This window comes from Engystomops pustulosus, chromosome 1 (assembly GCF_040894005.1).
Source record: "Engystomops pustulosus chromosome 1, aEngPut4.maternal, whole genome shotgun sequence".
Lineage (NCBI taxonomy): Eukaryota > Metazoa > Chordata > Amphibia > Anura > Leptodactylidae > Engystomops > Engystomops pustulosus.
In genome coordinates this window covers 10,075,166-10,219,344 of record NC_092411.1, presented here as the reverse complement: position 1 = coordinate 10,219,344, position 144,179 = coordinate 10,075,166, and the positions used below count along the sequence as shown (strand labels likewise).

At 44.5% G+C, this 144,179-nt stretch overlaps 4 protein-coding genes and 2 long non-coding RNA genes across 10 annotated transcripts in view; 2 read left to right on the top strand and 4 right to left on the bottom strand.

The window, feature by feature from the left end:
- EPG5 (ectopic P-granules 5 autophagy tethering factor) overlaps window positions 1-37,443 on the bottom strand; it is a 72,006-nt gene extending 34,563 nt beyond the window's left edge. For both annotated transcript variants that reach the window (XM_072132988.1, XM_072132994.1), the window contains exons 1-22: window positions 37,294-37,443; window positions 27,031-27,897; window positions 21,411-21,654; window positions 21,142-21,278; window positions 19,399-19,506; window positions 19,218-19,291; window positions 18,958-19,063; window positions 18,106-18,220; window positions 17,241-17,391; window positions 15,761-15,916; window positions 15,402-15,559; window positions 15,029-15,183; window positions 13,911-14,051; window positions 12,436-12,606; window positions 12,137-12,256; window positions 9,723-9,961; window positions 6,149-6,289; window positions 4,439-4,583; window positions 4,165-4,362; window positions 2,246-2,356; window positions 1,525-1,647; window positions 1,277-1,443 (exon numbers count right to left, since the gene is read on the bottom strand). In XM_072132988.1, the coding sequence (XP_071989089.1) occupies window positions 1,277-1,443; window positions 1,525-1,647; window positions 2,246-2,356; window positions 4,165-4,362; window positions 4,439-4,583; window positions 6,149-6,289; window positions 9,723-9,961; window positions 12,137-12,256; window positions 12,436-12,606; window positions 13,911-14,051; window positions 15,029-15,183; window positions 15,402-15,559; window positions 15,761-15,916; window positions 17,241-17,391; window positions 18,106-18,220; window positions 18,958-19,063; window positions 19,218-19,291; window positions 19,399-19,506; window positions 21,142-21,278; window positions 21,411-21,654; window positions 27,031-27,897; window positions 37,294-37,347 (3,881 nt within the window). In that variant the 5' untranslated portion in view covers window positions 37,348-37,443. The remainder of the gene's footprint in view (window positions 1-1,276; window positions 1,444-1,524; window positions 1,648-2,245; window positions 2,357-4,164; window positions 4,363-4,438; window positions 4,584-6,148; window positions 6,290-9,722; window positions 9,962-12,136; window positions 12,257-12,435; window positions 12,607-13,910; window positions 14,052-15,028; window positions 15,184-15,401; window positions 15,560-15,760; window positions 15,917-17,240; window positions 17,392-18,105; window positions 18,221-18,957; window positions 19,064-19,217; window positions 19,292-19,398; window positions 19,507-21,141; window positions 21,279-21,410; window positions 21,655-27,030; window positions 27,898-37,293) is intronic.
- A 10,300-nt stretch (window positions 37,444-47,743) lies between these two features.
- On the bottom strand, window positions 47,744-99,367 carry PSTPIP2 (proline-serine-threonine phosphatase interacting protein 2). Its single transcript, XM_072132974.1, has 15 exons — window positions 99,200-99,367; window positions 79,727-79,827; window positions 77,913-77,990; window positions 76,850-76,884; window positions 60,488-60,594; window positions 58,761-58,823; window positions 56,141-56,242; window positions 55,146-55,191; window positions 54,346-54,425; window positions 52,664-52,762; window positions 52,460-52,556; window positions 50,084-50,141; window positions 49,783-49,817; window positions 49,308-49,362; window positions 47,744-48,400 (listed from the first exon to the last, which is right to left on the bottom strand). Exons 1-14 carry the CDS (start codon window positions 99,230-99,232, stop codon window positions 49,316-49,318), a joined length of 981 nt encoding a protein of 326 aa, XP_071989075.1. The 5' UTR covers window positions 99,233-99,367; the 3' UTR covers window positions 47,744-48,400; window positions 49,308-49,315.
- Window positions 70,429-71,732, top strand: LOC140135150 (uncharacterized). Its single transcript, XR_011856479.1, has 2 exons — window positions 70,429-70,665; window positions 70,920-71,732. It is a non-coding gene; the product is annotated as an uncharacterized lncRNA (long non-coding RNA).
- LOC140116464 (uncharacterized) lies at window positions 78,657-83,496 on the top strand. Its single transcript, XR_011852770.1, has 3 exons — window positions 78,657-78,728; window positions 80,571-80,646; window positions 83,431-83,496. It is a non-coding gene; the product is annotated as an uncharacterized lncRNA (long non-coding RNA).
- A 7,303-nt stretch (window positions 99,368-106,670) lies between the features above and the next one.
- On the bottom strand, window positions 106,671-119,568 carry LOC140116424 (uncharacterized). Of its 4 annotated transcripts, none has more exons than XM_072132970.1 (12): window positions 119,495-119,568; window positions 117,912-117,949; window positions 117,024-117,428; window positions 115,923-115,961; window positions 115,724-115,768; window positions 115,520-115,579; window positions 115,312-115,368; window positions 115,052-115,081; window positions 114,860-114,946; window positions 113,249-113,428; window positions 107,969-108,072; window positions 106,671-107,855 (listed from the first exon to the last, which is right to left on the bottom strand). In XM_072132970.1, the coding sequence occupies exons 3-9, from the start codon at window positions 117,425-117,427 to the stop codon at window positions 114,898-114,900; spliced, it is 684 nt and encodes a 227-aa protein (XP_071989071.1). In that variant the 5' UTR covers window position 117,428; window positions 117,912-117,949; window positions 119,495-119,568; the 3' UTR covers window positions 106,671-107,855; window positions 107,969-108,072; window positions 113,249-113,428; window positions 114,860-114,897. The 4 variants fall into 4 exon arrangements, with proteins under 4 accessions (XP_071989071.1, XP_071989058.1, XP_071989063.1 ...); XM_072132957.1 differs by having other exon boundaries at window positions 115,052-115,084; window positions 119,495-119,563; XM_072132962.1 differs by lacking the exon at window positions 107,969-108,072 and having other exon boundaries at window positions 115,052-115,084; window positions 119,495-119,563.
- A 9,385-nt stretch (window positions 119,569-128,953) lies between these two features.
- Window positions 128,954-134,139, bottom strand: ATP5F1A (ATP synthase F1 subunit alpha). Its single transcript, XM_072132946.1, has 12 exons — window positions 133,968-134,139; window positions 132,688-132,766; window positions 132,268-132,437; window positions 131,689-131,862; window positions 131,256-131,422; window positions 130,834-130,982; window positions 130,315-130,466; window positions 129,979-130,203; window positions 129,795-129,902; window positions 129,522-129,666; window positions 129,293-129,443; window positions 128,954-129,171 (listed from the first exon to the last, which is right to left on the bottom strand). The coding sequence occupies exons 1-12, from the start codon at window positions 134,025-134,027 to the stop codon at window positions 129,093-129,095; spliced, it is 1,659 nt and encodes a 552-aa protein (XP_071989047.1). The 5' UTR covers window positions 134,028-134,139; the 3' UTR covers window positions 128,954-129,092.
- Between the last annotated feature and the right edge of the window lie 10,040 nt (window positions 134,140-144,179).

Here is a 144,179-nt window from a genome sequence, read left to right as displayed (position 1 = left end):
ACTCTACTCACCTCATTTTCACATTAGACAAGTTAAGTTTAGAGGTTGCAAGAGGAGTATCATTTCATAAGCCCCTATTTGTTCTATAGCACCTAGAAACATGCTGCAGGGGTCATTTTAAAGATAAATATCTCATCTTTCACATCACGTCAGGTTTATGACTATGTTACAGAAGAAGAGATATAGGCAGCTAAATACATACTTGGAAATGCTGTTGTTATCTTAAAGATGAGATTCCCATGACACCGGGAACATGTTTCTAGGAGCTATAGAACCAAATATAAAGGCTTCTAAAGTGACACTCACCCTGCAACCACTAAACTTGACTCATCTCATGAGAAATGGGATGGAAAAAAGTCATGGAGGAGATGTTTTATAGGTAAATGGGTGAGATTTCACATAAAAGAGGGCATTCTAGAAAGGAGATTTAATACCTGACCTAAGGGGGCTGGGAGTTTAGTGGGGTAAAACCTGGTGACATGTTCTCTTTAACCATGCAGACAGACATGATATGTCACAACGGTGGCACCAGATTTTCCCATACCTACAACAATGCATTATTCAGGATTATACACACAGTTAAAGGGATGTTAGAGAATCTGTCATCTCTCTAGACAGTGAAACTACACGGTTGTGTTCTTAGTTTATATGTAAAATTAATTACCATATACTCGAGTATAAGCCGACCCAAGTATAAGCCGAGGCCCCTAATTTTACCACAAAAACCTGGGAAACCTATTGACTCGAGTATTGACCGAGGGTGGGAAATGCATTGGTCACAGACCCCCCCCCAGTATATAGCCCGCCAGCACCTGCCCCCCAGTATATAGCCTGCCAGCCCATATCCCCCAGTATATAGCCAGCCCCCTGCCCCAGTATATAGCCAGCCCCTGCCCCAATATATAGCCAGCCCCCTGCCCCAATATATAGCCAGCCCCCTGCCCCAATATATAGCCAGCCCCCTGCCCCAATATATAGCCAGCCCCCTGCCCCAATATATAGCCAAGCCCTGCCCCAGTATATAGCCAAGCCCTGCCCCAGTATATAGCCAGCCCCCTGCCCCAGTCTATAGCCAGCCCCCTATACTGAAAAACTAGGCTTATACTCGAGTATATATGGTATATGTAATTTTAGGAGCTGATCTCCTGTTGTTGGTACCATGGGCACAGCAGGAAGTGATAGCATTTTGATCCAACAAAGCATCTGATGGCCCTGGTGTGCTGTTATCTAACCCTAAGTGCTTAGTGTTATATGTGTGTCTGCATAGGGTTCATACCCGTATTGTGGTCCAGGACGGTTCAGATACAAGAGGAAAAACCTCTGCCAAAATAGAGGTAGCAGCGGGTGATCTGCTGGTGTGGCCATGGCCTGGTGAGCCCAGCGGTAAATCATCAGCCGCTGCACAGAAGGCACAATGGGTAACTTCAGCTGCTGCTGCGCTTTCTGGAAAATAAAGATGGTAAATGCAGGGAAGTCTTCTGAGATCTAGAACAAAGCGGAAGAAGTGATGACACGACGAGATACCTTCAGAGCCTGGTCTGGACTCATAGAGCGATGGCTGAGCAGCTCGTACTCCAACACACGACGGAGCTGGGAATCCTCCTCAAATAAAGACTCCGTATTCAGCACAGTCCAGGAAAACCAGATCTGAACGGAAGGTCAGCCAAAAAGAGAGAGATTTGTCAAAATTGTTATTTTATTAAAGGAAATCTACCATTAAAATCCATCCTGATAAACCAGGGACATTACTCATAGATCCAGGCACCGGGACTGTGGTATCTTCTTATATTTCTTATCCATGGCCTCCTTCCTTCTAAAATCAACTTTTAAAATTATTCTAATGAGCTTGAAGGGCAATAGTGGGTGTTAACAGAGCCCCTCCATGCTCTAGTTTCACAGGTTGTTACACTGACTCTCCCCGCTCTACCTGCTGTAATCTCACACAGTGGGAGGGGGGAAAGTGCTCCCGCACAGTGTAACAGACTGTGAAGCTCCAGAACGTGGGGTGGGGAACTCTGGTAAAGCTTCCTTTTGGCTCATTAACATAATTTTAGAATTTAAGATGATTATAGAAGGAAGGAGACCATGGATAACAAATATAAGAAGATACCACAGTCCCGGTGCCTGGATCTATGGGTAATGTCCCTGGTTTATCAGGATGGATTGTGATGGGAGATTTCCTCTAAAAAGGAAACCGCTCCTCTTATACATCTCTAAACTGGATATAGACTGGATTTACACTTACCTGTGAGGGGTTGTAGTTGGAATCTATGAAAGAAGGAGTCACGTTGCCTGCGACAATCCATCCGACAAATGATGAGAGTATTCCCCGGTCACAGTGATACCCCAGTGCATCCTGAGAAAACAAGCATCAGGCCAATAAGTCTAAAGGCATCTAGTATCTACAGGCCAAGGAATCACAAGATCTGATGAATAGGTCAATACAATGAGACATAGAACAAGTCTTATGGGTCTCTCTCCGATGTAATGAAGGAGATTAGGAAGGGTCCTATTGATGGGGGTGCAGGGTAGTAGTTGTACTTGGGTTCTGGAAGCTGAGGGGACACAGAGGTCATTCTGCCATATAAGTCATCAGTATAATACATCATATATGTGGGCACCAGTAATAGATTTTGCAAAGGGGTAGCCGAGGCTTCCCATTTCTTTTGGACACCCACCAATAGGATTGGTTGTACTATGTTTGCAAGTTATCCCCAATTCACATAATAGAGGATAACAAGCTGATCAGTGACAGCCCAAATGCGGAGACCCCACCAATCCAAGACACACATAAACCCCCAGTCACCTAAGAACGGGGGATCTGGTTCTCTGAGCTGCCAAGGGTCTGTTTAGTGTGAATCCCAGGAGTCGGACCCTCACCAATCAGCTTATTATCCCCTAACCTGTGGATTGGAGATAACATACAAACTTGGTACAACCAGTTTAAAGCCGAGATGCTAAATTGACACTGCACAGCAATCATTAATATAATTTTGGGGTCCCAGAATCAGTGAGTACAAAAGAAAATGTCTCCCGCACACAGGTAGCAAGGAGAAGACGTGATGGTTGCAAACTAGATTAAGTTTGTATTATAGCAGGTGTCTTAAACAGCACCACGCGTTTCGGACACCTACTACTGATGCTTGGGGCAGTAGGATGTGATCCCGAATCGCGTTAGGATCACATCCTACTGCCCCAAGCATCAGTCTCTATCCACTTGAAATAAAAGGGTTCTTCGCGACCCCAAAATGTGTTGTGTTACTCCCTGTGCGCCAGATGCTTCCATTTGTACTTCTCCCCATCGTGATCCAGTCCAGATTCTCCAGGACTCAGGATTCTCCATCTCATGTGACCAGGGTGATGTCATCTAAGGTACTTTACCCACTACCATATGCAAGATCTGTCCTATGTATGTATCTGATCATATGAAGCAGCCTCCATGGACTTCTACTCCTCCCCATCCTTTATGGAATCATTCTGCGATTTCATGTGATCAGATACATACATGGGGTAGATTTTGCAAATGTTACTGGGTAAAAGACCTTAGATGGCATCATCCTGATCACATGACATGAAGTGCTGAATGGTGAATGGCGGCGTGGGGGAGGAGCCACTGGAATCTAGCAGAACACGCTGCTACAACTCATACTAGATTTGAAGGGCAGCAATGTGGCTGAGTGTGTAGCACTTCTGCCTTGCAATGCTGGGTACCTGGGTTCGAATCCCACCCAGGTCAATATCTGCAAAGAGTTTGTATGTTCTCTCCGTGTTTGCGTGGGTTTCCTCCGGTTTCCTCCCACACTCCAAAACATACTGGTAGGTTGATTAGATTGTGAGCCCCTTGGGGACAGAGACCAATTTAGCAAAGTCTGTGCAGCGCTGCATAATCTGTGTGCGCTATATAAATAAAGATATTTTTGTATGACAGGTAAGATAACAAAGTGGATTTTATGGGGATGTGAGGGAAACAATTTTTAGCCGAAAAGTCATTTAGTTAATAGGGCTCTATGGGAACCGGTCACTAACTGTATTTGTGAAAAATGTGGTGACATACATAAAGCTGTAGATGGTGAAAGGTCCACTGAGTCAATAACTGCTTCACTGTATTATAGATCTCCTCCTATAATATCCTGTAACATGTCAGTGTACAGTGCCCGGACTTGCCTTGTGCTGCTGGTAGAGCAGTTTCTGCAGACAGTCTTCCTGGTGGTACCTGAATGCGGCTTTACACAGCTGGTCCATAAGGTGAAGGCTGCCTTTGTCCCGGTGCCAAAGCTGTTGGCTTATAAGAACCTGAGTCCAGAACTCCAGTACCGCGACTGGGCCTACTTCATTGGGTTTAGTACTACCAGCGAGATGTGACTGCGAAAAAACAAAAAGTAATGAGATTGATATCATCTTCTCGTTTTAGGATACTCTAGGATTTCCATTTCCATACCTGGATCATGTTTGTGAGAAGTTTCACATTTTCCCCATAGTTGATAGAGGTCAGGTGTTGGGTAACTTTGTGGGTCATCTGCATGGTCATTCCCTGAGGGATCCCACTGTCCAGCTGGAGGAAGAGCTGAATGTAGGACAAAAACCTGCAATAGTAGTAGAGACTGTGATGACAGATGAATATACTCTATATTTCCATAGAATATAGAACAGAGGTCGTGAATCCCCCAAAACTCAAACCCAACTTCTTCATAGACTTGTATGACACAATAAAGAAGGGGACACCCACATAGACCCCCACCCCCACAGAAACTGCATAATGATGACTACCCCCTGGCTTGTCTCAATAAGAGTGTACGGCCCAAATGAGCACTTAGTTCTTTGATGGGACACCCTGGCTATGCACAGGATTTTTAGCTTTCTCCTGCCCCACACTTATTAAAAATAATCTACTGCCCCAAGTGACCCCTAGCCCTGATCTCTGGCATGGACTATGGACATGTGACCACACACAAACATTCTGGGAGAAGGTTAGAGATCATATAGCTACACACGGGATGGTAAACTTGCCCCTTGACCCTCTTGTATTGCTCTAAACACAGTGGGGCACATTTACTTTACTGGGGTCGACGCTGATTCGGGTCTGCCGGGATTCACTAAGGTCGTGCGACCGATATCCAGCAGGTGTCGCTGCTGCGACGAGGTCCGCCGGAGTTCACCTTCTTCGTCCCGGTGCATGTAAGTGCTGATCTTGCGACACAATTCTTTTTTTTAAATCCGCGGTTTGTCCGAATCCGTCGGGCTGTCTGACGTCCACTCCCCCTCGATTTCTGCCGCGGCGCCGATGCGCCACAATCCGATCGCGTGCGCCAAAACCCAGGGCAATTCACCGCAAAACGGAAAAATTCAGGGAAACCCAACGGAATCGCGGCCGCAGGACCCTTAGTAAATGTGCCCTAGTATAATGAAACACTGGACACATCCCTCGACACCAACTATGTCAGAAATAACAACACAGATGCACCTAACACCTCCTTAACACCTAACGTCGGGTGCCCCACTTAACACCTAGATCCCACCCAAACCTTCACAAGACACGGTAAACATACTGGAAATTATAGCGGTTGAAAGCACATAGCAAGAATCAGATTGAACTCATGATGTATTTTCATGTTATGTACAAGCATTGGCAAGGAGTCAAATCAAAGCATTGACCATATCTGTAAACCATACATATCAATTTATTGTTATGTATATTGAATTCTATGTTGGAAAATTAAATAAAATGTTGTTTCAAAAAAAATCTCCCATCAAAATCAACCCTGATAAACCAGGGGCACTTACCCATAGATCCAGGCACCGTGACTGTGGGAATCTTCTTGTATTTTTTATGTATGGCCTCCTTCCTTCTAAAACCAACTTTTATAATCATGCTAAAGTGCAAGAAAGACAACAGTCAGAGGGAAGAGTAGTGCTGAGGGAGCAGGGGGAGACAGTGGCTCATTTGCATAATTCGAAAAGTTGATTTGAGAAGGAAGGAGGCAATGGATAACAAATATAAGAAGATACCACAGTCCCGATGCCTGGATCTATGAGTAATGTCCCTGGTTTATGGATTCTGATGGGAGATTTCCTTTTAGCGCTCTTTATGTTCAGAAGGCGTTATCATGGTATATTACTCCGATAATGATAGGAGACAGCGTGCACTTACAGTTCATTTTTCAGTAGATAGCTGGGACAAGGATAAAACATGGGTAAAACCTTATCCAAAATGTGAACCACAGCGCGGAGATGCTTTGCTTGTATCAGGTCGCCCAACATGGTGACGCCCTCCACACAGAACTTGTCCACACTGGGGAGACACGAGACATTGAGGTCAGAGAAGAACAGAAATAGGAGTAGACATTATATCAACCTCATATGTCGGAAGAAGCTGATCATGCAGTCATGACATTATCAATGATCCATTAGCTAGGATCCAGCACCTATCCAGGGGGATAAGCATCTATCCAGGGGGATACATAAGCACCTATCCAGGGGGATACATAAGCACCTATCCAGGGGGATAAGCATCTATCCAGGGGGATAAATAGGCACCTATCCAGGGGGATACATAAGCACATATCCAGGGGGATAAATAAGCACATATCCAGGGGGATAAATAGGCACCTATCCAGGGGGATAAATAGGCACCTATCCAGGGGGATAAATAAGCACCTATCCAGGGGGATAAATAAGCACATATCCAGGGGGATAAATAAGCACATATCCAGGGGGATAAATAAGCATCTATCCAGGGGGATAAATAAGCATCTATCCAGGGGGATGAATAAGCACCTATCCAGGGGGATGAATAAGCACCTATCCAGGGGGATAAATAAGCACCTATCCAGGGGGATAAATAAGCACCTATCCAGGGGGATAAATAAGCACCTATCCAGGGGGATAAATAAGCACCTATCCAGGGGGATAAATAAGCACATATCCAGGGGGATAAATAAGCGCCTATCCAGGGGGATAAATAAGCACCTATCCAGGGGGATAAATAAGCACCTATCCAGGGGGATAAATAAGCACCTATCCAGGGGGATAAATAAGCGCCTATCCAGGGGGATAAATAAGCACCTATCCAGGGGGATAAATAAGCACATATCCAGGGGGATAAATAAGCACCTATCCAGGGGGATAAATAAGCGTCTATCCAGGGGGATAAATAAGCACATATCCAGGGGGATAAATAAGCACATATCCAGGGGGATAAATAATCACATATCCAGGGGGATAAATAAGCACATATCCAGGGGGATAAATAAGCACATATCCAGGGGGATAAATAAGCACATATCCAGGGGGATAAATAAGCATCTATCCAGGGGGATAAATAAGCACCTATCCAGGGGGATAAATAAGCACCTATCCAGGGGGATAAATAAGCGCCTATCCAGAGGGATAAATAAGCACATATCCAGGGGGATAAATAAGCACATATCCAGGGGGATAAATAAGCACATATCCAGGGGTATAAATAAGCACATATCCAGGGGATAAATAAGCGCCTATCCAGGGGGATAAAAAAGCACATATCCAGGGGGATAAATAAGCACATATCCAGGGGGATAAATAAGCACCTATCCAGGGGGATAAATAAGCACCTATCCAGGGGGATAAATAAGCACCTTCCCAGGGGGATGAATAAGCACCTATCCAGGGGGATAAATAAGCACCTATCCAGGGGGATAAATAAGAACCTATCCAGGGGGATAAATAAGCGCCTATCCAGGGGGATAAATAAGCGCCTATCCAGGGGGATAAATAAGCGCCTATCCAGGGGGATAAATAAGCACCTATCCAGGGGGATAAATAAGCACATATCCAGGGGGATAAATAAGTGCCTATCCAGGGGGATAAATAAGCACCTATCCAGGGGGATAAATAAGCACTTATCCAGGGGGATAAATAAGCACATATCCAGGGGGATAAATAAGCACCTATCCAGGGGGATAAATAAGCACCTATCCAGGGGGATAAATAAGCACATATCCATGGGGATAAATAAGCACATATCCATGGGGATAAATAAGCACATATCCAGGGGGATAAATAAGCACCTATCCAGGGGGATAAATAAGCACATATCCAGGGGGATAAATAAGCATCTATCCAGGGGGATGAATAAGCACCTATCCAGGGGGATGAATAAGCACCTATCCAGGGGGATGAATAAGCACCTATCCAGGGGGATAAATAAGCACCTATCCAGGGGGATAAATAAGCACCTATCCAGGGGGATAAATAAGCACCTATCCAGGGGGATAAATAAGCACATATCCAGGGGGATAAATAAGCACATATCCAGGGGGATAAATAAGCACCTATCCAGGGGGATAAATAAGCACCTATCCAGGGGGATAAATAAGCGTCTATCCAGGGGGATAAATAAGCACATATCCAGGGGGATAAATAAGCACCTATCCAGGGGGATAAATAAGCACCTATCCATGGGGATAAATAAGCACATATCCAGGGGGATAAATAAGCACATATCCAGGGGGATAAATAAGCACATATCCAGGGGGATAAATAAGCATCTATCCAGGGGGATAAATAAGCACCTATCCAGGGGGATAAATAAGCACCTATCCAGGGGGATAAATAAGCACATATCCAGGGGGATAAATAAGCACCTATCCAGGGGGATAAATAAGCACCTATCCAGGGGGATAAATAAGCACCTTCCCAGGGGGATGAATAAGCACCTATCCAGGGGGATAAATAAGCGCCTATCCAGGGGGATAAATAAGCACCTATCCAGGGGGATAAATAAGCACCTATCCAGGGGGATAAATAAGCGTCTATCCAGGGGGATAAATAAGCACATATCCAGGGGGATAAATAAGCACCTATCCAGGGGGATAAATAAGCACCTATCCAGGGGGATAAATAAGCACCTATCCAGGGGGATAAATAAGCGCCTATCCAGGGGGATAAATAAGCACATATCCAGGGGGATAAATAAGCACATATCCAGGGGGATAAATAAGCACATATCCAGGGGGATAAATAAGCACATATCCAGGGGGATAAATAAGCACCTATCCAGGGGGATAAATAAGCACCTATCCAGGGGGATGAATAAGCACCTATCCAGGGGGATAAATAAGCACATATCCAGGGGGATAAATAAGCACATATCCAGGGGGATAAATAAGTGCCTATCCAGGGGGATAAATAAGCACCTATCCAGGGGGATAAATAAGCACCTATCCAGGGGGATAAATAAGCACATATCCAGGGGGATAAATAAGCACATATCCAGGGGGATAAATAAGCACATATCCAGGGGGATAAATAAGCACCTATCCAGGGGGATAAATAAGCACCTATCCAGGGGTATAAATAAGCACCTATCCAGGGGGATAAATAAGTAACTATCCAGGGGGATAAATAAGCACCTATCCAGGGGGATAAATAAGCACCTATCCAGGGGGATGATAAGCACCTATCCAGCCTTTGGATAATACATTTGAATGTGTCTTGTTAAAGGAACACTCTGGTAGTAGCTGATTCACTGAATTACACATTGTGCATGGCCTGAAAGGAGGAGCAGGACTCCAGGTTCTAGAACGTTTAAAGAATATAATGAAGTCTTGTTCCTCCCTCCAGGCCCAGTACTATGCATGATACAATGCATTAGCTATGACTGCAGTGTCCCTTTTACATCTAGAGTGGTGATCACCCTGACCCACGGTCCTGGACTGTGCAGTTTGTGACTAGCAGTGAGTTACCTGTGTCCCACAGAGGCTGTGGCCAGAGCGATGTAGCACCCTATGGGCACGCTGGCTTTCACAGCCTTCCACACAGGGTGCAGGACATTGGCCTCCGTCAGATCGGGTGCAGCATCGCACAGATCCTCTGGACGATCATTTCTGTGCAACTTCAGTCTCAAAACCAAATCCCAGGACCACTGGTTGAAGGAGGCTTCTGGGGTCTGTCCGGTGCGGACTATGCTGGCCAAGTAAGAGACCTGAAGATCCGAACAAAATGTTATCAAAATCAGCACAAGCAACAAAATCATCGGTGATTGTATGTAGGAATTGTCCTTTGAAGACTGTCCCTGACCCTATGCCCTATGGACTAGAGAGGATGAGCCCCACAGCTTAGGTTCTCTATCTAAGTGTGTAGATCCTTGTAATAGACATATTGACATTCATATTCCAGGGGTGCAAGGAGCAGGACATGGAGCAGATAGGTGACCATGTCCGGCTGCAGAGGGTGCGTTCACACATTCAGTTTTTCAGATGCAGCCAAAAGCAGGTTTGGATGATAATGGCTGAGATCCTATCATTGAGAGAAGCTGCTCTTCCTCTATTTTCACTCCCCTCCTGGTTTACACATCAAAAACTGCACCTGAAAAACTGAACGTGTGAACACACCCTGAGATCTTGCATCATTGGAAAGCAGGATAAGAATTCTTCATTCAAGAGGTGGGTACCCATGGCTGATCCTTAGAACGTGTTCACACCTAACACTTTGATTGGGTTTGAAAACGCAATTCAAACGCTTCGCCTGTGCTCACATGCTGAGTTAATATTGCATTAAAGGGGTTGTCCACTTACAGCAAATAATTGATATGGTTTGTGTAAGGAACAGTTATACAATTTTCCAATATACTTTGTGTATCAATTCCTCACAGTTCTCTAGATCTCTGCTTGCTGTCCTTCTATTGAAAGCTTCTATGTTTACTTCCGCTGTATAGAAATCTGTCCATGGTGATGTGATGTCACGCAGGTGCACGACTCGTGAGTATCATAGAGAGTAATCAGAGCTGTGTGTGATTACTGGAAGTAAACATAAAAGCTTCTTATGGAATGACAGCAAGCAGAGATCTAGAAAACCATGAGGAATTTATACAGAAAGTACATCATTGGATAATTGTATAACTTTTTCTTACACAAACCATATCAATTATTTGCTGGACAACCCCTTTAAGTAAACACAAAGAAAACAGAATGTTAACTTAATGGTCCACATTTATCAAAAATTAGTGCTGCGCTATGTGCAGTTTGCCTCTCTAATGTGCAGGGTGCGCCAGTTTATTGGACACTGGCTCACGATCTGGCACCCCCTGCATTGAAACAACTTGACCAGCATATAATGAGCCGTGCACCTGTGTGACATCACATGACCAGGGACATAACGAGCCGTGCACCTGTGTGACATCACATGACCAGGGACATAACAAGCCATGCACCTGTGTGACATCACATGACCAGGGATATAATGAGCCATGTACCTGTGTGACATCACATGACCAGGGATATAACGAGCCGTGCACCTGTGTGACATCACATGACCAGGGATATAATGAGCCATGTACCTGTGTGACATCACATGACCAGGGATATAACGAGCCATGCACCTGTGTGACATCACATGACCAGGGACATAACGAGCCGTGCACCTGTGTGACATCACATGACCAGGGACATAACGAGCCGTGCACCTGTGTGACATCACATGACCAGGGATATAACGAGCCGTGCACCTGTGTGACATCACATGACCAGGGAATATAACGAGCCGTGCACCTGTGTGACATCACATGACCAGGGATATAACGAGCCGTGCACCTGTGTGACATCACATGACTAGGGAATATAACGAGCCGTGCACCTGTGTGACATCACATGACCAGGGATATAACGAGCCGTGCACCTGTGTGACATCACATGACTAGGGAATATAACGAGCCGTGCACCTGTGTGACATCACATGACCAGGGATATAACGAGCCGTGCACCTGTGTGACATCACATGACCAGGGATATAACGAGCCGTGCACCTGTGTGACATCACATGACCAGGGACATAACGAGCCGTGCACCTGTGTGACATCACATGACCAGGGATATAATGAGCCGTGCACCTGTGTGACATGACATGACCAGGGATATAATGAGCCATGCACCTATGTGACATCACATGACCCGGGATATATAACAAGCCGTGCACCTGTGTGACATCACATGACCAGGGATATAATGAGCCATGCACCTATGTGACATCACATGACCCGGGATATAATGAGCCGTGCACCAGTGTGACATCAAATGACCATGGATATATAACGAGCCGTGCACCTGTGTGACTGATGAGAATCATGTGATATCACCTTTGTAATAAGTGAAGGAGAAGTTACCTGCTTAATGCTCTCAGAGATGATCCCAGTGTAAGGTTTGTCAGAGATGTATTTCTGATAGGCCTCCAGCACCATGAGAGCGACCTCCACGTGTACTGCAGGGTCCAGATGCAGAGTTTTCTGTAAAACACAACAGAATATGCTAATTATTATTCATTCCCAAATTATCAGAGGAACCTATAGTCCTCCATTGTGCCAAACAACGGGGGTTTATGCAGTAAGACCCCCACTGATCAGCTTGTATCCATTATCACTAATCCAAATTTTCTCCGATGTTCCTTCCAGCCATTGGTGCATACCGGGTCCTCCGCTGCCACCCCCCAGTTGAGCCCCTCCAGGATAATGCAGGCCAGCTTGTTCTCCACCTCCGATAGGTTGTAATTCAGCAGCCACTCCCTGATGATACTTATTTCGGAGGCGCTTGGTCTCCATTGATGTAGCGGCAATTCTTTGAAGAGGTACAGAGAAACCTGGTGATGGAAAAACAACAGGAGAGACTTGAGAATATGGAAGTATGAAGGCGACTATGTAGCTGTACTCAAAGGTTTCCCAAATATTACAGGATTTGCATAATGGAAACAGTGGGAGTTATTTATCATTGCTTTTCCTGGGCATTTTTGGTGTAAAAAAAAAAAGTCTCAAAAATGTGGCACTGAGGGTTTTTTGGGAGTTTTCACTGCTTACAAGTCTCACAGGAGTATTCGCGCCTGTCCATGAATCTGGTGTGAACATGGAGCTACTGCGAGTGCTGTGCAAAGCCAGAGTCATGACTTGTCCCATAAAAAGTCTCATGGTCCCTCCAGTCCCTGCTGGCGGGATGTACTGAGAACATTTATTATAGGGCCAAAGCCCCTTTAATGAATCGGATGGGCAGAGGAGCTCCAAAAATAGACATAGAACTGTCCCAAGGAGCCGCCTAATGATAAATAACCCCCATTATGCCAGTTTGGCTGCCAGAAAGGGCCAGGTGCTCAGCCAAAATTTTTTGGGAATAGACTGAAAAATCATTACAAAACCTAAAGCTGGCAACAAAGTATATGACAAGCTTCTGATTAGGGCGGGTGCTACCACTGGGACCCTCAATGACCAGCAGTCCCATTTCCACCAACTAGGAGCATTGGTTAACCCCCTTTGTGACTGCGGGTCATTGGTGCCTGAATGTCCAGGTCAGTTTTTGCGGTTCTGTTCTGCTCTTCTTTATGTAACGGCATGTGCAGATAGGACATATATAGTAAATAAAGGCCATCATGAAGGGGTTAAAGGTAACTAGCTGATCGGTGTGGGTCCAACTGTTGGCAACCCAAACGATCACGACAATAGGACCCCTAGCAATCTGGGTTGTGCGCCAGGACTCAATGTAAGAGAGTGGCCGGAGATGGCCGTGCTCGGTTATTTCCATTATTCCCATACAAGTGAATGCAGCGTCAGGACCGACGCTGGCCCTAAAATTCACCCACAACTGAAAACGAGATCCCCATTCTCTGGAGAGCTTGGACTCTTGTTTTCGTGGTTGTTGGGGGTCCCAGCAGTCAATCTCTCACCGATCAGCTAGCGATCCCCTATCTTTATGATTTTAATACTTGGACAATCCCTTTAAGCATGCACATCACTGCTCTATTCATAGTTAATGGGGTGCTGAGCATACTTTGAGCAGTCCCAAATTATACTTACTCATGCTCCAAATAAATAACAGGGACAGTGCTCCTGACCTGAGGGGGTCCTAGCAGTCGGCCCCCTCATGTCTACAGATATGACTACTAAGAACTGATCTCACCATCCCCACTTTGTCAATGGTCTCTTGTACGCGCTGCAGGAGGACGGATATAATGCTGTAATGTGCGCTGGTAATGGTGGCGAGGAGCTCCCGGCCCACCTTAGAGAACGCTTCCCTTGTAGACATACTGACATAGGAAACCTAAAATATACAGAATGAGGTCAGTAATAAACTTCAAAGTACATTCAAGAAGCCGTCAAAATTACATACAAACTTTTTTTGCATAAATTAGTCTGTTTAGTAGGTCCAGACTCCAGATTCTATGGATAGAGAACCTCTATAGCCCCCTCCCCCCACCAGGTTTGGCTCTCGTTCTCCTTTGCCTCGAGTCAGATTGGCCCAATAGCGCTGACATCAGGTTCGTTGTGCACGCGACCCCTGAAACAATCCTTGCCCTCAAGGGTCACATGCAGTTCATTCAGATATGATCTCCAAGGCCAGGGATAGGGTCAGTGGACACATGCACAATGAATGCAACATCAGCACTTTCGTCCATTGGGACTGGAATAAGAGCCGCCTCCTCCGTAAGTCAAAAGCCCCTTGTAACCTAATTCTTTTAAACAACCAAACAATTTTCAAGTCTAACTAATCCATCAAGCATTACAATTAGCTGACAGCATGTTTTAGGAAATATATACAGGGATTTCAATCACATCCTTACTCTTTGTATCCATCTAACGTTTCCAAGATATTCCCATTTCAATCCATATGCTAATGAGGCAGTCAGTGCGCCCTGACCGTGTACTCGGCATTGCCCTTTTCTTCCATTGATGCCCCAAGACAAATCTCCTGCTTGTCTGACAGAGAGGGTAGTGGTCCAGGCAGGAACAGCCGCACTCCGAGCGATGAGGACACGCTCAGGGTGCACCAAGTGCCTCATTAGCATACAGATTATAATGGTAATTTCTCAGAAACTAAATAATGGATAGGAATGATAAAGGTATGTATGATATCACACTGCATTTCTCTACAACATGCTACAGGTAGATTAGTATGTTTATACACATTTCTTCTAATTACCTACACACCATCACCTAGTTCAAGCACATTCCCCACCGTAGCATCAGAAATGGAGCCATCTTCCAAAACTGCTTCTATAATAGTTGTGGCTGACTTACTTCATAAATCTCTAAAGCGATGGTCTTCACCAGATCCTCGTCCACGTCATTCCGCTTGGTTTGAGCCATCTGAGCAAACGTGGTAAGGAGACAGATCCCTTCAGAACTGTTCATTGTAGAAAAATATTCTTCAAACTTTTCTCGATTCACAGGATCTATGTGAAAAGCAATGAGTGGATGAAACATGGAGATGAGGGAGCACCTGTGCCACAGCTACTCCTGGATCTTACTACTTGGTTATGCTAGGATTCTTGCAAAAGATCTCCCCTCCTATAGCTCTAGGGGTAGCATAAATATCGCCCCCTAGTGTTGGTAATAGACACCAGAAATTTTATGATTTGACTAACTGATGCAAGTGCTGTAGGTACTATACCATTCAGTGCAGATCTGCAGGTGGCCACGTCGATGCTGGAATAAAGGTTCTCCACATTCTCGCTCGCGGCATAGTGCATGAGATACAGGAGCTTCCACAGCATGACGTTCGACAGGGTCCCGAATGGCATCTCCGACATAAAGAGCCAAATCCCCAATCTGCAGAGTAAGAAAGAGAACATAAACACACATGTGACATGCCATGAGTATCTGTCAGCTACTCCTAACTACTCCACCATAAACATGCACACTCGGCTTTCCTGCTGCATAACCCTGAGCATAGTATAAAGGCGAGCTGTGAACTGAGCGTTACTGATGTGTTTCTATTAGTCGGCTGATCCTTCTGGGTATGGACCTTACCTCTTGGCTTTGAGGACATGGAGGACGGCGGTCAGGAAGAGCTCATCATAAATGGCCTGCAGCTTCTCCAGGGAGTAGAGCTCCGAGCTCTGTTCTCTGCCTCGGTTACTGCTCAGGTACAGCGCCCAGTGATCGCTGATGTAACACAAGGTCATCCTGCAAAATACAACCCCCCAATGAATGCCTGGATATGAAGGATATACGGCAAGTAGACTAATAAGAAGATAGGAATCGGATGAAATCTTGTATTATTGCAAGTCTATTGAATCGATCCACAAGAGGGACCGGAGGAGGGGATCGGCATCAAGGTGGAACCGTACAGTAATCTAATAATCTAATATTATTCCACTGTGTTCTGACCGATGGATCTAATATCCAGTCTCACTGGTTTTGTTTCAGATCATAATCACTTTATGTTCCAAGACATTGGGGGTCATTTACTAGGGGCCCGAATCGTGTTTGTCCGTTGGGTTACCTAAATATTACCATTTTGCACCGATATTCCCTAAATTGCCCCGAATTTTTGGCGCAGGCGATCGGATTGTGGCGCATCGGCACCGGCATGCACTTGACGGAAATCCCGACGGATTCGGAAAAACCGCCGTTTTTTTTTTTAAATGTGCCGCTTGACACACACTTACCTGCACCCAGGCTAGCTTGGTGAACTTCATTGAACTCCGACGGACTTCAACGCAACAGCGACACCCTCTTGGACATCGGGCACACTACCTTAGAGAATTGCCGGAAGATCTGAATCAGCGTCGGAGAACCCGCTGCTGGATCACGAATGGACCCGGTAAGTAAATGTGCCAATGTAACTTCTCCAAGTGCACTAGGGACGTGTCCTCACACTGCTGCGCTCTTGGCTCACTGCAATTGAATTGCTCCGCAGCCCCTCTTCTTTTTATGACTGCTGTAGTATATAACCAGAACCCTCCCACAGAGAGAAAGGGTCATGAAGCAGCTCAGTGCACAGCAGTGTGAGGACACACACCATATTCACCTGAACGAGCTACACTCCTGGAACATAAATCCATGTTTAAATCCATAATTCCATGTCCTGCAGCTACACAAATGTTGGGTTCCAAAGATCTAAAGGCATTATACAAATTCTGTCTGCAGTGCTGCATGGTGAGAAATGCTGACGGGTTCCCTTTAGGCATGTGGTAGCAGTAAATATCAGCTGTAAATAATAAGCTGTGCTCATGCCATCACCCCAGAGACCTGCCATAGTTTCGGCATGATATCTGGGTTCCAATTGGCTGGATCCTCTCCCATAAGGAAGTCACAGCAGCAGACATATGATATGTGTTCCCATGTCTGTAATATGGCCCTTTAACTACCATCCATTACATCTGGGAACACTAGTTACAAACTGGCACATGCATGGTTAACTTCAAGGGGCTGTTCATTCATTTCACCATTTGCAAAAATTCCCATTAATTTTTTACATTTGCAGTGACACAGAGCCTGAGATTACCTTATGATGCATCCGATCCGTTTCACAAACTGGCGATACCGCGCCCTGTTGAAGGTCTCTAATCCGAGGGCCAGAAGCTCAAGTAAGGAATTGGCAAAGGCAAAAATCTTCATCATTTCTTGCGGAGTGGTTTTATCCGGATAGTATTCACCTGGTGGGATCAAAACCAGATTCATATTTGTCTTCTTATTGGTCCTACTATACCAGACCTGGGCATTGTACAACGCGGGGGATGCATCAGGCCCACTATTCGTCTCTGACCGGCTTATGTGAGCTCCCTTGCCTGACATCATGGGGTTGCGTCCCTACGATGAGGCATTGTGGGGACGCAACCTTGATCGGACCCACAGGGAAATTGATGCCCGTGACCATCATCTTATAAATGGGGGCAGAATGAAAGGGAGAATGAATGGGTGCAAAGTACCTGAATTAAGTGTACTGGTCTGGCCCCAATTTCTAATGTGACCCCATATATATATAATATATATATATATATATATATATATATATATATATATATGCTACTTCGGAGGCTCTGCTCCTTCCCTGACAAGCAGGGCAAATAGCTATTTCTATTCCCTGCCCTGCAATAAACAGAGAATCAGTATGAAGAGACCTTGTAGTGCGGAAGGAGACTGAGCATGTGTGTCCACCAGCCTTCAGCTCATTAGGAGGACGTACACATTGCTCTAGACTTTGATCACCAGGTGGCGCCATACCAAGTAAGTAAATATATATCATATCAACTTAAAAATTATTTTGAGGAATAATGTCCATGTTAGGGTAGTCAGGTCAATATCTGGAATATTTGCAAACTTTTATTGATTCCCATATAGTACATGGATGAAGGTTCGGGTCAGCTCACCTCTAGAGTTAAACCCAAGAACATTCTTGAAAAGTTCTGGAAAAGGGAACTGCCCCAAAAGTAATATGAGGTCATCCTCCGACAAGAGCGTCCAACTCGTCTCTGGGTCTTCATCCTAAATAGACAGTGTGAAATGAAATAAAAGGGAATTCAGGTTGAAATAATTAAAGGGGGACGGATTTGGCAAACTCTATGCAGCGCTGCGTAATCTGTGTGCACTTTATAAATAAAGAAATTATTATTATTATTATGATTATTTTTTGCTTTCTAAGATCAGTGGGGGGATGAAACCCATGAGAGCCGTAATGTATAAATTTTTGGATGCAACAGGAAGCAACATTTAAGAACAAAGATAAAAGAACAGCTCCATTCTCTGTGTAGTGGCCGAGCTGCGTTACTGCAGATCATCTCCAATGACCTTTAAACGGAGAATGAAGTGCAATTAACCGGCTCGCTGGGGCTTATTTAGGGTCCCGTGGCCGCATTTCCATCGGGTTTTCCGACGTTTTCGGGTATCGCGCCGCTGGGACAGGTATTTTGTAGGCGATTGTGTCGCACGCGATCGGATTGTGTTTCACTCGACACAAATCGGGGGACGGGTCGTCGGACGATCCGACGGATTCGGACAAACCGCGGGATTTCACTTAAAAATTGTGTCGCAAGCCATGCACTTACATACACCGGGAAGAAAAAGGTGAACTCCGGGGACCTGAGCGGGGAAGATACACATTCAGCAAATCAGGCGCACGATCTTAGTGAATCACCGTAGAATGCATTGTCGTCGGACAAGAAGTAAATGTGCTCCATTCACTGCACAGAAAACAGAGCAGAATATTCTACCAAACCACTGACCTCCTCGCCGCCTTCATCCACCAAAGTCCAGTTTCCAGACTCGTTTCCTGAAGAAGGACATTTCCTTTCGTTGGGTTTCATATGGCAGAGGAAGTCCGGGCGATTTCTGCAGAAAAATCGTACACGCAAAAAAAAAATAACTATTCTTTATTTTCATGGCAACTTTGCACTTCCCCTATTCCTGCAACGTATAGAGTACAATGTATACGGGCGCAGAGACTGTCCAGACAGGGAATCGTATAGAAAGTGTCAGCTCTCACCTTACAGGACACATGAGGACGGCCAGCTGCTGCATGAAGTGGAACACGCCGGCCGGATTGTGCAAGACCCGCACCTAAATCATCCAAAAAGTGACTGTTAGGAGACTAGAGATGCATGGACCCCCATTAAGGGATGTATATTATATATATTGTGCGCTATAACAGAGTTGCTACTACTCACCTGTATAAAGGGGATGGCCCATTTATTGATCCCTGCTGGACAGCGCAGGACGTGATTCAAGAGGAACAGGTGGTCCCCGAGGCATCCCACCTTCAGCAGCACCGAAACCTAAGAGACAGGAACATTCATGAGTCAAAGCTGTACAGAGATTTTTTGGTGTCCTAAAGTTAACTTACTGAAGTGAACCCTTTCACCACTAAACTACTAGTCCCCTCGGGTAGGGGATGAAATGTCCTTTAATTGTCTATAATTTTTCTTTTTTGTATGAAATCGCCGCCAAAATAAGAGAAATATGACTCTTCTCACCTCATCACATGAGATGAGTCAAGTTTAGTGATTGCAGGGGCAGTGTCACTTCAGAAGACCCTATGCTTCTTAGTTTCTATAGCACCTTGAAAAATGTTGCTGGTGTCATTTTAAAGATAACAATCTCATATTTTAGATCACATGGCATTGTGAGCTACAGAATCAGAGATAAAGATACATTTCCCAATCAATATGATCTTGGAAGTCCCATAGAAGTCAATGGAGCACAGAACAGAGCCCACATCTATTTAACTTCTGGTAGGTTACAGGACTGTCGAAAACCTGAAGTGCTGAGCAGATCAGGTGATCTGGTGATACTCAGTTTTGCAGATTGCAGGGGGTCAAACATCCGAGACACCCAGATCATATATAGGTATCTCCTATTCACAGGATAAATATTAATAATGACACCACCCCATTAACTACAGGGCTACAGCAACCTGCAATCCTAGGGAGTTATCTCCTCTGCGGATCAGCGCAGGGCTTCCACCCATCTCCAATAATTGACCTTCCATAAGGATAGGCTATTTATTGTCCATCCTGCATAACCCCATTAAGTTAATTTAAAGGGAAACTGTCTCCAGGTTGTACCCCACTAAACTACTACGGTCATCCTCTCGGGTCGGGGACATAATGTCCTTCCCTCTTTTGTGTGAAATCTGAGCCATTTACCTATAAATAAATCTCCCCAAAAGTCAATCAAATATGACTCTTCTCACCTCATTTTCACATGAGATGAGTCAAGTTTAGCGGTTGCAGGGGCAGTGTCACTGCAGAACCCCCTACCCCCAAATGGGCAAATGTAATTGCTTTAATAAAAAAAATGTTCTGATCAAAAGAAACCCTTTTCTATAGCACCTAGAAACCCGTTGCTGGTGACATATTAAAGATATCTCATCTTTCAGATCATCAGTCTTACGGTTCTGTGAGCCACAGAACTGGACATACCGGAGGGTAGAAATATGTGGGAACTGGGTCTCTATCTGCATCTTGCTTTTTTAAGATCAGATTTGATATTTAAGATGAGGATCTCATCTTAAATGTGACCCATAAAGATTATTAATACGTTTCAGAGTACGGAAATGGGGCTTCTGGAGTGACCCTACCCCTGCAGCCAATAAACTTGACTCATCTCATGGGAAGATTAGGTGAATCTGAGTTGTATCTGTCTAACTTTGGGAGAGATTTTTTTTTTACAGGTAAATAGGGGCGATATCGCATAGAAGAGGGGATTTTAGAAAGGTCATTTCCTACCCCACCTGAGGAGGCTGGTAGTTTAATGGGGTAAAACCTGCTGACAGGTTCCCTTTATGATTATGAAGGACTATGCACAGAAACGCACAGACAATCTAGAAGAGCTATCACCCCGGCATATTGTAGCCACAATCCAGCAGCCCATGGAGCAGGGACAGAGCTGCTGGATGTAACAGGCCTCACCAGCTTCTGCAGCCACAGCAGTATATCATTCTGGAACTGAGTGTCATCTATAATCCTCCGGGTGAAGCTGAACAGGACGCTGATGCACTCCTTCAGAGGGACGAGGTCGGCGTGAGACCCTTCCACTTTCTGCGGGGCTGTGGGAAATAATAAGAAGTCATTAACAATCCTCGTCTCTTCCATCACAATGGATTGCTACAATGTATCAGGTGTAAGGAGCTGATGTTCTCATCATTAATATATGGATCTGGATCCGTTCCAGCACTCACCGCGGTCCGGATGGTACACGGCTACCGATTTAAGGAAAGGGGAGTTGTTCACCAGGCCGTAGATATAAGACTCGACCTGCAGACGGGACAGGACCGACGTGTACGAGTGCAGGGCGAACGTCTGATGTAGGTGGTCCGACTTCAGCTCGAAGAGTCTCTTCAGGTCCCCTAAGGCCGAGGTGTTGACTTCTGCCGTCTGGTAGTGATGATATCCGACTACTTTGGCCTGGTCTTCACACAGTCCCTGGAGACAGCAGATACATTATGTGAACGATAGAGAATAATAATCATACACAGACTCTCACCTGAAGAGCTCACAATCTAATCCCTGCAAGGTTGCATCACTTAGACCCCTTTCTACATGGCCGATGGATTCATAGAGGGGTCCACTACTCTGTCCCAGCCTCTCCAAGGATCGCAGAAATTACGTACAGGGTGTGTACCAGCAAGTATAACACCATACAAAGCTGTAGCCTCTGTCCCTGTAGAGATGTGTAATTATAACTCTATGTATGTTGTAAGTAGCAGCAGGGCTGTAAAATATGGATTTATATTCCAGGATTGTAGCATCTCCAGGAGCACTTAGAGCATATCCTTACACTGCTGTGCTCTGTGCAGCAAGTGTTATGTATGGTATCTGGTGAGCTGTGTAAAAATACCTCTGCGTAAGTTGTTAGTAGCAGCAGGACTGTGAAATATGGATTTATATTCTTGGATTTATATTTCAGGAGAACTGCTGTGCTCTGTGCAGCCAGTGTTATGTATTGTACCCGGTGAGCTGTGTGAACATACCTCTGTGTATGTTGTTAGTAGCAGCAGGACTGTGATGGTTGAATTTATTTGATTCCAGATTTTTTTAAGCACATTAGAAAAATGTCCTCACACTGCTGTGCTCTTAGCTTTCTGCACTGAGTTGCTCCACAGCTCGTCACACATCTCTCCAGGGCCAGTGCTTTACACTGATTGCAGAGAGCACAGCAGCAGTGTGAGGATACACCCACAGTCCACTGGAAGCTACAATCCTGGAATCACAGTCCTGCTGCTACTAACATAATACACAGGGTCAGTACATAACACTGGTTGGGTGTTGGGTCACCGGGTGACACGTGCTGACAGTTTCCCTTTATATGCATGGTATATATTACTTCTTTGCATGTGGTTGTGTGTGGAGGTGATGTGAGGGTGGTGCTGTACACTGGTACTACGCGTTACATCCTGGTCGGATAATACAAGGGGTGGCGCTGTGATCTCACAGTCAGTAGCTTGGATCTGTGCCCGGCCACTATGGGCAGCTAATCTGCAGGGCAGGACTCTGTGCCAGGGACGTGGCAGCGGTCGTATCATTGTGACTGGCAAAAACACGTCCAAGTCTACAAAGTATAATGGAGGGGAATGTGCTGAGCCTGCAGGGAGCACATCGGAGGACCCAGACACATCCAGTACTTACCCACATGGAAAGAGGGAAATAGAGATGTCTTATATCACTCTATGGTTTCTTTTTTAATTATACCAAGTTAAAGGGGTTGGCCATTTAGTCAAAATTTAACAAGGTAAGTATAAGCCCCTAAAAGGGTCACCCATATAATTAAAGTGCAGTATAAGGCCCTTTACACACGAACATATGCTACGCTTGGACCTGATCCCGGATGTAGTATACCGCCGGCTGGAGAGGTGGAAGGGCGAGCGCTCATCTTCCCCTCCGCTTTCCTGTGACGGCACTGTACGGTGACATGCACAATGCAATTCTACGTCGGCCATACACTAGCTGCTGTTTGTATGGCTAGCATATGGCCGCCGTATCCATTCATGTGCATGGGGCCTTGGACTGTATAACTTTGCACCTATTGTTAGACACTTTGCATAAATCTGCTCCTTCTCTTCTCTAAAATAGCATGTCCCGGCGTCTGTGTCCCTGCGCCCGTGTTCCGGTGTCTGTGTCTCGGCGTCTGTGTCCACCCCGGCGCCTGTGCCCCTCCCTGCGCCTGTACCTCCTCCCTGCGCCTGTACCTCCTCCCTGCGCCTGTACCTCCTCCCTGCGCCTGTACCTCCTCCCTGCGCCTGTACCTCCTCCCTGCGCCTGTACCTCCTCCCTGCGCCTGTGCCCCTCCATGCGCCTGTACCTCCTCCCTGCGCCTGTACCTCCTCCCTGCGCCTGTACCTCCTCCCTGCGCCTGTACCTCCTCCCTGCGCCTGTGCCCCTCCATGCGCCTGTGCCCCTCCCTGCGCCTGTGCCCCTCCCTGCGCCTGTACCTCCTCCCTGCGCCTGTACCTCCTCCCTGCGCCTGTACCTCCTCCCTGCGCCTGTACCTCCTCCCTGCGCCTGTACCTCCTCCCTGCGCCTGTACCTCCTCCCTGCGCCTGTACCTCCTCCCTGCGCCAGTACCTCCTCCCTTCCTAGTCCTATATAGATAGTTCCGGCAAATTTAAGAAACTTTGTTACATATCTCCTGTAATGAGCTCTCTGCTGCGACTGAACTGCTCGGATCTGTCTCCGATGTCTATGGAGGGAGCTGCGGAGTAGGAGAGACGAAGACGCGGGGACTTGATGCATCAGGGGACGGTTTTGTGTAAGGACATGAGATTTAGCAGCACTGAGCAGGATGTGAGTAAAGTTCTGGTGAGTCTTGTATCTTATCGCTATACCTCACTGTCTGTCTGCACGCTCCCAGCTGCTCAATGAAGACAGATCTGAGCGGTGAACTGAGCAGCACGGATCTCACAGACAACGAGAGATGCAAGCATTTTCATCTATAACTCTGAACCATTCATCTACAAAGCACACTCTTTCTCTCCCTCCTTTATGTGAAATCTCACCCATTTACCTATGAAAAATCTTGCCAACAGTCAGGCAAATATGACTCTACTCATTTTCACATGAGATCAGTCAAGTTTAGTGGTTGCAGAGGTAGAAGCCCCAATATACGAAACTATAGTACCTAGAAACATGCTTTCTGTGTCATATTAACCCCTTATCACCGACGCTTGTTTTCTGGCTCAATGGCCAGACTTTTAGAATCTGACATGTGTCATGATAATTGGTTATAACTTGGGAACGCTTTAACATATCCGGTTGATTTTGAGATTGCTTTCTCGTGACACAATGTACTTTGTGTTAGTTGTAAAATTTAAGTGATAAGTTTTGCATTTCGTTCTGAAAAATACTGAAAATATGGCAAAAGTTCAGAAAAATTCTTCTTTTTCAAAGTTGGAAATGTTCTGCTTTCCAGGTAGATAGTTAAACTACCCAAAAAGCTTGATAATGAACATTTCTGGAATGTCTGATTTATGTTGGGATGATATTTTATGTGTCCTCTCATTATTCTGGAGGCGAAACCTGGCATGAAGAGGAGCCGCAGCCTCGGGGCACATGCCGGACCCAGGGGCTGCGGTAGGACTTATCTGATCCCCCGGTAAGCTCAACGGGGGGAGTGTTCGATCCACAGGGGTCATATTTGCACGCTGCGGTCATGCTTGACCTGGGTGTGTAAGCGGTTAGCACCAAGGGGATGGTTGGTGATAAGGTGAGGTCACTGGATTGTACCTCTGTATTAATGTACCTGAAACTGGTTGTTGCTTGTTAATTTTAACTGCTTGTGTTCTGACTCTGACCAATGTGTTATATTGTTTCATACTCAAATTCAATAAAACAAGTTTAAAACAGAAAGATAAGAATCTCATCTTTCACATCACGTCAGGCTTATGGCATTGTGATCTATAGAAGCCAAGAAACAGGCAGCTACATACATAGTTGGAAATAGAATCTACAGATAAAGATCCAGGTCCTGCCTAACTGCCTGTATGTCCAGTACTGTAGCTAGCAGAACCATAAATTTGGGATCTGAAAGATGCCGGTGATCTATGCCATGTTATATAAAATTTGACATCCTTATCTTTAACGTGACACCAGCAGCATGTTTCTAGGTGCTATAGAACAATAGATAGGGGCTTCTGAAGTGGCACTCCCCCTGTAATCACTAAACTTAACTCATCTCATGTGAAAATGTCATATTTGCCTGACTTTGAGGAAGACATTTTTTTAGGTACAAGAGGTAATTCTAGGACATTTCATAGCCTACCTGAAGGGGGCTGGGAGTTTAGTGGGGGGGTAAACCCAATGACAGGTTCCTTATAAAGGTAACCTGTCACCAGACACCCTTTCTGTGCCTCATCCGTGTCCCCACAGACTGTTTTTATGAAACCTTTGGCATAAGTGATCAAAACAATAACCTAGTTTACCTGGCTCCCTGCCAGCTTGTGTCCTGTGTCCCCGGGAGTGTTCAGCATGGAGCCTTCCTCTTCCTCATCCACTCTCCCTCCCTCATTCCCTCCTCTGGAAAACGCTCATCTGTAAGTTTGATTAAAAAAAACATCCTCCTGAGGAGGAGGGGTTTTGTTTAAACTCATAGATGAGCATTTTCTAGAGAAGGGAATGAGGGAGGGGGAGAAGGGAAGGAAAGAGAGGGAGGAGGGGAGGAGGGAGGGAGGAAAGTAGGGAGAGGAGGGAAAGATGGAGAGAGAGGAGAAAAAGAGAGAGGGAGAAGAGAAAAAGAGGGAGGGAGAGGAGAAAAAGAGGGAGGGAGAGGAGAAAAAGAGGGAGGGAGAGGAGAAAAAGAGGGAGGGAGAGGAGAAAAAGAGGGAGGGAGAGGAGAAAAAGAGGGAGGGTGGGGAGGGGAACTCTGTTCCATGCTGAACACTCCCCAGGGACACAGGTTACAAGCTTGCAGGGAGCCAGGATAAACTTTAATATAAGTTATTGTTTTAACCACTAATGCCAGAAGCTTGATAAAAACTGTTTAGGAAGTGCTATTTATTGTCTGTGGGGACGTGAAGGAGGATCAAAAAGGGTGCCTGGTGACAGGTTCCCTTTAAAGGTTTGTGCCTCTAAACCACCAGGGTGACTTCATGCAGTAGTGGTTTAGAGTCCCAAACAGTTGGACTTTACAATTGTCAATTTCTGCCTTCTCAAGATTCTCAAGGAGAATGGCAACAAGGGTCCGGTGACTTGAGTCTGTTTGGACCCCTACCATATGTGTACGGTGCATTGTGAAGCTGAGAAGGTGTACTGACCTTGGCTTCACTATGCACAGTCCCGGGGATGGAAGAGGACCTGATCCATGCAGCCTTTAACCCTCCGCACACTCAGTAACGCGGCAGCTGAAGTTCCTGGGCCTGCCCACTACAAATGGAGCTGTTGCAGCCACAATCAGTTGACCAGCGTGTCGAAAGTGGGGACATGATTAATTTATATAGATATATGAATGGTCCATACAAAAAATATGGTGGCAAGTTGTTTCAGATTAAATCAAATCAAAAGACGAGGGGGCATCTTTACTATGAGAACTTGCAATCTGTGGAATAGCCTGGCTTAGGCGCTGGTCACAGCAGGGACAGCAGAGAGCTTCAAGAAGGGTCTAGATGCCTTTTTACACCTAAATAACATTGATGGTTATGTTCTATAGAATTGTTTCCCATAAATCCCTTCCTCATCCAATCCCTTACTTGGTTGAACTTAATGGACATGATGGTCTTTTTTCAAACATATAAACTATGATATTATGAAAGTGTCAGACTCCCTAGTAGGGTTAGGGTTCTTTCAGAATTGTAATGGTACATTACTTACCTGAACAGTCATGTGCTCCTCCTTAAAGTCCCACACTTTGCTCTTGATATTCTTCCAGTCGGAGATCATGATCTGGAGCTTGGCTTCGGCCAGGAGGAGCTGCTTCCTGCACCGGCCATAATTCATGAGAAGTTCGTGGAACTCATGGCGGTCCTGGTGGGCGATCCTCTCAAACTCCTCGGTAAAGGAGTCCACGTTCTCTATCCAGGAGCACGGCTCGAATATCTTAAGTTGCTCCCGTGCAAAGGGGATGGACTTGTGTTGCTGCGGGAGCTCAGGATAGAGTCTCTCATTAGGAACCAGGGGTTTGATGGTGGCCACATCCCTTGTGTGGTCCAAGACCTCCAGCGGCAGCTCGGGGTAGATGGACTTCACCTTGGACAGATCTAATATTTCTTTGGCTTCTGTAAAATGTTGGGTGTTGGCCACTTCAAGTTCTTTCATAGATAGGACCACGGGCTGGACTTCAGGAGCCTCTACGGGGGGCTGCTCCTCTATCGAGGGGCTTTTAGTTTTGGGTTGTAGGTCACAGCTTCGGGAATCAGAGGTGGCTTCAGTGTTGGTCGTTGTTCCTCCAGGCTCCAGCTCCTGACTGTCGGGATTTACGGTCTCCTTCTTGTCCTTGGAGATGTCTTCACTGACAGAGGGGACGTCGGCCATAGACAAGCTACTCAGCCGCTTACCATCCGTTATGCTGGATTCATCGTTTAGTTGGATTTCAATAAAATTATCGGGAAGTTCATTGTCCGCCTTCGGCTTATGAGCGGCGGAGTCGGCCACCAATACTTTAGGGCCATCGGTTTCTTCTTCCAACACCAGGGGCTTCTCTGTTTTTACATCTATAAGACTCTGCTGCTTCTTCTTTGTCTGGAAAAAAACAAACAGAAAAATCTTTTTATCCGAAAGTTTTCCCAGGATAAAAGCAAAGCACTACTACTCCCAGCATACCCTGGCTAGCAGGACACTGCTGGGACATGTAGTAATAAAGAAGTTTGAGGGCAACACAACCACCACGGCTGTCACTTCCCTGCCCGGCACAAGAGGGATCATAGATATAGGGATCGTGATCCGACATCCAGATATTAATTGGGATCACCTCATCCTGGGAGCGTGGTGCGCGCTGAATAGGAGAATTAGGAGTGAAGCATTGTGGGATTGCGGCCTTCTTGTCTTCCAATAAGATGTTCCCATAGAAACTATGAAAGTACCATAATTACAGCAGGCGTCTCCTCACAAGTGCAGAATCATCAGGAGGGGAGTCTGCACCCTGGTACATTACTACAGGAGAACAATACATAACTGCTCCATAGCATGACAACATCCATTCACCTATGTACTACTACTCCTATCCTGTACATATGGGCACAGTACTACTACTCTTATCCCTAATATATGGGCACAGTACTACTACTCCTATCCTGTGCATATAGGCACAGTACTACTACTCTTATCCCTAATATATGGACACAGCACAGTACTAGTACTCCTATCCAGTATATATGGAAACAGTACTACTACTCCTATCCTGTATATATGGGCACAGCACAGTACTACTACTCCTATCCTGTATATATAGGCACAGCACAGTACTACTCCTCCTATCCTGTATATATAGGCACAGCACAGTACTACTACTCCTATCCTGTATATATAGGCACAGCACAGTACTACTACTCCTATCCTGTATATATAGGCACAGCACAGTACTACTCCTCCTATCCTGTATATATAGGCACAGCACAGTACTACTACTCCTATCCTGTATATATAAGCACAGCACAGTACTACTACTCCTATCCTGTATATATGGGAACAGCACAGTACTACTACTCCTATCCTGTATATATGGGCACAGCACAGTACTACTACTCCTATCCTGTATATATGGGCACAGCACAGTACTACTACTCCTATCCCGTATATATATATTGGCACAGCACAGTACTACTACTCCTATCCTCTATATATAGGCACAGCACAGTACTACTACTCCTATCCTGTACATATGGGCACAGTACTACTACTCTTATCCCTAATATATGGGCACAGCACAGTACTACTACTCCTATCCTGTATATATGGAAACAGTACTACTACTCCTATCCTGTATATATTGGCACAGCACAGTACTACTACTCCTATCCTGTATATATAGGCACAGCACAGTACTACTCCTCCTATCCTGTATATATAGGCACAGCACAGTACTACTACTCCTATCCTGTATATATAGGCACAGCACAGTACTACTACTCCTATCCTGTATATATGGGAACAGCACAGTACTACTACTCCTATCCTGTATATATGGGCACAGCACAGTACTACTACTCCTATCCTGTATATATGGGCACAGCACAGTACTACTACTCCTATCCCGTATATATATATTGGCACAGCACAGTACTACTACTCCTATCCTCTATATATAGGCACAGCACAGTACTACTACTCCTATCCTGTATATATATGGGCACAGCACAGTACTACTACTCCTATCTTGTATATATGGGCACAGCACAGTACTACTACTCCTATCTTGTATATATAGGCACAGCACAGTACTACTACTCCTATCCTGTATATATATGGGCACAGCACAGTACTACTACTCCTATCTTGTATATATGGGCACAGCACAGTACTACTACTCCTATCTTGTATATATGGGCACAGCACAGTACTACTACTCCTATCTTGTATATATGGGCACAGCACAGTACTACTACTCCTATCTTGTATATATGGGCACAGCACAGTACTACTACTCCTATCCTGTGTATATGGGCACAGCACAGTACTACTACTCTTATCCTGTATATATGAGCACAGTACTACTACTCCTATTCTGTATATATGGGCACAGCACAGTACTACTACTCCTATCCTGTATATATGGGCACAGCACAGTACTACTACTCCTATCCCGTATATATATTGGCACAGCACAGTACTACTACTCCTATCCTCTATATATAGGCACAGCACAGTACTACTACTCCTATCCTGTATATATGGGCACAGCACAGTACTACTACTCCTATCCCGTATATATATTGGCACAGCACAGTACTACTACTCCTATCCTCTATATATAGGCACAGCACAGTACTACTACTCCTATCCTGTATATATGGGCACAGCACAGTACTACTACTCCTATCCTGTATATATGGGCATAGCACAGTACTACTACTCCTATCCCGTATATATATATTGGCACAGCACAGTACTACTACTCCTATCCTGTATATATTGGCACAGCACAGTACTACTACTCCTATCCCGTATATATATTGGCACAGCACAGTACTACTACTCCTATCCTCTATATATAGGCACAGCACAGTACTACTACTCCTATCCTGTATATATGGGCACAGCACAGTACTACTACTCCTATCCTGTATATATGGACACAGTACAGTACTACTACTCCTATCCTGTATGTATGGACACAGTACAGTACTACTACTCCTATCCTGTATATATGGGCACAGCACAGTACTACTACTCCTATCCTGTGTATATGGGCACAGTACTACTACTCCTATCCTGTGTATATGGGCACAGTACTACTACTCCTATCCTGTGTATATGGGCACAGTACTACTACTCCTATCCTGTGTATATGGGCACAGTACTACTACTCCTATCCTGTGTATATGGGCACTAGGTCGGCAGTTTAGGGAGAGACATGCCATTATCATGGAGCTATTGATGGTTGGGCTCTGCCTGGCAGTGCACATACAGTATATAATACCACACGAGGTTTATCTATCCAGGAGGAACATGTGACACCGCGCTGGCTCCTGCTCAGAGCCCAGTGATGACTGACATGTGACCGGGAGCCTCCAGCAGCAGAATTACCATAAGATGTTTACTGATAGAGAAGGCAAATTAAAGGAACGTAACATCAGAGCTTTACATGTGCAACCTCACTGGTTAACATGCTCTACTGTACAGAATAGGAACAGCAGAATAATGACAAAGAAAACACATGAACATACTACTGATAGCCCAGAGCTGCACTCACTATTCTGCTGCTGGTGCAGTCACTATGTACATACATGACATTACTGATCCTGTACTGATCCTGAGTTACATCCTGTATTATACTCCAGAGCTGCACTCACTATTCTGCTGCTGGTGCAGTCACTGTGTACATACATGGCATTACTTATCCTGTACTGATCCTGAGTTACATCCTGTATTATACCCCAGAGCTGCACTCACTATTCTGCTGCTGGTGCAGTCACCGTGTACATACATGACATTACTTATCCTGTACTGATCCTGAGTTACATCCTGTATTATACCCCAGAGCTGCACTCACTATTCTGCTGCTGGTGCAGTCACTGTGTACATACATGACATTACTTATCCTGTACTGATCCTGAGTTACATCCTGTATTATACCCAGAGCCGCACTCACTATTCTGCTGCTGGTGCAGTTACTGTGTACATACATGACATTACTTATCCTGTACTGATTCTGAGTTACATCCTGTATTATACCCCAGAGCTGCACTCACTATTCTGCTGCTGGTGCAGTCACTGTGTACATACATGACATTACTTATCCTGTACTCATCCTGAGTTACATTCTGTATTATACCCCAGAGCTGCACTCACTATTCTGCTGCTGGTGCAGTCACTGTGTACATACATGACATTACTTATCCTGTACTGATCCTGAGTTACATCCTGTACTGATCCTGAGTTACATCCTGTATTATATCCCAGAGCTGCACTCACTATTCTGCTGCTGGTGCAGTCCCTGTGTACATACATGACATTACTTATCCTGTACTGATCCTGAGTTACATCCTGTATTATACTCCAGAGCTGCACTCACTATTCTGCTGCTGGGGCAGTCACTGTGTACATACATGACATTACTTATCCTGTACTGATCCTGAGTTACATCCTGTATTATAATCCAGAGATGCACTCACTATTCTGCTGCTGGTGCAGTCACTGTGTACATACATGACATTACTTATCCTGTACTGATCCTGAGTTACATTCTGTATTATACCCCAGAGCTGCACTCACTATTCTGCTGGTGGTGCAGTCACTGTGTACATACATGACATTACTTATCCTGTACTGATCCTGAGTTACATCCTGTATTATACCCCAGAGCTGCACTCACTATTCTGCTGCTGGTGCAGTCACTGTGTACATACATGACATTACTTATCCTGTACTGATCCTGAGTTACATCCTGTATTATACCCCAGAGCTGCACTCACTATTCTGCTGCTGGTGCAGTCACTGTGTACATACATGACATTACTTATCCTGTACTGATCCTGAGTTACATCCTGTATTATACCCCAGAGCTACACTCACTATTCTGCAGCTGGTGCAGTCACTGTGTACATACATGACATTACTTATCCTGTACTGATCCTGAGTTACATCCTGTATTATACTCCAGAGCTGCACTCACTATTCTGCTGCTGGTGCAGTCACTGTGTACATACATGACATTACTTATCCTGTACTGATCCTGAGTTACATCCTGTATTATACTCCAGAGCTGCACTCACTATTCTGCTGCTGGTGCAGTCACTGTGTACATGACATTACTTATCCTGTACTGATCCTGAGTTACATCCTGTATTATACCCCAGAGCTGCACTCACTATTCTGCTGGTACAGTCACATACAATGCATTACTTATCAGGATATAGGTTCTGCCAGTCAGACTAAGTCATTAGTACATGTAGTCCATGTGATCAAATGTCTATTGAGACTGTACTAATTGATGGTAGACATGGAGACCCGGGTGCATTGTGCTATAGGCTGCTCTGTTTCTATGGAAGCGATCTTAGTTCATATGGATGTGGAATAAATCAGACGTGTGATGCAGCGCGGTCTCTGTGCACGCTCCATACATCACACATGTAACATAAAGCCAGACAGGGGCGACAGCTTCACACGTCATCATCCATGTTCCTGTTCCTTTAAGAGCTAATAAACTCAAAATAACACAGTACTATATCTCCTGCGCCTTTCAGGAGTTTCAGAAAGCTGAGTGATAAGACTAAGGTGGGTATAATCAGAGATCGCATTAACGCCTCTACACGTGACGCATGACCAGGGATATAACAAGCCGCGCACCTGTGTGACATCACATGATCAGGGATATAATGGGCCGTGCACCTGTGTGACATCACATGACCAGGGATATAACGAGCCGTTCACCTGTGTGACATCACATGACCAGGGATATAACGAGCCGCGCACCTGTGTGACATCACATGATCAGGGATATAATGGGCCGTGCACCTGTGTGACATCACATGACCAGGGATATAACGAGCCGCGCACCTGTGTGACATCACATGACCAGGGCTATAACGAGCCGTGCACCTGTGTGACATCACATGACCAGGGCTATAACGAGCCGCGCACCTGTGTGACATCACATGACCAGGGATATAACGGGCCGCGCACCTGTGTGACATCACATGACCAGGGATATAACGAGCCGTGCACCTGTGTGACATCACATGACCAGGGATATAACCAGCCGTGCACCTTTGTGACATCACATGACGAGGTATATAACGAGCCATGCACCTGTGTGACATCACATGACCAGGGATATAACGTGCCGTGCACCTGTGTAATATCACATGACCAGGGATATAACGAGCCGTGCACCTGTGTGACATCACATGACCAGGGAGATAACGAGCCGTGGACCTGTGTGACATCACATGACCAGGGATATAACGGGCCGTGCACCTGTGTGACATCACATGACCAGGGATATAACGAGCCATGCACCTGTGTGACATCACATGACCAGGGATATAACGGGCCGTGCACCTGTGTGATATCACATGACCAGGGATATAACGAGCCGTGCACCTGTGTGCCATCACATGACCAGGGATATAACGGGCCGTGCACCTGTGTGATATCACATGACCAGGGATATAACGAGCCGTGCACCTGTGTGACATCACAAGTTTTTATTACACAAACAATATTGAATATTTGCTGAATGTAACACATGGATATGACATTAGATAATTCCAAATCCACTTGTATATAAATCTATTTGCTCTGGTAATTCATGCAGCTTCTCGTCTTCTGCTCTTATATTCCTGAGTAAATAGATGTAGAAGATATTTTTAGGAGTTTGGGAAAACCTAGTGACATGGGAAAGCACTGTGCTGCTGCCTATACTGACTACCACCCAGCTTTCCCAGAGTTCTGAGCGGCGACCTGCATGGTACAAGGCAATAACATGTCAACAGAGGTGTGAATAGCTGCTGACTGTCTGTGTCGTCACTACATAATGACAGTAATAGAGCGCGGAGCCGGCTCCGTCATCCATCACTACGGAGTGGCCTGGGGCAGGATGAGGAGTCGGTGAGATCACGGAGCAGGTGCCAGGGACACGACATATCCGACTAGTCACCGCATCGTCACGGCCGAGGACACCAAAACAAATGTTCTGATCACGTGACCGGACTTGGGACACAACCTCCCTTAACCAGTTCAGGATCAGAAACAACTTGCCAAATATACGTAATATGGAAAAATACTAAAGAAAGAACTCCAGCTCCAAAATCCCGAGATCAGTGCAGCTTGATGTTGAAGCTGCGGTCACACGTTGCGTTTAACGCAGGCTTTTTCAAACAGCTGAAGAGGAGATTTGCCTAATTACATAGTTTTCAACATTGCGTTTACAAAACACAAGCGTTAATGCATGTGTTAACAAAGCAACAAACGGATGCGTATACAAAACAGTAACACATGCGTTGACATCGCGTTAACGCATGTGGTTTTTTAAATTTTTTTAAACGTGTTTAAAAATCAGTTTTTTACCGTTTACCATGAGTGGTTAGCATTACAGCCTTGCAGCATGGTGGCTCAGTGGTTAGAATTACAGCCTTGCAGCGCTGGGGACCTGGGTTTAAGTCCCAGTGTCAACATCTGCAAAGAGTTTGTATGTTCTCTCTGTGTTTGCGTGGGTTTCCTCCGGGTCCTCCAGTTTCCTCCCACACTCCAGGTTTTTTAGCCCCATTGGGGACAGGGAACAATTTGGCAAACTCTGTGCAGCGCTGTGTAATCTGTGTGCGCTATATAAATAAAGAATTATTATTATTAAGCGTTTGGCAGCTTTGAACCTGTTTATCTATTAAGATAAACAGCCAAACGCATGGAAGAGACAATGAATAAACATGTGTGTTTAAACGGAGTGAAAGTGCATGCGATCCAAGAGCGCAATGTGTGGCATCACCCTAAGGGTGAAGACACGTGGCGTTTTTAGGCCGTTTTTAGTTCGTTAAAAAACGCATGCGTTTTTGACAGGTTTGACCAATTATCTTAATTCAAACTGGTCAAAAACGATGTGAAAACGCACTACCTAAAAACGGCCCAAAAACGGCCTAAAAACGCCACGTGTGTCTTCACCCTAAGGCTGGCGCCACACGTAGCGCTTTGTCTGCGCTTGCAAACGCAAACACAGACGAAGACGCGCCCAGCAGTACGGGCCTCGGCCCGATCGCGTCGGTGTTTCTATAGAAACGCCTGCGATCGAGAACGAGCCGACGGTGTTTTGCTAAATTAACGCAAAACACCGGCGGCTCATTCCCGATCGCAGGCGTTTCCATAGAAACGCCGATGCGACCGGGCGGAGGCCCACCCCGGTGGGCGCGACTTTGTCTGCGTTTGCAAGCGCAGACAAAGTGCTACGTGTGGCGCCGGCCTTAGAAGTTGACTTGAAAAACCAGGGTCATTTTTGAAATGAAGATACCAAAAGTTATACAAAAACAAATGTTCTGTGTCCCCGGTGTAACAGGAGTGACATAGAGGAGGGTCACATGTAACAGATCTCATATCACACTTTCCGTTTCACTTCCTCACAACTGTCTATCTGCTGACTCAGTGTTTACATCCAGAGGACAATAACCTTCTCACAGCTGTTGCTTTGTGACAATGTATCAGGTAACGTCACGATGCATGTGATGTAAACACGTTTTGTAAACTTGCGCATGTAGGGGAACGGTTGCCGGATTTAGGGTGATGCCGCACATGGCGTTCTGAACCCGTTTGTGGTCCGTTTTTGGCAGGTTTTACCAAATATCTTAATTAAAAGGCCGCAGTCACACGTACCGCTAGGCGTCTGTTCATAACGCGACGCTAGCGCACAGGGGGAGGTCCTCGGCCCCAACGCACATGCGTTTCCAGAGAAACGATCGGCTTAAAAATCGCATGCGTTTCCCTGGAAACGCATGTGCGTTCGGGCCGAGGACCTCCCCCTGTGCGCTAGCGTTGCGTTATGACGGAAGCCTAGCGGTACGTGTGACCGCGGCCAAACTGGTCAAAAACGCATTAGTTTTTTTGACGGACTGCTTAAAAACGGACCAAAAACGGGTTCAGAACTACTATTAAAGTCAATGGGGCCATTTTTTAGGCCGCGGTCACACGTACCGCTAGGCGTCCGTTCATAACGCGACGCTCGGGCACAGGGGGCGGTCCTTGGCCTGACAGCACATGCTTTTCCAGAAAAACGCACGCGATCGGCTTATCAATTTCATGCATTTCCCTGGAAACGCATGTGCATTCGGGCCGAGAACCTCCCCCTGTGTGCTAGTGTCGCGTTATGAACGGACGCCTAGAGGTACATGTGACCGAGGCCTAAAAAACTGCCCCATTGACTTTAATAGTAAATACTTCTATGTATCTGATCGCTGTATTTCTCAGGCCGCGTTCACACGATGTGTCGCGTTTTATGCTTTTGACCGTGATCACATGCTGAGGTTACATTGTGTTTTAGCAAATGTCGTGAAAACGCAACGTGACCTCATCATGTGATCAAGGCTGAAGCCTTTGGAAAACGCCAAAAACGCAGCAAAAAACGTGACGCTACGCATCGTGTGAACGCGCCCTGATATAGCACAATACCCTGACAACCTGGCCCTGTTGACACCTGCAGACAGTGACTCCGCCCAATTGACACCCCCCCTACCTTTGACTATAACGGGGTCTGTAAGGGGAGGGGGGTCTATTGGGGATTAGAGAAGAGATAAAATGGTTTTCTAGACAGGGCAAAGCAAGGGTTAAAAGCCCCCCCCAGGTGATTGGTTAATTGACATCTCGTTACAGGTAAGGGAGCTGATTGGTCAGAGGTGAAGCCCCGCCCCTATGCAGGTAGCGGTCTCTGAGGTGCGGTCAGGTGACAGGGGGGTCCCGCTAGTCAGGGCGCAGGCTCCGCTTGGCCGCTGTTCATACCTTGTCCGTCTTGCTCCTGCTCTTGGACCTGCGGGGCCTGAGCGCCTCAGCCATGACAGCGGAGTCCTGCAGCCGGGGACAGATGTGCCGAGCAGCCCGTAAACACGGACATAATCTCCAGCGCTGGGGAGAGGGGGGCGGGGCGAGGCGGCACGGCTCACGTGACGCACGGCCGTGCGCCAATCACAAGCCGCGGGGTGACGTCTTCTGTGAGTACGGGCCGCGGCGAGGGACAGATGTCCTTGATAAGCGCAACTGCAGGGTGTTGTGTACACATGATGCGGGGTGTTGGGTGTCGGTAAAACGGCGGATGCTTTATGAGAGTGTAGAGCCCACTACCTGCATAGCGTGTAAGCATCTAGGGGCAGGAAACGTATCAGTATTCATTGACATGTGAATTATATACTGATCGCAGCTACAGGAAATTTTCGGGTGCATTGAGGATACCTTGACATACCTTAACGTTTTGAAACGCAATACAACAGCGGAAGAGCAGATTTTCCTTATTTAAGGCTAATTGCTGTTACTGCGGGATCCCGGCTACCGTGTACCGCTGGTACCGCCCGGGTGATTGCCATGACGTAAAACGGGCCAAAAAAACGCGTTCAAAACGCCACGTGTGCCATCACCCTCAGTGACACACGTGACGTTTTTGGGCCGTTTTTAGATTGTAAATTACGCATGCGTTTTTGACAGGTTTGAAAAATTATCTTAATTAAAACTGGTCAAAAACGCATGCGTTTTCTACGATCTGAAAACGCACTAACTAGAAACGGCCTAAAAATGCCACGTGTGTCAGGGAGATGCCACACATGGCGTTTTTGGTCAGTTTTTAGTCTGTTTTTCCCAATTATCTTAATAGATAAACAGGTTGTAAGCAGCCAAATGCATGGTAAACGGCCAAAAACTGACTGAAAACGGATGTTTAAAAACGGACCAAAAACGCCACGTATGCCTTCACCCTAACATGTGGCAGAGCTGCTGCTGAATCGCTTGTATGATGATGTTTCTTATGTAAATTTTCTTTAGCCTAGAGTCGACTGTTGTGATCTAATAATATGATATTAATCTAGAACAGAACTTCAGCTCTTTTTTTTCAAGAGACGAAACTTACTATTATTGGATTTCAGACCCAGAGACCGCCACACACTGACAATGGTATGTGTATATATATATAATGTTCTCTCTTTCAGATTGACTGGAGATGAAGATAGTTAAAGGGGTTCTCCCACAAATTCAAGTTAGGGTTGATGATCGGTGGGGGTCTCAGTGATGAGGACCCGTAGTCACTCCTTGAGAGTAATGCAGTAGATGGCTGCATGCGACCGTTCTGCTCCATACCTGACAGAAGTTGCTGAGCACAGCGCTCGCCGATCTCCATCTGCTCCAAAGAGATGTGGGAAAACCCCTTTGAGCTATGGAACCGGAGACCACGACAGTTATAATTGTATTAGAATTGGATCTTTATCTGCAGTTTGCAACAAAGATAAAGATCCAATTGCAGATAAAGATCCAATTCTAATACAATTATAACTGTCATGGTCTCCGGTTCCGTAGCTCACAGAACCACAAGTGATCTGAAAGATGAGATTCTTTAATATGGGGTAAAATCTGATGGCCCGTTACCTTTCAGGGGGAGGTCTATGATTCATGGACCCTGTTTCTTATGTGAGGGATTGCACACATATACCTTATAGCAGAAACTGGGTCCATGATCATAGACCTCCCCGTTTGTGGATCTTTAACCCCTTCTAGCTTATTCAGGAAGCCATATTATGGGTGCAATGCCCATTGTGGCCACAGGACTTGTTACTCTTAGGTTTCCTCTCCATAGATTGTTGGACCCGTGGTCAGGACAGGATATGCAACTATGAAATGGTCCACTATGAGGATCCTATTGCTCAGCTTCCTCATTCCCTGATGTAATCATTCATCATGTGACATACGTGACGGCGTCCTGCGGATGACCGGTCTCCCATGTATGATAATAACCTGTGTACTACTCCTGTGTATATCTATGACACATGCTACATGTCTCCATTCTTATCAATAGTCAAAGCCTAAAATCCTCCCCAGTAAAAATGGCAAATCCCCAGGTAAGAAAAGCAGAACTCGTGCTGTGTTTGTCAATGGCTTAAAATTTCTGGCTGCATGGAGCTTAAAGGGGCTTTATCATGAGAGATGGTATATTACACTGCGCCCCCTGCTGGCCGCTACTATAGAGTCACTGGGAAGATTGTGATTGTAATATCTGAGTGTAGAATTGTCTGTGCAGTTACAGGTTTAGTTGGCAGTGGCAACGTCTTTAGGGTTACAGTGCCCCCTAGTGCACCACATGGGTACTATCTTAAAATTGATTTGTGTGTGTGTATATATATTCCTCAGCTAAAGATTTATTCTCAATCCCCAAATCTTTTGGAGAACAGAAAACCTGGTCCATTAACTGGATTTAGGTTGTTCCAGCTGTAATCACATTGGTGGTTTTGTGCTATAAATCTTCTGTGTAGCTAAATGGGAGATTTGCTGTCTGTTGCTAACCTTTTCCCTGACCTTTTCTACTGCAGGTGCCACTGGGGGTGTCTGTCTCAAACCGAGTTATATATAGCGGACACCTCTAACTGCAAGGGAAAAGTAATCTGCTCTTCTCTACATTTCGTGTGTAATACTGCCCCCTATGTACAAGAATATAACTACTATAATACTCCCCCCTATGTACAAGAATATAACTACTATAATACTGCTCCCTATGTACAAGAATATAACTACTATAATACTCCCCCCTATGTACAAGAATATATCTACTATAATACTGCCTCCTGTGTACAAGAATATAACTACTATAATACTGCCCCCTATGTACAAGAATATAACTACTATAATACTGCCCCCTATGTACAAGAATATAACTACTATAATACTGTCCCCTATGTACAAGAATATAACTACTATAATACTCCCCCCTATGTACAAGAATATAACTACTATAATACTCCCCCCTATGTACAAGAATATAACTACTATAATACTCCCCCCTATGTACAAGAATATAACTACTATAATACTGCCCCCTATGTACAAGAATATAACTACTATAATACTCCCCCCTATGTACAAGAATATAACTACTATAATACTCCCCCCTATGTACAAGAATATAACTACTATAATACTGCCCCCTATGTACAAGAATATAACTACTATAATACTGCCCCCTATGTACAAGAATATAACTACTATAATACTCCCCCCTATGTACAAGAATATAACTACTATAATACTGCTCCCTATGTACAAGAATATAACTACTATAATACTGCCCCCTATGTACAGGAATATAACTACTATAATACTGCCCTCTATGTACAGGAATATAACTACTATAATACTGCTCCCTATGTACAGGAATATAACTACTATAATACTGCCCCCTATGTACAAGAATATAACTACTATAATACTGCCCCCTATGTACAAGAATATAACTACTATAATACTGCCAGGGCCGCATCTGCCATGAGGCGAGATGAAAATCTCGCTTCAGGCGGCAGAATGCGGGTCCCTGTAAAGGGCGGCGAAATTCGCCGCTGTAAAGTGGGCGATTCGGGCGTCCATTAACGCCCGAATCGCCCACCAGCTAAATAAATCGCGCCTGTCTCTTTAAGACACAGGCGCGATTTATATGCGGAGCGACGCAGCGCCTTTCCGGCAGCTGCGTCGCTCCGTTCTAAGCAGTGACACAGGCGCCATGACGTCATGGCGCGGCGCCTGTGTCACTGTGCGGAACCGCGTCTCACAGGAGAGCCGCGCCGAGGGAGCAGCTGCCTGCAGGTGAGTAGGATTTTTATTATTTTTCATGTATTTAATTAATTGTGGCTAATAATTAATACTGCGGGGGGGGGGGGGGGCTATATATATCATATGGGGCCAGAATTATTTTAAACTGGGGGGGGAGGTATCATGGAATGCTATTTTATTTGGGGCTATAATTATTTCTTTATTACTGGGGGGGATGCAATATATATTTATATTATTTGGGGCTATAATTATTTTATACTGGGGGGGGGGATGCAATATATATTTATATTATTTGGGGCTATACCGTAATTATTTTATACTGGGGGGAATGCTATATATATATATTATTTGGGGCTATGATTGTTTAATACTAGGGGGATGCTATAGATATTATATGGGGCCAGAATTATTTTATTCTAGGGGTGGGGGTGGGGGGGTTCTGTATATTTTATTTGGGGATTTGGAGCTATAATTATTTTATACTGGGGGATGCTATAGATATTATTTGGGCCTATAATTATTTTATACTGGGGGGGTGCTATATAAATTATTTGGGGCTATAATTATTTTATACTGGGGGGGATGCTATAGATATTATTTGGGGCTATAATTATTTTATACTGGGGGGGATGCTATAGATATTATTTGGGGCTATAATTATTTTATACTGGGGGGGATGCTATAGATATTATTTGGGGCTATAATTATTTTATACTGGGGGTGATGCTATAGATATTATTTGGGGCTATAATTATTTTATACTGGGGGGGTGCTATATAAATTATTTGGGGCTATAATTATTTTATACTGGGGGGGATGCTATAGCTATTATTTGGGGCTATAATTATTTTATACTGGGGGGGATGCTATAGATATTATTTGGGGCTATAATTATTTTATACTGGGGGGATGCTATAGATATTATTTGGGGCTATAATTATTTTATACTGGGGGGGATGCTATAGATATTATTTGGGGCTATAATTATTTTATACTGGGGGGGGGGCGCTATAGATATTATTTGGGGCTATACTTATTTTATACTGGGGGGGATGCTATAGATATTATTTGGGGCTATAATTATTTTATACTGGGGGGATGCTATAGATATTATTTGGGGCTATAATTATTTTATACTGGGGGGGCTTCAGTATATATTATATGGGGCCAGAATCATTTTATACTGGGGGGTGCTGTATTTATTATATATCACTATATCACTAAGCTGGGGGGATGTATATGGGATACAGTATATTACTAAGCTGGGGAGCTGTATATGGGATACAGTATATTACTAAGCTGGGGGGGCTGTATATCGGGTACAGTACATTACTAAGCTGGGGGGCTGTATATGGGATACAGTATATTACTAAGCTGGGGGGCTGTATATCGGGTACAGTACATTACTAAGCTGGGGGGTTGTATATGGGATACAGTATATTACTAAGCTGGGAGGCGGCTGTATATGGGATACAATATATTACTAAGCTGGGGGGCTGTATATGGTATACAGTATATTACTAAGCTGGGGGGCAGTATATGGGATACAGTATATTACTAAGCTGGGGGGGCTGTATATCGGGTACAGTACATTACTTAGCTGGGGGGCTGTATATGGGATACAGTATATTACTAAGCTGGGGGGCTGTATATCGGGTACAGTACATTACTTAGCTGCAGAGGCTGTATATGGGATACAGTATATTATATGTATATAGATTTTATCCCTATATAATGAAGGGATGTGTTATATGTGGGGTAGCGTGCGGTCAGTTGTGTTGTGAGGGGTATATGTTATTTAGGAGCGCAGTGTTGTTATCCAGGAGACTTTATACTGTAAGTGACTGTGGTATTTTTAGGGACGCCGGGTGGAGATGCTGCACGGAGCTGAAGATATCCGGCCGTGAATTCAGCAGTGATACGTCATGGATTGGAGAACCCGGAATAAAGTCGTCCTGATGGAAGAGATTGTCATCTATAAGGTACTAGATGTCACTAATGCCTCTCAGATCCTGTAGTCAGTCACACAGTGTCAGGGAGCTGTCTGTAGGGTTGTTAATTGTTAGTAAAGTTTTCAGCATTTACTTAACAGGGAGTGGGGGGGGGGGCAGCATTTTAATATTCGCCTCAGGCAGCAAATATGCTAGAATCGGCCCTGAATACTGCCCCCTATGTACAAGAATATAACTACTATAATACTGCCCCCTATGTACAAGAATATAACTACTATAATACTGCCCCCTATGTACAAGAATATAACTACTATAATACTACCCCTATGTACAGGAATATAACTGCTATAATACTGCCCCCTATGTACAAGAATATAACTGCTATAATACTGCCCCCTATGTACAAGAATATAACTACTATAATACCGCCCCCTATGTACAAGAATATAACTGCTATAATACTGCCCCCTATGTACAAGAATATAACTGCTATAATACCGCCCCCTATGTACAAGAATATAACTGCTATAATACCGCCCCCTATGTACAGGAATAAAACTACTATAAAACTGCCCCCTATGTACAGGAATAAAACTACTATAATACTGCCCCCTATGTACAGGAATAAAACTACTATAATACTGCCCCCTATGTACAGGAATAAAACTACCATAATACTGCCCCCTATGTACAGGAATAAAACTACCATAATACTGCCCCCTATGTACAGGAATAAAACTACTATAATACTGCCCCCTATGTACAGGAATAAAACTACTATAATACTGCCCCCTATGTACAGGAATAAAACTACTATAATACTGCCCCCTATGTACAGGAATAAAACTACTATAATACTGCCCCCTATGTACAGGAATAAAACTACTATAATACTGCCCCCTATGTACAGGAATAAAACTACTATAATACTGCCCCCTATGTACAGGAATAAAACTACTATAATACTGCCCCCTATGTACAGGAATAAAACTACTATAATACTGCCCCCTATGTACAGGAATAAAACTACTATAATACTGCCCCCTATGTACAGGAATAAAACTACTATAATACTGCCCCCTATGTACAGGAATAAAACTACTATAATACTGCCCCCTATGTACAGGAATAAAACTACTATAATACTGCCCCCTATGTACAGGAATAAAACTACTATAATACTGCCCCCTATGTACAGGAATAAAACTACTATAATACTGCCCCCTATGTACAGGAATAAAACTACTATAATACTGCCCCCTATGTACAGGAATAAAACTACTATAATACTGACCCCTATGTACAGGAATAAAACTACTATAATACTGACCCCTATGTACAGGAATAAAACTACTATAATACTGACCCCTATGTACAGGAATAAAACTATTATAATACTGACCCCTATGTACAGGAATAAAACTATTATAATACTGACCCCTATGTACAGGAATAAAACTATTATAATACTGACCCTATGTACAAGAATATAACTACTATAATACTGCCCCTATGTACAAGAATATAACTACTATAATACTGCCCCTATGTACAAGAATATAACTACTATAATACTGCCCCCTATGTACAGGAATATAACTACTATAATACTGCCCCCTATGTACAGGAATATAACTACTATAATACTGCCCCCTATGTACAGGAATATAACTACTATAATACTGCCCCCTATGTACAAGAATATAACTACTATAATACTGCCCCCCTATGTACAAGAATATAACTACTATAATACTGCCCCCCTATGTACAAGAATATAACTACTATAATACTGCCCCTATGTACAAGAATATAACTACTATAATACTGCCCCTATGTACAAGAATATAACTACTATAATACTGCCCCCTATGTACAGGAATATAACTACTATAATACTGCCCCCTATGTACAGGAATATAACTACTATAATACTGCCCCCTATGTACAAGAATATAACTACTATAATACTGCCCCCTATGTACAGGAATATAACTACCATAATACTGCCCCCTATGTACAGGAATAAAACTGCTATAACATTTGGGACATGAATATGAATGTGGATAGATAATTTTCATACTTGAATGGAAGGAATGCAGTTTGGGCAGGCAGGTGACCTAGTTTATCCTGAATTTCTGGAATTCTGTAGTATGCAGGACACTATATTATGAAGACACTTGTCAAAATCTAGGAAGTAGCTGTAGTAGTAGTAGCTTCTAGTATAGAGATCTGCAGACGCGGCTTGTGTTAGAACCTGTTCACTTTCATTCTCTCTATTAAATTGATTTTAAAAATTGTTTAAAGTTATTTTGGAAAATGTTATATATAAATGTATAAGGAGGGGGGGGAGGGGTCATACCTACTGTATTACTACCCTATATCTACAGTAATCCTGCCCTGTGCACACTATGGCGCTACCTATGGTGTTGTGTAGTTGGAGCAGTAGTATAGTGGGTAGAATGACCTGAGGGGAGTGGTTCTAAGATTTGGGGAGTGGGACAAACACCCACCTGGGTCTGTCTGTCCTAAGACTAGGGATATACACAGAACTCCTGATGAAAACATAGTAGCAAAGTCATGTTTTGTCTTCTAACAAAATGTTTTCCTTATTCCATCCTGGAAAACATATTTCCCAGAATCCCCCAGTTGTTCTCCACATTCCTGCATCAGGAGAGCACATACTGCCCGACCTTTGTCTCCAAATGTGACGGTGGGTCTGTGAAATGGCGCCAGCACCATCACTTTATGACCTTCTGATCGATCCTAGGTTTGGGAAATTCCAGCTGCTTGACCCTAAGAGGAGGGAAACTAGGACCCTTCCAGGGGCGAGCAGGGGGTGTCCATCCATGGAGTTAAAGGGGTTTGCCCAGGAACGAAAGTTTTTCAATTTTCACCCCCTAGTGTTGTTTACGCAATAAATATAATTTTAACCCCTTACTTTACAATGTTACTCAGTGTTATTGTTGCTTTAGCTCCTATCACTCAGTGATGGTCAGTGTAAGATTCCAGAGTGTGAGCGGGGACTCTCTAAGCAGACACTTCATGATTCCTCTAGTGCTATGAGATGCTGTGTGCTGACAATGTGCTTAGATTATCAGGATACAGGTTTAAAGGAAACCTACTACTTGTAGTGGCAGGTTTCCGATGAAAATACCGGGCACCAGCTCAGGGTGAGCTGGTGCCGGAGCTTATTTTAGTTAGTGTTTTAAACCGCGGTATCGCGGTTTAAAACACTTTTTAAACGTAATAGCCGCCGCAGGCAGGTACGCGCTCGGCGCTTACCGTGCACGCGGCTACATAGGAAGTGAATGAGAGCCGCGCGCACGGTAAGCGCCCAGCGCGTACCTCCCTGCGCCGGCTATAACGTTTAAAAAGTGTTTTAAACCGCGATACCGCGGTTTAAAACACTAACTAAAATAAGCTCCGGCACCAGCTCACCCTGAGCTGGTGCCCGATATTGCCATCGGAAACCTGCCACTACAAGTGGTAGGTTTCCTTTAAATACATTCACTAGTATCTGACGCACAGAAAGAGATGCAACAGATTAGAGATGAGATCCATAAGATATAACGCACAACACTCTCAGCTTTGCTAACTCGACTATAACACACACATTGTCAGCTCTGCTTTACTCCTCCTTCCCCTGCTATAAATATCTTGTCGGCCGGAAGTGTCTGTATGTCAGCTGGTCTTGTAATGGAGGGGCAGAGAGCAGACAGGAGAAGCTATTATTGAGAAGAATATGCCTCCATGGGAATACCCCTTAAATTCTACTGCAGGTCTCAAACATTCTCATCTGGGGGAGATCACCCTGTTACAAGTTATCTGTTTAGTCTCTGGGCAGTATGATGCCTGGTAACTAACTTGTTGTACCACTACCTGTATTTTGCATGTATTATTTGTATTTTGAGTGTTGTGCCACGCTGAAGCTCAGGTGGATCGCTCTCACTTCTTGTGCCCCCTTGATCCTGCCTGTCCAGGCGGTGTCTGTGATGTCCTTTTAGAGGGTCTAGTAAAGTATATGTAGGTCAGATCTATCCCCACCACCAGGCAGGAGGTACAGAGGAGGAAATCCAATCCTTGTTGTTGGGACCATGATTGGCCGAGATTCGAGCACCATGTTTCTATACATGTAATCACCACCTCCAGATGCAGAGAGTATTTGGGTTTATATATGAAAATATCCCTCTTATATGTATAGTATGTGGTATCAGGGGCCAGAAGAAGTAAGCACTGGATTATCTGTTCTACTGTAGTAAGAGGCGGGAGACCACCTTAAATTTATCAGTGGTGTTGGTGCATTTCCTACTATGTGTATGGACGTTGCTATTTCCCTTTCACAAAATTGCTGTGTAGGCAGAAAGAAAAATGGTAAAGGGGTTTCCCACTCTTATATATAAATTACCCATGTGCCTTTACTGCCTGGTGCATAATCTCTGAACGGTTATCAAAGTTAAAATCTGTCCTGTTTCTTATTTTCGTGCAGGCCCTCCATGCTTCTTTGTTTACATGTCTGAGTTCAGCTGAATATAAGGAGCTGTAGCAGGAGAGTTATGACTCCCTCTGTCAGTGAGGATGGACTGCGATAAGAAAGACACAGTGGGAGACGCCATGAGGACGCACTGGAGCAGTGAGAGAGAGGAAGCTGTGTATATATGCGGAGGGAAGCACACAGGTACATATACATGCGGAGACCTGTCTGATGGAAGAGATTTATTGTACACCACGTTTGCACCAAATGTATCCAGATCTTAGTATTAAAATTTATGCTGTGGCAAAGAGGTGTAAGAAATCATTAACTCCTATAGGGATTGACTTTCCCTCAATGAGCGGTTGCCTAAGACTTCACAAGTCTGATCTCCTGTATGTATGTAGATATGCTATCTGGCAGTGAAACAAAGGACAATGGTTTATTAAAGTGGACATCATGTAAAATTAGAAAAGCCTGATCAATACAAGAGAACAATTGACATGCAAATCTTCACACAATATGGCGAATTTGATGTTTTGTGGCTTCCAGTGGAACCGAATCAGTGGAGGTCATCCCGGGTCAGAACCCTTTTGTCCTGCCCTCATCCAGGGGTCATACAGAAGAAGAGAATTGGTCACTGAAGTTTTGTAATTGGACAAAGTTTGGCTCAATGTCCTTGAAATGTCCGGAGGCCTTTACCCACAGTCCAGATACATCATTACATTTGGAGGAAGTTGGTGGCTCACAGTCTCTTGTACAATAACAGTCCACAGCAGTAGATGTGTCCACAAGCTTCTTAGTAGAACTCTTACATCTCCCATATAAATAACTAGCTATCTAACTAAAACTTCATAGTCTTCATCTTCACTTCTGCAACTTCTGTTACCTGGAAAAGAAATGAAATGAGATGGGGCCATACTATGGGGGACATTTATCGTGCACTGGTGTATGATTAAGGTTCTGCCCCTGCAGATGCATCTGGCGGCCAGGCTGTGCAGCATACAATTCGGCACACTGTCACCCATGAAGGTTTGTAGGCTATAGCAAGTGAGCGAGCGGGTGACAGGAACTCCCAGATGCCACCCACTCCACCATCGGCTCAGTCCCCTTGGTTCGGAGGTGGCATGTAGAGGATAATGGATGCAATGGCATGCCTCGCCAGACATTGCGACTATTTCAGGTCCATTGTAGCCCAAAAGAATGGGGTGGTTGGTGGCGCATGCGCGCTGCATCTCCATTCACTGTTTATGGAACTGATGGAGATCGTGACATAGAGATGATTGGAGTAGCAGGGCACATGTGCAACTGGCTGCTCTATTCATGTTGGGTACAACGGACCCCCATTCCTGTGATCCGTGGGGTGATGCCACACATGCCGTTATGATCCTGTTTTTGGTCCGTTTTTAAGCAGTCCGTTAAAAAACGCATGTGTTAAAAACGCATCCGTTTTTGACCAGTTTTAAGATTATTGGTAAAACCTGTCAAAGGGATGTCAAAAACGGACTGCTTAAAAACGGACCAAAAACGGGTTCAAGACGCCATGTGTCATCACCCTTAGCCAACTTGTTGTCACTGGCTTCGCTGGATGTACGGGTAAAGAGGAAACCTTCGCCATCGGTCTTTCTCATCATGTGACCCCGTGATTGTTGGCCACGGCATCTAAGGGGTTATACTTTTGGCACTCGTGGACTTGGGGAACAGCCACTTGTTGTCAATGTACGACACCTGAATGAAATATCTATGGAACAGGTTTAGGTCTGCAGATTTCTAGATGTGAAGTCCATGATACTCACATCCATTGCTATTGATACATGTTGAAGTTGTCTACCGAGGAATAAGTTGGGTCGTCTGTAGGTAAGAAGCAGTAAAGAAGATAAGAACGTATATGCAAGTATTATAGCCACAGTGATTGGGATGGATGAGATCAATGGGGCCTCTGGTTCCGAAGATCTGCTCATTGAAGAGGAGGGATGAGCACTCCTCACCCCTCCCCTCTCCATAGAACAGCGCAGAACCGGTGCCGTAACGCGGCAAAATATAGGACATGTCCTATATTTCTCAGTTCATGGTACGGAGAGACAATGTGTGCTCATCACACTGTGACCGGGCGCCATAGGAGTCAATGGAAACCATATCTGTCCCCACTATGTTCGTGTGAATGAGCCCTTACTGTGTTGTACATCAGTACAATTACATTATAATAGGTAAGAAATAGAATAATGGGGACACTTGGGCACGATACAAATATATGACCTTACAAGCTCTCACCTGGTACTGTGCTCGGTGTCTGCAATGGACCTCGCCTGAAATATATAGCACATAGACATCAGAACATGTGAGGTTATAAATGGTGGTGGAGGATGAGGACATCAGAACATGTGAGGTTATAAATGGTGGTGGAGGATGATGACATCAGAACATGTGAGGTTATAAATGGTGGTGGAGGATGAGGACATCAGAACATGTGAGGTTATAAATGGTGGTGGAGGATGATGACATGAGGACAATTGGGGTACAGAATATCACACATACAATATACACACGAAACAGGGCCCAGCTCTGGTCTCACCTCATCACCGGTGTTATGTTCCTCTGGTTATTATAGAAGTTTTCATAGGGAATGGGAGCTGTAACACAAAGCACATGATGTGATGCTACACGCTGCTTTCTAGGATTTTTTTATTGATCCCCTATCCTTATGATAGGTGATGGATATGAGATGGGGAGCACACATCTAAAGGATTGGCACATTCATATTTTTCAAGTACAGCCCAGCGGTGTAACAAGGAGGGCGCAAAGGCTACTACTATAAACCATACAGTACAGGGCCTGGAACTTCATGTTACCCTTCTGCCTACTAAATAACAACTGTGTAATGCAAGATTTCACCTGTGGTGGCGCTACAGGGGAACTGTACACTTATTACTGGATTCCTTAGCAGATCACAGCTGATTGGTATTGACATGATCAGCCAGGCACCAGATTGTGGGTCCATGAGGGGGTAAGAGAATCAATTGTATGTGTGTTTTTAAGACACACATACAATAGATAATGAAAGCACGGAACGAGAAATGTCTCTGCACATTCTCCATGATGCAGGTGGGACAATGATGGCAAAACACCACCTGCGTTCTAGGAGGTGGGTAATCAGTAGGGATGAGCGGACCAAAACTATTAATGTTTGGGCTCACCACCACCAGTAACGCCCACGATTGGGAGTGTTCACCCTTTAAGGTGCCATGGGCATTGCCAGCACCAATCGTGGGTGTTAGCGGCCAGTTCAGGTGCCAAAACTTTTCTCCAAAATGTTTTTTTCATAATAAGGTCCATTCATCCCTATTTTTTTTTTTTTCACATTTGTTTTTTTTTTTAGGTGCTGTCCTGGGGCTAATGAAGAAGCATTGTGCTATATGTAAATAAATGGGGGGGGGGGGGGGACACTGTATTTTGATTAATAAAGAGAGCTGCTGAACTTTGTATTAATAATGGGAACAACTAAACTCTTTAGTTAATAAGTGGGGTTGGGGGTTCTGAACATTATCAACAATATCAAGTCCAGCAACCAACCCCTTATTAATTATAGAGTGCAGAAGCCCCTTCATTAAATTAATAAGGGGGCTGGTTGCTACATATTAATAGGGAAGGGTTCTATGCTATATATAGGCGGTCCCCTACTTAAAGGGCACCTACCACCACAAATCTACCTATAAAGGTAGATTGGGTGGTAGGTGGATCAATGGGACGTGAGGATAGCCCTTTTAAGGGCTAATCCTCACGTCCCCACACTTTTTTGATAACTTTTATTATCCCTATATTCAAATTTACTTATGCGGATACTGGGGCGTGGAGTAGCCGCATCTGAGGTTACACGAGGTGGCTACTCCACGCCCCGGTAGCCACTTTACCCCTCCTACTCACCCATCTTCGGCGCCCTCGTCCGGCAATCCTGCCATCTGCGCATGCGCAGAAGAGCAGGCCCGCGCCTGTTTCGGTGCAGTGATCGCGCAGGCGCGGGCCTGCTCTTCTGCGCATGCGCAGACGGCAGGATCGCCGGACGAGGGCGCGCAGCTACGCGGAGCTGCGCGCCGAAGATGGGTGAGTAGGAGGGGTAAAGTGGCTACCGGGGCGTGGAGTAGCCACCTCGTGTAACCTCAGATGCGGCTACTCCACGCCCCAGTAGCCGCATAAGTAAATTTGGGATAAAATATACAGTTCCGACTTACATACAAATTCAACTTAAGAACAAACCTACGGACCCTATCTTGTATGTAACCCGGCGACTGCCTGTATTAATAAGAAAAGACATCAATACATAGTTATACTGATATATTTCCTGCTGGTATATATGGTCTCCATCAGCCCGTCCTATAGATTGAGAGCCTCAGGGGCAGGGTCCTCTCTACAGTTGTCAGATCTTTGTAGATGTTGTGTTTTGTTCTTGTCTTAATCTGATATATGTGAACCCCTTACTGAATGTACAGATGTACAGCACCATGGAACTAATGTTGCTCCATAAATAAATAACAATATTTATTGCTGGTATACATTTATGTGTGTGGAGTATTCATTGCTGGTATATTCTGCAGTATTCTAGAAGTATGTGGGTATCCCATTTGGGGTGTGGATATGCCCTGCAGACATATGGTATTAACTTGAGGTTATTGAAATCCTTGGAGTGCTGCTACTCTATTTTCTTTTTAGGGAGAGTATATATATAAATTTATGTGCATATTTATATTTCTGGTTATGGAATGGCCTGCGGCTACACATGCCCCAGCAATCAATATTGCTGTAAAAAAAAAAAAAAAAAAAAACTACAAGCCCCCTGCTCTTAACACAAGCCAGACAAAGGGTAACCAGTCTGGTGGACACTTTAGCTGGAGGGGAGATGTGGACCTCCTCAAGACTTCCCTCAGTCCTGTGTGATGGCTCCTTACAGAAATACCTGGAGGTTTATCTCCCGTTTTGTGGCCATCTGTAAAGTGCTCTATGTCTTTCTCGATGTTACAGCCTTCCAGTGCCCTGCGGACTTCTTCACACATCTAGATGAGGAAAAGGCACATATCAGGCAGAGGATTTAGTTAGTCATCTTTCTTTTTACGGACGGAGCTCCCATGTTACACACAACCTACCTGTGTCATATACTTACCACATCGGTGCTGACGCATTGCTGAGACAACTGGTTGGCGTGCGTCCACACCGCGTTCCTGTAGTAGTTTATCCTATCGCACTCCTGGGTCTCAAAGAACTGTAAACCAAGGTGGAAAAATAAGTGCTAACATATGAAACAAATATCTAACTATCAATGTGCCTTATTGAGCAGCGTTATATCCAGCTTACCATAAAGGCTGAAGTGTATTGTAAGACATCCATGTATGATTATTTTTGAGTGGTCTGGCTTGTTGTATCTGTCTTCCCGTCTATTATTTACATGTATTTCTATACGTCTCCTGGATATCTAGGTCTTTGTTTTTTGTTTATTCTCCCTGTTTGCCCCCAGCGCTCTCTTGCTCTGTCTCTATCACCGTTTCTATATTTGTTTCGTTATATATAGATCACACATAATCTTTGTCACTTTTTTCTTTCAGTCTCGTATCATTAACCCAGTTCTCTATATGACCACTACTTTTTCATTCTCTCTCCCTCTGTCTCTATCACTGTGTGTGTGTGTATATGCATATTTATCTCCTTCTATATCTCTGTTTTGTTTTTCTGTCTCTTTATATCTCTTTATGTACAGATCCCTTTTTCCTCCAGTCTCTTATCAGTATCCCAGGTTCCACTGACACTTTCTCTTTCTTTCTTTTTCTTCCTCTCTATCATTTTGTCATTCTCACTTTGCCTCTATCACTTTTTCCATTCCTCTGTATGACTTTCTCTGTATCTTCTACTTTCTAACTTTTTCCTCTCGCTATCATTTTCTAGCCTTCTCTATAGTATTTATAGCAACTTTCTTATTCTATCAATTTCTCGCCCTCTTTCTCTCGATCCCGCCCCCTTTCTTTCTCTCGATCCCGCCCCCTTTCTTTCTCTCGATCCCGCCCCCTTTCTTTCTCTCGATCCCGCCCCCTTTCTTTCTCTCGAACCCCGCCCCCTTTCTTTCTCTCGAACCCCGCCCTCTCTCTTTCTCTCGAACCCCGCCCTCTCTCTTTCTCTCGAACCCCGCCCTCTCTCTTTCTCTCGAACCCCGCCCTCTCTCTTTCTCTCGAACCCCGCCCTCTCTCTTTCTCTCGAACCCCGCCCTCTCTCTTTCTCTCGAACCCCGCCCTCTCTCTTTCTCTCGAACCCCGCCCTCTCTCTTTCTCTCGAACCCCGCCCTCTCTCTTTCTCTCGAACCCCGCCCTCTCTCTTTCTCTCGAACCCCGCCCTCTCTCTTTCTCTCGAACCCCGCCCTCTCTCTTTCTCTCGAACCCCGCCCTCTCTCTTTCTCTCGAACCCCGCCCTCTCTCTTTCTCTCGAACCCCGCCCTCTCTCTTTCTCTCGAACCCCGCCCTCTCTCTTTCTCTCGAACCCCGCCCTCTCTCTTTCTCTCGAACCCCGCCCTCTCTCTTTCTCTCGAACCCCGCCCTCTCTCTTTCTCTCGAACCCCGCCCTCTCTTTCGGCATTTATAGACATGACAGTCCAAACCATAATTGTGCAACCTCAATGTTTTCACCAGGAGGTAAAAAATGAGAGTGACGATCACAGTCATGGTTTAAGTTCCTGCAGTTTAATGTCTTCACTGGATGGGAAATATTACGACTATGTGTCATCCCTGACCGTGTGTATGGCTGGGCTCGCTCTCTCCCAATGACAGCAGTCTCCAGTCTATGTATATGGCGGTACCTTACCACACAAGCTGAAATGTGCTCCCTCTGCCAGTCTTCACGCACTTTATCCAGTAGATTGATATTTTGCTGGTAGGTTTTATCTGGAATAAATTAGGAAACTGAATCTTAATCATCAATCCTATTATTGGCTCACATGTAGAAGATCTAAATATCAGGTCCTGGATCATGAGCAGGACCCAGGCCTTTGTATTTCGATCTTCTTCATGTGAGCCAATAATAGGATTGAGCTCAATCTCAAGGTTTGTAAAGAAATGTCACAGCCAAAAAGAGCCAAGAGTGGAAGTATACATGGGATAACCTCCCTTCTTCCCTTAGTTTAGGTGTCATAAATAGCCATCTCCCCAAGGTTGTGATTCAAAGGTCCAAATGGATAATAGGATGGCACTAATATCAAAAATGACACATGGTATGGGGGATGTCAAGGGCTTAAAGGAAATCTTCCATCATGAGAACCCAGGGACCCATGCTCATAGATCCCAGCACTGTAACTGTGGGAATATTCTTATATTTGTTATCCATGGCCTCCTTCCTCCTAAAAGTATAATTTTAAAATTACCTTGATGAGCCTGAAGGGCTCTGGGGGTGTTCTGCGCAGTGCTGTAGCTTTATGGGCTGTTACAATGAGCAGAGCAGGTCTTCCTTCCTCCTGCACTTTCTGCTGCTAGAATAGCCCTTCAGAGCCCTTCAGACTCATTAGCGTCATTATAAAATTTGTCCCTGGTTTATCACGATGCATTTTGATGGCAGATGAACTACCACTACCCTACAAATAGCCATTGATAATACGTCTATTGACTTACCAGCATCTTCTGCCGTCACCTTTGAATGCGCCAGTTTTGCATAAATCTGTATCAGAAAACAATAAATAAGATCATAACACAGTTCTTTAGGTAACGAAAAGGGCAAGTATGAAGCAGGTGCTGCTTACCGACGTGCCCAAAATCGCCAGTGAAAAAACGGGCATCATCATTTAGCATGGGTCTGGCATTCATTTTTCACAGATCCTTATTAACTATACCCTACGAGTGATCCGAAAACATCGGTTCTGACAAGGGCAAACTCCTACTTTTTCAGAGACTGGTAACGTGGTCAGTTAAAACAACAATGTGGGCACTGATCCATTAAATTAATTTAAGTTTGTTTAAAAATTTCAATTTAGTGGACGGAGAAAACCAGGTTTAATCACCAGAGGCGACAGGGCTTCTTTACTATGAGAACTGCCAATCTGTGGAATAGCCTGCCTCAGGCGCAGGTCACAGCAGGGACAGCAGAGAGCTTCAAGAAGGGTCTAGATGCCTTTTTACACCTAAATAACATTGATGGTTATGTTATATAGAATTGTTTCCCCTAAATCCCTTCCTCATCCAATCCCTTCCCTTCCTTGGTTGAACTTGATGGACAAGTGTCTTTTTATAAACTATGATATAAGAGGTTATGCTAAGGGTGGATTTTGGCATATATTCTGTAATGGCCCCTTACACACGAGCGAGTATGAAGCGTCAAACTCGCAGCTTGTGCTATCAGGAACGTGCACCCCAAACTTTAGCTACCGGACCTGAACCCTGCACGTGAGTTCGGTTCTACTTGTTATCGCTTGGGTCGTATGTTCCAGCCAGCGCTCGCTACGAGCTGGACACGTGTTTTAGAGGCCTTACTCTTCGTGGAGCTTGTAAACATCTATGTGCATACCTCAAGCTCAACCCCTCCTGATGTAGCATAGAGATATTTAGAATATCCTGCAATGTATTTGTCATGTGTGAACACGCCCTAACAGCTGAATGCTCGTCATTACTACCTTGTCCTGTTGCTTCTGGTTCATGGTGTTTTTGTTGCAGCGGGACACGTTCAGCTCGGCTTCGTCCTTCTCGCGACACCTCTGCTCATACAACTTCTTACTCTGATGGGATCAACAGGAAGGGGGAGCTCAGTTTTCAGCACTGACATAACCGAGGGAGAGGGGGGAGGGTGGACTGAGATTGATAGAAACTGGTGCAAAGCAAAAAAGGTCTTATTGTGGTCGTTCTCTAACTGGCTGCGTGTAGGGTAATGACATTCATTGCATAAATATTCATCCCTTATTATAATATTCCTGCATCAGCTTGATGTACCAATGCTGTAAAATTGAATAGTACAGGCAGTCCCCGGGTTACATACAAGATGGGGTCTGTAGGTTTGTTCTTAAGTTGAATTTGTATGTAAGTCGGAACTGTATATTTATCATTGTAATCCCAGCCAGAACTTTTTTGGTCTCTGTGACAATTGGATTTTAAAAATGTTGTGTTGTCATAAGAATCAGGATTAACACTAAATCTTCATTACAGACGCCTGTGATAACTGTTACAGCTGATTATTGTAGCCTAGGACTAAAGTACAATAAATTACCAACATCCAGAGGTCCGTTTGTAACTAGGGGTTGTATGTAAGTCGAGTGTTCTTAAGTAGGGGACCGCCTGTAGTTAGGGATTTACATATTTAAGTAATGGAGACTTATGGTCGATACCCTTTTAACCGAGATATTAGGGAATTACCATAAGGGGAACTCCTATATTTCCCAATGTAAAGTAATTTTACACACGATTTGTACTTTTTATGATTTTGTATTCATCCATTGGATCAAACAGAAGTCAACGACAGTAGTCAATGACAAATCTAGGGAGGGCTGACATAATGAATAGTATATACCTGTAATACACAGGGCCGGCGCCAGCACTGTACATACCTGGGCAAGTGTCGGGGGCCCAGAACTGCTGGGGTAACTTATGGTTATTTTAAATGAGGGGGTTGTTTGGTATGATAAACTAGAAAATATTTTGGGGAACAGGAGACTGTGTTTTTTTTTTTTTTTTAGTTTCTGAATTTTGGATGCCGCCACATGAGTTGACTGCAAAGGGGCCTATTGAGGCTTTGTCATCCAGGGGCCTACTGAAACCTGGAGCCGACCCTGGTAAATACACCAAATATTACCCAAATTACAGATCCCCAGTAATGCCACAGCTAGAACTCTGGTAAAACACAGAGCACAATCTCCTCAGGTTTGCAACACAATTTACAATTTACCTCTCGGAGGTGAAAGAATGGGCTAATCCCCAATTCTGGCAAAATGCTCCTGCCTAGGGCAGGCTCTTTGTCACTTTATATGTAATGTGGCCACTATATGTGTTGATCACATCCAGAAAAAGAGGCACAACCAACATGTTGAGTGCTCACACCACAAAAATGTTGCCAAAAGAGACACAAGGCTTAAATGGAACCTGTTACCAGGTTTTATCCCACTAAACTCCTCAGAAAACGTATGAAATGTTGAGAATTCCCTCTTTTCTGTGAAATCTCACCCATTTACCTATAAAACAATTCTCCCAAAGTTGGGCAAATATGACTCTTCTCATCACATTTTCACATGACATGAAACAAGTTAATGGTTGTAGGTGGTGTCGATTCAGAAGCCACTATCTTTGGTGCTATAGCGCCAAGCACATGCTACTGGTGTCATATTAAAGATAAGGTTCAGAGCTTATGGCCTTGTGTGCTATAGAACCAGGCATAGCCAGAGAGCTAAATACATTTTAGTGAGAAATGCAAGCTGCAGATAAACCCCTAGTATAAACGGACCTCTGGATATTGGTAATTTCCTGTACTTTAGCCTTAGGCCGGCGCCACGCGTGACGCTTTTGTCTGCGCTTGCAAACGCAGACAAAGTCGCGCCCACCGGGGCGGGCCTCGGCCCGAACGCATCGGCGTTTCTATGGAAACGCCTGCGATCGGGAACGAGCCGCCGGTGTTTTGCGTTAATTTAACACGAAACACCGGCGGCTCGTTCCCGATCGCAGGCGTTTCCATAGAAACGCCAATGCTATCGGGCCGAGGCCCGCCCCGGTGGGCTCGACTTTGTTTGCGTTTGCAAGCGCAGACAAAAGCGCCACGTGTGGCGCCGGCCTTAGGCTACAATGATCAGCTATAACAGTTATCACAGGTGTCTGTAATGAAGATTTATTGTTACTCCTGGTTCAACATTTTTATAATCCAATTGTCACAGAGATCAAAAAAGTTCTGGCTGGGGTTACAATGATAAATTATACAGTTCCGACTTACATACAAATTCAACTTAAGAACAAACCTACAGAACCTATCTTGTATGTAACCTGGGGACTGCCTGTAGTAGGAGCATAGTCACCCCTGCCATGCCAGACTCCTGCATAAGTATAATACAAGGATAGCTGAATCCCACCCAGACTGGAGACTTTTTCTACTATGAGGACAACTGTCCCGGATTTAGGAGGACAGACCCGCATTTTTACATCAGTCCCGCTGCCCTAGGTATGTCCTAGATGGGCAGATTGGTCCATCTGTAACCAGGCCTTGCTGGTAAGTGAGGTCCTTAAGTCGGGGATTGCCTGTTATAACCCTTCCATACTTACATCCATGGTCCTCTTGTACTGATCTCGCCGCTGCTTGTGAATTGCCTCCATTGTAGCTTCTGTCTGCAAAGAAAACCCAATGCTTAATACATGTATCATGTCTTATAGTGAAGTTTCTTCATCTTCTATCATCTTCTCACATGTCAATAAACTCTTTGAAGGGCTATTCCTAAAGATAAGTTTCTTATATGTACTCAGGATAATGAAATAACACATTCTCTAATTCACTGTTATTAACAAAAATCCAGCATTTCACAGATATAAGTGCAACCCGTCTCTATCAGTCCTGCTGTACACAATTTCAGTTGCCCCTAGACACAACCCAGTAACATCTGACTTGGGGGTCAGGCGCCAGATTGGGAGGCTGAGATTTCTGTCTGTCTCTGCTGTGTGGCTGTAGCCCCGCCCCCTGCATGGAGCTCAGAGACTCTCACTGATCACTTCCTGCCAGGAGATAGTGAGCAGAGAGAGAGGCTGCATACTACAAGCTACAAGGAGATAAGTGATCCGGGGGAAGGGGGAGGCAGGCACAGATCTGTAAGATGTAGAAGAGCTCACAGTGTAACAAGCTACAAGGAGATAAGTGACTCTGGGGAAGGGGAGGCAGGCACAGATCTGTAAGATGTAGCAGAGCGCATTGTCTAACCGTGGAAAAGTCTTTCAGCCTATGTGTAATCCCATGCATCTCATTTATCTCTGATCTGTCTCATCTTTCTTTCTATGTGTCAGTGTGTTAGCACAATGTCAGAAGCCAGATGAGAGTGTATAGACTCTGTGCAGGCTCGGCTTTAGGTGTCATTATAAAAAACTTTTATGAAGATTTTTTTTTTGTCTGGATACTGGAGTTTCTTCAGGATTTGCTTTACTTGAATTCAATGAATCAGCTGTGACGGGAGCATTCCTTTAACTTGAGGAAGTATTCTTGTAATTCACTGTTCATGTGCCTCTTATCTGTACTAGTGACAGAACTGTCTAGTTCCTCATTGTCACCTGACTCTATAAATGATGAGACTGTGGACTGGTTGACCTGAGATAAGGTGAAAGAGGAAACGTAGCTTTGTCCCACCACCGTGTCTTGTGGCTTAGACGGCTGAACCAATTTTGAACACCTGAACACTGCACATGTATCTATTATACTCTATATGTAGAGCACTACAACCTCCAACATGACCTGAACACTGCAAATGACCGTTAGACAATCTATTATACTCTATACGTAGAGCACTATAACCCCCAACATGACCTGACACTGGACATGACCAGAATACAATCTATTATACTCTATACGTAGAGCACTATAACCCCCAACATGACCTGACACTGGACATGACCAGAATACAATCTATTATACTCTATACGTAGAGCACTATAACCCCCAACATGACCTGACACTGGACATGACCAGAATACAATCTATTATACTCTATACGTAGAGCACTATAACCCCCAACATGACCTGAACACTGCACATGACCATTATACAATCTATTATACTCTATACATAGAGCACTACAACCCCCAACATGACCTGAACACTGCACATGACTGTTATACAATCTATTATACTCTATACGTAGAGCACTACAGCCCCCAACGTGACCTGATCACTGGATAGGACCATAATACAATTCTATTATACTTTATACATAGAGCACTACAACCCCCAGCATGACCTGATCACCCTCTTTAGTAGGTGTGATGTCTGCTGTGTCCGGGGTGTCACTTACCTTCTTGCGCTCCACTTTCTGCCGCTCCCTGAACTCCTCCATCCTCTTGGCTTCTTCTCGTAGACTCTGGGCCAGCTGAATGTGACTTTGACCGATGTTGTCAATTTCTGCCAAAAATAAACGTCTAATTAAAGGAGACGGAGAACAGAGACGGCCGCATCCCAGCGGTGTCACATCTGCTCATTGCTAAGACAATTATAAGTTTAAGTCGTTCTAAACTGTGCAGGGAAATCTTGGATATGATGGAAGGTGTAAGGCGCCGCTCACATCTGTATTGTGGATTCCTTGTATACCAAGACAAAGATCCATCAGACAACCGATCCGAAAAAGCTGATGGACCCCTCCAACAACCCGACTGTAAGACAACTGGCTGCAGCTGCTCCAATCTGTCCTGTCTGCAGTAGAAGCAAAAGCGGTCATCCTGGTTAAAAGGGAAGCTGTTACTAGATTTGGGGGTCTATGAACCAGTATTAGATACTTATCCTGGGATCTAGGGCCTGTGAGTACAATTTATGGAGTCATGACGCTTCTCTGCAGGTCCTGGTGCAAGCAGAGGAGACAAAACTTGTCAGTTTTAGGCCGCGTTCACACGTACCGCTAAGCGTCCGTCATAACGCGACGCTAGCGCACAGGGGGAGGTCCTCGGCCCGAATGCGGTTGTTAATGCATTGTTAACACATGTGTTAACATCACATTTATGAAGCGTTTTGTAAACGAAAATGTTAACAGTGATGTAATTAGGCAAATCACCCCTCCTCAGCTGTTGTATATGCGTTTCAAACGCAATGAAAACGCAGTTCAAAACGCAACGTGTGAACGCGCCCTAAAAGTTCCTCATCTCAGGTAAAATATGACTCTTCTCTGATTGCCGTCACATGACTTTGGGGGAGTTTTTTCTATAAGTAAACGGGTGAGATCACAAAACAGAGGGAATTCTAGAAAGGGCATTTCATCCCCTACACGGGGGCTTGTAGAGGGGTCAAAGTCCCTTTACGCTCCAGTTAAACCAGAAGAGATTAGGAGGAGATATATCTGTTTTTTTCTTTAGGGTTTCAAGTATGTATTTGTTTTGGGAACATGCAATAAATCCTGGGGCCGGCTGGTTAATGTGACTGATCATTTCTAGGAAAAGGGTTTCCTCTCGTTGTGGAGAACCTTTGTCCTTCGATGGAAGGAGCTGAATATTTATGTAAATATGAAAGTTAATAACACGAACCGTTCACTTCCCTTTTCCCAGAATTTGTTGCTAATTTGTTTTACATAGAAGGTAATTGTAGAACAATGACGACCGTACAAGCGCCACTACTTCATGCTATTATATCCGGACTGAGCAAACTGATCACCTGTGCAAAATATAGGTTTCCAGTGAATTAAAATTTGGAGCAGTAAACTCCTTAATGCCACGTCTGTTTTCTGTTTTTGAATTTTTGGAAAATCCAGATTTTCTTACAGAGCTGTACAAGTCTACAGTACAGACTTTACCAGTGTTTACCCAGGATTTACCGGGTTTTTGCATTTTTGTTTCCTACCGCAGGTCTTATCATTTATTATTTCACTTTTTACAAACTGTTAGGTGTGAGAAAAAAATTTACTTTATGGGGGCACCAATTAATAATAATTCCTTAATTTATATAGCGCACACAGATTACGCAGCGCCGCACAGAACTTGCCAGATTGGTCCCTGTCCCCAATGGGGCTCACAATCTAATCAGCCTACCAGTATGTTTTGGAGTGTGGGAGGAAACCGGAGGACCCGGAGGAAACCCACACAAACACGGAGAGAACATACAAACTCTTTGCGGGATGAGATGCTTTATCCAGTGTTACCATTTTAGGGTTGGTATCCCCTATTCTTGAAAATTAATGACCTTTTTTTTTGAGGGCAGGAGTAGAAAAGCGTCATTTCTGTACTGGATTTATTTTTTTGGTGTTCGCCGTATACAATAATTACGATTACGGGGAGACCATACATGAGTTTTTTTTTGCTTAAGTTTTACTAAAATTGCCAAATAAAAACCTAACTCATTTTTGCATCGCCGTGGCATAACATTGTAACTTTTTTGGTTACGGAGCTGTTTGAGGGCTTGTTTTTTGCGGGACATGTTGTACTTTGAAACAGTATCATTCCGGAGTACATATGTTTTTATTGCATTTTTGTGGGATGAAATAGGTAATAGGTAAAACCTGTCAAAAACGGATGCGTTTTTTAACGGACTGCTTAAAATCGGACCAAAAAACGGGTTCAAAACGCCACATGTAACATCACCCTGAGGCTGGCGACACACGTAGCACTTTGTCTGCGCTTGTTTTTTGCGGGACATGTTGTACTTTGCAACAGTATCATTCTGGAGTACATATGTTTTTATTGCATTTTTGTGGGATGTAATAGGTAAAACCTGTCAAAAACGGATGCGTTTTTTAACGGACTGCTTAAAATCGGACCAAAAACGGGTTCAAAACGCCACATGTAACATCACCCTGAGGCTGGCGACACACGTAGCACTTTGTCTGCGCTTGCAAACGCAGACAAAGTCGCGCCCACCGGGGCGGGCCTCGGCCTGATCACATCGGCGTTTCTATGGAAAGCGTCCGGTGCCGTCAGACAGAAAAGTATAGGCTATGGTGAGTCAGCGAGTGCTCAGGCGGCTGTGGGGACCGATAACCGGTCACAAATTGTGTACAAGGGACCTAAGAGTTTCAAATCTTGGCACAATTATTCTAAAAAGTCACAAAAAAGAGAGAAAAAAAAAAAAAGGTTTGATAAATGACCCTCTCACCCAAGTGTGGGGCCAGTGTTTTGCAGCGTGTAGATAAAACAATGGGAGCTGCAATGCAGATGCTATAGGCCGCATTCACATGTGGCGTTTTTGTATGCTTTTTCTTTTAGATACGTTTTATCCGCTGCCATGTTTTTTACCATGAAACTGCAAGTAAATGTCACATAATAAACAAGGCGACGTCCTTCACGATGGAAAAAGAAGCATCCAAAATCACCACGTGTGAATGCGGGCTGAGGCAGGATTGAACACATTTCTGGTTGGTACATACGGTGCATCTATATAATCAATAATATTACACAAATGTCTACATATACAATACACTTCACCCCATTGACAATAGAGGGACCATAGAAGCACTCATATGTTCTATGGCAGCCATTTTGGACACTGCGCCCCCCTCTGTCTGATAAGTGGTGGCGCCCCAAGCAGCCGCCTAGTCGTTCTCCTCCCGGCCCTAGAGGTAGTGAACTCTGCTTGACCTCTCCTTCCGCGCTTCTACGGGGCTAACTTTTGCGCACTTGTGATTGGCTGAGGCAGTCGCTGTTCTGCGCAGACGCTGAAGTTGGTTGTAGCTTTAGTTTTTCTGCCCGGAGACCTGAGGCGCGCGGCGGCAGGACGGAGTCACGTGATTGGACGAGCAGCGGGAGGGGATTGGCTGGACGCGTTCCTGTCACAGTTCCCGCGCGCTCAGTCAGGCAGTGTTGTCCCGCGGCAGCTGGAGGCTATGTCTGCGCTCTCTCTCCTGACTATGGAGGATGTCGTACAACAACTACTGCTGATGGTGAAGAGAGAAGGTGCTGAGGACTGGCTGCGCTCCTGTCTGTCAGCGCCGCCCATGGCGCCCGGTGATGCGGTCCCGGATGTTTCCCGCGCTTCTGCTGAGGAGAAGCCCAGGCGGGAGCGGCGAGCTGCCCCCGCTTATTCCTCACCGGTGGAGCCCAAGCGGAGGAGAGGCGATACTGCTAGCAGTGCCAGACAGAAGGGCAGGGATCCGGAGTGTAAGCGAGCAGGGCCCACACTCCTGACCCTGTTATCCCCCTGTAATCACTTAGGCCCAGTTCACACTACCCAGTAAGGCCTCGTGCACGTGACCGTTATGGGGGCTAAATTGGAGGCCACATCGCAGCCCCAATAGAGGTCCATGGCACCCAGTCACGGGAGATTTATCAGAGGTGAACTTGTTCTAGTTGCCCATGGCAGCCAATCAGAGCTCTGCTTTCTGTTTCACACAGCTGTTTTTATAATAATAGCTGAGCTCTCATTGGTTGACATGGGCAATTAGAACAGGGTCACCTCAAGACACTTCTGATAAATCTCCCACACGGTATCTAACAGCAATCTTAGGGTGATGCCATACATGTTGTTTTGAACACATTTTTGGCCCGTTTTGAAGCAGTCTGTCAAAATCCGCATGCAGTTTTTTGGAAAACGCATTTGTTTTTGACAGGTTTGACCCATTATCTTAATTCAAACTGGTCAAAAGTGCATGTGGTTTTTGACGGACAGCATAAAAACGGCCCAAAAACGCGTTCAAAACGCCATGTGTGCCATCTTCCTTAGGGCGCGTTCATAACGTTCTGCTAGCGCAAAGGGGGCAAGGCTCAGGCCGATCATATGTGCGTTTCCCGGGAAACGCATATGCGATCGCCCCGAGCCCCACCCCCTGTGCGCTAGCAGAACGTGTGAACTGGCCCTTAGGGTGAAGACACACATGCCGTTTTTGGGCCGTTTTTACGGCCGCATGCGTTTTTAAAAAACGGATGCGTTTTTTAACGCATGCGTTTTTTAACGATCTGAAAACGCACTTAGTAAAAACGGCCCCAAAACGCCATGTGTGACTTCACCCTAAGGGTGGCGTTTTTGGGCCGTTTTTACTAAGTGCGTTTTCAGATCGTTAAAAAACGCATGCGTTTTTGTCAGTTTTTCCAATTGCGCAATGAAAAACGGACAAAAACGCATGCGTTTCCAAAAAACGGATGCGTTTTTTAACGCATGCGGTTTTAACGATCTGAAAACGCACTTAGTAAAAACGGCCCAAAAACGGCATGTGTGTCTTCACCCTTAGGGTGAAGACACACATGCCGTTTTTGGGCCGTTTTCAGATCGTTGAAAACGCGTTTTTAAAAACGCATGCGTTTTTTGAAAACGCACGCGTTTTTGTCCGGTTTTCCGAAATTGCGCAAAGAAAAACGGACAAAAACGCATGCGTTTTCAAAAACCGCATGCGTTTTTAAAAACGGATGCGTTTTTTAACGCATGCGTTTTTAACGATCTGAAAACGCACTTAGTAAAAACGGCCCAAAAACGCCATGTGTGTCTTCACCCTAAGGGTGATGACACACATTTGAAAACGCAGACAAAGCCGTGGCCCGATCACATTGCAGTTTTTAGGGAACCGGCGGGAATGAGCCGCCGGTGTTTTGCGTTGATTTAATGCACTGGTGGCTCGTTCCCGATCGCAGGCGTTTCCATAGAACCGCTGATGCGATTGGGCCCCGGTCCGGTAGGCGCGGCTTTGTTTGCGTTTTCAAACACAGGCAAAGCGCTATGTGTGTCATCACCCTTAGGGTGAAGACACACGTGGCGTTTTTGGTCCGTTTTTAGTTAGTGCGTTTTCAGATCGTTAAAAACGCAACCGTTTTTGACAAGTTTGACCAATTATCTTAATTCAAACTGGTCAAAAACGCATGCGTTTTTAAAAACCGCATGCGTTTTTTAACTATCTGAAAACGCACTAACTAAAAACGGCACGTGTTTTTGGGCCGTTTTTAGTTAGTGCGTTTTCAGATCGTTAAAAACGCATGCGTTTTTGACCAGTTTGGATTAAGATAATTGGTCAAACATGTCAAAAACGCATGCGGTTTCAAAAAACGCATGCGTTTTTTACGATCTGAAAACGCACTAACTAAAAACGGCCTAAAAACGCTAAGTGTGTCTTCACCCTAAGGCCGCGGTCACACGTACCGCTAGACGTCCGTTCATAGCGCGACGCTAGCGCACAGGGGGAGGTCCTCGGCCCCAACGCACATGCGTTTCCAGGATTGTTAAGCCGATCGCATGCGTTTCTCTGGAAACGCATGTGCGTTCGGGCCGAGGACCTCCCCCTGTGCGCTAGCGTCGCGCTATGAACGGACGTCTAGCGGTACGTGTGACCGCGGCCTAAGGGTGCGGTCACATGTTGTGTTTACTGCATGCGTTTAAAAACGCATTGCTACAGCTGAAGGGAGATTTGCCTAATTAAACAGCTGTTAACACCTGCGTTTACAAAACGCAAGTGTTAATGCATTGTTTATGCGTGCGTTAGCATCGCGTATAACACATGCGTTTTGTAAACGCAGGTGGTAACAGCTGTTTAACCCTTTCAGGACCTGGCCCTTTTTTGATTTTTCATTTTCATTTTTTACTCCCCATGATCAAAAATCCATAACTTTTTTATTTTTCCATGTACAGAGCTGTGTGACGGCTTATTTTCTGCGTAACAAATTGCACTTCATAGAGATGGTATTGAATATTCCATGCCGTGTACTAGGAAGCGGGAAAAAAATTCCAAATGCAGTGAAATTGGTAAAAAAACGCATTTGTGCCGTATTCTTGTGGGCTTGGATCTTACGGATTTCACTGTGCGCCCCAAATGACATGTCTACTTTATTCTTTGGGTCGGTACGATTACAGGGATACCAAATTTGTATAGGTTTTATAATGTTTTCATACATTTAAAAAAATTAAAACCTCCTGTACAAAAATTTTTTTGTGGATTTTGCCATCTTCTGGCGCTAATAACTTTTTTATACTTTGGTGTACTGAGCTGTGGGTGGTGTCGTTTTTTGCGGATTTTGATGACGTTTACAATGTTATCAATTTTAGGACTGTACCACCTTGTGATCACTTTTTATAGAATTTTTTAATTTTTTTAAATGACAAAAAAAGTGCCATTTTCGAATTTGGGCGCGATTTTCCGTTACGTAATTAAACGCAGTGAAAAACCGTTATCATATTTTGATAGATCGGACATTTTCGGACGCGGCGATACCTAATGTGTTTATGATTTTGACTGTTTATTTATATTTATATCAGTTCTAGGAAAAGGGGGGTGATTTGAGTTTTTAGGGTTTTTTATTATAATTTTTTTTTTAACTTTTTTTTTATTTTTATTTTTAGTACTTTTCAGACTCCCTAGGGTACTTTAACCCTAGGGGGTCTGCACGATCCTATCATATACTGCCATACTACAGTATGGCAGTATATGGGGATTTTACTCCTCATACATTACAATGTGCTGATAGACGACGATGACGTCACGGGGAGCGGCGATCCTCGAAAAGATGGCGGCGCCCAGGCGCCGCCATGCTTTTGAAGCCGCCGCCAGCACTGCCGGCGGCGATCGAGGTGAAAACACCCGCGATCGGTGCTAGCACCGATCGCGGGTGTTACCGGTAAGCCTTTGCTGCAATATGCAGCAAAGACTTACCGGCTATGGAGAGGGCTCAGCGCGTGCACCCGCGGCCGACCCGTGACGTGCTATTACGTCACGGGTCGTGAAAGGGTTAAACGCGACGTGTGACCGCACCCTCAGGTAGCAGTCATGCGGTGCGTTTTGAAACTCGTTACAACAGCTGAGGAGAGGTAATTGGCCTAATTAAATTACTTTTAACATTTGCAGTGTAAATGTGATATTAACACAGATGTAATTAGACACATCACCTCTTTGCAGCTGTAATACATCAGTATTGCAGAGTATTATAAACAAGCAATCAGATGATTGCTTGTTCATGTCCCATGGTGGAAATAGTAAAAAAAAGCAGAAAAAATGTTATTCAATAATAAATCAATAAAAATGCCCATAAACCCCATAACATATAAAGAGACATATAACTAAAAAAAAAAGTCTAAAGCACAACACAAACCACACATATATAGTATCTCCGCGTCCATAAAACCCTTAGAATAAAAGTAAATCATTATTGAAACCGCATGATGAACGCTGATGAAGTTATAAACCCTCCAAAAATTAAGATTTTTACCTTTTCAATACAAAAAAAAAAAGTGATCAAAAAACATGTACTCCAGAATGATACTGGTACAAAGTACAACATGTCCCGCAAAAAAACAAGCCATCAACCAGCTCCGAAGCCACAAAAGTAACAATTTTATGCCACTTGGAAGACGGCAATGCAAAAATGATAGATTTTTCCCACATTGGGCTTTTATTTGACAAATTTAGTAAAACGTATCCCCATAATCTTATCGACTCATAGAATAAAGATAAGATGATTGTTAGGCTATACGGTGAACACAAGTAAAAAATGCAGTACAGAATTGAAGCTTTTTTTATTCCTGCCCTAAAAAAAAGTTCTTAAATTTTCAACAATAGGTGATACCAACCCCAAAATGGTAACACTGGAAAAAGCATCTCATCCCACAAAAAAAAAATAATATCGTCACATGGCCCCAATAACGAAAAAGCGAACATTTTACAGCCTAAAGGGGCCAATGAGGAAACTAAAATCCTGGCAGCAGCAGGTCCCTCATTCCTTTCTGTGCCTCGCCGTGCCCCCATAAAACAAGTCACAGTACATGTGGGGGGTCTCTGTACTCGGGAGAAATTGTAGAACAAATTGTATGGTGGGTTTTCTCTTTTTATCTTTTGGAAATGCGTAAATTTTAGGGCTAAATGAACGTATAATGGCACAATTTGACCATTCTAAATTTCACCTCCATTTTGATGTAATTACTATGAAGATCTCAAGGGGTTAACAATCTTCCTAAAAGCTGATAGCTTGAGGGGTGCAGATTTCATTCAAAACTGTATTTATCCCCAAAATGGTCAGTTCTGAAAATCCGGAAAAGCGATATTCGATTTGCAAGCCGCGTGACGTCATAATAAATTATCCAGACATTTCAAAAATTTTGGGAAATGTTATTCAGTAACTTATTTAGGTGGTAAATCTATCTGCCTGAATACGCAATGATTTTGAATTTCGAAAATGGCAAATTTTTCAAGTTCACCATTTTTTTTTTTGTAAATAAAGGCAAAACTTATCAGCCAAAATTTACTACTAAAATGAAGTACGTGTAAAAACAAGTTAAAAACAATCTCAGAATCACTTTGATAAGTAACAGAGTTCAAGTTATAACCCTATAAAGCGACGCAAGTCAGAATCCAAAAGATGGGGCTGGGCCTTAAGCTACAAAATGTCTGTCTCCTTAAGGGGTTAACAAACTAATGTGCGTAAACATTGCGTTAACGCATGCATTTTATAAATGCAATGTTGATGACAATGTGATTAGGATAGATAATCCCTTGATCGTGGGAAGGCGCCCTCAGGGTGCGTATTCGTTGGGTTTTAAAACGCAAGTGGGAGCGCTTGGTACCCCTCTTACTATCATTTTGGATGCTTTTAAAAACGCAACATAAACGCCACGTGGGAAGGCGCCCTCAGGCTTCAAGAAGTATAGGTCTTATGAAAGGGATGAAGAGCGCTCCCCTTCTACCCCAGGCCACATGCTTGCCAAGGGTCTGGCCTTGTACAGAACTGTGCCCTTTTTTGTTTTTACATGTTTTTTTTTTTTTTTTCTTTAAATCCATTCCAAAAGTTATAACATTTTGATTTTTTTTTACAATTATGGAGATGTATATGAGCTTGTTATTTGCGGGACAAATTGGCATTGGCAATTTAGTGGCACAAATAAATAATATGCTGTTCTTCCATAAGAAGCTTCTATGTTTACTTCCAATGGACAGAAGTCTGTCCCTGGTCTTGTGCTATTACACAGGTGAACAGTAAGAGCTAGATGACATCGCATGACCAGGCATATAATGAGCAGGGCACCTATGTGATGTCAGGCAAATTTCTGTCCACTGGAAGTAAATAGTTTCCTGTAGAAAACTGATCGGAGATCTTCAAAACCATGAGGAATTAATACAGAATTATTGGAAGATTGTATAACTTTTTAATTACACAAACCATTTGCTGAAAGTGGACAACCCCTTTAAACACTGAGCTAATACTGGACACCAGATCTAGTCGGTTAATAAGCACAAGTGCTGAGAGTAGTGTGAACTGAGGCTTATTTTATTTGTATATTTCCCCTAAGATCTGTAAGTGCTGCAAAAAATGATGGCGGCATAGAAACAAATTTATTGTTGTCTTTCAGATGATACATTGGTGCGGCTGCCGCAAGATACTAGCAGGCAGAGATATGACTCGACAGAGTATACGACAATTCCGACACAGAGTCTGCAGGTCGGAGCAAGGAGTAACGCATCAGGCGCTGTGAGTGCTGCCAGCAAGGTCCAGGCCACAGCTGCTGCCATACCGCAGGTACAGGAAGAAGCTTCCGGAAGCTCTCTGTATTGTGCGCAGAGCAGCGGCGGATCTCAGCAGCGCTCAGCAGCAGGTGAGACCATCTATATAAATCCATCTAAGTTTCCCAATGCTGAAGCTTTAGTTGCAGAATTCATTAAGAATATGTCAGCTGCTTTAGCCAGGAAAGTGCCACCACCTGTGCCAGTTGCCCCTACATTAATACCCCCTGTGCCATCAACGCCAGGGGACATTGTTAGGAGTGTTGGCGTTGCTAAGGTCTGCACTGACGATCCTCTCATTTACAAGATGCCCCCCCTTGGTTATCATCTCTCTTCTTCTGTTAAGGAGAAGATCTGGAGAAGGGAATATGTGGACATACTGTCTTTAATACCTTCATATGAACTATTTTTAAGGCATGATGAAGAAGATGTGCCCCGAACCTTTGATAATTGGCTCCAGGCCTTTTGTATTTATGCTTCCGTTTTGGGGGAACGCTATCCGGAATTGTGTAGTGCACTGTTCCAGCATGTATATATTGTGTTGGAAGCTTATAGAGACTTTGGCGGGATGGCGTGGTTCTACTACGATCAGATGTTCCGCCAGAATCTGGCTGTGTGCCCCACAAAGAAATGGGGTGGCAAGGATATTGCGTTATGGTTGAAATTGATGTTACCCCAAGCAGTTAATGCAGTTTCGTGGCAAATTCCTACCACTGCTAGGAGAAAGGGAGTCTGCTTTGCTTTCAATGACGGCCACTGCAAGTGGCAGAACTGTCGCTTTAAGCACATCTGTAGCTTTTGTAGCGGAGCCCATTCCATGTCCTGCTGCTTTAAAAGAGCCGCACAGGGCAATCTGCTGTAGTCTTTCCCCCAAAGAGTTTGTACAAAAAAGCAGGGGTTACCTGTGAGCTGGTTAATAATGTTTACACTGTTAAGACTCAATCCTGATCAACAGAAGCTGAATCTGAGGGGTTTCCTGAATGACTGGTGGGATTGGGTCACTTGGCCCAACTTCTGTTTCTAAGTACATGTCAGTAAGCTTAATACGTTATCGACGCGTTCAGATTGTTATTATCATCTGATTGATATGTTTCATTTATTGTGTTCTTTGTAATTTGGTTACAATTAATAAAGCCCAGCGGCCATTATATTTCACAAAGTCTTTGTCATGATCTTTATTTCAAATGTCATTGTATTATTTCTGTATAGTCCTATAATCTCATGTAAAGTCTGCATGGTCATTAAAGGGCACCTACCACCACGATTCTACCTATAAAGGTAGATCGGGTGGTAGGTGGATGTAAGGGATGTGAGGAGAGCTCTTTTTAGAGCTAATCCTCACGTCCCCGCTAACTTTTAATAAACTTTATTCCCCTAACATGTAAATTTACTTATGCGGCTACTGGGGCGTGGAGTAGCCGGGCACAAGGCTACACAGCGCGGCTACTCCACGCCCCAGTAGCCACATTACTCCTCCTACCCTGTGTGTTCAGCGCGCGGCATCCGACAAGCCGGAGTTCTGCGCATGCGCAGTAGCTCCGGCCTCGGAGCTGTGGCTGCTCAGCTGCGTTCTGCGCATGCGCAGAACGCCAGCATGTCGGGCGAGGGCGCGCAGCTACGAGGAGCTGCGCGCCGAACACACAGGGTAGGAGGAGTAACGTGGCTACTGGGACGTGGAGTAGCCGCGCTGTGTAGCCTCGTGCCCGGCTACTTCACGCCCCAGTAGCCGCATAAGTAAATTTACATGTTAGGGGAATAAAGTTTATTGAAAGTTAGCGGGGACGTGAGGATTAGCTCTAAAAAGAGCTCTCCTCACGTCCCTTACATCCACCTACCACCCGATCTACCTTTATAGGTAGAATCGTGGTGGTAGGTTCCCTTTAAAGGAAATCTACCTATTGTGGTAGATCTGATGGTAGGTTCTTACAAGCTATTAAACCAAAATCCATCATGGCTAACCCAATAATGCTTTCTATACTAAGTTAAACTTTATCTTTAAAATGTAAATTTTTCCGAAGAGGCTACTGGGGAATGGAGGAGTAGCCTCTGCAATCTCTCCCTACCTACGTGTCCTTGGCACGTTCCTGCTAATGCTCCTGCTGTTGAGCAGTAGCTCTGATGGAACACTCAACAGCAGGAGCATTAGTAGCAGCGTGCTGTGGGCGCACAGGTAGGGAGGTATTGCAAAGGTTATATAGGGTTAGCTAAAGATATATTGGGGTTCAGTAGGTTAATAGGAACCTACCATCAGATTGATCTTAATAGTTCGGTTTAATTTAAGACAATATGGTAGTACATGGAATTGGTGTAGTGTGTTTGACCTTTTCTTCCCTTCACAGGGCTCATTCACACTATCGTCAGGGGGACGTATGTACGGCCACAAGCTTGCAACAAGCACTCCATATTTTCTATGGAGAGGGGCGGGGGTGAGCATCCTCCTCCTCGCCGTGTGCCACGGCAGACACACGTTCGCGTGAATGTAGCCTTATACTGACTTTATATAGTTAATGGCATATATCCCAATTTTTTTTTCTTGGTATTAAAAATTATTTCTAGAACATATATTTACATTTATACAAATTTATTAGATGCTCTATTGTTAAATATTGTTAAAAGTGCTGGTGACACTGGGGGAGATGACCTAACCAGGGCAGCAGTATTCAGTTTGACAAATAATAGCTGGTATAAATGACTACAGTTACATCATCCTGCATGATTGTTTTGATGCAGAGTAAGACTGGAGTCTGGCTCTGCATTGGTCTTTTCACTAGAACTTTTTATACATCTCCCTCAATATCTGGAACCTGCTCTGGCATGTGCCGATCAGTCAACTCTATCATTGCTTTCTGCTAGGGGATTACTGTATACCAGATTAGTGAAGACAATCTGGACTTCCAGCAGCAGTGGGAAACCTGTGACTCCTGACTTCTTTAATTCCCTGAGATGTAGACTTACTTGATGCAGAATGTTTCCCCTGGTGACGCTTACTACTACATTTTATTCCGTGAGGGGTATCTGTTATATGATGGAGAATAAGTTTTCTTGGTCATGTTACTTTTTACTTTACCCAGTGACCCACACAGGTGCAGAACATATAGTCGTAACCCTTTTTTCATTTGTTGCGAGTGTTAACCTCTTCCCGCTGGCATTGAAAGCATCGCGGCGCATTGGCAGCTTCGTCGGACCCGAAGCTGCATGGTTACTGCAGGTTCGTTACCATGAGCCAGTGGCTCGTTGTAATGAATCATAAGCAAAAATGCCATATACTGCAATACATTAGTATTGCAATATATGGTAGGAACGATCTGACTATCTGGGGTCTAAGAAATGGTAAAAAAGAATAAAATGTAAATTAATAAAATATTCAAAAAAATGGTTATTGCCTACAGTGGCCTCCAAAACGGGAAATGACACCTAAATGTCCAAAACGCGAAAAAGTTATTAGCGTCAGAAGATGGAAAAAATGTTTTTTCTTTTTTGTACACATTCGTTCAATTTTTGAAAATGTATTAAAACGCAATAAAACCTGTATAAATTTGCTATCACCGTGATCATACCGAAACAAAGAATAAAGCAGAGGAGTTATTTGGAGCGCAGAGTGAAAGACGTGAAAACTGAGCCCACAAGAAGATGACGCACATGCCTTTTTTTTTTCCACATTTGCATGGAATAATAAATAACATCACGGGAAAGTAAAATTTGTTACAAAATAAGCCTTCACACAGCTCTGTAGACGTAAAAATGAAAAAGTTATGGATTTTTGAAGGTGGAGAGCGAGAAATGAGCAGAAATACCTTGCATCCTTAAGGGGTTAATACATTTTTTTTTTTTTAAAATGAAAACTTTGTGTACAAACGCTGTAAGAATCAAGCTCATCCAACTGGCTTGAAATGTGTTTCTTAACCAAAATTATAAGCAGGGTGTGAATGCAGCCTTAGCTGGTATTGGACAAAATCTGGAATGTAAACCTGCCACCTCTGAATCTATTTGACTCCAGGTTTTATGTTTTTTGGTAGTTTTGAGTGTTTTCTGTGCCAAACTTCTTGGGAAAACGGGAATAAAAATTTTTCCATTACCGTAACTTCCAAAGTAAAGTGGATAAATGTCTCCTCCTCAGCTGTTGTATTGCCAAATTACGTTGCTGTTTCCATTACAATTTTTTTTTTTTCATTTACGTTTCCATTTACAAAACATAATGTTAACTCCTTCCCAATGTGTGCCGTAATAGTACGGCACACACCAGGTCCCGGGACATGGAAGGGGCTCACGCGCTGAGCACTCTTCATAGCCGGTAAGTCTTCACTGCATACTGCAGCAAAGACTCAATGGTAACACCCACAATCGGTGCAAAAAAAATTACACCACCCACAGCTCCGTACACCGAAGTATGAAAAAGTTATTAGCGCCAGAAGATGGCAAAAAAAAAAATTGTACAGGAGGTTTTAATTTTTGTAAATGTATAAAAACGTTATAAAACCTATACAAAGTTGGATTCCCCGTGATCGTACTGACCCAAACAATAAAGTAGACATTTCATTTGTGGTGCATAGGCAAAGCCGTAAAAATTGAAGCCCACGAGAAAATGGCGCAGATGTGTTTATTCACCATTTTCACCACATTTGGAAATTTTTTCCCAGTACACGGCATGGAATATTAAATACCATCACTATGAAGTGCAATTTGTTACGCAGAAAACAAGCCCTCACAGAGCTCTTTATGTGGAAAAATAAAAAAAAGTTATAGATTTTTGAAGGTGGGGAGTGAAAAAACAAAAAAGTGCCAGGTTGTTAAGGGGTTAATGCATGTGTTAAAGGAAACCTACCATCTCGGATGTACCTATTAAGGGAGATCCGGTGCCAGGTTCTTCTAATAAATTCCATTGGAGCCCTTTTTAGATCTAATCTTTCACTGGGTGATATGTTTGTAAATCTTTTATTGTCCTAATATGCAAATTAGTGTAAGAGGCTACTGAGGCATGGTGTATCTGGAGCTGAGGCTAGACAGCACGGTTACTCCATGCCTCAGTAGCCTCTTCTGATCCTCCTACTATATCTTCCTGGTAGCTGCCCACACTCGTCCACGCTGAGCTGGCGGCTGTACGTGCTGGGTGCCGGAACTATAGCGCATGCACAGTAGCTCCGACTTTGGAGCCGAGTACACGCAGCTGCCGTCTCTGCATACATAGTCTATGCAGAGGGCAGATGACCAATAGCTGTGCGCTGAACATCTCTGGGTAGGGGGATCGAAAGAGGCTACTGGGGCATGGAGTAGCTTCAGCTACTCCACGCCCCATTAGCCTCTCACTAATTTGCATATTAGGGCAATAAAAGATTTACAAACTTATCGAGCACTGAAGGATTAGCCCTAAAAAGGGCTCCAATGGCATTTATTAGAGGAACTTGCCACCAGATCTACTTTAATAGGAAGATCCGAGAAGGTAGGATTCATTTAAGGGTGATGCCACACATGGCGTTTTTGCTCCGTTTTTAAGTGTTTTTCAGTCCGTTTTAGAAACGCACAAGTTTTTAACAGTTTACATGCGTTTGGCTGCTTACAACCTGTTTATTAAGATAATTCGGGAAAACCGCATTTTTAAACGGACTAAAAACGCACGCTTAAAAATGGAGCAAAAACGCCATGTATCGCATCACCCTAGTTTTTTTTTTTTTGTTAATGTCAATGTAGGTAATTGGCCAAATATCCCCTTCCTCACCTGTTGTATTGCATTTCTAAAAGCTATGTGTGAATGTCTATGGGGATGTATATGTGGCAGCACATGGCACCGTTCCACATACTCTATCTTTTCCCTTGTGTGCAGCCGCGCGCCGCTGTTTCCTATGGAGGGAGGAGTCACCTCCTCCAGCGCACGGCGGTATGCCCGCCCGACGGGCGTACCGCCGCGTGAATGCACTCTGAGACTTTATCAAAGATTTGACATCATTGCAAAAGTTCTTATAAAAGCTTGCATTCTTTGGAGAAAATTTTCAAGGCAGATTTATGAAATAAAAGCTCAAAGTACAACAGAAACGTCAAGGAAAATCTACACCACAGGTTGGTTTCTATGTGGATTTTACAAGTGTAGATGGTAGCTGATGCATCTTTAATATTCTGAGAATTTTCTGCCTTGTGTCAACAAACCCTAACGAGTTTTGTCATTCCTTAAGATCTTTCTAAGAAAAAGGAACTCTGACCCCCATAATGTCATAGAAGGAAATGATCCAGCACGTATACAGTAACTCGTTCTCTACAAGGAAAAACCGTAAAAAAGTTACTCACGTTGTTTGAAAACGTCCAGAGCCCTCTTCAGGGTGCTGCAGGAGAGAGGCAAGATTGGTTACTATCCAAGATAACCTTCCTTCTGGACCATATTCTCACTATTAAAGGACAATAATGCTCCCAACGCTAAGGCCGGCGGCACACGTGGCGTTTTGAACCCATTTTTGTGCCGTTTTTAAGCAGTCCGTTAAAAGCATGCGGTTTTTTAAAACCCTTCTTTTTTTTGCCCGTTTTAATTAAGATAATTGGTAAAACCGGTCAAAAACTGATGCGTTTTCAAAAAATGCACATGTTTTTTAACGGACTGCTTAAAAACAGGTTCAAAACGCCATGTGTGTCACCGGCCTAAGGGCTCATTTACACGGCCGTTCATGGGGACGTACATACGGCCGCATATACGTCCCCATAGACGGCAATGGCGGTACGGTGCCACGCATTTGGCACCGATACCAGCCGTACACCGAAAAAAGATAGAGCATGCTCTATCTTTTTGCGAGTGTGCGGTTGTGCGCCGCTGTGTCCTATGGAGGGAGGAGTGGTCACCTCCTTCTCCTCTCCAGCACACGGCGGGCATACCGCGTGTGAATGTACCCTAACGGCACTGCCACACGTAGTGTTCTTGGACCGCTTTTAAACGGACGCGTCTTTGTATGCTTACCTTGCGTTTGGCTGGTTTTAATCTGTCACAGCTGCCTACATGTCTAGAAATTAAGATAAACAGGTTCAAAGCAGCCAAATGCAGAGTAAACATACAAAAAACGCATGAGTTTTTTAAATGGACTGAAAACACATGCTTTAAACCGGTCCAAGAACGCGACACGTGGCAGCACCCTGAATACAAGAACTTGACGTGATTTATCTTTAGCACAACATAAGGTGACATCAAGCATTGCATGCGGCCTACTGCGATGACCCAGCGTCTGTGTAATATATATACAGTGTATTGGGTTCTCAAAAAAAAAGTTCTTTGTTTAGTGAACTCATTTTCACTTTGAAAGAACAAACCCCCTGAACGTAGACTTAGATTTGTAGATTGTTATAGATGAGGAAACTGCAGACTTACTTCATCTCTGTTTGACCACAAGGTTTCTTCTTGGTTAAATTAACCAGATCCTTCCCGTATTTCTCCTCTATTGACGCCCTACAGTGGAAAAACGTTGCATTGTTATATGTATAATCAGGGTTGGATTTGCCTATAGATATAACTTGTTGGCTCAGTGATCAGAGAGGCTCCACAGAGGGATAGGGTGCAGATAGTTGGGAAATTGAGGAGGTGGGGGGGCCGACAACCTTTTTGCATCCTTCAACCCCTTAACAACTGTTTCCATTTTTCACTCCCCGCCTTCAAAAATCTATAACTTTTTATTTTTCCATGTACAGAGCTGTGTAAGAGCTCGTTTTCTGCATAACAAATTGCACTTTTTAGTGGTGGTATTTAATATTCCATGTCTTGTACTGATGCAGGATCAGATCTTGGTTGATGCCTGAGCTGAGTGGTTTTGCTGATAAAACAGATATAACATTATGATAACGAAGCTCTGTCCCTTTTATGGCTGCTCCAGCGCTTCTCCTAGCAGGTGAGTTATTCTCTGCAGGAGAGGATGATGTAATCCCTGGGTTGTGCCTGAAGGCAGAATAATCAATTGCTGCACCATCCCCCAGCTGCTGTTTATGAGTGATCCAGCTCAGGTTGATTAGTCATGTCTTGATGACTAACCTAATTTATAATTACAATGTCTAATGTGTTTATCTAGGCCTCCAGCCTGACCCAGCTTTCCCAAGATCCTGAATGTTATAATTGTTTTTTCAGCAAAACCGCTCAACTCAGGGATTACCGTAAGATATGATCCTGCATCGGTGTAGCTACAGCATTCTCAAGGTGTGTTTGCTTCATAATACATCAAATCAAATGGTAGGTTTCCTTTAATGGCAGATGGAGATTTTGCAGGTAAGGCTGAGCTGTAACATTTGTGTCACCTGTTGGTTCTTTTTTTTTTGCTGTGTTGAATATAATGGGAACCTGTCACCTGATTTTGCCCCACTAAACTAGTAGCAACCTCTCACCCATTTGACCTATTAAAAAAAAAAAATCTCAAGTCATGCAGAGAAGAGTCACATTTTACTGCCTTTGCACTCATTTTAGGTAAATTTTGACTCTTCTCTGCTCATTTTCATTTGACTTTGAAAAGCTTTTTTTTATAGATAAACAGGAGAGATTTCACATAGGAGGAATTCTAGATTTCTGGCTTCTAAATACTGATGAAATACTGACAGCAGGAAAGAAGGCTATAAGCGGGACTTTCTCCTGTCGATATTTTCAGCCTTAAACCTAATGCATATGCACTTTCTACATATTTTGGCATTGCTTTTGTGCAATTCTATTACATAGATTCTCACATTGTTCTTCTGGAAAGCTGGAAAAAAATTCCAAGCGTGGTGAAAAAAAAAAACCCATATTCGCTGCATTTTCTTGTGGGCTCCAAATGACACCTCCCCTTTATTCTTTGGGTCGGTACCAGTGCATGGATCCCAAATTTATATAGGTTTTAGTGGATCTAAAAATTTGTAAATCTTTTGTACAAAAACAAGGAATGTTTCATTTTGCCAAATTCTGATGCCAATATTCCCAGAGGTATGATCACACAGAGAGCTAAGAGCACCGCTGTGTATGGACATCTCCTCTTGGGCACTTGGAGAAGCTGATTTTTTTTTTTTTTTGGGGGGGTAAATCCAGATCCTCCCAGGGGGGGAACACACCAGTATGGTCAGTGTACTTGGTTTACAATCCTACATCTTGGTGAATTCTGCCTGTAGTACTGCATAGTCACAGCTGCTGACGGGTTCCCTGTATTCCTATATAATGAATGTATCACACACCTTTCTTTTAGGAAGTCTTCAAACTCCTTGCAGTTCTTTCTCCCATTATTCATGTGCAGCAGGAGGGTGTCATAGCCGAGGGTGCTGGTAATGTCTGTACTCTGCAGGGAACACGGGAGAGAAACCTGGTCACACACTCCTGTATGGGGCATATTTTTCATTTTGGTTGTCTTAAGCAAAGCTATACATTAGTGCACCCTAATACTATAACTAATAATGCTATATAATACTATTAATACTATAATGCTGTATAATACTACTACTACTGCTACATAATACTAATAATACTATAATGCTACATAATACTATAATGCTGCATAATACTACTAATATATGCTATATAGTGCTACTAATACTATAATTCTGTATAATACTACTAATACTATGCTACATAATAATACTACTAATACTATATGCCACATACTACTAATACTATATGCTACATAATACTACTAATACTATATGCTACATAATACTAATAATACTATAATGCTGCATAATACTACTATGTGCTATATAATGCTACTAATACTATAGTGCTATATAATTCTACTAATGCTACATAATACTACTAATAATACTATAATGCTACATAGTATTATGTAGCATAGTATTATAATGCTACATAATACTACTAATAATACTATAATGCTACATAGTATTATGTAGCATAGTATTATAATGCTACATAATACTACTAATAATACTATAATGCTGTATAATACTACGTATAATTCTATAATGCCACATAATACTACTAATAATTCTATAATGCTGCATAATACTACTAATAATGCTATCATGGTGCATAATAATACTATAATAACTCCCTCTTTATATTCAGATTCTGATTCTGCTAGTGCACCCTGGCCTGTTACACCTTCTTTATACTGTGGATGGTGACCTTTATGAGAAACCAGGTATGTCTGTAAAAAAAAAAAAAAAAATACTTGACGAAAACATACATCCCCTTTAATTGCTGCCAGGACGAGTTTAGCTACATAACAAGAGTGTAATCCGGTAGCAGAATCTGATCTGCCAGTGATTTTGGTTGGCAGAAGATGACTCATATTGCAGGGGAGACAAGAGCATGGCCCGGGGATTGCCCTATGGCCCTGGGTGCTCTCCACCCTGTGACTGCTAGTTAGGCAAGTTTTATGTGTGTGCACAGAGATAGTCACTCATTCACCTGTGTAATTCATGTTAACTTTGGCCCCGGAGCTGTACATTAGGATTTAAATGCTAAACACAGGAGGGGGTGTCACGATTCTACATTACTAGTGTTCCTTAAGGGGGTGCACTCACTAGGAAGGATTGGGGATAAGATGTAATCATAAGGGCCCAACTCACCTATTTGAAGAACCTGACCATCAGCCATTCCACAACAAGTATGTGTCTTTTTGTTCCATCTAATACTAAAGCAATGGAAGATGGTTGCCATGCACAGCGCTCAGGTATCTCTGACACTACCAGAGATTTTTCAGCAATTTCCAACTGAATGGAGCTGCAGGAGGCCACCCATCAGTGAGAACATGACCCCGTTTTTGTGATAAGGTGAAAGATGGGCCCCTCACTTATCTCCTATTGTGTTATAGGGTATAACTTCATAAAAGGGGTTGTCCGAAGTATGATTGTCTATCCTTTATCCACAGGAGAGAGAATAACAATCTGATCGGTGAGGGTTCAAACTGAGAAAGGGACCCCCATCGATCATGAGAATGGGGCTTCCGTTCTCACCAACTGATGGAGCAGCAGGTCAAGCATGTGTCCTGACGATCCATTTAATACTGGAGCGTCAGAAATTGCTGAGCATAGCGCTCCACTATTTCCAGCCGCTAAGAGAAATAGCCAGAGAGTGATTGAAAACTTGGGACAACCCCTTTAAGGCTCAGACATAATGGAAAGATTACTAAGTTTTAAGAATATGGAATACGATAAAACCTTTCCCAGTTTTCTGCAATCTGCACAGCATCAACCGCGTGTTATAGTGTCCAGCACGTCAGGTCGGCTCCCATGCTACACCAAAAGCGCTCATTTACATATCATTATAATTTTGAGACCCATCACTTTTCTATGTTTTTGCTGAAGGACATCCTCAAAGTTGCCAGAAGCAACAGAAATCAGTAATATTAACACTAAACTTATTCTGTTACATTCACAATATTTTCAAACCTCTCCCCATTGCTGTAATATGTAACCAGAAGCCTGCTATTGCACATACTCAGAGCGGCGAGGAGCAGCTGAGCTGTGTTTAATAAAGAGATCTCGCAGAGTAATACACCAATTGCTCTAGGTCCAGCTACAATCCTGGATCTATGTCACAGCCTTGCTGCTACTAACATACACAAAAGTCTGATTACACATCTCTCCAGGGACAACACCTAAGGCCCCTTCTCCACTGGCGTTTTTCACGCGCGAGTTCTGCGCGTGCATTTGACGCTCAGAACTCGCATTGCACTCTGTCCCATTGTATTCAATGGGTCTTTCTCCATTAGCGTTGTTTTTGACGCGCGTGCTTGCGTTCGTTTGCACGCGCGTCAAAATCGCAGCATGCTCTATTTTTGCGAGTCACGCGCAATTTTCACGCCCCATTCAAGTCTATGGAGATGCATCAAGAACGCATTGCACTCGCAATCATTGCAAGTGCAATGCGAGTGCAATGCGTTTTAAACGTAAGGGTTGCTAGGTGACCAGAATAACATTATTTCCCCTGCTCGCGAACGATCATTTAATTAAAAAAACACAGTGAAGAACAGTGAAGAATAGAATAAAAACAGTGAACACAGGATCATTTAAGATAAAAACACAGTGCAGAACACAGTGAAGAATAGATTACAGATGTTCGGCACATCTGCTTACTTGTCGGGAGATACGCGCGGAACGGCGCGAACAAAATAGCATGTGAAGAACAATATATATGTGTGAAGAACACATTGCAGATGTATTTAAACATCTGCAATGTGTTCTTGACACACATATATATTTTTCTTCACATGCTATTTTGGGCGCAACGTTCCGCGCGTATCTCCCGACAAGTAAGCAGATGTGCCGAACATCTGTAATCTATTCTTCACTGTGTTCTGCACTGTGTTTTTATCTTAAATGATCCTGTGTTCACTGTGTTCACTGTTTTTATTCTATTCTTCACTGTTCTTCACATCTGCTAAATTGTCGGGAGATAATATACGCGCGGAACAGTGAAGAATAGATCGCAGATGTTTGCAAATTATCAGAAGACATTATTTTTCAATTAAATAACACATTTTAATCCCAAACCATGGTCCCTTTGAAAAATGCTCGAGTCTCCCATTGAATCGCGCGTCAAAAATGCGCCGAAAACGCAAAAAAAACGCAAATTACTCCAAGGAAAAATGGAACAAAAACGCAGCCAAAACGTCAGTTTTTCACGCATTGCACCCTGACGTGAAACGCAACGCTAGTGTGCAAGAGGCCTAACGCTGGCTGCAGCTTAGTATGGGAGAAACTGATGATCAATCCCTTTAAGTCTCTGCAGGTGAGCCCTCGCTCCTCTATGAAGTCCCTATAAATACAGGGATTAATCTGAATATTCTGTATTTTAATGTTTTGATACAGTCCATGACCTTCATGTTTCACCCGCACCATTGTCGCCTTTGAATTTTTTAGTGTTTTTCCTGGTTACTCAGCAGAAATATTTTCTAGTTTAGCTTCCTTGTGCTTTACAGGAAGGACTGACCTTTCAAGAATAGAAAATAATCCATTTATATCTGTTTGGAATACAGTGTGATGTGAGTAGAAAATAATTTACTCCACAGAGGCACAAATCTTGATGGTTATCTCACCAGAGCCAGTGCCACTGTCTTTGGGATGGCCTATCTATGGCTTAGGCTTTTTCTTCTTTCGTTCTAGCTTTTACTTATGCTGAGTCAGCAGGACCATTAAAAGGGGGTAGTCCTGCACTATTTCTGCTTTACAGTCTCCCTAAATGGTTCTGTTCAGTCAGAGGCGAGACTGCAATTCCAACAGTCTTTCTGCCAGACGTCCTAATTGCACATACCCCATGGAGATAGCATGTGTATAGACGTCATGACAGTGGCCCACTATAAACAGCTTTTGAGCCATGACACCTAGAAACACAGTTCTGGTGTCATTTTAAAGACTTTCCATTTCAGTATCACATCAGAGACATCAGTTATTTACTGTTGCAAGTTGCAGTTAGAGATGTTGTTATTATGTACATTTCCTGCTCCCACTGTAACTTTTTGGCTACATGCACACACATGTATGGGGACATATATACGGCCGACGTGCGGCACTGTACCGTTCCGTAACCCGGGAAAAGATAGGATATGTCCTATCTTTTCCCGTGTTCCTATGGAGAGGGGCGGGGGTGAGCAGCGCTCATCTCCTACTCTCCCCGCGCGCTGCCGTGTGCCCGCCGTGCTACGGTGTGGCGGGCAACGGCAGTGTGCATGTAGCCTTAGAGTGGTAAAACATTCCTGATGCAACAATAAGGGAATATTCTCCTCTTTACGATGACACCAGAACTTTGTTTCTCGGTGCCTCAGTTCAGAAGATAAAGCTATTTGAAGTGAAGGCAGAATGGAGAACATAGCTGACAGTCTGTAGAAGTACTTGCACCCTCTGCATCTGTAGCAGATCTTGGAGAAGGGTGATGGATTGACCCCGTACGTATTCTTCACATATTTTGATTTACTACTGTAAAGGAAATTTACAGTTAACCAAGCATTAAGCTATTTGCACGCTGATGCAGAAACTTCTCTTCCTTATCCATCTGTTGTCATTTCTGCAGAAATCATCTTTTGAGTTCATGCAAATTAGCACCAGCCGCACAGGGCTCTCCTCTTCCAATAATTTATTCATGCCTCCTGCTCCTCTTCTATCCCGCCTCCCCCCATGGATTTTGGGAGAGAGGGCATAGAGGGAGCCGACTGCGCATGCGCAAGCGTTTCATAGAACAGGGTGACGTCACTGACTCTCAGATCTGCTGAATCCTTTTCTAATTGGTAGATTTCCTTTAACTCCTTAAAGGGGTATTCTCGTCTGGGCACTCACATTCAGTTTCATTAATCTGCCATATATAAACATTTCTTCAATTGGATGTTATTAAAAAAAATGTTCCTGTGTGAAGATAATTTCTCATAAATGTAGCCATGTTGTCCCTTAGAAACGAGATAGCTTCCTCGGATACGGCCACTTTTACTGAAGGGATTGCACAAAGAAACAAAAGGTTATTGTATATAAAATGTCCGGGAGTTACTACATGTCCCACAGCCGTCCTGTGGTAATGATTGCTGAATCCTGGTGGTCCGGCAGGACTCTATAGCGCAAGTCTGGCCACTGCTGCCAGAGTGTGATGTGGTCGTATCCGAGGAAGCTATCTCGTTTCTAAGGGACAACATGGCTACATTTATGAGAAATTATCTTCACACAGGAACATTTTTTTATTAACATCCAATTGAAGAAATGTTTACATATGGCAAATGAATTTAATTAAATGTAAATGCCCTGATGAGAATACCCCTTTAAGGATGCAGGTTTTTTCACTTATTTCTCGCTCTCCACCTTCAAAAAAAATCCATAACTTTTTTATTTTTCCGTGTACAGAGCTGTGTGAGGGCTTATTTTGTGTATAACAAATTTTACTTCTGCGTCACATTATTTTATTATTATTATACAGGCGGTCCCCTACTTAAGGACACCCGACTTACAGACAACCCATAGTTACAGACGGACCCCTCTGCCCCCTGTGACCTCTGGTGACCTCTCTGGACGTTACTATAGTCCCAGACTGCAATGATCAGCTGTAAGGAGTCTGTAATGAAGCTTTATTGATAATCCTTGGTCCCATTACAGCAAAAAAATTGAAACTCCAATTGTCACTGGGGCAAAAGAAAAAAATTGTATAGAACTACAATTATAAAATATACAGTTTCCACTTACATACAAATTCAACTTAAGAACAAGCCTATGGACCCCATCTTGTACGTAACCCGGGGACTGCCTGCACTGGAAAGCTGGAAAAAAATTGCAAATGTGGAAAAATTGTAAAAAAAACACGTTCGCGTCACGTTCTTGTGGGCTCAGTTTTTAAGACTTTCACCGTGCGCTCCCAATAACACCTCTGCTTTGCTCTTTGGTTTGATATGATCACAGTGATACCAAATTTATACAGGTTTTATTGCGTTTTGATACATTTTCAAAAATTAAACGATTGTGTACGAAAAAGGGAAAAAAAATTTCGACACCTTCTGACGCTAATAACTTTTTCATACTTGTATGGTGTATGGAGCTGTGTGATGTGTCGTGTCTTGCGAAATGAGACGACGTTTTCATTGCTACCATTTTGAGGTCTGTGCGACCTCTTGGTCACTTTTGACATTTTTTTATGTGATGTAAAATGGTGTAAACGTTTCGGATCATTTAGGCGCTATTTTCCGTTTTGTGGTTCACCGCCGGCAATAACCGTTTTTATATTTCAGTAGATTGAGGCGATTTGGGACGCGGCGATCCCTATTGTGTCTGTGATTTTTTTTTTTTTTTTTTATAGACCTTCTGGGGTACATTAACACTAGATGGTCTGATCGTTCCTACCATATGCTGCAATACTACTGTATGGCATTGTTGCACAGTATTATAGGCGGTCCCCTACTTAAGAACACCCGACTTACAGATGACCCCTAGCTACAAACGGACCTCTGGATGTTATAACAGTTATCACAGGCGTCTGTAATGAAGCTTTATTGTTAATTCCGTTTCTTATGACAACCCAACATTTTTAAATTCAATTGTCACAGAGACCAAAAAATTTTTGGCAGAGGTTACAATGATAAAATATACAGTTCCAACTTACATACAAATTCAACTTAAGAACAAACCTACAGAACCTATCTTGTACGTAACCCAGAGGCATGGTTTTCTTTATCCCAACCTAGAAAACTTATTTGCATATTTTCCCCTAGTGAAGGGTCGATACAGGAGATCCCCAGGTTATAGCGGCTGTACATATATCATTATATACAGGAGATCCCCAGGTTATACCGGCTGTACATATATCATTATATACAGGAGATCCCCAGGTTATACCGGCTGTACATATATCATTATATACAGGAGAGCCCCAGGTTATACCAGCTGTACATATATCACTATATACAGGAGATCCCCAGGTTATACCAGCTGTACATATATCATTATATACAGGAGATCCCCAGGTTATACCGGCTGTACATATATCATTATATACAGGAGATCTCCAGGTTATACCGGCTGTACATATATCATTATATACAGGAGATCCCCAGGTTATACCGGCTGTACATATATCATTATATACAGGAGATCCCCAGGTTATACCGGCTGTACATATATCATTATATACAGGAGAGCCCCAGGTTATACCAGCTGTACATATATCACTATATACAGGAGATCCCCAGGTTATACCAGCTGTACATATATCATTATATACAGGAGATCCCCAGGTTATACCGGCTGTACATATATTATTATATACAGGAGATCCCCAGGTTATACCAGCTGTACATATATCATTATATACAGGAGATCCCCAGGTTATACCGGCTGTACATATATCATTATATACAGGAGATCCCCAGGTTATACCGGCTGTACATATATCATTATATACAGGAGATCCCCAGGTTATACCGGCTGTACATATATCATTATATACAGGAGATCCCCAGGTTATACCAGCATTTTCCATATCACTAGATACTCAAGATACTTCGGGGTCAAGAAAAAAATATAAGAGCTCTGTACAGATAACAGATTAATAACTAACCACAGCCCATTATTTACCTAATCTCCTATTGTCACTGGTCCAGGAGGAAGTATCAGGATCCCCGTGTTATACCATAAACTGGTGCCAATATTTCAATAAGTAAATATTGGCTCCTGTTACATGGTGTTTTTATTGGTTAATAATTTTCCTTCCTCTTTACTCTATTTGAGATAATGAAACAATTAAGGAACTAATTACAGCGGATTCGGAAAGTATTCAGACCCCTTTTAAATTTTTCACTTTTTGTTCATTACTGTACAATCTGCGCCCAACTGAAATATCACATGGCTAGAATATTCAGACTCTTTGCTGTGAAACTCCATTTCCTTCTGATCCTCCTTGAGATGGTTCTGCTCCTTCATTGCAGTGCAGCTGTTTAATTACACTTACTGGCCATGATTAGTAGAGGCACACATCTGTCTATATAAGAGCTCACAGAACATGTCAGAGCACATGAGAATCATGAGGTCTAAGGAACTGCCCAAGGAGCTCAGAGACAGAATTGTGACAAGGCACAGATCTGGTCAAGGTTACAAAATAATTTTTGCAGCACTCAAGATCTAAGAGCACAGAGGCCTCCATAATACTTAAATGGAAGAAGTTTGGGAAGAACACAACTCTTCCTTGAACTGGCTGTCCAACCAAACTAAGCAGAGTCTGCAGAAGGAAGCTTCTCCTCCGTGCAAGGCATATGAAAGCTGCATACAGTGTGCAAAACACATGGAGGATCCATACTATGAGAAATAAGATTCTCTGCTCTGATGAGACAAAGATGGAACTTTTTGGTGTTAATTCTAAGCGGTGGAGAAAACCAGGCGCTGCTCATCACCTGCCAAATACATTCCCAGCAGTGACACATGGGGGGCAGCATCAGGCTATGGGGGGGACAGGACCAATGGGTGTCATGGAAGGACAGATGAATGCGGCCAAGTACAGAGAGAACCTCTTCCAGATGCTCTGGACCTCAGACAGGGCCGAACCTTCCAACAAGACAATGACCCTGAGCACAAGCTAAAATACCACAGCAGAGGCTTCAGAACATCTCTGTGACCATTCCGGACCGGCCCAGCCAGAGCCCGGACCTAAACCCAATGGAGCATCTCTGGAGAGACTGGAAAATGTCTCCACCAACTTTCACCATCCAACCTGAGGGAACTGGAGAGGAAGGAAGAGGCAGAGGATCCCCCAATCCAGGGGCCAGAAACTTGTAGCATCTTCCCAAGAAGACTCCGGGCTGCACCAGCTCCAAAGCCTCTACTCATCACTGAGCAAAGGGATGGAGTACTCATCACTGGGGGGCCGAGTACTCATCACCAGGGGGGGGCCCGAGTACTCATCACTGAGCAAAGGGACGGAGTACTCATCACTGGGGGGCCGAGTACTCATCACTGAGCAAAGGGGCTGACTACTCATCACCGGGGGGCCGAGTACTCATCACTGAGCAAAGGGACGGAGTACTCATCACCGGGGGGCCGAGTACTCATTACCGGGGGGGCCGAGTACTCATCACCGGGGGGCCGAGTACTCATCACCGGGGGGCCGAGTACTCATCACCGGGGGGCCGAGTACTCATCACCGGGGGGCCGAGTACTCATCACCGGGGGGCCGAGTACTCATCACCGGGGGGCCGAGTACTCATCACCGGGGGGGCCGAGTACTCATCACCGGGGGGCCGAGTACTCATCACCGGGGGGCCGAGTACTCATCACCGGGGGGCCGAGTACTCATCACCGGGGGGCCGAGTACTCATCACCGGGGGGCCGAGTACTCATCACCGGGGGGCCGAGTACTCATCACCGGGGGGGCCGAGTACTCATCACCGGGGGGGCCGAGTACCCCTCCCCGGTGGCGGGCTGCAACATTTTTACATTTTTCTTTTTTTTTTTTGAAAATTTTAAATTTGATTTTAGATATTAGAAAAGGATATTTCTTTAGTATCTCCATAATCCTACTAACCCAAAAATAAAGTTGATGCATCATTTGGACCGGCTTCCCAGAGCACTGAATAGGATACTAAATGGTACCATAAGGAAGTACGGTTTATCCGATGGAAGACAAGCCCCCGTGCAGCTCTGCACAGAAGAATAAAATAGATCCAGTTTCCAGTAATGCAGAATGAAGGGTCACGTGGGCCTTACACGGTGCCCATTGCTGTGCTCCCCATTATATACAGACGAAAGATGAATGTTACCCCCGTTATCGAGCCCTATTACCACACTTACTACTTTGATGTCAGGGCCAGCGCCACCGTGAGGGGGCACAGGCAGACCTGGTGCTGACCTTACCTGTAGGGGTCATCAGGGTAACCATGGCTCTCTTGTTTTTGTAAAAAATAGATCAAAGTCACATCACAGGCAACAACGAAGGGGCAAAGGTTATGTTGTATGCAACCCCATTAGTTACAGTGTTTTCAGTATTCTACAGAACAATTTTTTTATTTTACCACCTCCAATCTTTGTATCCCTTAATAGGTGCCGCTCCATAGATTCTGGGACAGTACAAATCTTCTCTGTAGCCTTCATCGACTAATCAATGACATTATTTTCAACTCGCCACAGTCAGATGGGTGGAGCCAGGCTGTCTGCTGCTGCCCAGGTCCGCCCACCTGACAGGTGAGAGCATAATTAGCATAGTTTCAGTACCTGATAAATAGATACTGTTAAATGAGTGGGATGAAGCAGACAGACGGCTCCATGCAGATCCAGATCTGATGGAACGTTTATACATACATTGTTACAAGAAGAGAACCAAGTGACAAACACCGGACTATGGAACCAGAGACATTATCAGTCCTAATCCCTGGTCCACGGCACAAACAATGAACCTCTCAGTGTAACGGGAACAGAATAAAATCCATTATCAGACGCACATACAGATTTGAATATTTGATAGAAATCCTTATCACAACAGAAAGAACCATTAACCAAAAGCTGCAAATATAAGCAAAGTATCAGATGATGACATAGCAGGCAGTATTATAGTAGTTATATTCTTGTACATAGGGGGCAGTAATATAGTAGTTATATTCTTGTACATAGGGGGCAGTATTATAGTAGTTATATTCTTGTACATAGGGGGCAGTAATATAGTAGTTATATTCTTGTACATAGGGGGCAGTATTATAGTAGTTATATTCCTGTACATAGGGGGCAGTATTATAGTAGTTATATTCCTGTACATAGGGGGCAGTATTATAGTAGTTATATTCTTGTACATAGGGGGCAGTATTATATTAGTTACATTCCTGTACATAGGGGGCAGTATTATAGTAGTTATATTCTTGTACATAGGGGGCAGTAATATAGTAGTTACATTCCTGTACATAGGGGGCAGTATTATAGTAGTTATATTCTTGTACATAGGGGACAGTATTATAGTAGGTATATTCTTGTACATAGGGGGCAGTATTATAGTAGTTATATTCCTGTACATAGCAGGCAGTATTATAGTAGTTATATTCTTGTACATAGGGGGCAGTAATATAGTAGTTATATTCTTGTACATAGGGGGCAGTATTATAGTAGTTATATTCCTGTACATAGGGGGCAGTATTATAGTAGTTATATTCTTGTACATAGGGGGCAGTATTATAGTAGTTATATTCTTGTACATAGGGGGCAGTAATATAGTAGTTATATTCTTGTACATAGGGGGCAGTATTATAGTAGTTATATTCCTGTACATAGGGGGCAGTATTATAGTAGTTATATTCCTGTACATAGGGGGCAGTATTATAGTAGTTATATTCTTGTACATAGGGGGCAGTATTATATTAGTTACATTCCTGTACATAGGGGGCAGTATTATAGTAGTTATATTCTTGTACATAGGGGGCAGTAATATAGTAGTTACATTCCTGTACATAGGGGGCAGTATTATAGTAGTTATATTCTTGTACATAGGGGACAGTATTATAGTAGGTATATTCTTGTACATAGGGGGCAGTATTATAGTAGTTATATTCCTGTACATAGCAGGCAGTATTATAGTAGTTATATTCTTGTACATAGGGGGCAGTAATATAGTAGTTATATTCTTGTACATAGGGGGCAGTATTATAGTAGTTATATTCCTGTACATAGGGGGCAGTATTATAGTAGTTATATTCTTGTACATAGGGGGCAGTATTATAGTAGTTATATTCTTGTACATAGGGGGCAGTAATATAGTAGTTATATTCTTGTACATAGGGGGCAGTATTATAGTAGTTATATTCCTGTACATAGGGGGCAGTATTATAGTAGTTATATTCCTGTACATAGGGGGCAGTATTATAGTAGTTATATTCTTGTACATAGGGGGCAGTATTATATTAGTTACATTCCTGTACATAGGGGGCAGTATTATAGTAGTTATATTCTTGTACATAGGGGGCAGTAATATAGTAGTTACATTCCTGTACATAGGGGGCAGTATTATAGTAGTTATATTCTTGTACATAGGGGACAGTATTATAGTAGGTATATTCTTGTACATAGGGGGCAGTATTATAGTAGTTATATTCCTGTACATAGCAGGCAGTATTATAGTAGTTATATTCTTGTACATAGGGGGCAGTAATATAGTAGTTATATTCTTGTACATAGGGGGCAGTATTATAGTAGTTATATTCCTGTACATAGGGGGCAGTATTATAGTAGTTATATTCCTGTACATAGGGGGCAGTATTATAGTAGTTATATTCTTGTACATAGGGGGCAGTATTATATTAGTTACATTCCTGTACATAGGGGGCAGTATTATAGTAGTTATATTCTTGTACATAGGGGGCAGTAATATAGTAGTTACATTCCTGTACATAGGGGGCAGTATTATAGTAGTTATATTCTTGTACATAGGGGACAGTATTATAGTAGGTATATTCTTGTACATAGGGGGCAGTATTATAGTAGTTATATTCCTGTACATAGGGGGCAGTGTTATAGTAGTTATATTCTTGTACATAGGGGGCAGTATTATAGTAGTTATATTCTTGTACATAGGGGGTAGTATTATAGTTATATTCCTGTACATAGGGGGCAGTATTATAGTAGTTATATTCTTGTACATAGGGGCAGTATTATAGGAGTTATATTCTTGTACATAGGGGGTAGTATTATAGTAGTTATATTCCTGTACATAGGGGACAGTATTATAGTAGTTATATTCTTGTACATAGGGGGTAGTATTATAGTAGTTATATTCTTGTACATAGGGGGTAGTATTATAGTAGTTATATTCCTGTACATAGGGAGCAGTATTATAGTAGTTATATTCTTGTACATAGGGGGCAATATTATAGTAGTTATATTCCTGTACATAGGGGGCAGTATTATAGTAGTTATATTCCTGTACATAGGGGGAAGTATTATAGTAGTTATATTCCTGTACATAGGGGGAAGTATTATAGTAGTTATATTCCTGTACATAGGGGGCAGTATTATAGTAGTTATATTCCTGTACATAGGGGGCAGTATTATAGTAGTTATATTCTTGTACATAGGGGGCAGTATTATAGTAGTTATATTCTTGTACATAGGCGGCAGTATTATAGTAGTTATATTCTTGTACATAGAGGGCAGTATTATAGTAGTTATATTCTTGTACATAGGGGGCAGTATTATAGTAGTTATATTCTTGTACATAGGGGGCAGTATTATAGTAGTTATATTCTTGTACATAGGGGGCAGTATTATAGTAGTTATATTCCTGTACATAGGGGGCAGTATTATAGTAGTTATATTCCTGTACATAGGGGGAAGTATTATAGTAGTTATATTCCTGTACATAGGGGGAAGTATTATAGTAGTTATATTCCTGTACATAGGGGGCAGTATTATAGTAGTTATATTCCTGTACATAGGGGGCAGTATTATAGTAGTTATATTCTTGTACATAGGGGGCAGTATTATAGTAGTTATATTCCTGTACATAGGGGGAAGTATTATAGTAGTTATATTCCTGTACATAGGGGGAAGTATTATAGTAGTTATATTCCTGTACATAGGGGCAGTATTATAGTAGTTATATTCTTGTACATATGGGGCAGTATTATAGTAGTTATATTCCTGTACATAGGGGGCAGTATTATAGTAGTTATATTCCTGTACATAGGGGGCAGTATTATAGTAGTTATATTCCTGTACATAGGGGGCAGTATTATAGTAGTTATATTCTTGTACATAGGGGGCAGTATTATAGTATAACTTTGTATACTGTAACACACTGCCTGCAGATAGGATACTGTGTACAATCTGCAGTTTCTCCTGCTCTATAACATGCTGATTACACTGTATTTTTGTGGTGTGAAAATGAAACTGGTGTAAGTAGTTTCTTAGAAACAGAAGTCACACAACGGGGAGGATGTGTGAGGCCGTTTATACTGGACAGGAAGAGTGATATTTCACAGTATTCTTCTTCTAGGTTTGTTTCTTTTAGCTGTCTCTCACTATTCCTGAGACTGGTCGAGTGAAAACACTTTGTATCTCACTTTTCTAAATAACAATTATGGAGCATTTATTTTTATAACTCAGCATTGTGCTATTTCTCTATTATTCCTCCCACAAATTAATGAATAAAATGACAAGTGGGTATTACCCCTCCCTCTTCTCAAAGGGGTTTGTTATTTCAAAGTCAAATAACATGCACCAGGATGTGTGGGGACTCCCCCCCCAAGTTGTTATGGCATTTATTAATTGCAAGGAGGAATAACTGAGGAAAACCTAGAATTGTGGATGTCACTTTGAATAGTTTGTTTCTCCTGCTGCAGAAGTTATCAACATATAAGTAACAACAAAAGAACAATGTATCGTTTTAGCGCCTCTCATCTGATCTGTGGTTTGGTGTAAGCTAGATGGTAGGTAGCATGTGATATAGCAAAGGGGGCGGCGCTGCTCTGGAATGTCTACTGTTTATAATTTGCTTTTATTGGTAACAGGAACACAGGTAAAAGTCAGGAACGCAGTCCTTGTCACACTAACAGTGTACATGAAGGAACAATAACAATGTGACGATAGGTGATATATGAATGGGGAATGACAGTATTCGTCACATATGATCAATTCAGGTACTACTCGTACACGTCCACCGCCCTCCAGCCACTTTTATCATTTTAGGACGATGTCTACTGTAAAATGGTTTTCTAAATCAAACCAAAACCAATCTTGGAGCTCAGGATCCATCTTTGTAGGATGATGGTACATGGTCAGTTTTTCAGATGCAGTTTTTTGAAGCCAAAAGCAGGTGTGGATCATAATGGGTGAGACAAATAATTGAAAGGTGCTGCTCCTCCTCCTACTTTTACTCCATTCCTGGTTTGGGCATCAAAAACTGCATCTGAAAAACTGAACGTGTGACATCACCCTTAAGGTGAAGAGAATCTACAATGACCACCAGAAAGCTTTATTACTGTGTAATACTTCATTTCTCCTGCGGGGGCGCTGCACACTGCTTGGCAGGTCCACTGATGGATGCACCTAGAACCTGTTCTCTACATTGGACCACCACCCAATTAGTTTTAAAAGGAATCTTAAAGGGATTTTGCAGGAGTCTAGGAAAATCACCAGGGGCTTTGGGGAATAGTAGCCAAAAAAATAAAGTTAACTTACCCTGTACTGGCTCCTGGTTCTCCAGTTCTGCTGGCTGGGCCAAGGATGTCAGGTGTTCTACATCAAAAGTCATGTCTCCCGGCAGGTCTCTGTCCAATATGGGCTCCAGGAACCCTTGCATTGCCCTCAGGGCCGCAACTCTGTAAGTTAGGAGGTGGTGCACACCACCAGGGAGTTTTCAAGGATTCCTGGAAAACATCTTTAAAAGAGATTTTTTTTTTTTTTGTAGATTCCATCATGATAAACCAGACTCTTCTATATCCAGGCACCGGGACTGTGGTATCTTCTTATATTTGTTATCCATGGCCTCCTTCCTTCTAAAATCAACTTTAACCGGTTAAGGACCGGGCCCTTTCCTGTTTTTTCATGTCCATTTTTCACTCCCCACCTTCAAAAATCTATAACTTTTTTATTTTTACACGTAAAGAGCTGTGTGATGGCTTGTTTTCTGCGTAACAAATTGCACTTCATAATGATGGTATTAAATATTCCATGCCATGTACTCGGAAGCGGGAAAAAAATTCCAAATGCAATGAAAATGGTGAAAAAACGCATTTGCGCCATTTTCTTGTGGGCTTGGATATTACGTCTTTCACTGAGCGCCCCAAATGACATGTCTACTTTATTCTTTGGGTCGGTACGATTAAGGGGATACCAAATTTGTATAGGTTTTATAATGTTTTCATACATTTACAAAAATTAAAACCTCCTGTACAAAAATAATTTTTTTAATTTTGCCAACTTCTGGCGCTAATAACTTTTTTATACTTCGGTGTACGGAGCAGTGGGTGGTGTCATTTTTTGCGAAATTTGACAATATTTTCAATGATATCATTTTTAGGACTGTACGACCTTTTGATCACTTTTTATACATTTTTTTAGATTTTTCAAAATGGCAAAAAAGTGCCATTTTCGACTTTGGGCGCTATTTTCCGTTACGGGGTTAAACGCAATGAAAAACCGTTATCATATTTTGATAGATCGGGCATTTTCGGACGCGTTGATACCTGATGTGTTTATGATTTTTACTGTTTATTTATATTTATGTCAGTTCTAGGGAAAGGGGGTGATTTGAAATTTTAGGTTTTTTTATTATAATTTTTTTTTTTTAAACTTTTTTTTATTTTTATTTATACTATTTTTCAGACTCCCTAGGGTACTTTAACCCTAGGTTGTCTGATTGATCCTATCATATACTGCCATACTACAGTATGGCAGTATATAGGGATTTTCTTCCTCATTCATTACAATGTGCTATCAGCACATTGTAATGAAGGGGTTAAAACGAAATAGCCTCGGGTCTTCGGAAGACCCGAGGCTACCATGGAGACGGATCGCCTCCCCCCGATGACGTCACGGGGAGCGGCGATCCCAGGTAAGATGGCGGCGCCCATGCGCCGCTATCTGTTTGAGGCTGCCGGCAGCTTTGCCGGCAGCCCACGCTGCAAAAACACCCGCGATCGGTGCTAGCACCGATCGCGGATGTTACCGGTAAGCCTTTGCTGCAATATGCAGCAAAGACTTACCGGCTATGGAGAGGGCTCAGCCCGTGAGCCCTCTCCATGCAGCGCGACGCGACCGCCGCCGTGAATACACGGCGGGCGGTCGCGAACCGGTTAAAATTACTAGAGACCCTCCGTGCTGTAGCTTCACAGGCTATGCGGGGCTCGGGCCGATCGCATATGCGTTTCCCGGGAAACGCATGCGATTAATAACCCGATCGCATGCGTTTCTCTGGAAACGCATATGCGATCGCTCCCAAACTCCGCCCCCTGTGCGCTAGCGTCGCGTTATGAGCGCGGCGCAAGCGGAACGTGTGAACGCGCCCTGAATGCAATTCAACACTGCTGCAATCTGGTATCAGCTTCATTCACTTAAGGGCAGATTCACACTGTCTTATTAGTCCTGTGACATCACTGCTGGAGACGAAACTCCTTACATGACCGGGATCTACGAGTTAAGGAGTTCCTGCTTCTTCACTAAACGGCAGCGCTGCAGGTCTCTGCGCTGCTGATCAGTAAAAAGGTCGGGACTTCTTATACTATAGATCACTATAAGAATTCGTTCACACGTGGCGTTTACATTGCACTTTAAGAGAGGAGATTTGCCTTTGGTATTTACTATGTTTGAATAATTGTGTTTACAAAACGTAATGTGAACGCATACAATAACATCACACGAACGTTTGTGTTTTGTTAAGTCACCGTTAACGCCAAATGTTAACAGCAATGTAATTCGGCAATGTAAATCTCCTCAGCTGTTGTATTGCGCTTAAAATGCAATGTAAAGGTCACGTGTGTGAACGCAACCGGAGGCTCGGGTGCTTTATAACAGCTGTAAATTGTGATATGTGGATGGGTCATCCATAAAAATAAAAAGCACGAGGGTCCAGAAACCCCCTTTAAAAACTGTAAGTTCGGTGAATTGGCGCGGAGTTTGTCATTGTGCAATAGTAATAACTTATTTACATAACCTGTATGACCCCCCCACCCCATATATGTAACAGAAAGTAAAAAGTCAATGTCATCCGAGTGTCACTGGAGTCCATGAACCCTCTGCTGGTACCTGAGCTCCATAAACATGGCCCATAAAATAACACAAGCTCCTGCCTACAGCTCCTTCAGCTTTGCCCCAATTTCCTCAAACTAGAATCTCCGGTTGAGTGGAATTTTTGGCCCTCGGCTGCGACGTGAACGTGGAAAGAGGAAGCTGTGAGACACATACAGGGTTTCTTCATCTTGATTTCTGCATTTGTCAATACGATTACGGCCCCATGAGAGAAGTCACTTATAACTGGCGGCCATTGTTACGTCCGGGGTCACGTGATCGGTGATTACGACTACTTACTACATTTATCTCCCATTAGAATCCATCAAGTTAAACCAGGGGCACTTACTCATAGATCCAGGCACCTTCGTCCTCCTAAAATCAACTTTTATAGTTATTCTAATGAGCTAGGGCTCTGGGGGTGTTACCAGAGCCCCTCTGTTTTATAGCTTAAATGGAAATACATTTTCTAGTGGTAATTATTCCTATGATAAGTCAGGGTTTGTGGGAACAGGTCCAGGGTCTCTGGTTGGGTCTAGTATCACAGCTGTTCCTGTAAATGGGTCTGAGCTGCAATTCTACACTACACCTCAAAGAAAGTGTGGAGCTGTTTTATGCAAAGGTAACCGAGTTATTATCCAAATAACAATTAGGACGTTTTATTATATGGCATGTGATGGTAGACTCCAGACTTCTCCGTTATTGTGGATTTGGAAGAATACGCTGCACTTGCTTTATTATCTATAATCAGGAAACGACTGCCCCTCCTGATGTGTTGTAACCTGGTGCACTGCTGCCCAGTAACAACCCATTCAGGGATCCAAATCTGTAATTCCCCATCTAGTGGTCATGGAATCTTGGGAACAGGAATTGAACCTAAACTCCTTGCTGCCTGAGGCAAGCTACCCTCTCCGCCCCATCCAATAGTAATGTATCGGGTTCTCCATGAAGTGACTTGCACTTATGCTGATATCAGGTGTGAAGAGACACTATTTTGAAGCTGCAGGCCCTGCTTGGTGCCCCCCGATGCTGCCCCCCTGCCATCTAGCTGCAGGTTGTGCTGCCCAAGGCAAGAGGCTCAACTTGCCTCATGGCTGTTGACACTGATTGCCGTGACACTGATTGCAACAATGTTTTATCCCAGGATAAGATCAATGAGGTCTAACTGTCGCCTTATGCACCAACACTCCATACGTAAGGAGAACTTACCTCCCCTATTACTGAGCCCAATGAGGGTCTCCCATTTTAAGATCCCCCACAATCAAACAATTAAAAAATTTCTTTCTCTATTGAGTAACTCCATCTCTCCCAAAAGAGGCATTGTGACATACATACAATCATTTACAGGCATCCGAACTACAACTCCCAGCGTTCTCCATTCACTTCTGTGTGCATGCTGGGGGTAGTAGTTAGACAGCAGCTGGAGCTCTTCATATAGAATATTGTGTATACAATCTATAAGGAACAGGTTTTCAATGCACACAGTCACGTCCCGACTAACAATACGTGACCCCAAGAGCTCAAGTCACTCACCCAGAAGTTTTCCTTGAAGAAGCCGCCTCTCATTGTGAATTTGGTGAAATGGAAAAACTTCAGCAAATATCTGCAAAGGGAAGTGTCTTTTCATTCCACGGTTACTGTAGAATAGACTGCACACGGATAATGTAATAATTAGTTCCTCAAATGTCCTTCCCTGTCTGTCATGCCCTGCCCCTGCCAGGTCCAAAAACCTCAGCCAGTTCAAAGTACTGCAAATAGCTCTGGAGATACAGGAGGCTACACAGCGCCCCCTGCTGCTCCACACTGGGTATAACCAGGACAACTCTGGCAGACTTGGTTTTATAGCAAACTTTTAAAAAATGATTAAATGTTTTTAACGAGACAAATAGAGGCAGGAAAATTCACATAGACAAAGTCACTAGTTGTGATCATACAAAGCTTCAGGCAGTGTTAGGTGATGTCCCTAGAGATGTGCCTTTTGTTAGTAGTAGCAGCAGGACCAGTAGTAGATAATAATATAGGCAGTTTGGGCGGTAGTCCTGCCCCAAGTCTTCTAGGGGGGTCCATGGCTACCCAAACCACAAAACCAAATTGTATACTGAGAAGGACCTTCACCCATGAAATCCTCCTACATCTGTTCCCATTAAGCGACTGCGACCCTAACATGCCTTTGGGGGGTCTTTCGCCCACAATGCAACAAATATTCATTCAAAATATTCATGTCTGGTCTCCCCGTAATCGTATCGACCCATAGAATAAAGATAACAGGATTATTAGGCTATACGGTGAACACGAAAAAAAAAACAGTAAAAAATCCAGTACAGAATTGATGCTTTTCTACTCCTGCCCTCAAAAAAGAGTTCCTAAATTTTCAACAATAGGTGATACCAACCCCAAAATGGTAACACTGGAAAAAGCATCTCATCCCGCAAAAGAAATGGCATCACATGGCCCCAATAACGAAAAAGCGAAAATTTTATAGCCTTCAAAAGGGGGCAACGAGAAAACTAAAATCCTGGCAGTTGCAGGGCGCTCCTTCCCTTCTGTTCATAAAACAAGTAATGTCCACATGTGGGGGGGTCTCTGCACTCAGCAGAAACTGCAGAACAAATTATATGATGGGTTTTCTCTTTTTATCTTTTGGAAATGTCTAAATGAACGTATAAGCGGCACAATTTGACCATTCTAAATTTCACCTTCATTTTGATTCAATTAATATGAAGATCTCAAGGGGTTAACAATCTTCCTAAAAGATGTGTCTGATAGTTTGAGGGGGGCAGATTTGAAAATGGGTTGATTATATAGGGGGTTTTGATGCTAAATATGTAAAATTTCATTCAAAACAGTAATTACCCGTATATACTTGAGTATAAGCCGAGACCCCTAATTTTACCAACAAAAACTGGCAAAAACTACTGACTTGAGTATAAGCCGAGGGTGGGAAATGCATTGGTCAACCCCCCCCCCAATAGTATACAGCCTGCCAGCCCCCAGTAGTATACAGCCTGCCAGCCTCCAGTAGTATACAGCCTGCCAGCCTCCAGTAGTATACAGCCTGCCAGCACCCAGTAGTATACAGCCTGCCAGCCTCCAGTAGTATACAGCCTGCCAGCACCCAGTAGTATACAGCCTGCCAGCCCCCAGTAGTATACAGCCTGCCAGCCCCCAGTAGTATACAGCCTGCCAGCCCCCAGTAGTATACAGCCTGCCAGCCTCCAGTAGTATACAGCCTGCCAGCACCCAGTAGTATACAGCCTGCCAGCCCCCAGTAGTATACAGCCTGCCAGCCTCCAGTAGTATACAGCCTGTCAGCCCCCATGTAGTATTTAGCAGCCCCTAGTAGTATACAGCAGCACCTAGTAGTATACAGAAAGCCCCTAGTAGTATGCAGCAGCCCCTAGTAGTATACAGCCTGCCCCCAGTAGTATACGGCAGTCCCTGGTAGTATACAGCACAGCCCCCAGTAGTATACAGCTTGCCCCCAGTAGTATACAGCAAGCCCCTAGTAGTATACAGCAAGCCCCTAGTAGTATACAGCTTGTCCCCAGTAGTATACAGCAGCCCCTAGTAGTATACAGCAGCCCCTAGTAGTATACAGCAGCCCCTAGTAGTATACAGCAGCCCCTAGTAGTATACAGCCTGCCCCCAGTAGTATACAGCAGCCCCTAGTAGTATACAGCTTGCCCCTAGTAGTATACAGCTTGCCCCTAGTAGTATACAGCAGCCCCTAGTAGTATACAGCCTGCCCCTAGTAGTATACAGCTTGCCCCTAGTAGTATACAGCCTGCCCCTAGTAGTATAGAGCAAGCCCCTAGTAGTATACAGCAGCCCCTAGTAGTATACAGCAGCCCCTAGTAGTATACAGCAAGCCCCTAGTAGTATAGAGCAAGCCCCTAGTAGTATACAGCAGCCCCTAGTAGTATACAGCAGCCCCTAGTAGTATACAGCAAGCCCCTAGTAGTATAGAGCAGCCCCTAGTAGTATACAGCAAGCCCCTAGTAGTATAGAGCAAGCCCCTAGTAGTATAGAGCAAGCCCCTAGTAGTATACAGCAGCCCCTAGTAGTTTACAGCAGCCCCTAGTAGTATACAGCAGCCCCCTAGTAGTATACAGCATCCCCCTAGAAGTATACAGCAGCCCCTAGAAGTATACAGCAGCCCCTAGTAGTATACAGCAGCCTGCCCCCATGAACCTTAAAAAAAATAAACTTATATACTCACCCTCCGATGTCAGTGCGGCTTACCGATGTCCCCGATGTCAGCGTGTTCTGTCTTCTTTCTTCTCCGCGGCTCCTCTTCTCTCTTCTTTCTTCTGGCATGGACGCGGCCCTGTTTGCTTCTAGCAGGCGCATACTAAGACGCGGCGGCTGCTGACGTCATAGTATGCGCGGCCATGAAGAAAACATGGCCGCGTCCATGCCGGAAGAGAGAAGAAGAGCCGCGGAGAAGAAAGAAGACAGAACACGCTGACATCGGTAAGCCGTTACAACATCGGGGAGCCGTGCTGACGTCGGAGGGTGAGTATTTAAGTTTATTTTTTTTAACTGGGTAATTTTTTTTATAATAGACTCGTGTATAAGCCGAGGGGACGTTTTTCAGCACATTTTTTGTGCTGAAAAACTCGGCTTATACACGAGTATATATGGTATCCCCAAAATAGTAAATTCTGAAAATCTGGAAAAGCGATATTCGATTTGTAAGCCGCGCGACATCATAATAAATTATCCCGACATTTCAAAATGATGAAAATGTAAAGTAGACAAATGGGAAATGTTATTCAGCAACTTATTTAGGTGGTAAATCTATCTGCCTGAAAACGCAATGATTTCGAATTTTGAAATTTTTTTATAAATAAACACAAAAATGTATCAGCCAAAATTTACCACTAAAATGAAGTACAACATGTGGGGAAAAACTATCTCAGAATCACTTTGATAAGTAACAGAGTTCAAAAGTTATAACCATATAAAGAGACGCAAGTCAGAATACAAAAAATGGGGCTGAGCCTTAAGCTACAAAATGGCTGCGTCCTTAAGGGGTTAAAAGGAGGCTGCTGCTTGGTATCATTGTTTCTCTTCTGATAACCATGGTTATCTCTAAAGAAACACGTGCAGTCATCATTGCACTGCACAAAACTGGCCTAACAGGGAAGAGTATCACAGCCAGAAAGATTGCACCTCAGTCACCAATCTATCCCATCATTCAAGGAGAGAGGTTCCATTGTTGCCAAAAAGGCTCCAGGGCGCCCAAAAAGGACCAGCAAGCGCCAGGACCGTCTCTTACAAGTGTTTCAGCTTCAGGACCGGGCTACCAGCAGTGCAGAGCTCAGGAATGGCAGCAGCAGGTGTGAGGCATCTGCACGCACTGTGAGACTGCAGAGACTCTTGGAGCAAGGCCTGGTGTCCAGGGGGGCAGCAAAGAAGCCACTTCTCTCCAGAAAACCATCAGGGACAGACGGATATTCTGCACAAGGTACAGGGAGTGGACGGCTGAGGACTGGGGGAAAGTCATTTTCTCTGATGAATTCCCTTTCTGATTGTTCAGAACATCTGGAAAACAGCTTGTTGGGAGAAGACAAGGTGAGTGATGCCACCAGTCTTGTCTCATGCCACCTGTACAGCCTCCTGCAACCATTCATGTGTGGGGCGGCTTCTCAGCCAAGGGAATCGGCTTTCTCACAGTCTGGCCTAAAAACACCTCCATGAATAAAGAATGGGACCAGAATGTCCTCCAAGAGCAACTTCTCCCAACCATCCAAGAGCAGTTTGGTGATGAGCAATGTCTTCTCCAGCATGATGGAGCACCTGCCATAAAGCAAAGGTGATAACTAAATGGCTCAGGGAACAAAATAGAGATTTTGGGTCCATGGCCTGGAAACTCCCAGATCTTAATCCCATTGAGAACTTGTGCTCAATCATCAAGAGACGGGTAGACAAACAAAAACCAACAAATTGCGACACGATGCAGCAGTGATTGTGCAGGAATGGACGGCGATCAGTCAGGATTAGGTCCAGAAGGTGATTGAGAGCTGCCAGGGAGAATTGCAGAGGTCCTGAAGAAGAAGGAGAGGTCCTGCAGATACTGACTCGCTGCAGTAACTCCTTCTCACTGACAATAAAAGCTTCTGTTACTCATAATATAATTGCACTTGTATCTCTGTATGTGATAAAAACATCTGACCAACCAGAGGGCAGCACATCATGGGAAAATATAATATTTGTGTCATTCTCAAAACTTATGGCCATGACTGTACATACAGCGCCAGATCCAAGCTCAGTACATACATACAGAATCCGATTCAAGCTCAGTACATACATACGGCGCAAGATCCAAGCTCAGTACATACATACAGCGCCAGAGCCAAGCTCAGTACATAGATACAGCGCCAGATCCAAGCTCAGTACATACATACAGCACCAGATCTAAGCTCAGAACATACATACAGCGCCAGATCAAAGCTCAGTACATACCTACAGCGCCAGATCCAAGCTCAGTACATACATACAGCGCCAGATCTAAGCTCAGTACATACATACAGCGCCAGAGCCAAGCTCAGTACATACATACAGCGCCAGAGCCAAGCTCAGTACATACATGTAGCGCCAGAGCCAAGCTCAGTACATACATACAGCGCCAGATCTAAGCTCAGTACATACTTACAGTGCTAGATCCAAGCTCAGTACATACATACAGCGCCAGATCTAAGCTCAGTACATACATACAGCGCCAGAGACAAACTCAGTGCATACATACAGCGTCAGAGCCAAGCTCAGTACATACATACAGCGCCAGAGCCAAGCTCAGCACATACATACAGAGCCAAGCTCAGTACATAGATACAGCGCCAGATCCAAGCTCACTACATACATACAGCACCAGATCTAAGCTCAGTACATACATACAGCACCAGATCCAAGCTCACTACATACATACAGCACCAGATCTAAGCTCAGTACATACATACAGAGCCAAGCTCAGTACATACATATAGCTCCAGAGCCAAGCTCAGTACATGCATACAGCACCAGATCCAAGCTCAGTACATACATACAGCACCAGATCTAAGCTCAGTACATACATACAGCACCAGATCCAAGCTCAGTACATACATACAGCGCCAGATCCAAGCTCAGTACATACATACAGCGCCAGATCCAAGCTCAGTACATGCACACAGCGCCAAAGCCAAACTCAGTACATACATACAGCACCAGAGCTAAGTTCAGTACAAACATACAGTACCAAAGCCAAGCTCAGTACATACATACAGTGCCAGAGCCAAGCTCAATACAAACATACAGTACCAGAGCCAAGCTCAGTACATACATACAGCGCCAGAGCCAAGCTCAGTACATACATACAGCACCAGATGAAAGCTCAGTACATACATACAGCACCAGATCCAAGCTCAGTACATACATACAGCGGCAGAGCCAAGCTCAGTACATACATACAGCACCAGAGCCAAGCTCAGTACATTCATACAGCACCAGAGCCAAGCTCAGTACATTCATACAGCACCAGAGCCAAGCTCAGTACATTCATACAGCACCAGATCCAAGCTCAGTACATACATACAGCACCAGAGCCAAGTTCAGTACATACATACAGCACCAGATCCAAGCTCAGTACATACATACAGCGCCAGAGCCAAGTTCAGTACATACATACAGAGCCAAGCTCAGTACATACATACAGCGCCAGAGCCAAGCTCAGTACATACATATAGCACCAGAGCCAAGTTCCCTATTGAAATAGAGCATCAGAACCAAACTCCATACAGAAAGTAGTAAACAGAAACACAAGCTTAGTCAGAACATCACAGTGACATTGCTGCTGTCCCCAGGCAGGGAACATGAGGTTTATTGTATCCACTAACCTGGTAAAATGAGAGGTGGATCTAAGAACACAGGGCAGAGTATTGTCACCCTGCACAGTATTCGGGAGGACACAGCCCTGATCAGACGTAGTCCCAGAACAAGGACACAGATCTGATGTCACTCCTGAGAAGCGTCTGTTCTGTAACTACTTGAGACAATTGTAACCTCTGCACAAATCCTTCAGATCAAGAACATTGAAACATTTTAAGTCAGTTTTGACAATGCAGTGACGCAGGCAGTATTGTCCCTGGAGAGATGTGTGACCATGCATTTGTGTGCTGTTGGTAGCAGCAGGACTGTGAAACATGGATTTATATTTAATGGTTTGTAGCTTCTTAGGATGTATCCTAACACTGCTGTGCTCTTGGCTCCCTGCAGTCAGTGTTAGATATGAAATGCTTGTTTTTAATCTTACTTGTGTGTGTTATTAACAGCAGAAATGTGAAATCTGGATTTCTAGTCCAGGATCACAGCTTCTCTGAGTGCACTGGGGTTGTATCCTAACACTGCTGTGCACCCGGCTCTCTGTATTGAGCTGCCCAGCTTTAGGCTCCCCATAATGTGTGGGGTGCTATAGATAACACATTATAGCTGGGGGTCTGGTAAAGATTTTTGCATTGGGGTCCCACAGCTTTAAAGGGGTTGGCCACCTTCTTGTCTTCTTCTTCTTGTCCCTGTTGCGTCCTCCAGCTTTCTGCATGGTTCTGGGTCAGGACAGACAGCAAGGAGCGGAGGAAAGAAGATGGAGAAGAGACTGACAGATCCCCAACCAAGAACAGAACAACGCTGGAGAATACCCAATAAAGGTTAGGTAGAAAAATGTTGATAATCCTTACTAGCCAGGCTTAGTTTTTATATTAAAGTGGCCAACCCCTTTAAGTTACACTACTGGTCCGTAAACTCTGAAAAATGAAGTAAATAAATAACAATGCTGTGCTCTTAGCTCTCTGCATCAGGCGGCCCGGCTGTAGGATCCCACAAGGTGTGGAGTTCTATAGATAATACATTATAGCTAAGGGTCTGGTAAAGATTTTGCATTGGGGTCCTGTAGCTTTAAGTTCAAACCCTCCAAAAAATAAGGAAACACACAGAATGTTATAATTACATTTATATTTATTATTCTTGTAAATAAGTTCATAAGGAATGGTCTGTGATAGAAATACACATTCAGGATAAATAAGACTCAGTTTAACATATCCACATATCCAGCACAAATTCATAGACATATTTCATACAGTATATTAGTTGGAATGGCGGCGTCTGACCAGAGAGAACTTATATTTTGAAGGTAGTTTTAAAGCAAGGTCCATGTACAGGGAATATACTGATAATTATAATGGATGGACATCAGGGAACCCTCCGCTTATGTCACCATGACAAGGTATCTGCCACCTTCATCAAAGACATCATGGGACGTGGACCCCCTTACTGCACTGGTGAATCCCCTCCGAGGTCACAGACCCCCAGACCTGAGGAGCTCAGAGACTATTACATGTGACTTGTCCCATCTCCAGCCTTGTGAATGGACCACCATGTAGTACAAGACTCCGGCACAGGAGGAGAGAAGAGGAAGTGAAAGACTCAACTCATATTCTGATCGGGAGACAAGTCACAGAACCAAAACATCTGACCTGGGCCCAACACTTACTGATACCAAGATGTGTCACCACCGATGGTGGGAGAGACTGGGAAGGGGAAGAAATGGCTTCTCTATGTCCATATTGTCACTTTCAGTAATTGCAGTGGAGACTGAAGGAGGAGGAAGAGGTGGAAAAACCTACAGGATGGTTCATCATGTGACTGGGCTCAATAGAGAATACTAAGAAATGGATAGAAAGTCCTAGACCACAGCTCACCCTGTACACAAGTATACACCTACATCTCCATGGACATATACAATATACAGCGCAGGAGGGGAAGGAGGGATTAAGGTGGAGGGGGGGGGGGTGATAAATGGTTGTAACAGCAGCAGATTGTTAGAATCTTATTAATCCAAATTGTCCTTTCATGAAAAACATTGTTCATTGTTACAGTTCACGTATCAGATGGGGAGGGGAATGTAAACTTCTTCAAAGTCTCCACGAATGGAGAACTAAACGGCCCTCACCAAGTCAATGGCGGCACAAGGCTGTCCGATGGGCGACCTATGAAAGGAGCCGTGACATTGGTCATTTTTGTATTGAATATAAGCAGCAAAGGCTTCAGGGCTTCATAGACGGCGTCTCCATGTAGAGCTCCGCTTGGGTCTTCCTACAGTGAGGTTTAAAGACCGCGGGACCCGTGTGATGGATCCACCAGATTACACGTCACCCTGGTGGGAAGAACAAATAACAGTCAGTGATTGGCTAATAGTCTGGGCCTTGGGGCATCGTGTAATCACATTTCTTAGTGGGGCCCTTGGAGGAAGCTACAATGGGGTCTTACCGTTTCCAGCTCTTGACTTCTCAGACATCTCTACATTTTCAAAGAAACATTCCCAACCGAGAGTTATTCAACTTTCATGTAAATCCTTCAGACAGAAAGTGACTCTACAAATTAAAAGTGTATAAAGAGGTTCATTGTAAATCAGGAGGAACATTCCCCTTACAATGAAAGGAGCCGTGACATTTGTCATTTTTGTATTATACATAAGCAGCAAAGGCTTCAGGGCTTCATAGACGGCGTCTCCATGTAGAGCTCCGCTTGGGTATTGAGGGCGTGAAGCAATGTCCACTCTAGTTGGGTCTAGTTTAGTCTCCTAAAGTGTCCATACAAAGTAGATTAAATATGGCTGAACCTGAGGCCCATCTGATGTGAGGAATAAGGCCCCATACAAGGTGTTTGGCGGTGGCCTCCACCCCTCAACATTAACAAGGATCACCCACCATCCATCCAAGTCTCCTCCATAGGGAAGTGGATTGAGAGAGATTCATCTACTGCCGACCCAAGGCCCAATTATAGCAAAGAAGGAACCACCATGTAAAATACCGTAGAGGACAGTGGATGTCCAGCAATGTATAGTACACCCAGACTACTGTACGGGAGGAGCCAAACCAATAAACTGGACAGGACCAATGGGAAATATGCAGCACATCCATTGTCATGCAAACCGTAACAAGTAGCTTGGGGGTGTAGGTTGTACCTGGACTGGACTAGTGGAGTCCAAGGGACAAATAACTCTTGTTCTACCCATCACCGCACATCACCAGGACACTCACTTATGTTGAGTTTCTCCAGACTTCACCCGGATACGACGGATGTGCAGCTCTTTAGCAGCGCCACTTGGACACCAAACCAATAAATGGAGCTCCAAAAATTGTACCAGGGCTGTTTAGTCCCTTCCCATTTCAGCTTAATGGACATGAGATCCCCGACATCTTCCTCATTGTACACCAGGAAAGTGTCGGTGAAATTGTATCCGATCTGCTCGGGGCTAAAAAACAGATGAGGTTTTAGCTACAGATCAGACATAAGATGGAGCTCGGATATGGCGGCACATATCTACATGTATATATACATGTAGATATGTGCATGTACCCCAAGTCATTGATACCCTCCCCCACCCCCTGTATCACAGGTACGGTATATATACATGTAGATATGTGCATGTACCCCAAGTCATTGATACCCTCCCCACCCCCTGTATCACAGGTACGGTATATATACATGTAGATAGGTGCATGTACCCCAAGTCATTGATACCCTCCCCCACCCCTGTATCACAGGTACGGTATATATACATGTAGATAGGTGCATGTACCCCAAGTCATTGATACCCTCCCCCACCCCCTGTATCACAGGTACGGTATATATACATGTAGATATGTGCATGTACCCCAAGTCATTGATACCCTCCCCCGCCCCCTGTATCACAGGTACGGTATATATACATGTAGATATGTGCATGTACCCAAAGTCATTGATACCCTCCCCACCCCCTGTATCACAGGTACGGTATATATACATGTAGATATGTGCATGTACCCCAGTCATTGATACCCTCCCCCACCCCCTGTATCACAGGTACGGTATATATACATGTAGATATGTGCATGTACCCCAAGTCATTGATACCCTCCCCCACCCCCTGTATCACAGGTACGGTATATATACATGTAGATATGTGCATGTACCCCAAGTCATTGATACCCTCCCCCGCCCCCTGTATCACAGGTACGGTATATATACATGTAGATATGTGCATGTACCCCAAGTCATTGATACCTCTCCCCACCCCCTGTATCACAGGTACGGTATATATACATGTAGATATGTGCATGTACCCAAGTCATTGATACCCTCCCCCACCCCCTGTATCACAGGTACATACCCCCCACCCCCTGCATCACAAGTATATACCCCCCCCCCCCCTGTATCACAGTACATTACCCCCCCCACCCCCTGTATCACAGGTACGGTATATATACATGTAGATATGTGCATGTACCCAAAGTCATTGATACCCTCCCCCACCCCTGTATCACAGGTACGGTATATATACATGTAGATATGTGCATGTACCCCAAGTCATTGATACCCCCCACCCCTGTATCTCATGTACATACCCCCCCACCCCCGGTATCACAGGTACATACCCCCCACCTCTATATCACAGGTACATACCCCCACCTCTATATCACAGGTACATACCCCCCACCCCCGGTATCACAGGTACATACCCCCCCCCACCCCATGTATCACAGGTACATACCCCCCCCCACCCCATGTATCACAGGTACATACCCCCCCACCCCATGTATCACAGGTACATACCCCCCCACCCCATGTATCACAGGTACATACCCCCCCCACCCCATGTATCACAGGTACATACCCCCCCCACCCCATGTATCACAGGTACATACCCCCCCACCCCATGTATCACAGGTACATACCCCCCCACCCCCGGTATCACAGGTACATACCCCCCCACCCCATGTATCACAGGTACATACCCCCCCACCCCATGTATCACAGGTACATACCCCCCCCACCCCATGTATCACAGGTACATACTCCCCCCCACCCCATGTATCACAGGTACATACCCCCCACCCCGGTATCACAGGTACATACCCCCCCCCACCCCATGTATCACAGGTACATACCCCCACCCCACCCCATGTATCACAGGTACATACCCCCCCCCACCCCATGTATCACAGGTACATACCCCCCCCCACCCCATGTATCACAGGTACATACCCCCCCCACCCCATGTATCACAGGTACATACCCCCCCACCCCATGTATCACAGGTACATACCCCCCCCACCCCATGTATCACAGGTACATACCCCCCCCACCCCATGTATCACAGGTACATACCCCCCCCCACCCCATGTATCACAGGTACATACCCCCCCCCCACCCCATGTATCACAGGTACATACCCCCCACCCCTGTATCACAGGTACATACCCCCCACCCCTGTATCACAGGTACATACTCCCCACCCCTGTATCACAGGTACATACTCCCCCCCACCCCCGGTATCACAGGTACATACCCCCCCCCGTGTATCACAGGTACATACCCCCCCACCCCCGGTATCACAGGTACATACCCCCCACCTCTATATCACAGGTACATACCCCCCCACCCCATGTATCACAGGTACATACCCCCCACCCTGTATCACAGGTACATACCCCCCACCCCTGTATCACAGGTACATACCCCCCCACCCCATGTATCAACAGGTACATACCCCCCCCCACCCCATGTATCACAGGTACATACCCCCCCACCCCTGTATCACAGGTACATACCCCCCACCCCTGTATCACAGGTACATACTCCCCACCCCTGTATCACAGGTACATACTCCCCCCCACCCCCGGTATCACAGGTACATACCCCCCCCCCGTGTATCACAGGTACATACCCCCCCCCACCCCCGGTATCACAGGTACATACCCCCCACCTCTATATCACAGGTACATACCCCCCACCCCATGTATCACAGGTACATACCCCCCACCCCTGTATCACAGGTACATACCCCCCACCCCTGTATCACAGGTACATACTCCCCCCCACCCCCGGTATCACAGGTACATACCCCCCCCACCCCATGTATCACAGGTACATACCCCCCCCACCCCATGTATCACAGGTACATACCCCCCCACCCCATGTATCACAGGTACATACCCCCCCCACCCCATGTATCACAGGTACATACCCCCCCCCACCCCATGTATCACAGGTACATACCCCCCCCACCCCATGTATCACAGGTACATACCCCCCACCCCATGTATCACAGGTACATACTCCCCCCACCCCATGTATCACAGGTACATACCCCCCACCCCCGGTATCACAGGTACATACCCCCCCCACCCCATGTATCACAGGTACATACCCCCCCCACCCCATGTATCACAGGTACATACTCCCCCCCACCCCATGTATCACAGGTACATACCCCCCACCCCCGGTATCACAGGTACATACCCCCCCCCACCCCATGTATCACAGGTACATACCCCCCCCCACCCATGTATCACAGGTACATACCCCCCCCACCCCATGTATCACAGGTACATACCCCCCCCACCCCATGTATCACAGGTACATACCCCCCCCCCCCATGTATCACAGGTACAAAAACCCCCCCACCCCCGGTATCACAGGTACATACCCCCCCCACCCCATGTATCACAGGTACATACCCCCCCCCCCACCCCATGTATCACAGGTACATACTCCCCCCCACCCCATGTATCACAGGTACATACCCCCCCACCCCCGGTATCACAGGTACATACCCCCCCCCCCACCCCATGTATCACAGGTACATACCCCCCCCCCCCCACCCCCCATGTATCACAGGTACATACCCCCCCCCCACCCCATGTATCACAGGTACATACCCCCCCCACCCCATGTATCACAGGTACATACCCCCCCACCCCATGTATCACAGGTACATACCCCCCACCCCATGTATCACAGGTACATACTCCCCCCCACCCCATGTATCACAGGTACATACCCCCCCCACCCCATGTATCACAGGTACATACTCCCCCCCACCCCCGGTATCACAGGTACATACCCCCCCCCCCCGTGTATCACAGGTACATACCCCCCCACCCCCGGTATCACAGGTACATACCCCCCACCTCTATATCACAGGTACATACCCCCCCACCCCATGTATCACAGGTACATACCCCCCACCCCTGTATCACAGGTACATACCCCCCACCCCTGTATCACAGGTACATACTCCCCCCCACCCCCGGTATCACAGGTACATACCCCCCCCCACCCCCGGTATCACAGGTACATACCCCCCCACCCCCGGTATCACAGGTACATACCCCCCCCCCACCCCCGGTATCACAGGTACATACCCCCCCACCCCCGGTATCACAGGTACATACCCCCCCACCCCCGGTATCACAGGTACATACCCCCCCCACCCCATGTATCACAGGTACATACCCCCCCCACCCCCGGTATCACAGGTACATACCCCCCCACCCCCGGTATCACAGGTACATACCCCCCCACCCCCGGTATCACAGGTACATACCCCCCCACCCCCGGTATCACAGGTACATACCCCCCACCTCTATATCACAGGTACATACCCCCCCACCCCCTGTATCACAGGTACATACCCCCCCACCCCCTGTATCACAGGTACATACCCCCCACCTCTATATCACAGGTACATACCCCCCCACCCCCTGTATCATGGGTACTTACCTTTGTATGTCGTGTACCCGGGTCTCCAGGTTCTTTTTTTGGTTTCTTTTACTGCTGCTCTTTTTGACATTATAACCAATGGCGTTACATCGGTTCTTGACAGTCGCCACCATTGGGATAAATGTCGATGTGGTCAATGAGCTTCTACATCTTCAAACATTGGACCTGCTGGATCCAAGCCTGAAACATAAATGGTGAAGAAGAGTTCTAGTAAATGATGATTGATATCCACTGGTACAAACACCTGACAATCGCCATTCCTGAGATTCCCCACTAGTCGCGTCACGGTATATATACATGTAGATAGGTGCATGTACCCCAAGTCATTGATACCCTCCCCCACCCCCTGTATCACAGGTACATACCCCCCACCCCCTGCATCACAAGTATATACCCCCCCCCTGTATCACAGGTACGGTATATATACATGTAGATATGTGCATGTACCCAAAGTCATTGATACCCTCCCCCACCCCCTGTATCACAGGTACGGTATATATACATGTAGTTATGTGCATGTACCCAAAGTCATTGATACCCTCCCCCACCCCCTGTATCACAGGTACATACCCCCCACCCCCTGCATCACAAGTATATACCCCCCCCTGTATCACAGGTACGGTATATATACATGTAGATATGTGCATGTACCCCAAGTCATTGATACCCTCCCCCACCCCCTGTATCACAGGTACGGTATATATACATGTAGATATGTGCATGTACCCCAAGTCATTGATACCCTCCCCCGCCCCCTGTATCATAGGTACGGTATATATACATGTAGATATGTGCATGTACCCCAAGTCATTGATACCCTCCCCCACCCCCTGTATCACAGGTACGGTATATATACATGTAGATATGTGCATGTACCCCAAGTCATTGATACCCTCCCCCACCCCCTGTATCACAGGTACGGTATATATACATGTAGATATGTGCATGTACCCCAAGTCATTGATACCCTCCCCCGCCCCCTGTATCATAGGTACGGTATATATACATGTAGATATGTGCATGTACCCCAAGTCATTGATACCCTCCCCCACCCCCTGTATCACAGGTACGGTATATATACATGTAGATATGTGCATGTACCCAAAGTCATTGATACCCTCCCCCACCCCCTGTATCTCAGGTACGGTATATATACATGTAGATAGGTGCATGTACCCAAAGTCATTGATACCCCCCACCCCTGTATCTCAGGTACGGTATATATACATGTAGATATGTGCATGTACCCCAAGTCATTGATACCCTCCCCCGCCCCCTGTATCATAGGTACGGTATATATACATGTAGATATGTGCATGTACCCCAAGTCATTGATACCCCCCACCCCTGTATCTCAGGTACGGTATATATACATGTAGATAGGTGCATGTACCCAAAGTCATTGATAGGTTAAAGACAAGAAGCGACATATTAGTGACTATACTGAATGGTAAACTCGCAGATGTAATAATTATTATTGTTATCCCCATGATTAGTAAGGGTCTGACTGATTTCGGGACCCCCACCGATCCTGAGAACGGGGGTCTATCCCTCACTAATCAATATGAATCAGTTCTCACTCCATCCGTTACTATGGGATCCAGAAATTACCAGGATCAGGGCTCAGGATCCGGACGTCCTCTGTCCCTCTAGTCTCTGGGGTCGGCACCGCAGCAGCACAGGAAGAATCTGAAGAACCTGCAGGAGACAAGACCAGGGGATTGTGGGGACATTAGTGACCGGTGAGTCCTGATATGGAGACCCCCAACCATCAAAGAGGATTGTACAGAGTCATGTACTTACCTGGAAGCTCTCAGCCCTCCGCTGCTGCTTCTGCTGCAGAAAGAGAGAGAATAAATATCAGTAACATCAGTGCATGGAGGAAGATAAGGGAGGAATTTAGAGCCCAGGACAACTATCTTACAGTGCATTAAAACACAATATCTGCCTCCACTAGGGGGAGCTCATGGCAGATACTGTATAAGAGCAGTGATACACACCCCTATGCAGTGAGCGCCCCCTAGTGTCCTCTACAGGTAGAGAGATAATCAGCTGTTACTCACGTCTTCTTCCTGCTGCCTCTGCTCAGACACTTCGGGGACCACCACCTGCGTCTTGGCCTAAAGGAAGAATAAAGAAGATAAATCATCTGTATGTGACGAGTGACCAGTCTATAAGATTGTCCTGGGTCATGGGTCAATGCACGAAGTATGTGCCCCCCATGTGAGCTACAAAAAGCAACATCTGGCCCTCTCTATAGCCCAAACTTACTGGGTAGACGGGTCACTGGGCTCGGCCTCCTCCTCCTCCTCGGGTTCATCTTCCTCTTCGCTATAAGACAAAGGACATAAATGAAGTCTCTATTAATACATCAGTATAAATCTAGTCCCATAGTCTCCTCTCTAACTGAATGGGATAAAGGTAATGAAGTTTGTGACCCCCTGTCGCTGTGTCCTCGCCGGGTTATAGACTTACATGGTATCCAGGACAAAAGCTGGAACATACTTCATCCTGCTCATCCTAAAATAGAAAACAATCACTGGTTACTGGTGGCCCCCGAGCCATGAACCCCAAAACAGCCTCATATACCTCCCCCCCCCCCCCTTGCCCTCATATATCTCCAATAAGAATTTACCTAAAAAAAATGTCCCCCCAGTATGTGTCATGTAATTACCGTATTGGGACCTCAGATTCCAGGACTCGCCACCACCACCTGTTTGGGGAATGTGATAAGATACATGATATATATATATATACAGGTCAGGAGATTCTCATTCATAGACACGATACAATGTATAACAGCAGGTATTTCCATAGACACAACCAATCACATCCCTTATGTACCAGGACCAGATTCTGTGATTTTCTGCTGAATGAGACCAAATTTGTCCTATTCCAGGTCCATCAATCACATCAATGAGGGGATTCATCACGGCTTGTATAGCAGTATTTATAATGCGCGCCATATTGGCCCTGGACTTAAAGGAGACCTGTCACCAGAATTTCACTACCCTGACTAACAATGCCTGCTGATAAAGGGTTACAAATCCTCCCCATATCACCTAGAATTATCAGCCAGTGAGGTCCTGTATTTTAATTACAGCCGTTTTTCTGCTATGCAAATTTTTAGCTTTTCTGACTCATGTCTTCTGGCTTTGACTCTTCTCTCCCCTGGGCTGCCAGTAAACCACACCCCCTTATTTTGAATGACAGCTCTGTCTTGTGTTACATTTATGTCATGACCAGAGTGACATCATCTCAGGTCCTTTAGCCTTCCAACATTAGCAAACTGTACCCGTCATGTACTGTACTTATCTGATGACATGAAATCACAGCCTTCATGGAGGATGGAGCGGAGTAGAAATCCATTGAGGCTGCTGTGATTTCATGTCATCAGATACATACATGGAAACGTTTGCAAATGCAAAGGGTATCGGTCCTTTGATGACATCACCCTGGTCACATGACATGAACTGTGACCAGAGTCATAAGGCATGAGGGGGAGTAGATGGGAGGGGCCCGCCAAGCAAGACACGCCCCCTCTGATTCTGATAAGATAAAATTGATTAATGAAGATATAAGGGAAACAATTTTAAGCTAAAAGAAGGGGGTCAGTCAGTTAATCGGACTCTATAGTAGAATTACTCCACACAATAGTGCATCAGATATACTAAAAGCTGGACCCTCTTACTATATCCAATACAACATCCGGGGAGTATTGGGATTGATATCACGATAAATCCCCCCCAATGATAAAGATCAGTGATCTACTCACTGCAATGTCTCCGCATCCTCGTCCTCCTCCTCTTCATCCTCACTCTCATCCCAGATCTTTCCCTTCTCCACCTTCACCTCCGCACTCTCCTCCTTGATGTTTCCATTCTCCGCCATCTTCATCGCCTCCTCCTCCATCTCCTCCAACTCCTCGATGTTAAAGGCCTCCACCACCGTCTCCTCCACCTCCTCTCTGATCTTATTCCTCTCCTCCATCCTCCTCAACTCCTCCTCCATCTCCTCTATCACACTGTTGTTATATTCCTCCTCCTCTATGTCCTCCTCCTCCTCCTCGCTGATCGTCCTCTCCTCTATCCTCCACCACTTGTCCTCCAACTCCTCCAACCCTCTGCTGTTAAAATCCTCCACCAACGTCTCCTCCATCACCTCCTCGTCGTCCTCCATTCTATAGATAAATAAGGCAGTAAGTCTGGTGGACATACACTATGATCTCTACAGACAAAGATGTGACAGATATCAGATATTATCGGACAAGGGAATAACATTTTTTTTACCTCTAATTGTACTCAGACGCTACAACCTATATTTCCTATTTCACTAGTAAGTTAATAATACAGAAGACGCCTGGCAGCCACTAGAGGGCACTCACTGTATATGGATTCATTTACATCTACAGTATTACTCAATGGCAGCTGTATACAGTGAGCTCCCCCTAGTGGTGACTACGGGAAATCACTGACATTATGTAAGGAAACAGACCAGGGCCAGGCCCCCTCTCCCCATGGGCCCCATAGCAGTGGCATCACCTGCCTCTACAATAGATATACCACCCCCTGCTTTATACTTCTATATACTGCCATATATCTATAGAGCTTGTTTATAATGAGAGTTATCGCACATTGTACATTTATAGGAAAGTTAGACTTACCGCACAAATCACTCAATAAACTCCAACCAGCACCAACTCTATAAAAGATGGAAAGTAAATAAGTGGCCATTACTGAAGAGGAGGATTAAGGGGGATCTGTATAAGTAATTAAAGGGGTGTGCACTCATCCTGCTCCAGTTCTAGCATTGCAGCTTTTTTTTGATCACCGCACTAAGGGCTCATTCAGACTGGAGTTTTTTACATCATTATGCTATCCTTTTTTTTTCCAGATTATAAAGTGACCCATTGATTTCTATAGGACTGTTCACAAGTCTGTTTTTTTCCACAGATGTGAGGAAAAAATTGCATTTGTTTCTCACGTATGGACCGCAGACCTCCATAGACATCAATGTGTTAAGGTAAACCTGCTGATAGATCAAATCCTGTCATTTCTACTTGTTCTATTTTCCTAAAATCATTGTAACAGAGACTTCATTATAAGATGGCGCCGACATCGTGATCATAACGAAAACAATTAAGGCTAAAGAATGTCAACAAGACCTCAAACCTGACGTCAATAAGTAACAGCAAGGAAGTTCTCCAATCAAGAGACTACATGAGCTGGGAATTCTCCGCCCCCTTCTGCTTCTTCCATAATTTCTATATAGTTTTGTGAAACCAAATAAAGTTCTAGCAGTGCAGATTTGCCATGGCCATGATCGCATGAGTGAGATTTAAATCAGCAAATGTGTCTGAATTAATTTCTTACGATGTGCACGCATGCTTATTGATTAGAAACACGCAGCCAACGCACACTAAAAGAGGATGTCTTGAATCCTACCCTAACAAATGGATCCGCAAAAAGAATGGAGGGCACAGGGACGACTTCCGTTTTACTCAAATGTTGCTAGGAAAACCAACCGGACAGGTCAGAAAATAGAGGAAACCCATCAGTTTTCTTTTTTTTACGGATGTGAAAACACACAGAAGTCATATGGATGTGATACAGACGCGGATACAATACGGATTATATACGGATAATACGCGTCCACATTTTTTGCGGACAGATAGTGGACACATAGTGGACACGCTCATCTGAAAGAGCGGCTGAGACAGAAGAGTTGGGGGTCACGGGATCTACTTTGTCATCAGTGGACCCCAGTGATGTAGAACAAGTGGGGGTCACCGGGGGCTTATCAAACCCTCTGATTGGATGAAATATTTCCTGTCAACCCTGATACTTCCACCCCAGTCAGACCTGGAGTACAAAAATCTACCACAACGCTGGAACCGGAACCATAGATACTGCTGCTCTAGTAGGTGCGCGGCTATAGACGCGGCATCACTGCCACCCACAGCCAAATAAAAAACAATATCAGCCCAGAAATCCCCTTTAAGGCCTCTTGCAGATGAAGGATTGTGGGCGCCAGTGATACGGCAGCCGCATCACTTCCCCCAAAGACAACAATGGCTCCCGGTCACAACACGGTGATCACACCCGTCTCACCGAACTGTGACCGATCCGGGGAGTTGGACGGAAAATTATAGGACATGCTCACCCCCCAGGCTACGGTTATCTGCATGGGGCCTTAGAAAAGTGACCAAATGATACAGTTTGTAGTGAAAAATTACAGCGGACTTACCTCAAACTCCTACAATAACCCTCAGAGGGGTGAAAGTTCCGCAGCTACTTATATAGCCGAGTGATGTCATAATGTAGGGGGAGGAGCCGACGGAACATTCCATGACATCACAAGCAGCAGCAGATTGCTGGGTCCTGATTGGTGGATGCAGGCAATTAATATGCGTTATGTCATATTGTGTGGGGGAGGAGCCAACAACACTACAGCCAATCCAATCCCTTGTAGATGAAATTGATACAATCAGATGAATCTATGTACAGTGTCAGTGCAGTGTTATCATTCTCAGGGTCTGGGGGCTTTTACTGTAGGACCCTCCTAGTAATCATCATCAGTTCACATCTTACTGAACCCAATGAAACCATTACCCCTCCAATAGTGCTCCTTGTGTAACCAGACTAGAATACATCACCCAGTCTTAAAGGGGTTGGCCAGAAATTGCTATAAATAGGCCATAAGTAATTGATCAGTTCAGCCTTCATGCAATTTTGATTCAAACTGTAACATTTTATAAAAAATACCGTAGTACGGCAGCACGCGGCGGCGCGGGGAGAGGAGGAGGAGGGGGTGAGAGCATGTCCTATCTTTCTACGGGCTACAGAGCGGTATGGTGCCGCAGGTGTGTTCTGCACCGTACCGCTCCCGTACGGCACCGTGAGGACATTGCGATGTATGGGGGAGGTGTATATGTCCCCCATACATTCGTATATATATTCGTGTATAATATAACCTTAAAGGGATTTTTATATGTAAAAAATTTCACCAAAAATCCTCATTTTAACCCCTTAAGGACCAGGCCCTTTTTTCGATTTTGCATTTTTCACTCAAAAATCTATAACAAATTGCACTTCATAGTGACGGTATTCAATATTCCATGTCGTGTACTGGGAAGTGGGAAAAAATTCTGAATGCAGCGAAAATGATAAAAAAAATAAAAAAAAAAAGATCTCCTCTACGGCAATGATGTTTTGGGGCTGTCGCTGGCAACAGACTTTCATCTCCCTCCACAGGTTTTCTATGGGGCTGAGATCCGGAGACTTGCGAGGCCTCACTGGACCTCGAAATCCTTCTTATGAAGTGGCTCCTTGGTTTTCCTGGTGCAGCGCTTGGCATCATTGTCCTGCTGAGACCCAATGAGGTTTCATCTTTAGTTTCCTTGCTGATGGAAGGAGGTTTGCACTTAAAATCTTCATTCTTTCATGTACATGGATCAGTGGTCCTGGTCCCTTTGTAGATAAACAGCACATCATCATGATGTTCCCCGCCCCCCCCATGATGCACAGCAGGTAGGTGATCTCTGGATGCAGCTCAGCAGTCACTCTCCTCCAAACACCACAAGTTGTGTTTCTACTTTGGTTTCATCCGACCATATGACATTCTCCCAATATTCTTCTGGAATATCCAAACGCTCTCTAGCGAACCACAGACTAGCCGAATATGTACTGGGATAAGCCGGAGTCCCTGGTGGTGTAGTGTATTACTATGGGAGCCTTTGTTATGTTGGACCCATATTTCTGCACGTCACAAGGACCCCCCCCATTTGGTTTACATGGGTCACTAGGAGCCCTCCGTGTGGTTGTGGGGTTTCCGCTCACTGTTATTGTAATTTAACTTCATATTAGCTTTTTAATATTCATTTAAATCAAATAAATTTAAAAAAATGGGATTTTCTGGATTTAGGTTCCAGCTATGATGTAATTAGTAATTAACAGCATCATCTATTTATGGAGAATTTGCCCAAGTGGTGACCAAACCTTACTAGGATGGAGACACAAGAGTGTAAAAAGATTGTTATCTAAAGCAGTGATTTTCAACCTTTTTTGAGCCGCGGCACACTTTTTATACTTAGAAAATCCTGGGGCACACCACCAACCAAAATAGCACAAAATGACACTAAAACAGTCATAAAAGGCCCCCCTTTACTAATTAAAAAAACCCTAGAGGCCCCCCTTTACTAATTAAAAGCCGCAGCCTACCTTTACTAATAAAAAAAAAGACCCTATCTGCCTTCCCTATACAAATAATAACCTTATATACTTACCCTTGATGTCTTCTTCCGCGTAACTTCTCTCCTAATGGCGATCCGCCCACCTTCTGTAGCTCCTGCACCGCGCGCCTCTGGTCACGTGACTTACGTGACCTGACATCAGGTTGCGTCAGTCACGTGACATGGGCTGCGCGGTACAGGAGCTACAGAAGATGGGCGGATCGCCGACGCGGGGCTTGGAGGCAAGTATGGGCGCAGAAACACGGGGGCGCGGCGGCAGCTCGACACCGGGGCAGCTTAGTTCGGGGAACTTTCCCCCGCGGCACACAGGTTGAAAATCACTGATCTAAAGGGACACTTACTCTGGTAATGTTATCCAAGATCTATTCAAAATCAACTGTTAAAATTATGCTAAAGTGCCTGGCAGGTTACCCTAGCCCCTCTGCTCACCCTCCCACCTGCTCCCTCAGCACTTGTATAGTAAGAGCAATAGCCTTTAAATCACAGAGACTAAAGAAGTCATTTGCATAATGTTAAAAGTTGATTGAGGCAATGGATAGTAGATAAGATTAACAGTGCCAGGGCCAATGAGTTTAAGCCATGATTAAGAGCGGTCTGCCCGCTTGAAACATGTTGGCCATGTAACACTCTGGAATTTTAACAATTATGCCCTAATAAAAGTGTGGATTATCTTGGATGAAGCTGGACACGGAATCCTTTTTTCCTACGTCTGTTAACCTGTTGCAGCCCGTGCTTCATTGGATTCTCCTGTTTGGCGTGAGGTGAGCTGGACTCTTTCAACTTTTCCCAATGAGTTTATGCCCCTGATGGATGCTGGTTACCACAAATTACCAGAGTCTAAGTCCTCATGTAGGTAACTGGACTATGGTTTTCTGCTAAAGAAAAAGAGAATTATTCTCACCGTTAATTCGGTTTCCATTAGTCCACCATGACGGCCCCAACTGGAGGATGACCCTTGACCTCTGTAGGGACAGGAAGCAGAGAGGTTAAATACCCTACCCCGGCATCCGTACACCAGTGGCTACCAAATAACTACACCGGCCTTGGATGCAACCCATTTATTGTATGTTATCAATTCACACATAACAAATAGGCAATTTAACTTAATCAAAATACAGGGTGGGAAATATATATGGGCCGTCATGGTGGACTAATGGAAACCGAATTAACGGTGAGAATAATTCTCTTTTTCCATAGCGTCCCCCATGACGGCCCCAACTGGAGATGTACCAGATTAAATAATTAGGGGGGGACAACAGCTTGTAAGACCATCCTTCCGAAGGTTTGGTCTCTAGCACTTTGGACATCTAGCCTATAGTGTTTAGCAAAAGTCAGGTGAGTAGACCAGGTAGCTGCTCTACATATGTCCTCTAGTGAGGCCCCACGTTTCTCCGCCCAGGAGGCTGCCACCCCTCTGGTCGAGTGGGCCCTAATAGTCCCTGAGATGTCCAGGTTGTTGGCGTCATAAGCTTCTTTGATGACCGTTCTGATCCATCTGGCGATGGATGCTTTTGAAGCTTTTCTGCCTTTGTTTTTTCCTCTAAATTGTAGGAGAATGTTGTCGTCCTTTCTCCAGGATTTGGTCTCTTCGAGATAATGTAGCAGGTATCTTCTGACATCCAGTGTATGCCACTCCTGCTCTTTGGCATGCTTTGGGTTCTGGCAGAAGGAAGGTAGAACAATCTCTTGATTACGATGAAAAGAAGATACTACTTTAGGTGTGAAGGTTTTATCTAACATTAGCACAATTTTATCCTCACATAGTCTAAGATATGGTTCTTTAATTGATAAGTTCTGGATTTCCCCTACACGCCTAGCTGTTGTTATGGCTATGAGAAAGGAAATTTTCAGCGTCAATTCTCTGAGTTTAACCGTCTCGAGAGGTTCAAACGGCCTTTTTGTGAGGTAGTCTAGCACTAATGAAAGATCCCAATTTGGGATATTTTGCTTAATATGTGGCCTTAGCCTAGCAGTAGCTTTGACAAACCTTTGGATCCATCTGTTTTCTGCTAATGAGGTGTCAAAAAAGGCGCTGAGGGCTGAAATCTGGACCTTTAAGGAACTCGTCTTAAGGCCCTTGTCGAATCCTGCCTGCAGGAAGTCTAGCACCTGTGAAATATTAGGGGATAGTTGGTTAGGAGGAGTCCTGCCACAAAAGGATACAAATTTTCCCCATATCCTTGCATAGATTTTGTGGGTGACTGGTTTGCGGCTTGCTTTAAGTGTAGAAATTACCTTGTTTGACAGTCCTTTGGCAATCAGCAACTTCCTTTCAGGATCCACGCCGAGAGCTGGAGAGCCTGTGGGTTTGGATGGTAAACTGGACCCTGGAATAACAGATTGTTTACTGGTTCCAGCATGACAGGTTCTTCTAATGCCATCTTCCCTAGCCACGGAAACCAGTTCCTCTTTGGCCACCAGGGAACCACGAGAATAACCTTCGCTTGGTCTTCTCTGATCTTTTGAACCACTCTCGCTATGAGAGGTATAGGAGGAAAAGCGTACATTAGAGGACCGCTCCAAGTCTGACTGAAGGCATCCCTCTGGCAAGACGGAGTATTTGGTTCCAGAGAGAAGAAATGGGGAACCTTTGTATTCTTGCTGGAGGCAAAGAGATCTGTCACTGGTTGTCCCCATTTTTGTGTGAGATGTAGAAAGATGTCTTCGTTCAAGCACCACTCGTTGTGGTCTATAGTCTGACGACTTAGATAGTCTGCTATTAAGTTCTTTTCCCCCTTTAGATGGGTGGCCGAGAGAGAGCAGATGTTGGCTTCTGCCCAAGCAAATATTCTGTCTGAGAGACTGAGGAGATCTGGATTCCTGGTACCCCCTTGATGACGGAGATATGCCACTGTGGTGGTGTTGTCTGAGTAAATTCTTATATGTCTGTCCTTCAGGCTCTGAGCGCTGGCTCTCAAGGTCTCCAGGACAGCTCTTAATTCTCGAAAGTTCGAGGAACGGGATCTGACTGACGATGGCCATAGCCCCTGAATGGGTCGCCCTGCTATGTCTGCTCCCCAACCTGACTGACTTGCGTCCGTCTGGATGTTTATCACTGGCCAGGGATGCCATGACACTCCTCTTCCCAGGTTTGAAGTATTTGTCCACCACTCCAGGGATTGCTTGACTGCACTCGATATCCGAACTTTCTGATTCAAGTGTTGGGGATTTTTGTCCCAGGAGGTCAAAACCCAGTTTTGAAGGGCTCTGGTGTGACTTTGACTCCACTGTACGCTTTGAATGGAGGATGTCATAAGTCCTAGTATCCTCATGGCCTCCCTTATTGTACAATGATTTCTTTTTTGAAACGTCATAATCTGTTGTTTCAGTCTTGCTACTTTTTCTGGTGGCAAAAAGGACATCTGCTGGATCGAATCCAACAAAGTTCCTAGAAACACGACTTTTGTATTTGGGACTAGTCTGGATTTCTCCCAATTTATCATCCATCCTAACTGTTGTAGGATTGTCCTTGTAACATCTCGGTGGTGTATTAGCTCCTTTTCTGAACTGGCCACCACTAGCAGATCGTCCAGGTAGGGGATGACTAGTATCCCTTTCTGCCTCAGGTAAGCTATTACCTCGACCATGATCTTTGTGAATGTCCTTGGGGCTGAAGAAATCCCAAAGGGCAGTGCCTTGTACTGGTAGTGGACTTCTTCTCCCCAAGGCGATCGAACTGCAAATCTGAGGAACTTCTGAGATTTTGGATGTATCGGCACATGGTAATATGCATCTCTCAGGTCTATTGTACACATAAACGCTCCTTGTTGTATCAGAACGACTGCCGAGCTCACGGTCTCCATCTTGAATTTTCGATAGAGTATATAGCTGTTTAATTTTTTCAGATTGCAAATCATTCTGAAGGCACCGTTCGGTTTTTTTATTAAGAAGAGGGGAGAGTAGTGTCCCTCTCTTAACTGTTTTTGAGCTACAGGGATGATGACGTCCAGTCGAATTAGTTTTTGTATCTCCAACCATAATGAGTTTGAGAGATTTTCCGAGGGCTGCTCGGTCAGAACAAATTTTCTGGGAGGAAGAGAGGTTAATTCCAAATGGTAACCTTCCCGAAGAATACTTAGTATCCAGGGGTTTGATGTTATCTGAGTCCATTGAGAGTGGAATTTTAATAGTCTTCCCCCCACCCTGGCGTCATTGCTTTCTATAAGCCGTGGTAGAGTTGCTGGCACTGAGTAGGAAGCCTCTTCCTTTCCCTCCTTTAGGGTAGCTCCATCTTCCTTGCTTGCCTTTCCCTCTAAAGGGCTGTTTCCTGTCCTTAGAGTCCCGAAAGGGCTGTTTCCTGGGGTTACTTCTGGACTCCGGGAACCCCTTCTTTCTGTCCGCCGCCTTCTCCAAAAGCGTGTCGAGTTCTGAACCAAAAAGATATTCCCCCTCGAATGGAATTCCACATAACTTTGATTTTGACCTGAAATCACCGGACCATTGGCGAAGCCAGAGTGATCTCCTAACTGAATTTGACAGTGCCCCTTCCTTGGCACTTATTCTTACTCCTTCCGCTGAGGCATCTGCAATGAAGGCTGTAGCTGCTTTTAAAGTGGAGAATGTGCCCAATAACATTTCTCTTGGAGTGCCGTCTCTAACGTGACCTTCCAATTCTGTAATCCAATGGAACAGAGTGCGCGCCATAGATGTCGTAGTAATATTAGATTTTAGATTCAACATGGCACACTCCCATGTCTTTTTTAGAAGGCTGTCCGCCTTCCTATCCAGAGGATCTCTTAGCTGAATTGCATCCTCGAATGGAAGATCCGTCTTTTTAGTCATTTTGGTGACTTGAATATCAACTTTGGGGGTAGAGTTCCAAATTTTTGCTTCTGTCTCATCAAAAGAGAGACGGTTCTTAAACTCTCTAGAAATGGAGATTCTACTTTCCGGTTCTCTCCATTCTTCAAGAATCAGCTCCTTAAGAGTTATTTATAGGAAACACTCGCCTCTTCTTAACTTTAAGGAGTCCAAACAACTCATCTTGAATGGATTTAGTTTCCTCTATCTCCTCAATCTTGAGGGTATCCCTCATAGCCTTTAGAAGCGGTTCCAGATCTTCTGAAGCTAGTAGATATCTAGATTCCATTTTACATGCTGAATTGGATGGTCCTGGCTCCATGTCCATAGATTCCTTGGTCCCTTCCGAGTCCGATGCGGAGTCTGACATGGATTCTATAACTCGTTGCCTTTTATGCGGAGGCTCTTGAGGTATAAGGGCTGTCATAGATGAAGCTATAGATGTTTTAACTTCATCCCTGATAAAACTACGCATCTCATCCACGAAAGAAGACCTCTCTTCCCTGAGTAGGTTATCCACGCAAGTTTTACAGACTGGTTTTTTGTAGTCTGCAGGGAGCTTTTCTGAGCACATATTGCACTTCCTTGAAGCGACTCTCTTGGCGCTCGACTGATCCTTAGCTCTCCCTTTATCCTTCTCCTTTTCCCTGGGTTCCTACCAAGGAGAGGGAGAAGTAATTAGTCCTAACCGGACCCTATGTGAAAATACAGGGATATGTGGGTGACCCACCACCCTATCCCTAATTAACCCTACTTACAGGGTTCAAGGATAAGAGATCCAGACTCGAAGCCTCCATGCCATGCGTCTCCATATTCCCAATTGTGGGACCACTGGTATGAATAAGCCTAAACATTTTAACAGAAGGTGAGATAAATTCTGCTTTTAACCAAGTGGAATACAAAATGAAGAAGTACCTGAGGTATCTTCAAATGAGGGATATACTGCACAGGTCCCTAAGAAAAATACACACATGTATATAGACCTGGATTTTGACTAGACACATATGAGGCAACCATACAGCATGTAACCGACCTTAATGGCTGGAAATGCCTAGAATAGCGTCCGATCTCAGCGATGCTTGAGTAGGGCTATACGAGCAACTGTTAGACCTCAGATCAACATGACTATCTCGCTTTTGAATCTTACCGCTCCACGCTCCTGCTTCCGGGTCGCGCCATCGTGACGTCACATCCGGTCCCGTCATTTCCGGCGGAAGTCGTCACCAGAGTCGGACGGCGGCCGGTCCACGTGACTTCCGCGATGGACACGCTCCGGGTGTCCTTAGCTGCGCAGAGCTGCGGGCAGAGCCGGAGAAAATGGCGTCTCTGCTTGTGGCAGAGGAAAGGACCGAAGTCCGATCGAGGCCGAGACCGCCTTAGGGTAAGGGACGATTCCCTGCGCCACTTTGGTCCCCCCTCACCGTCCCAACTACTGGGGATGAGGAGAGACTTCTCTCTACTACCTGCCCTGTGTAGGGACAGGAAGCCACTGGTGTACGGATGCCGGGGTAGGGTATTTAACCTCTCTGCTTCCTGTCCCTACAGAGGTCAAGGGTCATCCTCCAGTTGGGGCCGTCATGGGGGACGCTATGGAAATCAGGAGTTTTTTTCTTAAGGGTCTAGCAAGCCCAATGCACTAAAGTGTGGGGGGGGGGGGGGGGTGTCAAACAAAGAAACCACCTGTATTATTATCCACTACTTCCCTCTCCGCATAAATGGAAGCAGGATGTGGTTTATTTTAGCAGAACTATGGGTGTGCTGGGTCATAGACCAGGTATGGGGTGTGAATGCTCATCGTGCTGGATTTACATTAGAGTCTACTGGAAAAACAGTAGTCTATAATAGAACACACCAGTTTGGTTCTGGTCTTGATTCACTAGGCCGGAGCCTCTTCATTTTTTTTTTAGACTGGCAGTTTATACGCCAGTCATAAATTGCGTTTAGTGCAGCTGGCCAACACAAGACTGTTTGGCAAGGGTGATGTCGCACATTGTGCTTTAAAACAGTTAAAAAAATGCATTTCTTTCAATATGTTTTAAGACATTTTTGATTGTTTTTCATGCATTTGGCTGCTTTGAACCCGATTATCTTCATTTCTATAAGTGTAGGGAGCTGTGAAACAGATTAAAACCAGCCAGACACAAGGTAAAAACATTGAAAAAAGCATGATTTAGTATGTTCCAAAAAAATGCAATGTGGCGCTGCCCTAATGCTCTAGCGCTGTAGGGGGACTCATGATAGTAAAGTCCTTTACACCAAGACACTTGCACAACTTCTGATCACAAGTGAATTCTATACATATGGTCCTTGTTCACAAGCACCTCAGCACTTTTGGACTCAACAGTCACATGTCAGCTGGGTTTGCAGGTCCAACAGCATCATACACCCTGCATTCAATTAGGGCCATAAGCCATTTCCTCAAATTTAAATGTCTGCACATTGAATTAGCATCATTAATCTGGGATAACCTGATCAGCGTTAGGCTCATACATGGGGCCCAATGGTAATAAGACGGGTGCTACCTGCAGAAAATTTTACTAGCACATCCCAAATCCCTAGCCACGTGCATGGAGGAGAGGGCCACAGACCTACTACAAGGGGCCCGTCCTCCATCAGTGGAGCAGAAGGTAGTAAAATAAAACCCAAGTCTCCAGTAAAGTTTTCATGGAACATTTTACTCTCCAATTGAGAAATTTCTGTACATTAAAAGCACAAGTGCTTCAATAAGTTTAGTGAAAATGGAACCAGGAACGAGCATCAGACACATCCACAGACGAACTGGAAACTGGGAGTTTACTCAAATGTAGACAGGAAATTTATTACGATTTCTTTCAGCTTGGCATCTGACTGCTCAGAGATCTTTCCATCAGCCCTGCAAGGAGACACAAAGTGGTGTTAAAGTTGGTGCCACAAGCAGTAACACAGGATGGCCTCCCTGGTCGGCTGTATTACAGCCCTGGATGTGACAGCCCAACAGAACAGATTACAGGTACCTGATGGCGGCGAGGAGGTCCTGGTGTTGGCTCTTAACATGAGCCAGGAAAGCATTCTCGAATTTGGTGATCTTGCTTGGTTCCATTTTGTCCAGATGACCCCTGACACCAGCATAGATAACAGCTACCTGCTCTTCAATGGCCATGGGTACTGGAAGGCAACACAGGATTTAGTCCATGAGATCTATCCTTATCACGGAGGAAAATTGGTCATTTACTCATCGCTTACCGTACTGTCCCTGCTTCAGCAGCTCGGTCAGACGGACACCACGGTTCAGCAGTTGTTGGGTTGCAGCATCCAAATCAGAACCGAACTGAGCGAAAGCTGCTACTTCACGGTACTGAGCCAACTCCAGCTTCATGGTACCGGCCACCTAGGAAGGGAAATGTGAACACTTAATAACTGCAAGCAGCCGACTTGCTGTATCATCCATTACAATAAACTCCATACAAAACATAGCTACATCTTCTGGGTCAGTCTTATAACCCAAACCACACACACCTGCTTCATGGCTCTGGTCTGAGCAGCAGAACCGACACGGGACACAGACAGACCGACGTTGATGGCAGGTCGGATACCTTTGTAGAACAATTCAGTCTCCAAGAAGATCTAACAAAGAAGTACAAGGAGTAAGTGTGCATTCTGCCTTATCATTCGATGCTACATAACTAAAGTATACACTCACCTGGCCATCAGTAATGGAAATCACATTGGTTGGGATGTAAGCAGACACATCACCGGCCTGGGTTTCAATGACGGGAAGAGCAGTCAGAGATCCTCCACCAAACTGGTCGTTCATTTTGGCAGCTCTCTCCAGCAGACGTGAGTGCAGGTAGAACACATCACCGGGATAGGCCTCACGACCGGGGGGACGACGCAGCAGCAGAGACATCTGACGGTAGGCCACAGCCTGCGGACAGGATGCAAAAACAGTGATCATGTCAGACCAGGATTTATGCACTCATACAACACCAAGTATTAGTCTAGAGGTGACTGAAGTCCATATGTGGGGGCAGTTTACCTGCTTGGACAAGTCATCATAGATGATCAGAGCGTGTTTTCCATTGTCTCTGAAGTATTCTCCCATGGAGCAACCGGAGTATGGAGCAAGGTACTGCAGGGGGGCAGCGTCAGAGGCGGTGGCAGACACTACAATTGTGTACTTCATGGCATCTAATGGAAGATCATATGGAGTTAATGAACTTAAAGCAGAGTATTAGTAGCAGACAATTGCAAGAATTCTCTCATCTTTCATTGCTTCACATCACTGGCTGCTAAACATCAAAGTTGGAGCTCACACATTGCAAGATTTAGGGAGAGATTTTGTAATGCATAACAGTCTGGCACTTTAGCATCTACGATTTCATGCAACATGGCTGAGCCTTTTCAATAACTTGTGCTAAATCTGATTTGTAAACCTCTGAGATGTACTTGGTATTTCTGCAAGACCCATTCATACAAGGCAACAGCTACACTGCAATATACCCAAAAGCACAAGACCTGCTATAGAGAATGAGGCAGCTGCAGGCATTGGTCGTACCTGCGTCAGTCAGCCTCTTCACCAGCTGAGCCACGGTGGATCTCTTCTGGCCGATAGCCACATAGATACAGTACAGTTTCTTCTTCTCTTCAGTTCCATCGTTGAACCTCTTCTGGTTGATAATGGTATCGATGGCGATGGAGGTTTTACTGTAAAAAGGTCAAAGTCATTTATCTGAACAAACCTTTAAGAGTAAAGTTCTTACACAGAACTAGCACATTTTGTTTTGCCAAATTCAGAACAGGAGGAAGGGATGAGGAAACATTGCGTATAATACTGCAAGAGCGGTGCATCTGCAACCAGGCCGTCTAGAGCCACTATGACTTGAAATGTCCCCAGTGGATCCTTCTCTGCAGAATAGCATTTACCCCCGAACTCCAGTAAAAGCCTCAGTTAACCCTATAAAAAGCAAAGCTCCTTACCCAGTCTGTCTGTCACCAATGATCAGCTCACGCTGTCCACGACCGATGGGCACCAGACTGTCTACGGCCTTGATTCCAGTCTGCATGGGCTCCCGCACAGAGATACGTGGAATGATACCCGGGGCCTTCAGTCCAACTCTTCTGCGGATTTTTGATTGAAGTGGACCCTATAACGATGGGAACATATTAGCTAGCAGTCACATGACAGGCACCAGTTCCTACACTAGAAGTACACTTGGAAGTTATTTCTGCTACTGCAAGATAATGCATGCAGTAGAAGCAGCTTCCTAGCCTCCAGGGGCACAATAATGTTTCAGTAATATGAACACCATTTATATTGCTATAATATAAGACAGCACCACCTCATGAAGCTTAAGACTCTGCTCTGATTATTGCAACACATCAGACTAGGGAGGGGATTGTAGGCCCTTACCTTTCCATCAATAGCATTTCCCAGGGCATCCACAACACGTCCAAGCAGCTCTTCACCGACAGGTACATCCACGATGGCTCCGGTTCTCTTCACAATGTCTCCCTCCTTGATGAGTTTGTCATTACCAAACACGACAACACCAACGTTGTCGGGCTCCAAATTCAAGGACATGCCCTAAACACAAAAGAGCACATAGTGATCATTAAATTATTCCTTATCATACAAGTGCAGGCAACAGCCTTACACCTTGTCACTTCAGAGACATGTCCACATTTCAATGGGGGAGAAGCCATTAGACAAGGCTTTGGGCCATGGAGATCTCACAAGTGACTGTCCATTCACCTCCACAGAGGAGCCATGATGGCTTATCAAGCAGAACCCAGACAGAACACAATATTGCTTTAAATGTCCAATTAACCGACAGGTCAGCTTCAGTGACTACAACATACACAACTGTTGGCCAACCTATGCTAGGAAGAGGGTGCATCAGACACAGGATGCCATCTCTGCAATATATCATATCTAGGTGTGATCTAGCAAAGTTAAGCCAAGTCAGAGACTGGACCATAAATAACCTACCTTAAGACCAGATGAGAATTCCACCATCTCCTCGGCTTGGACATTCCTGAGGCCATAGACACGGGCGATACCGTCACCGATGGAGAGGACACGGCCGGTTTCTTCTAGGTCGGCACCGGTGTCTGCGCCCAGGATGCGTTCCTCAAGGATGGAGGACACTTCAGCTGTGCCTGCAGAGAACCATAAGTTGTCAAAAACAACATCTTAGGAATATTACATCCCCAACACATGATCCTTTCAATGCATCCACCCCTGACAGCAAAGTCTCGTTGGCCACTAACTCCCAAATATACCCACCACAGTATGGAGCCGAGTAACAGTTCATTGATAAGAGAAGGGATGTCAAAGTCAGGAGAAAGTCACATCCTAGGAGGACGCCCTTGACACTTCAGAATGAAGACTTCTACAAGGGACACTCACCGGTCTTCTGGAGCCAGGATCCGGAGGCATGGATGTTACGGGTGGCCACAAATGCGGCACCGAGGGCCTTCTTGGAGACCTGAGAAGAAGATGAACAAAAAAACATTAAGCATTGTGTATGTTACTAAAGATAACTGCACTTACTATACAGAGGGCAGTGCTGAAGGACAAAGTGCAGGAGAAGGGCACAACACTGCATGTGCAGCCGCAGGTCACAGCCGCATGAGCCTCCTCTACAGGACAAGTATCCTGCCACGATCACCCTTAGTTTCTTGGTCTTGTCACCTGTCTGACCTAACAAAAAGTGGCTTGCAAACTCAGATGTGAAGAAAAGTAAATACACATTGCTACATATTGGAGAAATAAATAGATATATCCCTATGCAGTGCACAGAACAGACCGGGTCTTGTGTAGGAAAGGAATACAAATCCAAGGGCCTAAATGCTAGGGGCATGTATAAGGACCTGCAGGACAGAATGCATTACCCCAAATATAAGTGATTACCGTGCATGCAGGCCAAACCTCCCAATACCAATGATATTAATCCATGTGTGTCATCTAATACAGAAAGACCTCAAAGTCACCAATATCAATGAAAGAAACACAGGGACCTGCAGAAGGTCCACAATCCCACTGTGTGAATAACCTTGCAGGGAACATGCACAATCCATGCAGCTTATGTCCAGGAATAGATTTTGGGAAGGAGAATGGTGCCATTTCAAAGCAGACGCCTCATCAAGCTTATGTCCATCCAACTCATCAGACAAGGACATCGGCCTATAACATGCTGCAATGCACAATCTTGCATATAATCTATATTCCATGGCAGTGTGTGAGATGGGGACAGCGCCCCCCAACACCTCAGGCGGCAGGACATGCACTCGGGGTCAGGAGTCGGCTGTCACCTATAATCCATGGCAGTGTATGAGATGGGGACAGCGCCCCCCAACACCTCAGACGGCGGCAGGTCATGCACTGTCAGCTATAACCCATGTCTGTATGAGCACTGGGGGCACTCGGGGTCAGGACGCGGCTGTCCGGGATGACAATGACAGGCGGCGCCATTGACCTTCACAGGACACTGAGGCCTAGGCGTCTCCTGAAACCACGGACTATCCTGGAGCTCAGCGCCCGCCAGGCCATGCAGTGACCTCGGCAGGAGAGTGCGGTAGTTGCAGGCCCGGGGCCCAGGGTGACGAGGAGCGGCGCAGGGTTAGGCCCAGACCGGCCATGCTGGAGCACAGCGCGGAGAGAATGGAGGCGGAGGCCCCGGTACCTACCAGACCGGCCTGCCGGGGCAGGGAGCGGGCGAGGGTGGCGGCTACACGGACTGAGAGCATGGTGGCAGCGGCCGGTGAGGCTCGGGGTCGTCAGAAGAATGAAGTCCTCCCTGTCCGCCTGTCCGCGCAGACTGAGAAGATGGCCGACCGGCAGCGGGCTAGTGAAGGGAAGGTCAGCCCCGCCCACCGCACGCTCCACCCACTCAGGGAACTGCTATTTTTTTTTATTGCACTAACTTTATTTATCCAAGGGCAATAGGACACAGCAAGAACAACCTGAGCTGTCACAGGCCGCGACGTCACGTAATGATCTCTCTTTAAACAACTTTATGTGCACGGGGACAATAAGGACAAAGTCTCATCTGTCACTGCTGACGCTATCCCATAATCAATAATTATTCACACATGCGGTTTTTTTCAGTATGCAAATAGGAACCTTTCTGTTTTAAGTGTTTTTTCATATGTTAGTTTTTTTTAAAAAATCAATAATTTTTTTAACGTTTGCATATAATAGATGACAATATGATAGCGGATTCACACTGGGGTTTACACTGCTCGTCCATTGTGTTTTGTTTCAATTTTTTTCACTTACAATATGCTTAGGTTTTTTTTTCAGATCCACAAGAAAAAAAGCTTAAAAGGGGTATTCCAGGAATAAGCATATTTCATATTAAAATAGGTCATTAAAATATAAGCTAATGTGTATTAATTTTTATTTTGCTCCCCTTATCAGAAAAATGCTGCTGACATAGACTGTAATGAAGAATTAAAATGCCCTTTAATCAGTCCGTTAATTTCCTCCGCGCTGAGAAGACACAAGACAGAAGAAACCGCTGGTCACATGTCCAAATCACATGTCCTGCACCTGCCTGGGCAGGTCATGTGATCAGCACTATGTTTGTCTGTAGTTGGTTGGTTGCAGTACATCCAGTATGGCCGATGTTTGGGAAGTGAGGTGAGGTGCAGTGATGGCAGTTACAGACATCATTACAGAGCAGGACACTAGATCATCACTAGAATCAGAGCATAAGAGGGTGGAGGAGTTACAGAGAACTGAGGGATCATGGGATTTGTAGTTATAGATAGTGACCATTTTGGAGATAACTGACTACTTTTGAAAGGCTATAAAATTTTGTAAATCATAAAAGCAAACTATTTAACCTCCGTTTTGTGATTAATGACATTGTATCATAGTTTCTATCGTTGAAAAAACACACATGTCCATCAAGTGCAATCAAGGAAGGGAAGGGATTGAATAAGGAAAGGATTTAGGGGAAACAATTCTCCACAAAGTTGTATACCCAATTTCTGCAGAGTTGGCCAATACCACATATATGTTGGTAAACTGCTGTATGGGCGCACAGCCCGGCATAGAAGAGAAGGAGGCGCCATTCACAGGGGATTTGCATTGTTACATTTTAAAGGCTATAAAAATGTATATTTTTTTTGTAATGTCGACATATGGGGGGGGGTGAGATTCAATTTTCAGTTACATCATTTAGTAGGATTCAATAGCTAATTGATGATTTTATTCAGGGTGCGGTCACACGTCGCGTTTAACGCATGTGTTCAAAGACTCTGTGCAACAGCTGAGATGAGATGTGCCTAATTAAACAGCTTTTAACACTTGTATTTACAAAACGCAAATGTTCACTTCACATTAACCCCTTAAGGACGCAGCCATTTTGTAGCTTAAGGCTCAGCCCCATTTTTTGGATTCTGACTTGCGTCTCTTTATATGGTTATAACTTTTGAACGCTGTTACTTATCAAAGCGATTCTGAGATTGTGTCACAGGTGACCCCGCGATCCATGTTGCGGATCGCGGGTGCACCCGTGCTCTGCTGCCGCTGCCCCGTTCACCTCGGGTCAGTACTTACCTGTCCCGGCTCCTGTTGGCTCCATCACAGTCCCGTCCAGGCTGCAGGTCTGTCTCCTGTGTAGGCTGCGCGCTCCCGCTGCTAGGGCGCACGCACACCTACTCTCTAAGAATTTAAAGGGCCAGCGTCCTCCTTATTGGCGCTGGCATTCCTGGCTCTGCTATATAGCCAGGCTACTCCCAGCATCCCCTGCCCGATCTTCAGCTCATTCTTCTGAGGAGAAAGCCTTCTTGAGCGTTTCCAGATGCCTCTGAGTTCCCGTGTTCCTGTGTTTCGTGGTGTTCCCTTGCTCCGTGGTGTCCTGTGGCGGTCCTGGTGTCCTGTGGCGGTCCTGCCAGCCATCCGAGGTCCTGCCAGCCTTCCGAGGTCCTGCCAGCCTTCCGAGGTCCTGCCAGCCATCCGTGGTCCTGCCAGCCATCCGTGGTCCTGCCTGCCATCCGTGGTCCTGCCTGCTATCTGTGGTCCTGCCTTCCCGTGGTCCCCGTGTCCCTACCTTGGCTGCTGCCGCGGGCCTAGTCGCACCCGCAGAGCGACCTGGTGACTCCCCGCCCCAGCAAGACCATCCCGCTTTGCAGCGGGCTATGGCTTAGTCCAGGAGTTCACTTAGACTCCGCTCCTGGGTTGCGGCTAAGGTTTTTATCCCCCACGGTGGTCCAGGGAGTCCACTGACTCACAGATTGTTTTTTCCCCACATGTTGTACTTCATTTTAGTGGTAAATTTTGGCTGATAAGTTTTGCGTTTATTTACAAAAAATAAAATTATCAATCTTTTGAAAAATTTGCCATTTTCAAAAATTCGAAATCATTGCGTTTTCAGGCAGATAGATTTACCACCTAAATAAGTTGCTGAATATCATTTCCCAAATGTCTACTTTACATTTTCATCATTTTTTAAATGACTGGATAATTTATTTTGATGTCACGCGGCTTACAAATCGAATATAGATTTTCCGTATTTTCAGAACTGACTATTTTGGGGATAAATACTGTTTTGAATAAAGTTTTACATATTTAGCATTCGGCCGCCCCCCACCCCCCCTATACAACCAACCCATTTTCACATCTGCCCCCCTCAAACTATCAGACACAGCTTTTAGGAAGATTGTTAACCCCTTGAGATCTTCATAGTAATTGAATCAAAATGGAGGTGAAATTTAGATTGGTCAAATTGTGTCGGTTATACGTTCATTTAGACATTTCAAAAAGATAAAAAGAGAAAACCCACCATACAATTTGTTCTACAATTTCTCCTGAATACAGAGCGCACAGCGAGGCGCAGGAGGGAATGAGGGACCTGCAGCTGCCAGGATATTAATTTCCTCATTGACCCCTTTTGCAGGCTATAAAATTTTAGCTTTTGCAATATTTTTTTTTTGTGTTTTTTTTTTTTTGCGGGATGAGATGCTTTTTCCATTGTTACCATTTTGGGGTTGATATCCCCTATTGTTGAAAATTTAGGAACTTTTTTTGAGGCCAGGAGTAGAAAAAGCATAAATTTTTTTTTATGTTCACCGTATAGCCTAACAATCATGTTATCTTTATTCTATGGGTCGATACGATTACGGGGATACCAGACATGAATATTTTTTCTTACGTTTTACTAAATTTGTCAAATAAAACCCTAATGTGGGAACAATCTATCATTTTTGCATCATCATCTTCCAAGTTGTTACTTTTTTTGGCTACGGAGCTGGTATATGGCTTGTTTTTTTACGGGACATTTTGTACTTTGCATCAGTATCATTCTGAAATACATATGGTTTTTGATCACTTTTTATAGCATTTTTTGTGGGGTTGAATAGGTAAAAATCATAATTTTTGGAGGGTTTATAACAGTTTTTTTTTTACGGCGATCATCGTGCGGGTTCAATTCTATTCTAAGGGTTTTATGGACGCGGAGATACTATATATGTGGGGTTTGTGTTATGATTTAGACTTTTTTTTAGCGTTATATGTCTCTTTATATGTTATGGGGCTTATGGGCATTTTTATTGATTTACTTTATTTCCTATTGAATAACCTTTTTTTATTAACTTTTTTTATATTTTCCACCATGGGACATGAACAAGCAATCATCTGATTGCTTGTTCATGATAATACTCTGGGCAGAACCCTCCCCCCATTGTGTCCCGATGCCGGTTTGGCTCACATCTTGAGCTGAACCAGCATCGGCTCTGCGGTCGATATATCGGACACTGAACGCTAAGTCACTGAGTCGCAGAACGGGAAGGGATTAACAAACATATGTGATAAGACAAATGTTAACTCATGCATTACATTGTGTTAAGAGTTGGGTTTTGTAAATGGCAGGGAAAAAAAATTTTCTTTTAATTTTTCTTTTGTTTGCCGTTTGGTGAGAAATTTGCTGGTTTGTGCATTTTCATGTTCCAAGAGACATAACATTTTTATTTATTTCTTTTGTTTATATGGCAGTTTTAGGGTTTTTTTGTGATACTTTTTGCTGTACTTTTTAATGGCATCATGTCGGTGTAAATGTTACTTTTTGATCATTTTTTCTCCTGTTTGTATGAGGTTGGATGTGAAAATATTGTAATTTTTGAGTGTTTTTGTTTTTTACGATGTATCGGGTTCAGTAAGTTTTATTTTATGGGCTGTAAAGAAATTGCAATACCAAAAATGTAGCGTTTTTGTGGTGATTTCCCCTTGTTTTTTTAATGTTAAATGTGTTACATTATACAGTATTGGGGAATTTTTGTAATTTTTTTAACTGTTATTTTGTCTCAGTGTGGGGCTTGTTATTAAATTGCACATTTACCCCAAAATGTACACAACTGACACCCTGTCAGAATCTTCTGAATGGACCCTGGCTGCTGATTTCAGAGTTTGTGAGAGACACCCAGGTCTACCTTGCTCCCAGCTCCCTTGCAATATCTGATAATATCTGATCTTAAAAGTTGGGTGGTTTCATTCTGAAGCTTTGGGTTAGACTCAATTGTGGGTTGAGTAATGCTAGGCTAAGCCACTCAGCTGTGGGGGGGGGGGGGGGGGCCTCTAGGGGCTTGATAAGCTTCCAGGGGCCAGTTCACTCAGGGCTGGTTATTGTTTCTTGTGAGATTTAAGGGGAACCTATCACCACATTTGCACATATACAGCCAGTGACAGGTTTCTATAGAGCTCTATTAACTAACAGCCTTCTTTTATATAAAAATTATTTTGCTTACATACATCATAAATCACCCTTTATCTCATATTACCTGGCATCAGAGGGGTGTGTGTCCTACCCGGCCGGCCCCTCCCATCTAATCCTCCCCATGCCTTATGTCTTCTTAACTGGTCACAGCCTCTTAACAATAGCAAATTGTACCCCATGTATGTATCTGACCACATGAAGTCACAGCAACCTCCATGGACGTCTATTCCTCCTCATCCTCCATGGAGGCTGCTGTGATTTCATGTAATCACACACATGGTGTACAACTTGTTATTGTCAGAAGGCTGAAAGACCTGCGAGGATGTCACTGGTCACATGTCATAAATGAAACACAAGGCACCGGGTACATAGAGCTTTATATGTCTGTAGTTGAATATTAGCAGACAGTCCCTAAGTACAAGGAGGCAGAGCAGGGATTTTAAAGAAACAGAGGTGTCAGTCAGAGACACCAGACATGAGTCACAAAAACTAATTTGCATATCAGAAAAATGTCTGTAATTCAGGTGCAGGGCCTCACTGGCAGCTAATTTTAGGTGATATGGGGAGGACTTTTAACACTTTATAAGCAAGCATTGTTAGTCAGGGGGGTCAAAATCTGGTGACAGGTCCTCTTTAACTCTATGCAACTCAGCCTGATCCGGTACTTGGTGACCTATGGCATTCCTTCCAGCAGCTCTGTAACTCTCATCCTGTATCCTGACCTAATCCAGCACTCTGATCCTGTATCCTGACCCGATGCAGCACTCTGATCCTGTATCTTCACCTGATCCAGCACTCTGATCCTGCATCCTGACCTGAACCCTGACCTGATTCAGACCCTGTATCCTGAATCTGTATCTGGAACCCTCAACCTGCCAAAGTTGTACCTAGTATTTTGCTTGCTAAGGAAATTTAAACTCCGACCCATGTTTAAGAACCTGCACCCTGTTCCTGAGCTTTTGCCCTGCTCCCGTTTCTGTCCCTAATACTCATATGTCTGCATATTTCTCTGCCTTGACAGAAAAAATATTTGTCCGAGACCCTGACACTCCCACAATAAATGAAAAAATGCGGATAGAAAAGCATAGAAGAAAATGGCTCTTCTGCAAATTTTTTTAGGCAACAGTTAATTTTGCATTTAATTAAAAATCTTTACAAATATTGAGTCCATAATAAACATGATTACATGGGGAAAGAAGGTCCATCGTAAGCTAAACCCCTTTAACTGCTTTTTGGCCCCTCAAATTGTTTATTGGAAAAGAAACGGAGTCAAGCACGGTGAGAGACTTGTTAAAATATAAGGAAATATATTTATTAGTCACATGTATAGAGCTACACTGCAGATCAAAATGAAAGAACGCTGTATGATACTAGATGTATTCAGTAATCTCCATTTGGTGGATTTTTTGTAATGGGTCACCATGTAGCTAGTGTTTTATAAAATGACCAAAGAATCGACATAAAACTTTTGTTTTGCAAAAACATGATGATAACAATTAGAGAACAGCAATTACTGTCGGACAGGAGAAAGATTCCAGTTACATTTTCTGAAGGTAACAACAGTCACCTATCAGTAGGGAGTGCTCAGGCCTTTGCTGTGAATGACTTCAGCACCGGCCACAGGACATCACTAGTCTCTCACACGGCTCTGCTGGGATCTGCTCCACTCTTCTTCCACAGATCTGTGACTGTTGTGGTGTTTAGTGGTCATAACTTTGTTACCAAGAAGTTTCCAGAGGTTTTTCTATTAGGTTTAGATCAGGACTCTGGGCTGTTGCCATTTCATAGTTTCAATGTTTTCTATGACAAGGAACTGCTTTACACGTTGTGTCGTGTGAGCATCGTCCTGTATGAAAATGACTGATTGAGTGAAGAACACAAGGAGGCCACGTGTTGTTGAAGAAGGTTCTGATACACACTTGCATTCACTCTGCCTTGTAGCTGTATGAGAAGTCCAACTCCTGCTGCAGAAAACATTCCCCAAACCGTGACACTTCCTCCACCAGCTTTTACTTTGGGTTCAGTCTTTTCCAGTTTGTGTCACGATAATTGGTTAGAACTTCAGAACATATCGAAGTGATTTTCTCGTGACACATTGGGGCACATTTACTTATCCGGTCCTTGGGCGATCTCCGCTGTGCTTTGTCTGCCGGAATGCCCATCTGCCGTGATTCATGAAGATCATGCGCCCGATTTCCTGCATGTGTCGCTTCCCCACTCAGGTCCGCCGTAGTTCACCTTTTTCCTCCCGGTGCACGTTCGTGCATGGCTTGCGACACAAATTGAAAAGTTAAACCCTGCACGTAAGTCTGAATCCCGCCCCCCGATTTGTGTTGTGTGAAAGCCGGCGCGATTGCGACACAAAACGATTGCTGCGACACAATCCCAGAAAAATCAACAAACCCGACGGAAATGCGGCCCCGGGACCCTTAGTAAATAAGCCCCATTGTACTTCATGTTAGTTGTAAAATTTAAGTGATATACGTTTTGCGCTTCTTTCTGAAAGAAAAATAAAATTGTGCAAAAGTTTCGAAAAATTCGTCATTTTCAAAGTTAGAAATGTTCTGCTTTCCAGGAAGATAGTTACACTCCCCAAGAAGCTTGACAGCTTACATTTCTGGAATGTCTGATTTGTGATGACATGTTTTTTTTTATGCGTCTCATTTTTCTAGGATGTTCTGAGGCTTAGAACTTTAGGTACAATTTCTCTAATTTTTATGAAAAAATCGCCAGGACTCAATTAACCCCTCTATAGAAACTACACAGCTCTACGTATGCAAATCAACGTAAGTCTGTTAACCCTTTAAGTGTTTCACAGGAGTAAAAACAAAATGGAAATGCGATTTAGAAACTTTAGAATTTTGTGGGTAAAAATACATTCATTTCGGCCAAAAATGACTCTTTCACAATAAATTAAACGCTCTGCAAATTTTGATACCCATTTTCTCCCTGTAGCGATACCCCATATGTTATGGTAAACGGACGTATGGGCACACGGCCAGGCACTGAATAAAAAGCAGCTACAAAATGTTTACTTTTCTTTTGTAATGCGAACTGTAACGTAAAAATCATTTTTTATCTTTTCGAGATACTCCAGATCCTTATCTTGTTCAGTGTTGAAATGACAAGCAATTACCGCTGCGGTGATGAAACGATTACCCTTGAAGACTCTCTGCATTATCCTGTCCTCTCTTGTATTTGGGGTGCTTAGCCTTCTTGAGGGGCTTCATTGAGTTGTTGATGTTGTAAAGATGCAATATTCTAGAAATCACCGACTTGGAACGACCAACTTTTCATAGTTTATATGGTTGAAAATAGACACTTGTCGATCAAGTTCAACCAAGGAAGGGAAGGGATTGGATGAGGAAGGGATTTAGGGGAAACAATTCTATATAACATAACCATCAATGTTATTTAGGTGTAAAAAGGCATCTAGACCCTTCTTGAAGCTCTCTGCTGTCCCTGCTGTGACCAGTGCCTGAGCTCTCTGCTGTCCCTGCTGTGACCAGCGCCTGAGCTCTCTGCTGTCCCTGCTGTGACCAGCGCCTGAGCTCTCTGCTGTTCCTGCTGTGACCAGCGCCTGAGCTCTCTGCTGTCCCTGCTGTGACCAGCGCCTGAGCTCTCTGCTGTCCCTGCTGTGAGCAGCGCCTGAGCTCTCTGCTGTCCCTGTGACCAGCGCCTGAGCTCTCTGCTGTCCCTGCTGTGACCAGCGCCTGAGCTCTCTGCTGTCCCTGCTGTGACCAGCGCCTGAGCTCTCTGCTGTCCCTGCTGTGACCAGCGCCTGAGCTCTCTGCTGTCCCTGTGACCAGCGCCTGAGCTCTCTGCTGTCCCTGCTGTGACCAGCGCCTGAGCTCTCTGCTGTCCCTGCTGTGACCAGCGCCTGAGCTCTCTGCTGTCCCTGCTGTGGCCAGCGCCTGAGCTCTCTGCTGTCCCTGCTGTGACCAGCGCCTGAGCTCTCTGCTGTCCCTGCTGTGACCAGCGCCTGAGCTCTCTGCTGTCCCTGCTGTGACCAGCGCCTGAGCTCTCTGCTGTCCCTGCTGTGACCAGCGCCTGAGCTCTCTGCTGTCCCTGCTGTGACCAGCGCCTGAGCTCTCTGCTGTCCCTGCTGTGACCAGCGCCTGAGCTCTCTGCTGTCCCTGCTGTGACCAGCGCCTGAGCTCTCTGCTGTCCCTGCTGTGACCAGCGCCTGAGCTCTCTGCTGTCCCTGCTGTGACCAGCGCCTGAGCTCTCTGCTGTCCCTGCTGTGACCAGCGCCTGAGCTCTCTGCTGTCCCTGCTGTGACCAGCGCCTGAGGCAGGCTATTCCACAGATTGACAATTCTCATAGTAAAGAAGCCCTTTCGTCCCCGGTGATTAAACCTTGATTTCTCCAAACGGAGACAGTGCCCCCTCGTCTTTTGATTTGATCTAATCTGAAACAACTAACCACCATATTTTATGTATGGACCATTCATATATTTAAATAAATTAATCATGTCCCCTCGTAGTCGTCTCTTTTCCACTAGTTGTTTTAATCTTTCCTCATAACCAAGACCCTCCATACCCCAAGCGTCGCCGCTTTGGCCTTCATCTTTACAACCTGAATCCGGATGGTGGAACTGGAAGGTTAGGTGCCAGTTAAATAGTTTGTCAGATAACTAAGGAAATTGGCTCCAGATATTGGAAAGTTTTCTCTCATTTGGATCAGTGTCTTGTACAATGATCTACTATACTAATACTACATACAATTAAGGATTGTTATTTTACTCATGTTAGAATATATTTACACAGGACGACACAACGACCTGGATATAAGGGAATGACACGTTGATTCTAATTTTGATGTCCAGTGTATATAAAGAATGACCTACGGTGAAAGTAGTTCACACAAATTGTACCATAGAATTCACAAAACATTGTGGGAGCACCCTGGTGCGCACAGCCAGCGTCCTGCGCATGCGCACCCGAGATCACGCACCCGGCAGCTAAAAAGACACAAACTGCGAAGTCTCACAAAAAAAAGAAAGAAAAAGGAAGCTACAGGAGCGATCCATGCCCCCCTAATAGTATTATTTGGGATTGGTATGGTGGTATTAGGGGGTATAGCGCTATATAACCCGTTATTTGGGCTCTGAAGGCCGGACTTGTAGCATTTGGCTCTATAGGACGCTATTATTTCGGTTCTGTATATTGTGTTATTACAT

Bases quoted from the DNA above. Each gene is read 5' to 3' on its own strand.
- LOC140116424 (XM_072132957.1), bottom strand. From the start codon at position 117,427: ATGGAGGACGACGAGGAGGTGATGGAGGAGACGTTGGTGGAGGATTTT. The intron at 115,962-117,023 runs GTGAGTAGATCA...TTCCCCAAACAG, and splicing joins GAGGATGCGGAGACATTGCA to GTGGTGGTGGCGAGTCCTGG. The intron at 115,085-115,311 runs GTGAGTAACAGC...CTCTTTCTGCAG, and splicing joins AGAGGCAGCAGGAAGAAGAC to CAGAAGCAGCAGCGGAGGGC.
- ATP5F1A (XM_072132946.1), bottom strand. From the start codon at position 134,027: ATGCTCTCAGTCCGTGTAGCCGCCACCCTCGCCCGCTCCCTGCCCCGG. The intron at 130,467-130,833 runs GTACGACCAATG...ATCTTCCATTAG, and splicing joins GAAGAGGCTGACTGACGCAG to ATGCCATGAAGTACACAATT. The intron at 129,444-129,521 runs GTAAGCGATGAG...GTTGCCTTCCAG, and splicing joins GCTGAAGCAGGGACAGTACG to TACCCATGGCCATTGAAGAG.
- PSTPIP2 (XM_072132974.1), bottom strand. From the start codon at position 99,232: ATGAGAGGCGGCTTCTTCAAGGAAAACTTCTGG. The intron at 58,824-60,487 runs GTAAGTGACACC...TTTTCTTTGCAG, and splicing joins AGAAAGTGGAGCGCAAGAAG to ACAGAAGCTACAATGGAGGC. The intron at 55,192-56,140 runs GTAGTAATGACG...TTTCTGATACAG, and splicing joins ACCAGAAGCAACAGGACAAG to ATTTATGCAAAACTGGCGCA.